The sequence below is a fragment of the Pantherophis guttatus genome, chromosome 4 (genome assembly GCF_059756535.1).
Source record: "Pantherophis guttatus breed Tessera chromosome 4, ASM5975653v1, whole genome shotgun sequence".
NCBI classification, from domain to species: Eukaryota; Metazoa; Chordata; class Lepidosauria; order Squamata; family Colubridae; genus Pantherophis; species Pantherophis guttatus.
In genome coordinates this window covers 15,634,207-15,775,310 of record NC_142066.1, presented here as the reverse complement: position 1 = coordinate 15,775,310, position 141,104 = coordinate 15,634,207, and the positions used below count along the sequence as shown (strand labels likewise).

At 39.3% G+C, this 141,104-nt stretch overlaps 6 protein-coding genes across 6 annotated transcripts; 5 read left to right on the top strand and 1 right to left on the bottom strand.

The window, feature by feature from the left end:
- Nucleotides 1-9,711: 9,711 nt before the first annotated feature.
- LOC117659276 (vomeronasal type-2 receptor 26-like) lies at nucleotides 9,712-25,468 on the bottom strand. Its single transcript, XM_087891755.1, has 6 exons — nucleotides 25,280-25,468; nucleotides 23,537-23,825; nucleotides 17,871-18,716; nucleotides 15,592-15,819; nucleotides 12,895-13,021; nucleotides 9,712-12,507 (listed from the first exon to the last, which is right to left on the bottom strand). Exons 2-6 carry the CDS (start codon nucleotides 23,819-23,821, stop codon nucleotides 11,588-11,590), a joined length of 2,406 nt encoding a protein of 801 aa, XP_087747881.1. The 5' UTR covers nucleotides 23,822-23,825; nucleotides 25,280-25,468; the 3' UTR covers nucleotides 9,712-11,587.
- Nucleotides 25,469-29,295: 3,827 nt separating this feature from the next.
- LOC132709212 (vomeronasal type-2 receptor 26-like) lies at nucleotides 29,296-51,583 on the top strand. Its single transcript, XM_060682218.2, has 6 exons — nucleotides 29,296-29,636; nucleotides 31,172-31,349; nucleotides 43,507-44,364; nucleotides 45,898-46,125; nucleotides 46,941-47,067; nucleotides 50,688-51,583. Exons 1-6 carry the CDS (start codon nucleotides 29,389-29,391, stop codon nucleotides 51,581-51,583), a joined length of 2,535 nt encoding a protein of 844 aa, XP_060538201.2. The 5' UTR covers nucleotides 29,296-29,388.
- Nucleotides 51,584-53,256: 1,673 nt separating this feature from the next.
- LOC117657889 (vomeronasal type-2 receptor 26-like) lies at nucleotides 53,257-72,102 on the top strand. The gene is made up of 8 exons (XM_087893363.1): nucleotides 53,257-53,473; nucleotides 56,186-56,357; nucleotides 56,955-57,243; nucleotides 60,398-61,200; nucleotides 62,583-62,606; nucleotides 64,556-64,790; nucleotides 68,792-68,918; nucleotides 69,547-72,102. The coding sequence occupies exons 1-8, from the start codon at nucleotides 53,257-53,259 to the stop codon at nucleotides 70,443-70,445; spliced, it is 2,766 nt and encodes a 921-aa protein (XP_087749489.1). The 3' UTR covers nucleotides 70,446-72,102.
- A 4,641-nt stretch (nucleotides 72,103-76,743) lies between these two features.
- Nucleotides 76,744-98,865, top strand: LOC148113770 (vomeronasal type-2 receptor 26-like). Its single transcript, XM_087893362.1, has 5 exons — nucleotides 76,744-77,028; nucleotides 86,970-87,818; nucleotides 88,826-89,053; nucleotides 95,822-95,948; nucleotides 96,466-98,865. Exons 1-5 carry the CDS (start codon nucleotides 76,744-76,746, stop codon nucleotides 97,362-97,364), a joined length of 2,388 nt encoding a protein of 795 aa, XP_087749488.1. The 3' UTR covers nucleotides 97,365-98,865.
- A 1,402-nt stretch (nucleotides 98,866-100,267) lies between these two features.
- On the top strand, nucleotides 100,268-122,780 carry LOC117658012 (vomeronasal type-2 receptor 26-like). The gene is made up of 7 exons (XM_087893361.1): nucleotides 100,268-100,420; nucleotides 105,288-105,391; nucleotides 106,411-106,699; nucleotides 114,846-115,694; nucleotides 117,034-117,261; nucleotides 119,902-120,028; nucleotides 120,900-122,780. The coding sequence occupies exons 1-7, from the start codon at nucleotides 100,268-100,270 to the stop codon at nucleotides 121,796-121,798; spliced, it is 2,649 nt and encodes an 882-aa protein (XP_087749487.1). The 3' UTR covers nucleotides 121,799-122,780.
- An 8,271-nt stretch (nucleotides 122,781-131,051) lies between these two features.
- On the top strand, nucleotides 131,052-137,653 carry LOC148113769 (vomeronasal type-2 receptor 26-like). The gene is made up of 5 exons (XM_087893360.1): nucleotides 131,052-131,117; nucleotides 131,865-132,713; nucleotides 133,535-133,762; nucleotides 134,968-135,094; nucleotides 135,733-137,653. The coding sequence occupies exons 1-5, from the start codon at nucleotides 131,052-131,054 to the stop codon at nucleotides 136,623-136,625; spliced, it is 2,163 nt and encodes a 720-aa protein (XP_087749486.1). The 3' UTR covers nucleotides 136,626-137,653.
- Nucleotides 137,654-141,104: the final 3,451 nt, after the last annotated feature.

The following is a 141,104-nucleotide window of genomic DNA, read 5'->3' as shown; positions in this document are numbered from 1 at the left end:
TAATAGAAGCAGGTCTGTAAATTTCTGAAAATCCTTTGGGATTAGAGCAGGGTGTAATGCCTTGTAACTATGCAAAGAAATAAATGTCATTGGAGATAAGTTTTCAATTGGGCTACATTTACAAGGTGAATAAATTTCAGAACAGAAAGTTCTAAAATCTTGGAAAGCCATATTTTTAACACAGTTACAAAATAAAATATTGCTTGGATCTTTAGCTCATTTCAATGAGTCAATGAGTTCACTGTTAATCCATATTCTCAAAGTAACATAAAGTGGGTCATGATTTTTTTCCTGGGTTGATGAATGACATAAGCCTCCATGTGATCAAGCCATGTAATTGAACATGTCCTTTAATATTCAGATTCCTATTGGGTTATTTAGGGGTTATGAGCTGTGCTGGTACAGTGGTTAGAGTGCAGTATTGCAGGCTATTTCTGCTGGCTGCTGGCTGCCTGCAATTTGGCAGTTCAAATCTCACCAGGCTCAAGGTTGACTCAGCCTTACATCCTTCTAAGGTCGATAAAATGAGGACCCAAATTGTTGGGGGCAATCTGCTGACTCTGTAAACTGCTTAGATAGGGCTGTAAAGCACTGTAAAGTGGTATATCAATCTAAGTGCTTTTGCTATTGCTATTATGCAGGGGTCATAGCTGGCTCTATAGGCAAAAGAGGAAATGCAAATCTTAGATGGTTGTCTGAGCTAATTTGATTAATCTCTGGTTTATTGTTTTTCTGAGCTCCCAGGTGAAGTTTGGACTGCTCTGGGAGACATACAATGAAGGGGCTTGTGTTCTGAAAGGGTGTTGGGCAATTCCTATTGTGGTTTAATGGTTTTGTCCTGTGTTGGATCTTGGGTGAGGGGCTAATCCTACCATCCTGCCTTTGTTCAGAGTTTGTTGCAGGGAGTTTTAAAATATTCTGTCTTGAATGGATATCTGCCTGTAGTATTTGTTTTGCTTATGAATAGAGCTATCTAGATACTTGTCTTCCTCTTCCATGTTTCTCCATTTCTCTTTAGGGAAAGATAATAGTCTGCTTTTTCTTAATATTCCTCAAAATATTTCCTTCTTCTGGGAGGGGGTAGAGGCTGACTTTCTATAAGAGAATTAAAGGATGTTTTAGAATATTGCAAGTAATTCAGAACTCATCACCAGATGTGCAGCCAACTTCTCTTTCTGTTTACAGAACTTCAACAAGGAAGATGCATTAAGTCTAAGTAATTGTAACTGTTTTTTCCATGCCAGGAAAATTTTGTGGTTGAATGGCTGTGAGAAGGAGAGTCCTCATGTTATAAGCTCCTATCCCCCTTTATTTATAAGCAGCCAGTTGATTTCATATTAAAGAGATGTTGACATACTCTAGAAAGAATGCAGAGAAAAGCAACAAAAATGATTAGGGAATTGGAGGTTGAAACATGAATAATGATTGCAGGAATTAGGTATGTGGGGTTTAATGAAAAGAAGAATTTGGGGTCATATGATTGCAATGTTCTACCATGTTTCCCCCAAATAAGTCCTGATCTTATATTTTTGGGGCTCCAAAATAAACACTAGGGCTTATTTTCAGGGAAACACAATTTCAAAGTAATCAGCCTGTGTGGGGGGACTGAAGGTATTAGGCAGCAACTACAGCCCGCTGGTCTCTTGGTTGGCACATTATAGCCCCCAAAATAGCAGGTGAGATGATTCCCTGTCCAAGCAGCAGATGGAGGTAGAGGCGTGGGGGAAGGCAGACCATATGGACATGCCATGAGGACTGTGGAAAAGCCAAGAGTCAGTGGGCTAGTGTCAGCAGGCAGCCGTGGGAACCCATGGTGGCAAGAGCAGCTGATGGAAGCAGAGGTGTGGGGCAGAAGGCATATGATCCAAATACATCGTGTAGAATGCAGGCAAGCCGAGAGATGTGAAGATGAGCCTCCTGTGGCTGTCTGCCATTCCGGTAGGATTGGAGAGAAAGAAGGTGGGCAGAGGGTGAGGAGGGGGAGTGGAGCTACTCCACAGGTCTTGGGACCAACACCATGGAGATGTTGCGAGACAGGTTTGGGGAGGCCAGTTTCGAGGATGCACCATCGTGGCAATCTTGGGTGATGGGGATGGAGCCATCAGGGCAAGGGGGAGTTAGGTCTGAGTCACGATTCCTCTTAGCTAGTCCAAAACTCAGGGTGAAGCGAGACTCAGGCTGAACTAGGTCCATTGAACAGCAAGCCACTGGAACCCAGGCCTTCTCGCTGGGAGCAGTAATGAGAGGCATTGACTGTATGACCCATAGGGAACAAGATGTAAGATGTAAGTCAACCAGGCACAAGGAGACAGACACCAGAAGGCGAATAGTAAGGAGCCAGCACAGGAAACCACATGCCATTTATGCCTCCAGAAGCGTGAGCTCCACATATGCCTTGGGGTCCACCGCCCATACAGGCTTCTTTTGATGGCAGTTCTGACCGGGTGGCTCTTTTCCTGAGCCAGATTATTAGCTATCTGGACATATTTGGATGTTGTTACCTGTCTCAATGGGCAATGGTTGTTGCTATCATGGCTGTCTTAACAGGTGAATAAGCTGATTGGGTTGCAGATTTACATAGTGACCACACGAGGGAGTTGGTGGATGTAGGGCTTTTCCTGGAGGGCCTACAGGTGAGATTCAAGGCTGAGACCAGGTGGGAGAGGGGGAACTCATTGCACTCAGGCAAAGGGGACATCCGTCTAAGGAATATATCAGGGAGTTCCATATGTCCTATACCACCTCCGAGGATACCAACCCCCAGTCCTGTGGTGTCAGGGAACAGGGCTAGAGACCAATTGAGGCAGACCCCAGAACACTCCAAGACAGCCTCACAGACACTACCTATTGAGGCTGATACACCCACCATGGTGGTTGGCAGCATGCCAGGGACCGGGAGGGTGACTACAACACCTTCTGGTGACAGTGAGGAAGAGGACCCCAAAGACCTGATGGTAAGCGAGCCTATTCAACCCTTTGTAATACCAGTGACCGTACAGAATCTATGCACATCCATGGGATTGGAACAGGGTGCACTGGTTGATTCCAGCTGTACTCGATGTTTAATACATCAGGCAGTGGTTGAGAAATTGGGGATTGGTATGGTGAAGTTGAGACAACCCATCAAATTTGAACAGATGGATGGTTCCACCCTAGGCAGTGCTCCTGCCACACATGTTACTGAACCTCTCCGGTTAGAAATAGGAGGACACCAGGAATATATTAGATTTATAGTAGTGGATAAAATGATCAAGCCCATCATTTTGGGATTGGCATGGTTGGATAAATGGGAACCCACTATCTGGTGGGAAGGGGGGTTCCATAAACTCAGAATTTCTCTGGGACCCAAGCCACCTGACCCACCACCAAAACCTGGGAGGGAACTGGTACAGCAGAACTCAGATCTTGTGGCTGTAGGTTTTCCTGATATATACGAGAATTTGGCAGAAGTTTTTTGCGAGAAGGAGTGTGAGATCTTACCACCCCATAGAGCAACTGACTGTGCCATCGAACTGCTCCCTGGAGCTAAACTGCCAAAACCCTGTAGGTATTCTATGACACCAAAAGAGCTGGGGGAATTGAGAAGCTATATAGACAAGAATCTGGCTCGGGGTTTTATTCAGCCCAGTAGATCTCATGGCTGCACCAGTTATCTTTAGAGACAAAAAGGACGGCAGTTTATGCTTGTGTGTGGACTTCCGAGATCTCAATGTTGCCTGCGTAGAGCATTTATACCTCCTCCCATTAATGAAGGACTTGCTTGCCATTTTGGCTAATGGCCAGATTTTGACAAAATTGGACTTATGTGAAGCATATTACCGGGTGTGTATCTGACCAGAGGATGAGAGGAAAACAACATTTAACTGTCCCCTGAGTAGTTACCAATTTCGAGTGATGCCATTCGGGTTGCAGAGAGCCCCGGCTGTGTTCATGAAGTTGATAAATAAAGTCCTGCATGAACATTTAAACTGGGGAGTACTTGTATACCTGAATGACATCCTTATCCATACCAAAACAATGGAGGAACACACCTGGTTAGTTTGTCAAGTCTTGAAAAAACTCCTAGCCGCCAAATTATTTGTAAAGATATCCAAGTGTGAATTCCACCACACTGAATTAGACTACTTGGGCTACAGAATATCAGGTGAGGGAGTGGAGAATGGATCCTGCAAAGGTTAGGACAGTGTTGGAATGGCAAGCTCCAAAAACAAGGAAACAATTGCAGAGTTTCTTGGGGTTTGCCAATTTCTATAGGCACTTCATCCCCTCATTCGCACAGGTGGCATTGACCCTGACTGACCTATTATGAACCAAGCCTGCTAAATTAAAGCCACGGCCTGGTCAGGCCATATTATGGTCAGCAGAGTGTCAAAGAGCCTTTGAAACGCTAAAGTCCCCATTTATTTAGGTACACCAAGATGGTGTACCTAAATAAATTTGATGGACAGCCATGCTTCGGAGTTCGATTTCTGGTGGATGCATTACTTGTAGCCTGACATTGTAAGTTTCTGAAAATCCTTTGGGATTGGAACAGGGTAATGCCTTGTAACTAAGCAAATAAAGAAGTATAATTGGAGATAACTTTTTAATTAGGCTACATTTACAAGTTGAATAAATTTCAGAACAGAAAGTTCTAAAATCTTGGAAAGGCACATTTTTAACACAGTTGCAAAATAAAATACTTCTTGGAGCTTTTAACTCATTTCAATGAGTCAATGAGCCTCCCAACCACGAGACAATGTTAAGTGAGATGAGAGGGCTACAGCCACCACACAACCACACACACACACACACACACTGCATCTCTCTGATCCCTAGGAAGTACCGGGACTTTACAGAGGCATTCAGCGAACACGATTAATCCATTCTACCACCTTCATCCTACTGACAGCACTATCGAGCTCCTGCCAAGGGCCAAACTACCCAAGTCAAAGATGTACTTCATGACTCCAAAAGACATGAAGGAGTTAAGAAAGTACATCAATGCCAACCTAGCCCGTGGATTAATCCAGTCGGCGAAATCTAAGGTGGCTGTCCCATTCCTCTTCAAGGAGAAGACTGGTCAATGAGGCTGTGCATGGATTTTAGGGAATTCAATGCCGTATACATGGAGAACACCTACCCACTCTCCCTCAAGAAGGACATGTTGGCCCACCTGTCCAAGGAGAAGATATTCACCAAACTGGACCTATGAGAGGTGTACTACAGGGTTTGGATCAGAGAAGGAGATGAGTGGAAGACCATTTTCAACTGCCCCCTCAGTATCAAGGTGAGGCCCTTGAACTGGAAGCTGCAATCTTCATGCATGACCACCTGTACAAAGGGGTTCTCATGTACTTGGGTGACATTCCCATCTTTACCGAAACCATAGAAGAGCATGTGAAGCTGGTGTGCCAGGTGTTACAGAAGCTCCTGGTGGCCAAACTATATGTCAAAATGTGAATTCCACAAGACCCGCCTAGACTACCTGGGCTATCAAGTGTCAAGCGAGGGTGTAGAAATGGATCCAGGAAAAGTGAAAGCGGTAATGGATTGGCAGCCCCCGCACACATGCAAACAACTACAAAGTTTCCTCAGGTTTGCAAAGTTCTACCAGCAATTCATCCCCGCTGAAATTGCCCAGCTATCACTGAACTACTGAAAACAGGGAAGGGTCCACAACAGCCATGGCCGAATCAACCCCTAAAATGGACCTTAGAGTGACAACTCTCCTTCAAGCAGGTGAAGGGGTTGTTTGCCAAGGAATTGACTCGCAAGCACCCTGACCAGCCTTTTGTGATCCAAGCCGACGCCAGCGACATGGGCATCGCAGTGGTCTGCCTTCAAAAAGACATGTAGGATATATTTCATCTCTGCATGTACACCTCAAGAAAGCTGACAGAGACTGAGCAGAGGTGGGCAGTGTGGTAGAAGGAAGCTTATGCGATCCAATGGGCCCTACTGACCTGGAGATATTTCCTCAAGGGATCACAAAAATCTAGAGGCACTTAAGACACCATGCAAACTCTCCTCAAAAGAGATCAGGTGGGTGCAATACTTCAAATAGTTCAATATTGAACTGAAGTACATCCCAGGAGGGAAGAACCTTCTAGCCAATCTGTCATGGTCTGTCATGGAAGCCACAATACCACAGCAAATGGGAAGAGGTAGTTCATGAAATGGTACACTCTCCTCAGCCAGCATCAAAAACGGTGACCTGGGGCCAGGCCACCCAAAGGAGAGCCATGGACGGAGGGCGGATGACCCAAAAGCTGAAAGACAAACTACCAGATGACCATGGCACAAGGACAACCTGGGAATACTAATCCTTAAGGGTGAACTGGGCTGGAAAGGGTCTGAATTGTATGTGCCCAACAGCTTGGAGCTCCAGGTTCTTCAACAGAGTTACAACTACAAACAAGCAGGTCATTTGGGCTACCTGAAGACCCTGCACATGGCCATGTGACAATTCTGGTGACTGAGGATGAAAAGAGACATTGAGGACTATGTAAAGAGCTGTGCCACTTGTGCGGCAATGAAGACGAGGCCTGGGAGACCCCCAGGATTACTTCAGCAGGTGGCAGACCCATCTTGACCCTGGGAGGAGATAGCTATGGATTTCATTGTCGAACTCCATGAGAGTAGGGGAAGTATGGTCATTTGGACTGTCGTAGACTTGTTTTCCAAAAGGCCCATTTTGTGGCTTGCCCAGGACTCCCGTCAGTGTGGAAGTTGGCTAACCTATTCATAAGCATATGTATAGGTTACATGGAGTCACCTGTAGAATCATTTCCGATCGGGGTGTCCAATTCACAAATTCTGAAGGGAGTTCATGAGGGCCATCGGGCCTTGCAAGGACTTAGTTCTGCATTTCATCTGAGCACTAATGGGGCTGTAGAGAGAGCTAACGCCATGATGGAACAATACATAAAATGTTACATCAGCTATCAGCAATTGGACTGGGCAGAGCTGCTGCTTTTTGCGGAAGTAGCATATAGCAATGCAGTGCACAGTAGCACTGGCCTAACCCCTTTCCAAGTGACCAGCAGCATGTCCCCATGCCAGAACTTCTGAGGGAACCACCTTCCTCCATGTCATTAACCGAGTGGATGGAATTGCTAAAGAAAACATGGGAAAATGCAAAGAAGGCCATAAATAAGGCAGCAGAGGCATATAAGAGGAGGCTGATAAGCACCAGTCTACCCAAACGGAGTTTAAGGTGAGAGATAGTGTTTACCTGTCCACAAAATGTCTAAAACTAAAGCTTGCCTCTATGAAACTTGGTCCAAAATTCCTAGGACTGTTCCCAATAGTGAAAGTGATTAACCCAGTCACGGTACAACTTCAACTTCCCTGATTGCTGGGGAAGGTGCACCCGGTATTCCACTGCAGCCTACTGAAGCCAGCCATGGGCCCACATGGCCTGTGGGTCGGGCACCCCGTAAGCCCATGGTAATCAAGGGTCAGACTCTCTATGAGATAAAGAGGATCTTTGACTCCAGAGTGCAAAGGGGAAAATTGGAGTATACTGTAGTATACTGGAAGGGGTATCCACTTTCTGAGGCCACCTTTCTGAGGCCGGAACTTTAGTGCTGGATTTTCACAAGTAGCACCAAGATGGTGTACCTAAATAAATTTGATTTTTGAGGGAAATCCATGCCTCGGAGTTCGATTTGCAGTGGGTGCATTACTTCAAACCTGACACTTTAAGTTTCTAAAAATCCTTTGGGATTGGAGCAGGGTAATGCCTCATGACTAATCAAATAAAGAAATTTATGTTGCTAAGTGAGACAGTTGTTAAGTGAGTTTGGCCCCATTTTACAACCTTTCTTGCCATGGTTAAGTAAACAGTTACAGTTGTTAAGTCAGTAATACAGCTGTTAAGTGAATCTGGATCCCCATTGACTTTGCTTATCAGAAGGTTGTAAAAAATGTTCACACCACCCCTGGACACTGCAATAATCATATACAGGTAGTCCTTGACTTACAGAAGTTCATTTAGTGACCATTTAAAGTTACAACACTGAAAAAAGTGACTTATGACCAGGTTTCACACTTATGACTGTTGTAGCATCCCTGTAGTCACATGATCAAAATTCCAATGCTTGGCAATTGAGTCATATTTCTGATGGTTCCACCATCCCGAGGTCATGCGATCACCTTTTCTGACAAGCAAAGTCAATGGGGAAGCCAGATTCACTTGACAATTGTGTTACTAAATTAACAACTGCAGTGATTCACTTAACAAATGTAGCAAGAAAGGTAATAAAATGGGGCAAAATTCATTTCACTGTCTCACTTAGTTACAGAAATTTTGGACTCAATTGTGAACATAAGTCAAGGATTTCCTGTATCAAGGTATACTACCAGTACATAAAATTTCAGATTCTGTATATTGCATCAAATCCTAGGACTTTCTTTCTCATCATATCCAACAACCAATTACTGAATTTGGAACAAACCTTAAAGCTGTGCCTTAGAACTCAAACGCAGACAAGATGCATACCCAGAATTGAGTCTCCCAAACCTCCATATGCTCTTCACATTCATTTTAAGTTAAGCATTTCTTCTTTACTGAGGCTGAAGTTACTGTCCCTACAATTGTCTCCCATGTTTGAGAATAAACTTATACATGATTAAGTAGTTAACTTCCTTCAAACTGCTTTAGGTCCTCTCGAGGCACAATATCTTTTTTTGCAATGTACTGCAAATTTAAGTTCTTAGCATTTTGTGCTTATTCCGAGGATGCTTCAGGGAGGGGGCTGACCCTGCTGCTGCTTCTGGGGGTGCCAGACCTCTCGAGCCTGGAGGAAGGGAGGGTGGCGACTGGAACACCTACTGTCTGGAGACCGCTGGCGAGGCGAGGTAACTCTCCAAGAAGTGGTGGTGGGTAATCCACAAGCGATGGCCAAGTGGAGCATTCCAAGTCCTGGCGAGAGCCGAATGGCCCAGTGGGCAGCAGTTCAGTTTGTTGGCTTGCTGCCTCGGTGGCTTCCCGGGCCAGCAGCCTTCCTCCCTGGCTTGACAGTTGAGTGCAGCAATGGCCAAGCACTGGTGCTTTCACTGCTCTTTGGTTTGTGGCGTTGCCCAGCGCTCACTGGTCCTTCACCTACCACTTCCTGTGGTCCACCTGCCTAGGCTGAAGCCCCGCTGTGGTGGGATGGGGCATCTGCATAGCTGCTTCAGGCACCCGCCTCCCAGTCAAGTGGGAGTGGCAGCAGCAGGGGTGAGACTCAGCACTTTTTCCACTGGTGGGACAAAGTTCTGAGGGGGAATTCTTGCTCACCTTTTGCCCACCTCTTGGATTCACCACCGCCCCCCCCTGCTGCTTGGAGCTCCAGGTGGCAGGTGAAAGGTGAGTGAGGATTCCAAAGTTTGGAATATTATATTATATATAATATAATATACATTATTATAGTTATTATAAAATATTATTGACTAGATTTGAAAATATGAGAATGAATGATATATTATCCCCCAGAGCAAAGAGAAGCAGAGATGGTTAAACTGATTATTTTATCCAAAGAAGAGAATATATTTAATTTTGTCTCTATTTTGAAATTGCTTCTGGATTTTGTGCTTACAGTGGGGAAAAAAATGAAACTTTGATTCTGTTTTTGTAAACCAGACAAGCTTATTGTTATAGAAATGGCTTGTACATACTGTTGTGTAAAAGCAAAAAGTTGTGGTTGTAATATTGTTACCTTGTGCTAAAGAGAGAAGGTTGGTGCCTTTTTATTTTTTTTCTTCTGTTACACCATCTCTTCTTTTTTCCCTCCCTCTCTTCTTATTTTTTCATGCTTTTTTCTTTGTATTTTATACTTCGATAAACTAATAAAAAAGTTAAATGTTAAAAGAAAATAAAGTATATCTGATAAAAGACATGTCTCCAAATTCCTAGAGAGATTTGAAACCATGAATATGATTTTCTTCCTCTACAATGTGTGTTTTATACTTTAAACGTTCTCTGCATATTTTCCTCTTCCTTACATGAAAACCTTGTAAGTATGTAAAAATATATTTGCTGCAAATGTGGGTAAATGATATGACTGCTTTTGTAGCAACTGTTCATTTTATTAAGTGACTAAATTAAGAACAATTGCTAGAAACATCGGTCCAACAAAATAGTACAGTATTTGATTTAGGAAAAGTACATAATAAACTAAATGAGCCTGACTTGTGGAGAGTTTTGCTTGAATATGACACTGAAACTTGACTGCTGAATGCACTAGGATACATTGATATGACAGAAATAAAACATATATGAGAATTTATTGGACATTTTGAGAACAGTTCAAAACTTAGTAAGTAGTAATACCCCTCTGATTGCTTAATGTATTTATCAATAAATATTAATAGCTTGCTGATGGAACTCACACCATCTACAAAGTCCTACATCACATGGGAGCAGGATATTTGTGGGACCAACTTTCTCCAATTGTCACTGTCTGCTCCATCAGTTCCAGGAGGAGTGGCATGCTCCAGGTATTGTTTATTAAGGAGTATTATCTAATAGTCCCTTAGTAGTATGCCTTTTATGTAACTGAATCTCCCTTTGGAACATTTCCTCAATATAAAGTTAACTCTTACTGATTGTTAGGAAGGTTCTTTTCTCAGGCATGGAGGTTGAGAGGTTAGGCAAGTTATTGTTGATAATTATTTTTGTTTCATTGTTGTTATTTATTAGTAATTGTTGTTGTTTGGGTATTCCTACCACTGTTTGCAGCAAACTTGTGATTATACACCCGTGCCCCAGATGAATGAAGTGATGCCATGATTGTCTTATCCTAATGCTTGGACACTGTGAGCATCTGTATGGGGAAAGACAGGGTTCAACTGAACCTGGCAACACTGAGTGGCTTTGGGATTTGGGACCTGTCAGTTCTAGGACTATGATGCTGGATGAGGTTGCACTGCTCAAACGGATTCCAGATGTAATCTGGGATCCCCCTGGATTCTTGGCTTCTGGTTGAAGAGAAGGTGGCAGTCATTGGCGGTATGAGCCCCGGTGGCACAGTGTTAAATGCAGTATTGCAGGCTAACTCTGCCCACAGAGTGTTTGATCATGACTGTTTGAGGTTGACTTAGCCTTCCATTCTTCCAAGGTTGGTAAAATGGGGAGTAGATTGTTGGGGGAAATATTCTGATCTTTCAAACTTCTCAGAGAGTCCTGTAAATCACTAAGGAGTGGTATGTCAGTCTAAGTGTTATTGCTATTGCTATAAAAGTGAACCTAAATATACAATTTGTACAGTGTGATAAATACAATATCTTGTCTTTGTTCAGCTGACAAGAGGCATTGGTTTAAGATTTGATATTACAATATTGAATATTGTAATCAAACCCTAATGATGTATCAACCTTTTCAAGTAGACCAGGTCACGAAACTGATGGTGCACGAATTCCAGGAATACTACTTTATTATTATAGGTTTCTGTATATTGACAGTTGAAACCTAGTCCAAAAAATCCACTTTCCCCATTTTAAGAACATTGAAGTCAAATTGGGAGTATTCTGCGTCTTTTTCTTACACATTCTACTTCCTCATGACTGATCAACATTTTATCTCTCCAACTTTCTTTTCAAGACCATGCTAAATTCTTCAAAATCAATTAATATCTGTAATTGTTAGTTTTTTTGTTTTTAGATGGTCCTTTGTGTTGAGTTCTGGTCTCACTACAATTATGTAGCATTTAGGGAAAAAGATAGATCCCAATATTCCTATACTGGAAGCCAAGATGGAGAAGATCTCCACAGCTACCATATATTTTCCTTTGGTGCTCAGATAAGTTGGGACAAAAGTCATCCATACACTACAAAACACCAGCATGCTAAAAGCAATAAATTTGGCTTCATTAAAAGAGTCTGGCAGTTTTCGAGCAAAGAAAGCCACAATGTAGCTGATGAGAGCAAGAAATCCCATATATCCTAAAATATAATAGAACATGTTCCCTGATCCTTCATTGCATTCAACTACAATCTCTTCTGGAAGAGAATGCATGTCCAAATTTGGGAAAGGAGGGCCAGTGCACAGCCACAATATGCAAATACTTGCTTGAATGCAGGAACAATAGAGAATCAGAGAGTATGAAAATCTTTTCCCCACCCATTTTCTCAATTTTGATCCTGGCTTAGTAGCCATAAAAGCTAGAACCACTGTGATAGTTTTGGCCAAAACTGAAGAGACAGCAACTGAGAAGATTATCCCAAATGCAATTTGACGAAGAAGACAGGTCAGCAATTGGGGCTGACCAATGAACAGCAAGGAACAGAGGAAGCAGAGGAAGAGGGAGACAAGGAGAAGATAAGTGAGATTCCGGTTGTTAGCTTTGACAATGGGAGTATTTCGATGTTTTATGAAAATTCCAAGTACCACCACTGTGGTCACAGAAAACGAGAGAGCCAGAGCAGCCAAAGTGATGCCCAAAGTTTCATTGTATGACAAGAAATTTAGATCCTTGGGAATGCACAAATTTTTTTCCTTGTTTGGATATTGTTCTTCTGGACAGTCTAAGCAGTCATCCATATCTGTGAAAATAGATATTCAGAATTCATAGCAGTATTTCATATTTTGTCTATTTGACTGAGAAGTATTTATTAATTTAAAACATCTTATGTCATAAAACAGGCATGAACAACTATGCGCAACAATTCTCATCATTTATTGCCTTTGTTGCCTTCGCTAAAAGCATACAAAAATATACTTCAGCAACATTAACACAGATTCACACCTCTGTTAAAGAGATCCCTATTAAATCTTGCTTTTGGAGAGCTCAGCTAGAATGGATCTCTCATGAATACTGAGAGTGACTTATATGTGTGTGATAACTGTCTCAGTGTGATATGTCTATGTGTGTCTTTATGGATACACTCATTTGCACACACACACAAACATTACAATACCATATTTCCTACCTCTTTCATTTGAAAACTTTCTTGATGGACAAGTATTACAATCGTAGCAACAAAATGGCTTCCCTTCCTTCCTTTTCTTTCTGGAGCCTGGTGGGCAATGATCATTGCACAGAGCAAGAGGTATAGTCTATTCATTAATGAGAGAGAGAAATATATTTTATTCCCTTGAATCCAACCATTTTCAGAGATCAATACATGCATCATAAACTTCTGAGAAATATTCATTAGTTTGTGTGTGTGTGAGTGTTTGTGTAGATATGTACATATTTAAGAAAGAACCGATCCAAAATAGCATGTATTATTGATGGACCTTACCCTCACTTTGAATAATATTTTTCATCACTAATATGTCACCATAATTTACTGTATGTGATTACAGTATCATTGTCATTATTCTGAATTGCTTGAGACTGAGGACTTCAGGGGTCCTCAATCTATACCATCGTGAAGTGAATATATACATATTACTGTAATCTTACAGTAAAGGTAGTGTTAGTACTAACGGAACTGGTTTCTTCTCTGAACGATCTCCAAGGTCTGACAGGTGGCTTCACACTATAAACTTCAACACTTTTAGATGTTCATTTAATATCACAAGACAAGTAGAAAAGGGGGGATTTAATTGCTTGCATCACTCTGTCCCTTTCTCCATTGCCACTGAAGAAGCTCCTGAGTACTTTAATTAAAGCACTGGAAGAATATAGATAATGGGGGACTGTGTGTACATGTGTAGAGAATCCACAATAACCCCCCAAAAAGCTAATTATATAAATGGCCCAGAGAAGTCAACTATCATCCTGTACCCTGGAGCTGACATGCCAAGTATATTTGCCTCGGGTAATTGGAAACCTAATCTTGCGTAGCTTCTTTTCTGGTAATGTTGTATTACTAACTAGAGCATTCAAAACATTTGCTAGACCAATTCTTGAATACAGCTCATCTGTCTGGAACCCACACTGCATATTGGACATTACTACAATCAAGAGAGTCCAGAGATGTTTTACGAGAAGAGTCCTCCATTCCTCTACCCGCAATAAAATACCTTATGCCACCAAACTCCAAATTTTGGGCTTAGACAACTTAGAACTACGCTGACTTCAGTCTGACCTAAGCATAGTACATAAAATTATCTGCCACAATGTCCTTACTGTCAATGACTACTTCAGCTTCAACCACAACAATACACGAGCAAATAATAGATACAAAGTCAAGGTAAACCGCTCCAAACTCGATTGCAGAAAATATGACTTCAGTAACAGAGTGGTCAATGCCTGGAATGCACTACCTGACTCTGTAGTTTCTTCCCCAAACCCCCAAAACTTTAACCTTAACCTGTCTACTGTTGACCTCACCCCATTCCTAAGAGGTCTGTAAGGGGCGTGCATAAGTTCACCAGCATGCCTACCGTCCCTGTCTTAATATTCCTTTTTACTTACTCTTTTCATGTATTCAAATTATGTTTCTACTTTTACCTGTTATCTTATATATGCTTGATAAAAATAAACTTATGAAACTTATATTAACTTACATATTAAGAAGTCACCTTGACAAGAGTCCTTCCTTTTGTGGCTTGAAAGGATTACCATGGTTGAAGCTAGAAGGATGGCCTAAAAGCTAGACAGGTAATAAAAATTCATCTCCTCAATCAGAGATATTAAGATACACAGTAGAACCTTGGGACAACCAAGCATTTCCTCAGTTTGAAAGGTCTCCATTTTTGTGCAGAAAAAAAGAATGGAAGCCATCTGTTTGTTTGTTTTTTCAATTCTTCTTCCCCTTGCAAACTAGCTTTGCAAATCCAAAAATTTCCCGAATAGGATCAACAACTTAAAGTTTGTTGTCTTCCAGACACTTAATATAAAAGTACTAGGGATCAGTGGTGGATTTCAAATTTTTTTACTACCAGTAAAAACCTGTGGGTGTGGCTTGATGGGCATGGCATGGCTTGGTAGGCATGGTTTGGTGGGCGTGGCAGGGGAAGGATACTGTAAAATCTCCATTCCCACCCCACTCCAGGGGAAGGATACTTCAAAATCCCCATTTCATCCCGATCAGCTGGGACTTGGGAAGCAGAGGATAGATGGGGGCAGGGCCAGTCAGAAGTTTTACTACCGGTTCTCCGAACTACTCAAAATTTCCACTACCGGTTCTCCAGAACTGGTCAGAACCTGCTGAAACCCACCTCTGCTGGGGATCCTTAATTGCTGAAAAGAGATCTTCCAATACATAAAATATTAGTATCTCTACCTCTCGCCAGGCTTAAGTCTAAGAAACCAATTTGAAATAACACACCACAGTCTTACAATCTAGATGAAGATGGCCAACTTTTAATAACTACAACCAAACAGAACACACAGATCCAACAAAACCACTTCTAGGAGTGCAGTTTCCCCCCAAAATATGCAGCCATCTGAATAGAATCAGGACAGGCAAAGCTCTTTAGGTAGGGAATAGCTGGGAGTCTGCAATGTGACTGTGGTGCAGACTGCAAACTATATCACATACAGTTCAAAAATGTCTCCTCAGGCAACAAACTATAACACATACAGTTCAAGAATGCCTCCTCGGGAAATTTCAAGGTACCTGGGATGATCTCATCACAGCCATGCCAGAAGCAGTTACATGGTTAGCTCTTTTAGATATCAAATTACAACATCTATTCCATTGCAAATTTATGGGTCCATATTGTGGTGATACCTGTTTAAAATGGGCCTGCCATGTGATTTTTCTTTCGTTGATGGTGAACCTTCTGCCTGATGGGGCTTCAGGATCCATTTGTCCCACTTTCACTTTCATGAAGGATTTGTTAGGGAAAGTAACCCAGTTGATAATGTCAAATCCAGCTAGCAATTCATGCTTCTTGTCAAAAGACACCTTGTCTCCAGCACTGTTGTTAAAGGAAATTCGACTTAGGAAATGATAAAGCTGGAATAAATGAAGTTTTGACAAGTATTACCATAGTGGTGAAACCAGTGAAAATTGTTTGGCTTGGATTAACAATTTGCTATTCCAGCGATGGCTAAACTTTTTGCCATCGTGTGCCAGGAGCGGGGAGGAGGGGTATCATGCATGCCCACACCCATAATTCTATGTGCCCCGCCCTTATGCATACACGTGTGATCCCCCCAAGCTCTTCCCGCTCCTGGCACGTGATGGCCTGGTAGGCCCATTTTTCTCTCTCACCAGGCAAAGAGTCTTTTTAGGAGTCAGGGGAGGGCAAAAACGGCCTTCCTTACCACCCCGGAGGCCCACCGGAGGCTGGAAATGGCCCATTTTCAACCTCTGGAGAGCCTGCTGGGGTGGGGAAGACCATTTACACCCTCCCCAGACTCCTAGAAAGGCTCTGGAGCCTGGGGACAGCAAAAAATGGGCCTTCTGGTCCCAGTGGAAATTGGCAAATAGCCCATTTCTGGCCTCTGGGGGGCCTTCGGGGGGGAGACCTTTTCGCCCTCCCCAGACTCCTAGAAAGGCTCTGGAGCTTGGGGAGAGAAAAAAACAGGGCTTCCCCACCTTCCCCCAAGGCCCTCCGGAGGCAGGAAACAGCCTGTTTCTCTACTTCTGGTGGACCCAGAAGGCGCAAAAATCAGCTGAGCTTGCGTGCCCAATGATATGGCTACGTGTGCCACCTGTGGCATGCGTGTCATAGGTTCACCATCATGGTGCTATTCTCTGAAGCTATTTAATTGTTTCATCACTTCATTATTGGTGGTTCCATAATTTCCTTCCCCAATCAAATATTTCAGTTCAGCTCAGTTTTTAAAAAGGATACTAAGAATTATTAGATAATGTGTTTCAAATGGACATACTAACATTTCTTTTGGCTTTGAAATATCCTGGTATACCTGTGTCACTGATGGGAATCCAAGTATTTCAAAGCTAAGGTTTACTATCTGCCAGGGGAAGAGTACTACTACTGAATTACATTTATATGCTGATTTTCTCCCAGTGACTCCCAGTGGATTTAAGATTGTTGCAGCATCAACACAGTCAAGTGATCAGAATTTGGACATTTGGCACCTGGTATGTAGTTACAACAGTTGCAATGTCCTGGGGTCATGTGATTACCATTTGTGACCTTCCCATCCAGCTTTTGACAGCAAAGTCAATGGGAGAACCTGGATTTACTGAATGATCATGTAATTGATTTAAAAACTATAGTGACTCACTTCCTCTCTGCATTTGGGAATGTGCAGTAATGCATTATCAAACAGAATAGAACTGGAAGTGACCTTGGAGGTCTTCTAGTCCAGCCCCCTGCTCAAACAGGATACCCTATACCAGGGGTCCTCAAACTACGGCCCGCGGGCCAGATACAGCCCACCGAAACCATTAATCTGGCACACGTGGGACCACAAGGCTGCCCCGCCCACATCACCCCACCTACCCACTGGCCCCCACCCACCTTCTAGAGGCTGGGAAGGCCAAAAATGGGATGCGCAGAGGCCTCAGGAGGCCAAAAACATCCCGTTTTTGGCCTCCCCTGCCTCCAGGGAGAGGGAGGGAGAGAGAGAAAGACACACACACACACACACACACACAAACAGAAGTCCCTCACACACCTCCCCCCAAGGCAGCCACATTCCTTCACTAACCTGCTTTCCACCCCCAGGAGCATAACAAATTAAAGTTTAATTTGTGTGTATTGTTTAATGGACCGCTAAATTGGCCACGTCCACCCAGTCACATGACCACCTAGCCATGCCCACCCAACTGGTCCAGCCCCCCAACAGTCTGAGAGACCGTGAATTGGCCCACTGTTTAAAACGTTTGAGGACCCCTGCCCTATACCATTTCAGTCAAGTGACTGTCCAATCTCTTCTTAAAAACCTGCAGTGATGAAGCACCCACTACTTCTGAAGGCAAGCTGTTCTACCTGTTAATCGTATACAGAATGAGAATCCTTCTTTATATAAATGAAGACAACATTAACAACATTGACGCATCAAAATTAATCTGCCTCCTAGATGCGACATTACCTGAAAATACTGTGATTTAGAAGTCCTTGGGTAATTTTTCATCAACACCGCTCCATATTTCCTTCTGGATGAATAAAAGGCATGCAAAGCATGTGTCACAGCATAGACAGCATTATAAACACTGTAGCTTTGACTGGTCATGCTCATTTCAAAAAAAGGCCGTGGAAGGCTTTCCAGTCTCTCATTGCCAGTACAGCTTCCTTTGTCTGTTGCAGAAGCTGGAAACAAGCATTTAAATGCTTGTTCCCAGAAGACTCTGATAAAATGATCGGTCAGAGAACGGGGGTCCTGAAATAGAAGGAAATTCTGAAATGTTGATATCTCCGAGGTGTGACTTGCAAAGGACAAGGCACCGTGGAAGATCTGCATGTTTAAATTGTTTAAAAAGGGCTCCACTGAAAAATCCCAATGGGCTGTCATCACCCATACTTTCTGCACAGGCAGCATCATGTCTGATTCGGCAAGATTGAGCACTATCTGCAAATCTAACATCATGTGAGCATCAGCACTTATAATACAGACATTGACGTTTGCCTTACTCAGCAACAGGGCCATTTCCCTAAACATGTCATTGAAATTAACCACGCCTAAAATGTTGCTTTGAAGCGGCATTCGTTCAGAGAAGGCAGTGCAGATTCCATTATCGGAAAAGTTTTTCTCCAAGATCTGCACAAATGTTTCTCCTTTATCGTCATCCATGGCCATGATCCCAATCCACTTCCATTGAAAATGAAGCAATAGTTGGACTATTCCTGTATACTGATGCGCTTCATTAGGTACCATGCGGTATAAGAAAGACGGGTGGCTTATATCATTCACTGGCGGACTGTATAAACAATAGGTGACCTAAAGGAGAACGTAATTTCATTCATAATAGAGAAATATAAAAATATCTACAAGATCAAACACTTTTTCTGTAATGCTAGTTCTTTTTCTCAGTTTTACAGTCTAAAATTGCCTTCTCTTCTCCACTTTAACTTCCCAAAAGTGTAGCGAAATAAAAAAAAAAGTTGGCAGTTATCCCATGTTGAAGCTCAGTCAAAATATTTCATGTCTGACTCAGATATTATTTTCTCTTTATTTGCAACCTATTGTCTTCCCTGTCTTTTCTTGGTTTTGGAATAAGCATTAAAATAAGATCCAAATAGATATATTCTATTTAGGATATTTTGCAATGTATCAATCATTTTATATTTCACTTCATCATCTTTACATCTTAGGATCACAGATATGAACAAGAAGATATGAAGAGTTGCTGTGTTGGTGAGAGGGGCAGCATATACATTTAGTAAACCAATCAATAAATAACGAACAAATCAATCTTCAAATCCCCTTCTGTGGTCTAAAGCAGTGGTCCCCAACCCCCGGTCCGCGGACCGGTGCCGGGCCGTGGAGTACCTGGCACCGGGCCGCGCAGCGGCCGGGGGACATGAACACTGCAGCGCAAAGGCTCCTGGGCCGTGCGCAAAAGCTCCTGGGCCGTGTGCAATGGGCCGTGCGCAAAAGCTCCTGGGCCGTGCCCCCACCCCTGCGCGCGCTCAGCGGGCCGCGGCGATAAAAAGGTTGGGGACCACTGGTCTAAAGCATTGGTCACCAACTGGTGGTCTGTGAGAAAATTATGGTGGTCCGCAGAAAAATTATTTGCATTTTTTATATTGCACTAAATTAGGGATCCTCAAACTATGACCCCTGGCCAGATACGTGCAAAGAACACTGGTGTTACTGCAGAGAGTCTCCCTCTTCAGGGTCTTTTTGTGTGGGTTGGAGGGGGGCAGAAATTCCAACTTGGGGTTTGTTTCAGCCTCCTGGTGCAGGGTTTTGGGCAAAGGCTGGAGGGAAGTGCCGCTGGTGGCAAGGAACCGGAGGGCCTTGTTCCAGTGGGACTGCATCATAGCCTGCAACTGACTGACCATCTTAGCCCGCTGAGCCTCCAGGTGCCAGTACCTGGCCTTGCACTCCTGCAAGTCTTATTTATTCATTTATTTATTAAATTTATATGCCGCCCCTCTCCGGAGACTCAGGGTGGCTCACAATACAGTCTTCCTTCTGCTTGGAAAGCCTATGCTTCTAATCCTCAGTGAGGTGCTTCTGCTGAGCCTCCTTCTCGGTCAGATCCAATTTGAACTGATCCAGCTGTTTTGCCAACTCTTTCTCGCGGTGGCTGCTTAGCTCCAACAACTGCTTCCTATTGGGGCCCTAAGGAGCCCAGGCAGGAAGGTGAGGAGTGGCTGGCAGGAGAGGGGTGAGTAGAGGCCGGTGAGGTGAGTGACATGTGACTTTTATGTGAGTGACATTGAGTTGGTCATGCCCACCCATGACCACATGACCACCTAGCCAAGCCCACCCAGCCGGTCATTAGGCAGATCATATTAGTGGTCGTGGGATTTAAAATTATGAATTTAGTGGTCCCTGAGATCTGAAAGGTTGGGGACCCCTGGTCTAAAGTCATCCTCAGAGATCTTGGTATAATCTCTAAAGAAGTGACAGATGCTTAGTTTTCCATAGTAATAGATATCTGGATCTACTTTACTATCTTTCATGCAGGAAGCAAACATGCTTTTTTCTTCTCCTAAGCATTTCTTAAAATATTAATGGTCTGGTGCCATATTTTAAAATTATATATATTCCCTCTAGTTTATTTTTGATATAGCAATCTATGTATTATTTTTAAAATATTAATTGTGAATTTAGAGTGTTTTAAACCACGTTGAGAAATTTGGCGGCTTGCTTGTATCGCACACATGGCACATCTGCTTACGTTTTCATCTAAATTCTGTCTTAATTATGGAGTGAAATATTTTAGTATTTCACCTAGTATGAAATCACAATCCATATACTCATCCCGTGCTCCTGTATGTCTGCCATTAATAATTCATACAACATAACTTTTTTTTTTAATTAGATAAGAGAAGCTGGAATTATCAGAGATATCTATCTCCACCGCTCTCTATTTCCCTCTATTAAGTATCCTGAGACTGTGGGGAAATTAAATTTTGTTGTCTTCATCCTCTCCAACAAATTTATTTATCCCAGTGGTATTTAATTACAGCCATGTTTAGTTTGCTTTCCACTAAATGCCTGGCAAACAAAAGAAGCTAATGAATATTAAAGAACCAAAAATTTAAACCATCTAAAACAATTGTCATTCTGTTCCTTGGAATGATGACACTTATAGCCGTGAAACCAGGTCAAAGCATCAAAGTTGTAACTGTACTACTGATAGCACAAATTCAGTGAAATCCTGAGTGAAGAGAGATACCGATGTTGACAACTAATTGTAAATGATAAGAAGCTTAAAATAAAGATGCTCACAAACTTGTTGACTTCACAAACACACTATGTTATTTTCCAACTCACAATATGGAAGTAATTTAGGAATACCTTCTCCTGGAATTTTGTTTCTTTCTAGTCTAATCTGTAGACTATATTAGATCACCAAGATTAGACTGCCTTTGTAATCACCTACGTAAATGCCAACCTGGTCTAATCCATATATTACACCATTTCATTTGCGAAGAATCTATGTTAAGCAGAAAACAGAAAAGGAACAAGCAGTAAATCAAGGAAGTTAAAGATATGAAATAAGAAGAAAAAAATAAATAAAAGAAAAGACAGCTAACCCTAGTTTACATCATTACTACCCTGTTTCCCCCAAAATAAGACATCCCATGATAATAAACCCAATTGGGCTTTTTAGCGCATGGCAATAAGGCCAAGCACTTATTTCAGGGTTCAAAAAAAATATAAGACAGGGTCTTATTTTCGGGAAAACACTGTATCTATATACTACTAAAGCTCTTGTGTCTGTAGAGTGGGTGAAACAGTTCATCAGAGAGCAAAACATTTGAACCAATGTGCCTCAAAGGAGCTAACTTGTGAAATGCATCCAGAAACTGGGACCTATGAGTCCTGTAGAATTAATATTTGGCAAATTTTATAAAATGTTTTAATGACATAAAAATGATCATAAACTATTTTGTAGACGTAAAACAAAGTGTCATAAAACATTTTCTGTGATCAGTTGCTGATGTTTGACCATGGTATGCAGTTCAAATTATGCTGTTTTTCAAATAATCCCAAATGCATCCCTCCTTTCTTGACCCTCTCTTGTTATTATAACACATAATATTATAACACATAATTCTTAAGTATTCAATTCTCATTGCATTCAACTGACTTTTACGGTTCTTCTAACGTGTCTAATTCTCTGTTACATAGCAAAATGTGGAGAACATAGTACTTTTTACTTCCTTTAAAAAGAGACATTTAATTAGTTCACAGCACCTACAAGCTGTTCTAATCATGAACTGACTCCATGTAACTTATAGTTTTCTCCCTTCCTAGCCATGGGTTAAATCAAACCACCACCACCCACAAAAAAATACACCATGTATTCCTCACAACAGATTGCATATTACCACGGCATCATTAATCTGCATTTATACATCTTCTTTTTCCATTTTATTAGTCATATTTTTATGCTGCCCACTCTCCGAGGACTCTGGGTGGCTTACACCAAAGACAGTATACTAAATAGCATATTGCCCCCAACAATCTGGGTCCTCATTTTACCCACCTCGGAAGGATGGAAGGCTGAGTCAACCTTGAGCCAGTGAGATTTGATCCGCTGATCTGCGGAACTAGCAGTCAGCTGAAGTAGCTGTAGTACTGCACTCTAACCACTGCGCCACCTCGGTTCCATCCATTTTCCCATCTCTAGTTAACAACCCATGAAGTACACAAACATTTCTCTACTTGCTCTAATTTTTCACTATTTATGCTTAACTAATAATTGTTCCTTTTCTTTTCCCTGCTTACAATCTAAGATCAGTCAGTGTCAAATAAATGCTGGCTGCCTACAACATAATTAAAAGGAAGCCTTCTTGTGATCATGTTTATCTATTAAGTAAGTTTAAGAGATTTTTTAAATGTGTGACTGATTTATTGTGTACAACACCCAGATTACTTGTGTGATTTAATGGCATTGAGAGGAAGGAATGTGGAGAACCAAAGGAACTGAGAGAAAGAAAAGAAAAAAGAGAACAGTTAAGGGCATGATAAATAGACAAAAGGGCAAGAAGATTATCATCACATTAAAGAGAATGGTTACATTGTGAGAACTAAAACATGATTCCTGTTTAGAAGAATGAACTTTTGTCCTTCCAACAAGGAACCACTTATATCCATATCATCCAACCATAACTAGTATAATTAAATCAGGTTTTAAGTGATTCACCTTCATAAACACATTTACCTCAACCCAAATGAGAGAAATAATGCAATAACTCTCTTCCTGCCTAAAATATCACATTACCAGGGAAGGCAAATGAAATTGCATTACCAGAAGAAAAAAAGGGAGGATCACATATATTTTGTGGTGCTGGCAAAGAGATCTTAAACCTCTTTGTATTCCCCAAATAAACTTGGTACAAGTCATGTTACTCCTGTTCAAACCAAGCTAAATCACTGTAGACAAAATGTAAATAATAAGATGAAGATATTAATTTTCTTAATAAATTCAAATACTTGCTTAATAAATGTAGTAAGTTTCTTAGGAAGTTTTTAGAATATCAATTTGAAGTCCATCCATCTTAAAATTGTCAAGAATCATATACACTGTAGTAGACAATATGTTCCTAAACAAATAGATGTGTGATCCACCTTACCTGCGGAATCTTGTAGATCCCTAAAATAGTAGCTATGTGGAGGGAGGTTTCTGAGTCAGTACCCCCAATGACAGCTGCTGGTATCTTCTTGCTGCAGTTGTAGTTGAGAAGAGTTGGTTTCTGATTAAAGAGCAAGTTCAGCGTGTTCTGATAAGTTATCTGGGCATCAAAGTGGCTATCATAGATATGAAATCCCACAGTCCGATTGGGTAAGATCATGCTGTTTCCATTTATTTCATTCACCGCAAACGCCAAGGCTAGGGTGTGCTGATATTTTTTCAGCATTATACTAAAGTAAAAGAAACATCTTGAGTAAATCATGAAGTTCTATGTTGTGAACATTCCCTTACCATTCCTGCAAGAGGCAATCTCCATTAGAATTCCATTAGAATTTTGTGGTGGAGAATATTGGAAAATGTGAAACTTGACACTTAGATGCTATAGACCACTGCATACCAGAACAACTAGACACAAGAACAGTTTTTTCCTGAGCACCATCACTCTGCTAAACAAATAATTCCCTCAACACTGTCAAATTATTTACTAAGTCTGCATTACTATTAATCTTCTCATCATTCCTATCACCCATCTCATCTCACTTATGACTGTATGACTGTAACCTTGTTGCTGGAATCCTTAGCATTTATATTGACTGTTTTGTAATATGATTTGATTGCTTATTTGTTCCCTATGACTATCATTAAGTGTTGTATCTTATGATTCTTGATGAATGAATCTTTTCTTTTATGTACACTGAGAGCATATGCACCAAGACAAATTCCTTGTGTGTCCAATCACACTTGGCCAATCAAGAATTCCTATTCTATTCTATTCTATTCTATTCTATTCTATTCTATTCTATTCTATTCTATTCTATTCTATTCTATTCTATTCTATTCTAGAATTAATTTATCTTTAACTAGAAGAATAGCTTGATTTGCTTGTAATGGATCTAACCTTCTCTAATCCTTCTAAGGGAGAAGTCCATTTTCAGAGAAAATATGCTTAGAAAAAAATGCAAGTCTTTTACACTGCAAAAGAAGCTAAATATCACTTCATTAAAGTATGCAATAAAACTTTCCAATGATGGATCAGAGAAAAATGGACCTTACTGGAGAGACTTTTCCCCAATGAAATTTTTGGTAGGATGTCTATGGGAATAAATAATGCTATGTATATAATGGCAAGAACTTTAAGCAACAAAAGATTAAGACAAGACTGACTTTTCCCCTTCTCATAATCAAATGTAGCATGTCTTACTGACTGATTTGATCCAATCAGATGTTAAAGATCAGAATAAACTCAGAGCATACAAGGAGATCTGGCAATATCAAAAAATCATAGAGCCAGCCGAGAAGCTTAGGTCCAACTGCTTGCTCAGTGCTGCAGCTTTAATTTAAGACAAATGATTGGATTAAACCCAAGAGCAATAAGATAGCAATCGCTGGGATGAAAAATAACATGTGTTTTAGATCTGGCCACTATATCAATCTCCCATTTTCTATTACCAGAAGAGCATAATAAATGGATGTAGGAGTAAAATTAATCTGATTTCTTGAATCTATGTCATGTTGCTAAAAGCATATCAGTGGCACTGCCAGGAAATAACCAAGTATTACAGAAATCAATGAGGTTTTCCTTACACAGGTTCAACATCACACTTGGGTGTAGGGTGTGAGCTGAAGTCTGCTCCTTCAGAAAAGGAGAAAAGCTGTGAAATTATCCCACCAATTATGACATCACCTGGCTGAAAATATTGATATTGCACTTTCAGAGACTCAGGAATGGTACACACTGCTGGAGATATCCCACAATCTGTTGGTGGCAGCAGCAGCAAACACACAAGAAGTCTCAGGGACAAGAAGGACCTTCTCATGCAGCAGGAAAAATTGTCCCTTAATTTAAGATCTCCTACTCCTACTTTGATCATCATCATTCAGCTGTTTAGTATGCCATGGTCTTTACGATTCTGGATCCTACCACTAAATGCATACACACTGATCTGCTGAATCCATGGATGGATGAATACATACATACATACATACATACATACATACATACATACATACATACACACACACACACACACATACTAACCCACCCTTTGATCAGTTCACGAGTTATATACCTGTATGCAATTAGAATGGAAAAGTATTTTTCCCTGCTTTGAGAGTAATGATAATCACCTTAGATAATCATAAGGTATGCAGTCACTTTTTCCAAAACACTGAAGTCAGCAAATTCTCAGAGGTAACTCCTCCTCCTTTTTTCCCCTCCTCCTCCTCCTCCATCACTGCTTTGTGCAAAACAATGATTGTTTTGTAGAAAGTACTAGAGCTCCTGAACAAAAGGAAGGCTACAGATTAGATTTATTAGAAATATAATCATATATATATATATATATATATGATATGTTAAATATATATAAATATTATATGTATTATTGTTTTAGCACTGGTTTTTTCCTACGTAAATCAAGATGTTTATATATGTAGGAAAAACGCTGGCTAAAACAATAATACACATATAAACCTATGAAAAAAGAACAAAATAAATATTTATATAAATATACATCTATATAATAGTTTAATGAAAAGAACGACTAGGGGAGACATGATAGCAGTGTTCCAATATCTCAGGGGCTTTCACAAGACATCCATCTGAAGACCTGGTTGATGAGTTAATGTAAAGACTTTTCTTTTTAGCTGTAGCATGTCTCAAACCAGATATCTTTCTCTAAGAAGATGCCTGGAATGAGTTAATTAGTGGTATTGCTTGCAGCACAAATTATTTCTCCTGGTTGCTTCATTCTTAAGCTAATAGAAATGGATTTCCACTGATAAATTTTACCTGGCAAATAAATTGCAAACACACATACATGTGCACATGTTTAAGGCAGATCTCACCCCAGTGCTTTTGTTCAAATTCTATATTGGGCTTTTCTCATTTTCTTTCTGTGGAATGAATTTTTTCACCAGTGCTTTACTGGTGAAACACTGTTTATAGCTAATTGAATGTCAACCTCTAACAGTTTAATTTTTCTGCTGAATATTAGGGAACAATGGCACTACGTAGTGCTTTTAATTTGTTTGTTCAGCATGTAAGAGTACAAATGTAGGGCTGCCCCAATGAAACAATTACATCTTTTCCTAGGAGAAGGGATTCCAGAAAGAGATGTTCCATACATCATTTGTATGGAACATATGAAGAACAGTTGCAGGAATTGGATATATCTAGTTTAATGAAAAGAAGTGTCAGGTGTGCTTCCTTCAAAGTCCAGGAAAGAATGACCCAAACTCCATGATTTATAGAGAAAGATACTTTTACTAGAAAATGAAGTGAACGCAACCAAAGAAAGCTGAAATTAAAGGCAATAGGCGTGAAAATTGCATATAGAAAGCATCTCCTCCCACTGTCCATCATAAATCATCCAATCCAAAGGTCTCCCAGGGGTCAGGTGGAAGCACGTCTGGCAGCGTCATCAATCAGGAATGCCACGACGGTTGACCCAATAGCAACTTCAAAGATTCAGTTTCGTTTCTTTCAAAGTCCTCCAGCACGCTTCCCCCCACCAGGCCCCCTAGCTCTCCCCCCTCCCATTTCTTATGGCAGCCAGAGCAGTAAAAGCGGAGGCTGACAAGAAGGACTAGTGGTGACATGTTAGCCTCAAATGAGACCGATCACTGTTGTGTCATCTGCGAACTTCAATAGTTTAACAGATGGATCGTTAGAGATGCAGTCATTGGTATATAGAGAGAAGAGAAGTGGGGAGAGCACACAGCCTTGGGGGGGGGGGGTTTACTGTTCTAATTGTACAGATACCCGATGTGATTCTGCTTAGCTTCACCTGCTGCTTCCTGTCTGTTAGGAAGCTTATGATCCACTTACAAGTGTTTTCAGGTAACTGTAGCTGGTTTAGCTTAGTTAGAAGAATGTCTGGAATGATGGTATTGAATGCTGAACCGAAGTCTACAAAGAGGACCCTTGTGTAGGTCTTTGGAGATTCAAGATGTTGTAAGATGTAGTGCAGAGCCATATTAACAGCATCATCTGTTGATCTATTTGCTTGGTATGCAAATTGCAAGGGGACTAACAGCGGATCCGTGATGGTTTTCAAGTGGGACAGCACTAGTCTTTCAAAGGTTTTCATGACTACAGATGTTAGAGCAACTAGTCTGTAGTCATTCATCATGGCTCATGAATTAATTAGGGCATCTTTCGGAAACTTGACACTTGCAAGATTGTGGTTTCATAGTCTGGATTACCTCAAATGATTGACATCAATCTTTCCCACCTAAAAGTGCTTCCCTCCTCAGCTGCTTTTACATTGCAATGAATTAGGGAGAATCAATTCTGAGATGGTTATAACATTTCCTAAATGAGATGGTTATAACATTCTTCTTTCAATTGTTTTTATTAAAGTCTATTATATGATAAAATATTTAATAGATATTTTTGATATCAAAAAGGTAAAGAAAAACAAAGATAAAGTCAAGAAAAATCAAGAAAGAAAAAGTAAAAGAAAAAGAAAAGAAACAAAGGTATAGAAAGAAAAATAAAAACCAGTGGTTTCTGATTTTTTTATTTTATTTTTATAAATTTTCATTCATAAACATTTTTGAAAAACAGTGCATTGTCAGAGTATCATTTACAAATAGAACAAAGCCAAAGAAAGTTGGTAGTAAATATTAACACACAAATTAATAGCCATAGTGATAATATAATAGCAGTAATAATAATATAACCAAAAAGTTTAAACTAGGTTTTTTCTTACATTAGCTTATTTACATTTTGATCAATTACTATGTTTATAGTTATATACAGTACCTCTTTATTTTCAATATTGATAATATTAACATTCATAATCTTACTTTCTCTAATTTCTACCTCTTTTCTCTATCCATTCATAAAATTTATTCCATATCCGATAGTATTCTGAATGTTCTTTATCTTTAATTTTTAAAGTTAGTCTGTCCATTTCAGCACAGTCCCAAATTCTTCTAATTACATCCTCATCTGATGGGATGTTCATATTTTTCCAGTATTTAGCATATGTGATCCTTGCTGCTGTCAGTATATGTAACACTAAATTTTTGGTCGCTTTATCATAACCCTCGAATAGTATATCTAAGAGGCATGTTTCTGGTTTAAACTCAATATTTTGTTCAGTTATCATTTCTAGCCAGTTATGTATGTTCTTCCAATCTTTTCTTCCTTTACCACATGTCCACCACATATGGTAGTAGGTGCCTGGGGTCTAATTGCATTTCCAGAATTTGGCGGATAGTTTACTGAACATTTTCTCCAATCTGTAAAACATTTTGTATAGGGTCAACTTGTCTATGGCTTTTTGGATCAGTCATTTTTTAATGTGCTTCCAAGAATTCATCAGGGTTGGAGCCAATATTCTATTGTTCCAGAGAATTCCATCTTTAAAGGCACAGAATTAGCAAAATGTTTTCTTAAATGATATGTTTTATTGGAATTGGTTTTTTTCCTTATAGCTCCTATATAATTGTCAGTTATGGGCCCTTTGGTTCTGAGCCCATAGATATCATCATTCTATTCCTTACTCAAAATCTCTAAGGAGCTTCACTGAACATCCATCAATTTCTCTTATAATTACCAGCAGAGTCTCAGTAATGAAACTTCTTCTCAAATCCTTAGGGATGTCCAAGGGACAACCCCCCAAAGCAGGTAAAAACTGAAAGGTGCTATTATTTGTGGAACCAGAGGGCTAGAAATGTCACAATCTGAAAAAGAATATATATGCAGACTATTCTAAATAATGAAAGGGTTTTTTTTTTTTTTAATGTTTCATTGTTGCAGAGGGAACTGGTTCATATCTGGTGATGAAAATGTTCTTGAAAAAGATGGTATTCTCCATTGCAATAAAAGCAGTCCTACTGCCAGGGGTTGCATGCCTTATTTCTCATACTTCTCGCAAAGCATGTGCCGTGGGAAAACTTCCATTTGTTAAGCATAAGTATTTTCTGCCAGGAGATTTCACGATAGCTGGGATAATCTCTGAGTTCTACACGATGTCTGATCAAGTGGGTTTCACAAGACATCCATCTGAAGAACTGGTTGATGAGTTCATGTAAAGACTTTCTCTTTTTAGCTGTAGCATGTCTCAAACCAGATATCTTTCTCTAAGAAGATGCCTGGATTGAGTTAATTAGTGGTATTGTTTAAAGAACAAATTATTTCTCCTGGTTTCTTGCTGGTTAGTTCCTTCATTCTTAAGCTAATAGAAATGGATTTCCACTGATAAATTTTACCTGGCAAATAAAATACAAAGTCACATACATATGTACATGTTTAAGGCAGATTTCACTCCAGTGCTTTTGTTCAAATTCTATATTGGGCTTTTCTCATTTTCTTTCTGTGGAATGAATCTTCAGCGCTCTACTATTGAAACACCATTTATAGCTAATTTAACAGTTTAATTTTTCTTCTGAATATTGGGGAACAACGCCACTATGTAGTACTTTTAATTTGCTAGTTCAGCATATATGGAGTACAAATGTAAGGCTTCCCCAATGAAACAGTTACATCTTTTCCTAGGATAAGGGATTCCAGAAAAAGAGTTCCATACATCATTTGTATGGAATATATGAAGAACTGTTGCAGGAATTGGGTATATCTAGTTTAATGAAAAGAAGGACATGTTAGCAATGTTCCAATATAAGAGGTGCTGCCACAAAGAAGAGGGGTCAACCTATTCTCCAAAGCATCTGAATGTAGGACAAGAAGCGATGGAAAGTAATCAAGAAGAGAAGCAACTTAGAACTAAGGAGAACTGTCCTGACAGTGAGAGCAAGTTATCAGTAGAACAATTTGCCTCCAGAAGTTCTGGATGCTCCAGCATTGGAGCTTTTTAAGAAGAGATTGGATAATCATTTGTCTGAAATGGCACAAGGTTTCCTGACTTCCAAAGTTCCTTTCAGCTCTGTTATTCTGTTCGCTGTCAAGTAAGGTTTAAAATACATTTTCTCCCTCTATCCGTAAAAATACCCAAGGCAAAGATTAAACAGGTAAAGATACAAGACTTAGAAGTAAGTCTGAGAATTATAGGTAGATCAAAATGTTAATATTAATGTTCCTTCAAGCAATCAATCGGTTTCCTAGTGAATCATTTTTAGAAATCATAACAGCTGCCTTAAAAAAAATAATGTTTTGTCCAAAACCATTTTCATTTCATTGAAAAATAATATTTTAGAACACTCAGATCTCTATCTCTCTCTCTCTCTCTCAATATGTATGTATGTATGTATGTATGTATGTATGTACAGTATGTATGTATTTATGTGGTTATGCAATTTATACATTATTCCTATCATTCAATCCATTTGTGGGAATAGGAAAAAAAATGTGCTAATGTATTTACATGATTTTTTCTTTCCATGGTACTATGCCATCTCTTTTTTTCTTCTTAGCATTTAGCAGAATTGTAAATAAAGTATACATAATGCCATATTCTTTAAGAGAAGAAATATGATTTGTAATGTATCTGTGTAGATTTTTTCTACAGAACTACCAACATATCCTGGCCTTGGTCTTTGCAGTAAAGGAGATCAATGAAAACAATCACATTTTATTAAACATGACTCTGGGTATGCACCTCTCTAACAGTTATTTCATGGCAAGATGGACCTACTTGGCTTCAATGGAGCTCCTCTCAACACGGGGCAGATTCATCCCCAATTATAAGTGTGATACTAAGGACTGGGCAATATCTGTTATTGCAGGACCTAACTCTCACATCTGTCCCTTCATGGCAAACGTTTTGAATGTCTACAAGATGCCCCAGGTAAGATTTGCTCTTCAAATGCCTAGTTAGTTAGAAGAATGTCTGGAATGATGGTATTGAATGCTGAATTAAAGTCTACAAAGAGGACCCCCTGAAAATTGCAGGGGGTCTAACCGTGGATCCGTGATGGTTTTCAAGTGGGACAGCACTAGCCTTTCAAAGGTTTTCATAACTACAGATGTTAGAGCATCTGGTCTGTAGCTGTTCAGTTCCTTGGTGGTGGGCTTCTTCGGCAAATTAAATTAATTTTTTTTTTATTGAAAAAGTTTTCAAATACAAATTTTTCCGCCCTTTTTCCCCCCCCCCTCCCCCTCCCCCTCCCTAACCCCCCCTCCCCACCCATCCCCCCCTGTGACTTCTTCGTAACAAAAAAAACCCTAATTCATAACAGATTACTTACTCCCTCCTCAAAATACTGACCTTTACTTACTAAAAATATTATAAATATTATAACATCCCCCTTTATCCATACTTTTCAGAAAAGAAGAAGAAGAAAAAAAACATTATACTATAACTATTGTAAAATAACTTCTAATTTAACATAATAATGTTTTATATCTATATATTATAACAACAATTCAAAACCACCTTCCACTTTAAAACTATACGATAAGTCCTACTTTAATATTTAATCTTCTATATATATTACTATAACATTTCAAAGCGGCCTCCCCATAAAATCTAATTTAACATTTATTCCACTCTATCCATTTCCTCCACTCCCCTAAATGTATCACTTAAAAATCCCTTTTCTTAAACTAATCAGTCTGTAGCTAGCTTATTCACCCACTGTCCTGCAAATTTACCGTACACAACAATTCTTAATATCTTTAATTCACTGCCCACACTACTTAAATATATATATATATATATTCCATTATATCTAAAAAAAAAAAAAAGACAATAACTTTAATTTTATAGTCCATATAATATCTTCTTTGAGGTCTTTCCACTGGATTGTTAAAACCAACATCCATAATAGGGTAACATAGCTTGCTGATGCAACAGTTTATTCAAGATCTTCAATCATATCTGCCCCCATCAGTAGTAAATATCTTCTTATATGTATAAAAGTAAAAACAACCACCCGAGTGACATTATGATTATATTCCATATAATAATAATTGTGGGTTTCATCAGGATTATTGATTTCCATCATCGTAGTGGGTAACAACCGGATCTTCTGCATGCCCCAGCATGATTCTCTTGCCTTATGATTCAAGATAATTATAATATATTTATCAACACAAAAAGAAATTTCAAAGTAGATAATTCAAATCCATCAGTTTGAGGCTCTTTCCACGTCCCAAAATTACGGCAATGCAGAGATCTGCCACTATCCTCAGGATAATATTGACCAATATGTCGCCTCCTCTATGTTTTCACATAATCATTCATATTTTAAAGTCACTGGCTTCACTGTTGCTTGGGTTAAAAATTTCTATTTTTGTACAACCTATTTCTTTTTTTGTTTTCTTTTTGTGGGTTTGACTTCCATCCTGGTTTCCTTTCTACAGATTGTGTGTCAACTGGTCGGTTTTCATTCTGCTTTGTAGATTGGTCTTGTTGATTTTGTTTTTGTGTCTCATGTTTCTTTTTTATCCCTTGTATATCCTCTAATTGGTTTCCATGCTTGTCCTTGCCTTGATAAGTCATCACATTAAAATCAGATGGCACTTCTCTCAAATTTGTAGATAATCCAGCTGGGGTATCCGATAAATCCAAAGGCAATTTATCTGGTACAGTCTCTGTAATTCGATATTTTCCCTTTATTTCCAGCTCCTTCTGCTTATCCTGTATTATACCTGAAGATGTTAAATTCATGTTCAACCTATTTTGATAAAATTCTTCCGCTCTTTCAATAGTATTTAACTGATATCTTTCTCCTTGATGTCTCAGTATAATACCAACTGGGGCATTCCACCTATATGGGATATTTCTCTTTTTTAACTCAGACACCAGAAAACCAAATTTCTTCCTTTCTGTTAATATCTTAGGTGGGAGTTCCTTGTAGATCCATATCTTTCTTCCATACAATTGCAAATTGGAATTGAAGGAATTTTGCACAATATTATTCCTAATTTCCTTGTCCGTAAAATAAATCACCACATCTCTAGGCAGTTGCCTTTGCTTAGCAATCCAGGAATTTATTCTGAAAACTCTGTCAATCCTACTAAACACTTCATCAGGTTGAACCTTTAGAATCCCAGCTAGAAATTCAGAAGATATTTTCCTTAAATCATCTCTATTATTTTCCTGCAAACCTCGCAGTCTTATCGCATATTCTGTAAAATTATATTGTACCATTAGAACCTCTTGTTCAATCCTCTGTTGCAGATTTTCTACATTACCAGACTTTTGGTCAGCATCCATTTTAGGTTTTTCTTCTGAGCTATTATCCTGAGTGTTTATCAAATCATTTTCAATTTTTTGAATTCTATTGTCCAATTTATCTTGAATTTCATCCATTTTAGACTCTAGTAAATTAGTATTTGTATCCAACTGTATCATAAATTCTGAAAATCCATTAACCACTTTTAAAATTTTTCGCTCCAAAAAATCAAACTTAGATTTTACCAATTCTTTAATTTCCTGCTTAAATTTTTCAAGATGCTGATTCACAATCTCATCCCTTCTTTCAATCTCCTCTAAGAGAAATTCTATTATATTAAAATCAGGTTTCTGAGACTGAAGAGTTAAAACTTGTTCCTTTAAATTGTTGGTGGGGGAATCCCCCCCCCTACTTGTTTATCTGACTTTGTAAATCTCAGTGCCATGTTTCCGCCCAGGCAGGCTTTGTTAAAAAGAAAAGAAAAAAAAAACAAGAGAAAAAACTTCTTTCCAATCAACAACAATATCAAGTCTTCAGGAAAAAAAAGAAAAGAAAAACACAGGAGCGAAGTTTTGTCTACAAATGTAACCAGTGGTATTTATTCCGCTACATTGTAATAATAGAAAACGGAAGGACTTTTCCTTTCTGCCTCTTCTCCAGCTGCTGCAAGCGCCATTTTAAAAGGCTTTTCCCCCCCCCTTTCCTTTCGTCTTTTCTCTTAAGTAATTTTTTTAAAAGATAAGTAAAATACTTGCGGTTCAGTATTACAGATCCAGCTCACATTTTCTTTGAGTAATCTGTTAGATTCACAGGCTTGCTCTTGACGCCTGGCTCTGCATTAGCAGAGGTCTCCCAAAGCCCGGAGCAACGGCTGGGGATATGGGGCATCTCATCCGCTCCGTCCCAAAAGAAAAAGAAAAACTTTTGGGACTCTGCAGAGAGTTCTACCCACCCCTGCCGGCTCTATCTCCGTTTCCTCATGGAAACGGAGTTTTTTCGAGCCGCCGTTCCGTTGTGAAGGCGGCTCTGACAGGCAGTGGAAGCTGACGATCCCAAAGGAATGTCTGGCAGCGGCCAGCAGCAAACAGGAAGTCGGCAAATTAAATTAATTAAGTGTATTTATAAGTTAAGGAATCATAGCATTTTAATTAGTTTGGATTCAGATTCAGTAGTAAATCGAGTATAGTACCTAAACATAACTATGTCATATGGTCACCATTACATTATTAATTACGTTGATGATTTGTGTTGTTCTTTTAAATGTAACTTTGTAGGTGAAACCGGTAGGAGGGAAATGCTTTCAGACTTGCAAGACTGTGGTTTCACAGTATGAATTACCTCAAATGATTGACATCAATCTTGCCCACCTAAAAGTGCTTTCCCCCTCAGCTGTTTTCATACTGCAATGAATTAAGGAGAGTCAATTCAGAGATGGTTATAACATTTCCGGAATGAGATGGTTATAACAATCTTAATTTTTTTAAAGTCTATTATATGATAAAATATATAATAGATATTTTTGATATCAAGAAAGGTAAAGAAAAAGAAAGATAAAGTCAAGAAAATCAAGAAAGAAAAGGAAAAAGAAAAGAAACAAAGATGTAGAAAGAAAAATAAAAACCAGTGGTTTCTGATTTTTTTTAAATTTTATTTTTATAAATTTTCATTCATAAACATTTTTGAAATCCAGTGCATTGTCAGAGTATCATCTACAAATAGAACAAAGCCAAAGAAAGTTGGTAGTAAACATTAGCACACAAACTAATAGCAATAGTAATCATATAATAGCAGTAATAATAATATAACCAAAAAGTTTAAACTAGGTTTCTTCTTACATTAGCTGATTTACATTTTTATCAATTATTATGATTATAGTTATATACCTCTTTATTTTCAATATTGATAATATTAACATTCATAATCTTACTTTCTCTAATTTCTACCTCTTTTCTCTATCCATTCATAAAATTTATTCCATATCCGATAATATTCTGAATGTTCTTTATCTTTAATTTTTAAAGTTAGTCTGTCCATTTCAGCACAGTCCCAAATTTTTCTAATTACATCCTCGTCCGATGGGATGTTCATATTTTTCCAGTATTTAGCATATGTGATCCTTGCTGCTGTCAGTATATGTAACACTAAATTTGTGGTCACTTTATCATAGCCCTCTGATAGTATACCTAAGAGGCATGTTTATTTTATTTTTATTTTATTTTTCAATTTATATACCGCCCTTCTCACTGAGGACTCAGGGCGGTGCACAGCCAGAATTAAAAACATGAAATACAAATATTAAAAACAGTTAAAATATATATAAATTTGGCCCAAAAATTTAAAAATCACAAACCAATTAAAACATTTAAAAAATTTAAAAATTTCTTCCTAAGCCAGCCCGGCTTGCTGGAAAAAGTGGGTTTTAAGGGCGCGGCGGGAAGGCACTGAGGTCTTGGATTCTCTGTTTCTGGTTTAAACTCAATATTTTGTTCAGTTATCATTCCAGCCACTTATGTATGTTCTCCCAATATTTTCTTGCTTTACTGCATGTCCACCACATATGGTAATAGGTACCTGGGGTCTGGTTGCATTTCCAGAATTTGGTGGATAGTTTACTAAACATTTTCACCAATCTCGCAGGTGGTAAATGCCACCTGTAAAACATTTTGTATAGGTTTTCTTTGTATGCCGAGGCCATAGTCAATTTGTAAATTCTGTCCCAAAGTTTTTGCTATTTCTCTAATTCTATATTATAACCGAAATTTTTCATCCAGGCAATCATCGTTTCTTTACCTATTTCTTCCTCCATTTTATAGTTCAGTAAATAATTATATATTTTTTAAATCAGTTTTTCATCCGTCCCCATTAAAATTTTGTCAAATGCAGTTCCGGCAGTGACGTCATCACGAATGGGTGAGGAAACGGAGGCTCCGTCTCTGAAACCCAAATTTCCTCATTAATTGCTCTTTAGGGGCATTCCCGAACTTGGAGGGATCGGGAAATTAAAGAGGAATTCGCGAAGCCCCCTGGTGTTGCGCTGTCATCAGGGAGGTCGAGCGATCAACCTCTTAAATTGGTGGAGAAGAAGTCGGCCTTATCGGCGGACAGGAGGGATGGCGCCCGCCTAGATCGAAGCAAAAAGTGGAAGCAAATCGAGTGACTGTCAGATAGATCACCTACAACAGAGACGGCATATGGGACGCGCGAGCGAATCAGAGAAAGACAAGTGAGTTACAACAGCGGCGATACAAGAGCAGAAGGAAAAAAGGGGGAATAATTATAGCGCGGAAGAGAGAATCCCATAGAATGACTAAGCAAATATAAGAAAAGGAGAAATAGCGCTTGAAGCGGTCTGACTGCGGACCTTTACAGCCGATCAAAGGGAGCAGCCTGTGGACTTTGTGGATATAGAGACAAGCTGTTTGATCTTGGGAATTATAACTGATCCAAACCCCAAACATTGGAAACCGAATACAGAGACTGAAATACCGGACTAAGTGGTGAATTTCACGGATACAGAAGATCTGTCGGGATTTCGAACTCTGGATTTACAAATAACTTTGGATAATAAGAACTCAAGTTTAAAAAAAAAGATTTGAAAATTGAATGCAGAGATCCGATGACTGGGAGAAGAAATTAAAAAAAAAAAAGACTGAGACAACACAGATTGCGTTTTTCATGATTGTGAAAGAACAGACTGAGAGAGGTAAAGCAAGAAGACAATAAGGACTAAAGAAAATAAAAATCAAGTGAATTATTAATTTTGAACTGTTTAATTAGTTAATAAGTTTAATATTTGAAAGAAATATATAAGCTGACAATATTTTTATAGCTATAAATTGTATTGTGGAACTGTAGTTAGATAAGGAATTATTGTTAAAGCGAAAGACTGATTTTTATATATCTCTGAGATAGACTGATTGAAAAAAGGGGGTAACTGAAAAGATTGCTAATTAGAAAATTAAGAAAATTAAATTAAAATCCTGATTGATAAGTAAATAGATTTATACTGTGAACAAGAATTAATTGCTTAATTGGGATAACTGGCAATATAATATAATATAACTATATATAAGTTGTGTGGTGTATAAGTAGTATTTGGAGGGGAAAAGAGATATTAAGGAATAACTTAATAATTGATGTTAAGGTTGGAAAGCTTTACACGAATATTAAAAATGTCTACAACATCCACCATAACAAAGACAGGGAAAAAACCTACAACTAGTACGTTAGTAATGACTCCTTCCCCCTCACAACAAAAAACAATAGATAGCATGATGGGGAAAGAAAAAGAAAAAGAAAAACTGGAAATGGCACCTAATGTAATACAAGATATGTTTCAAAAGATCCAGGAAACACTGCTTCAAACACAAGAAAAAATAGCTGAAAATCAGGAAGAAATGAGAACGTTCCATGCAGAGATCAGAAATGAATTAGGAGAAGTTAAGGAAGATATTAAGACCATGAAAGATAAAATTGGGGGCATTCAAAATTCTATAGCAGAAAATGAACAGAGAATTAGGAAAACGGAAACAAAAATAGATCACGTGGAATTAAAAGTAGAAGCAATGGAACAAAAAACCCTACAACTAAACAAAGAAATGTCAGATTCCTTGGCCATGCTCGAAATGGAAAAGGCCTCATACTTCTTGCGTTTTCAAAATGTCCCAGAAGAAAAAAATGAGGACTTAGAAGGAAAGATGGTGGAGATTATTGCAGGAATGATACAAAAAGAGCCAGAAGAAATAAAAGGACAATTGGAAGAAACTTATCGTGTACAAACAAATTATATAAGAAGACACAGATTGGCGAGAGAAGTCCATGTTAAATTTTTAAAAAAATCAATCCGAGATGAAGCCTATAAGAAATCTAGAGAAGAAACGGTGATCTATAATGGAAAAGAAATTATAATCTTAAAACAGATACCCCGAAGAGTAAGAAATCTACGACAACAATATCAGTTTTTAACACAACTACTGATCAAATACAAGATAATGTATAGATGGTTGCCAATAGAGGGGATCTTAATTACGTGGGAAGACAAAAGATATAAAATAGATACTCTAGAAAAGGCAAGAGAATTTCATAACACACATTTTAGACTAGAAGTAGAACAGGAAAGTAGGGAGGAAACAGATAGTAAAAGTCAAGAAGAAGAACCAATAGAAACAAAGGAAGAAAAAGAAATAAGACAGAGGCAAGAAAAAGAGAGAGAACAGAGAGAAGGTGCAAAACCTAGAGAACGGATGGAAACAAGAAACACCAAAAAACAGATATAATAGGCAATGGATGAACAGATCAAACTCTTTTCGGTAAACATTAATGGCTTAAATGCCCCAAAGAAAAGGAATCAAATTTTCACAAAATTACGAAAATTAGAAGCAGATGTAATATGTCTGCAAGAAGTACACATTCAAAAAGATTATCAAAAAATCCTAGAAAACCCCAAATTAGGAAAATTATATTTATCTCTGGCCCCAAAAAAGAAAAAAGGAGTAGTGATTTACGTAAAAGAAAAAATACAATCTAAACTAGTTTATACCGATGAGCAAGGTAGAGTGGTGATGGTTGAATTAGAAATAGGAAAAAGGAAAATGTTAATTGTAGGGATTTATGCACCTAACCAAAAACTACAGGTTTTTTTTAAAGACCTACATATAAAATTAGCAGAATTAGAATATGATGATATTTGTGTAATAGGGGATTATAATGCAATAGTAAATGCAAAGAAAGACTACAAAACTGGGGAAAAAAACAAAAGAAAAAAGAAATACTTCCAAAAGAATTCTTTACTATGGCTGAAGAACTAAACTTGGCAGACGTATGGAGGGAAACACATGAAGAAGAGGCCCAATACACCTTTTACTCCCATCCGCATAACTCCTGGTCAAGATTGGACATGGCATGGATGACCCCAAGTATCAAAACAGAAGTAGAAAAAATTGAGATAGGCACAAACCAATGGGCAGACCACAATCCACTATTCATAAACTGGAAAGGGGAAAGAAGACGTAAGAGATGGACAATGAACCAAAGATTATGTAAAGAAAAAGAATTTAATTTGATGTTAGAAAAGGAAGTAAAAATATTCTTTCAGATAAATAAAATAGAGGAAACCTCTTTACAAAACACATGGGATACTTTAAAAGCCTAGTAATAGCATATACGAGGAAAAAGAATAAAGAGAAGAAAAAACAATTAGAGAAATTAGAGAAAGACCTAAAACAAATAGAACAAAAACTCCAGGAAAAGCCCCAGAACAAAACAATAAGAGAAGAATGGGAAATGATTAAGCATAAATTGAATTTGATAAACCAAATAGAACTAGCCCAAAAAATAAAAATGGCGAAACAAAACTATTTTGAGCACGCAAATAAAACGGGCAGATGGCTAGCCTATAAACTGAAAAAAGAACAGAAAAAAAGAATGATATACCAATTGAAAGATGATAAAGGAGAAATTCAACATAGTAAAGAGGCCAAAAAAGATATTATTAAGAAATTTTATGCGAATCTATATAATCAGGGGAAAATAGAGGAAGATAAAATAAAACAGTACATAGAGAAATCAGGAATGCCAAAAATCACAGAAGAACAAAGAATTACTCTCAATAGGCCAATAACCAAATTAGAACTAGACGAAGTACTGAAAAAGCAAAAAAACAATAAAACACCGGGTCCTGACGGGCTACCGGTAGAAATATATAAAACAATGCAAGAAGTATTGGGAGAGAATATGTTGCGATTATATAATGAAGCTATGGAGAAAGCCAAGATACCAAATTCATGGACAGAAGCCACAATAACAATCATTCCAAAAGAAGACACAGATCTCCAGTTAATACAAAACTATAGACCTATTTCATTATTGAATGCCGATTACAAAATATTTGCAGCAATCTTGGCAGAAAGAATTAAATTAGTATTAAATACATATATACACCCAGACCAAAATGGATTTCTGCCGGGACGTCAAATAAAGAACAACATGAGAATAATACTTAATGCTTTAGAATACTATGAATCACACCCGGAGAAGCAGGCAGTGTTGGTTTTTCTTGACGCCCAAAAGGCCTTCGATAACCAAAATTGGAAATTTATGATTGAACAACTACAAAATATGCAAATTGGGGAAAAATTTGGGAAAATTATAGCAGAAATCTATACCAAGCAATCAGCAAGAATAATTATGAATGATGATATAACAGACAAATTTAATATAACAAAAGGAGTTAGACAAGGCTGTCCACTTTCCCCCTTACTATATATTCTATCATTGGAAACCCTGTTGAAAAAAATTAGAGAAGATCAAGGAATTGAAGGTTTAAGGATTAATAGAGAAGAATACAAAGTTCAAGCCTTTGCTGATGACTTAGTGTTTTTGACAGAAAATCCTATGGAATCTATACCTAATTTGTTTCAAAAAATAGAAGAATTTGGAGAAGTGGCTGGACTAAAAATTAATAAAAATAAATCGAAGCTAATTGTTAAAAACCTTACGGAAATCCAAACAAAAGATTTGATAGATAATATACAAATTCAAACAACAAAAAAAATAAAATATCTAGGAATCTGCTTATCCACAAGAACATCAGCAATTAAAGAAAATAATTATGATAAATTACTAGAACAAACAAAGAAAGATTTAGAAAAATGGGAAAATTTACACATTTCATTCCTAGGAAGAATTTCGGCTATCAAAATGATTATATTACCTAAATTTCTATATTTGTTTCAGGTCACCCCAATTAAAATAGATAAACCGTTTTTTGAAAAGCTGAATAAAATAACATCTAAATTTATTTGGCAAGGGAAAAGGCCACGAATAAAATTTAAACTGCTTCAGGATACAAAAGATAGAGGAGGAGCTGCACTCCCTGACTGGGAGATATACTACCAAGCAGCAGTACTATTGTGGGTCAAAGATTGGATAGAATTAAGGGACTCTAGAACTTTAACAATTGAGGGACAGGAACTTCAAACTGGCTGGCACTCCTTTATGTGGGATGAGAAATACAAAACACATTCATATATGTGTTTAAAACACATACAATAAGGAACTCACTATTACAAATTTGGCTTAAAATTAAAAAACAACATTATATGAAGATACCAAATTGGCTAGCACCGGCGGAATCAATTAGACACCCAAATTTAACAGATAAGACAAAAATAATTAGATATAAAGATATAATTGACTATCAAGGCAAACTAAAGACAAAACAACAATTGGAGACAGATTTACACAGAGGAATAGACTGGTGGACTTACACTCAAATACAATCTAAATATAGAGAGCATATAAAAACATATGAAATTTACAATCAAAAACAAGAAATAGATAAAATTATATTAAATTCAGAAAATAAATTAATTAGTAGAATTTATAAATTTCTCCTACGCTATAAATTGGAAGAAGAGACAGTCAAAGAAACGATGATTAAGTGGGCTCAAAATATCAAACACACAATACCTTTGGAAAAATGGGAAAAGTTCTGGCAGGAAAACCTAAAGTTAACGAAAGCAACGGCGTACAAGGAAAACCAACTGAAAATGTTTTATCGGTGGCATATGTCTCCAACCAGATTGGCAAAAATACAACCTAAAAATAGCCCAATTTGTTGGAAGTGCAAAAAGGCACAAGGGACTTTCTATCATTTATGGTGGACATGCCCGGCAGCAAAGAAATTTTGGTCTAACATCAAAAAATGGTTGGAACAAATAACCAAAACACAGATTGAAAAAGAACCAGAAACATTTTTATTAGGAATATTTAACAAATCATACCCTAAGGATATTAAATATCTTACAATTCACATATTAACTGCTGCAAGAATAATCTACGCAAGAAATTGGAAACAAGAAAAAATACCAAGTGAAACAGAAGTAATAGGGAAAATTTTAGAATGCGCTGAAATGGATAGGTTAACCAAAGAATTACAAGAAAAAGAAGAATCAGACTATTATAAAATATGGAATAGTTGGTATAATTGGTTAAAAATTAGAAACACACGAAAAATATAGGGGATATATTACCGATTGATACATATATATGTAATAAAAATATTATTAGATTACAGAAAGGTGAAGGAATATATTATAAGTAGAATTGTAGAACGTCACTCTGAAAAAATGCTTAAGAAGAAATTATATTCTTTTTGTGTATATGTTGTATAAATGTTCATTGTGTATATGTTACGTATGTCTTTTTTAATATTTATATTCAATAAAAATTATTTAAAAAAAAAATAAATAAAATTTTGTCAAATGCTGTTGGTTCTTTATTTACACCCCATGCTCTAACATGTTTCTCATATCTTGATTGAATCTGGAAATACAGTCCCCAAGCTAGATCTACCCCTTGGTTCTGCAGTTGTTGCCTAGATTTAAGGTTTCTATTTTGTTAATCACAGTAGGGTATACGAAAAAGCTACAACCTCAATCTTTTCTTTACATTTCCAGTTAATTCAAACCATTTCTATAACAAAGTCGATCAAATCATCAAAATCTAAAATCAGTTTAGTTTTTTTTTCCATTTTAAGTGTAAATTCAGAAGTGGTTTTCAGGTGGAAACAAAACTCAGTAAATTGTTTCATTTAATTAAAACTGTCGATTTTGCCATCTCGGTCACAAATTAATGCATTTCTGTCTTTAGCTTTGTGATTATACTACTTCTAAACATCAGATTTTTATGAACAAAATTAGATATCTATTAATGTTTGCATTAATGTTTACAACAAAGACCATGAATTAAGAACAGATTTTTGAAACATAATAAATACATCAATTTGGAAAATCATGTCCCCCCCTTTTTTTTTTCTACATTTAGCTGATATATGGATCTTCTCCTATGAGAAATGACCAGATACAAGCTGCTTTCTTCCATCGCTTTTTCCCAGATGGTGACCAACAGATTGTGGATATTCTCCAGTTGCTGTTGTATTTTAGGTGGACATGGATTGGGCTGATTCTCCAACGTAATGAGAGTGGAGACAGATTCATTCAAAATGCTGTTCCGTTGTTTTCTCAACAAGGTATCTGCTTTGAGTTCATGGCAGAGATGGCCAAGGAAACATTTTCTAATGATATTTCAGCAGCCTTTAAAGATTTTAGCAAAATGTACATTATTATCATGAACAGCACTACCAATGTCATTATCCTATATTGTGAAAACCAAGTTACTATCATTTTCAGAATGTTGCCCTATTATACAGAATTTGAAGATATACCCATCGAGAGAAAAGATAAAGTTTGGATAATGCCAGCCCAGATGGAGTTTACATCCGTTCCTTTTCAAAAAACGAGGGGTATAGACTTTTTCCATGGTGTTATAAGTTTTGAAGTTTCTTCCAAGGAGATTTCTGGATTTAATAAATTCCTTCAGATGAGAAACCCAACATCAGAAGCGGAAGACCATTTAATGAGAGTGTTCTGGGAAGAGGCTTTTGAATGCTTTTTTCCTAAAGATAAGTTAGATGAAAAAAACATTGGAATGCTGTGCACTGGAGAAGAGAAATTGGACAAACTACCTAAGTCTGTGTTTGACACAACCATGACTGGACAGAGTTACAGCATCTACAATGCAGTTTATGCTGTGGCACATGCTTTACAAGCCATGTTTTCCCCCAAACACAGAACAAGAGGAAAAGTTGGGAGAGAAATGTTTTTGACTCAAAAGGCATGGCAGGTGAGAAGAGGTTGAATTAACAGTTCCCATTGCTCTTCTCTAATGCAGTGCTCTGTCCTACTCCCATGTATACACACACACACACACACACACATACATATATACATATATGTTTTCTTTTCATAGGCATTTATGTGTATTTCTCTTTAGCCAGGTTCTTCCAAACAAATACTGTACCTTTACAGGGAGGATACATGAGATGAAGGTGTGGCTAACTGATGAGGGCTTATAAGTCCGAAATAGATCTATCTTAGTCTCCTTAGTCTCCCAATGGGCAGCAGGGTGCTTGCTGCTGCCTGAAGAAAAAAAGCCTAGAAACTAGTGGATTAGGATTTCACTGAACTAGGGCTGCATAAAAATCTTGGTTTACATAGGAAGAACCTGGCTAAAGAGAAATACATACATATATACATATATGTATATATGTATGTATATACATACATATATACATATATGACGTATGCTGATTAGCCTGTAACTCTGTGTTGTGATTGGAGGACAGCAGTTTTTCTTCCTGCTTCCTCATCCTGGCTGTTTGGCTACGTGTTACAGGCCTAGCTTTCTACAGGCCTAGCGTTCTCTATTATGCTCTACCTGCTACAAGCTAGGCCTGTAACACGTAGCAAAACAGTCAGGATGAGGAAGCAGGAAGAAAAACTGCTGTCCTCCAATCAGGACACAGAGTTACAGGCTAACCAGCATACGTCAGCAGCAGCAAACATAGAAAAGCGACAGCTCCGACCCCGCAACACACCCATAGCTTCTAAACTAAACAAGAGCCTGAAGATGACAGGGTTGTGAGCCTGTCGAAATGTTGCTAGAAAGAAAAACTTTTAAAGTACTGGTAGGATTTTAGCTAAGGTTTTAAAGGACCTTGCAGAGTGCTCTGTAAGGATTTTTGGAAAATTTTAAGCTAGGATTTTAACCAGAATTTTAACTAACTTATTTAACATGACGCAGGAAAACACCCGAGATTTTAATTTTTTGCATATACACACCAGCGAAAACTTAAGACACACACACACACACACACACACACACACACACACACACACACACACATATATATATATATATATATATATATATATATATATATATATATATATATATATATATTGATTTCCATTCCTTTATTGCTGGATCTTGTCTAATACTTCTGGTTAAGACTTCTAATGTTAGTATGAATAATAAGTATGAATAATAATGGAGATAGAGGACAGCCTTGTCTCATTCCTTTTTTTATATTGAAATTTTCTGTCCTACTCTTACGAATACACCGGAGTTTTGATTTTAAGTGTGCTGCTACTCTGTTTTCCATAACCTGAAACCCACCTCTGGTCCTAACACCTGTGACAGGGGAGAAACTTGGATGAGGGGTTGAAAAACACTAAGTCTATTAAAGAACACAATTATATTAAATCAATATCCATAACTTAATACCATTGAAATTGATCTCCTTCACCCTTCCCCTCCCTTTCCCTCCCCTTCCCTTCCCCTCTTTTTTAATTACCAATCTTTGCTTCATTTTAGTTACATCACTATTTGGGAACCATGTCATTTAATAACACTGCAGGAGAGAAAATTTCCTTTAATGAAAATGGGGATTTAGACACTGGATTTGACATTATCAACTGGGTCACATTCCCAAACAAGACCTTTGTTAAAGTCAAAGTTGGAAAGATCGACCCAGCAGCTTCTCCAGATAAGCTATTCACCATTTCTGCACAAGACATCACCTGGCCTACCATGTTTAACCAGGTATTTCCTGCTCAGTTTTCAAACTGTGTATTCTTCCCCTTCCCTTCTTGTTTCCAGAATTATTGATTCAAATGGATCTTACCCTTAACGTTGTCAGGCCAAAAACAGCAAAGATGAAGAAATAATGACCAGAGATTTTGAAATACAAAGATTTAAATCTCTGTTTAGCAAAATAATTTACTGATATATCCTCATTAAATCTTTATGGTTTTAGTAGAATTTAATCAAATAGCTGCTGTCTATTCCTGCTGGCATTTCAAGCTTGTCTAATTTAAAAATATATTTGACATGACAGCAGTGTTCCAATATTTGAGGGGCTGCCACAAGGAAGACGGTGTCGACTTATTTTCCAAAGCACCAGAAGGCAAAACTAGAAACAATGGATGGAAACCAACCAAGGACAGAAGCAACCTAGAACTAAGGAGAATTTTTCTAAATGAGAACAATCAATAGCTTGCCTTCAGGGGTTATGGTAGCTCCCTCACTGGAGGCTTTTAAGAAAAGACTGGACATCCATTTGTCTGAAATGGTATAAGGTCTGCAGTTTGAACAGGGGGGTTGATTAGAAGATCTCCAAGATCCCTTCCAACTCTGAGGAGGAGGAGGAGGAGGAGGAGGAGGAGGAGGAGGAGGAGGAGGAGGAGGATAATGGATGGGACATTCTCCAATTTCCCCTTTATGTCCAGATTGACAGGAAGAATAGTTAAACTGTTGTTCTTACTTTGTTACTTTTCCCATCAATTCTTGAAAGACATTGAAATAGAATGTTCTGAAACTTTTGAGTTTCAATAATTCCTGATTTCTCTTCTTGATAGGTTCTACCTCTTTCTGTTTGCAATGACAATTGCTATTCTGGGTCCAGGAAGATGAAAATAGAAGGGAAGCCATTTTGCTGTTATGATTGCCTTCCATGTGCAAAAGGGAAAATTTCAAACCAGATGGGTGAGACCTGTGTTGTGTAAAACTATCCAGTCTTCTTAACTGTGATTCAAAATGCTAATTTTCAAACTTCCTACAACTGACTTCTAATGTGGTGATCGGGCCTATGATATTACTTTTTTGTTGTTGTTAGTTGCAAAGTCGTGTCTGACCCATTGCGACCCCATGGACAACATTCCTCCAGGCCTTCCTATCCTCTGCCATCCTCTGGAGTCCATTTAAGCTCACACCTACTGCTTCAGTGACTCCATCCAGCCACCTCATTCTCTGTCATCCCCTTCTTCTTTTGCCCTCAATCTTTCCCAGCATTAAGCTTTTCTCCAGTGAGTCCTTCCTTCTCATTAGGTGGTCAAAATAGTTTTATCTTCAGGATCTGGCCTTCTAAAGAGCAGTCAGGGTTGATCTCCTCTAGGACTGGCCAGTTTGATCGCTTTGCAGTCCAAGGGACTTGCAGGAGTCTTCTACAGCACCATAGTTCAAAGGCCTCAATTCTTTGGCGCTCAGCCTTTCTTATGGTCCAACTTTCAGAGCCATACATTGCAACTGGGAAGACAATAGCCTTGACTATACATACTTTTGTTGGCAGGGTGATGCCTCTGCTTTTTAGTATGCTATCTAGATTTGCCATAACTTTCCTCCCCAGGAGCAAATGTCTTTTAATTTCTTGGCTGCAGTCCCCATCTGCGGTGATCTTGGAAACCAGGAAAATAAAATCTGTCACTACCTCCATTTCTTCCCCATCTATTTGCCAGGAATTGAGAGGGCCTGATGCCATGATCTTAGTTTTCTTAATATGGAGTTTCAAGCCAACTTTTGCACTCTCTGCCTTCACCCGCATGAAGAGGCTCTTTAGTTCCTTTTTGCTTTCTGCCATAAACTGGTATCACTTGCATATCTGAGGTTGTTGATATTTCTCCTGGCAATCTTAATTCCAACTTTTGATTCATCTATCTCATGATGTGCTCTGCATATAAGTTAAATAGGCAGGGCAACAGTATACAGCCTTGCCAGACTCCTTCCCCAATTTTGAACCAATTAGTGGTTCCATGTCCAGTTCTCACTGTTGCTTCTTGACCTGCATATAGGTTTCTCAAGAGACAAATAATCATAATCATAAGTTTATTTGTCAAGCATATATAAGATAACAGATAAAAGTATAAACATAATTTGAATACATGAAAAGAGATAAGTAAAAAGAAATATTAGGACAGTGACTGTAGGCACGCTGGTGCACTTATGCACGCCCCAATCTCTTTAAGAACTTGGCACAATTTGTTGTGGTCCACACAATCAAAGGCTTTAGCATAGTCAATGAAACAGAAGTAGATGTTTTTCTGGAACTCCCTAGTTTTCTCCTTGATCCAGTGTATGTTGGCAATTTGATCTTTAGTTCCTCTGCCTCTTCAAAAACCTGCCTGTGCTCTGGTAGTTCTCGATCCACATACTGCTGGAGCCTAGCTTGTAGGATTTTAAGCATAACTTTACTAGCATGTGAAATGGGTGCAATGGTGCAATAGTTTGAACATTCTTTGGCATTGCCTTTCTTTGGAATTGGAATCTAAACTGACCTTTTCCAATCCTGTGGCCACTGTTGAGTTTTCCAAATTTGCTGGCAAATTGAGTGTAGCACTTTTACTGCATTATCTTTTAAGGTTTTGAATAGCTCAGCTGTCTCCTCCACTAGCTTTGTTGTTGCTCAGATTTCCTAAGCCCCATTTGACTTCACATTCTAGGATATCTGGCTCGAGGTCAGTGACCACCCCATTGTGTTTATCGGGGATGTTAAGCTCATTCTTGTATAGTTCTTCTGTGTAATTTTGCCCCCTCTTCTTAATCTCTTCTACCTCTGTTAGGTCCCTGCCATTTTGGTCCTTTATCATGCCCATCTTTGCATGAAACGTTCCTTTCATATCTCCAATTTTCTTGAAGAGGTCTCTAGTCCTCTCTATTCTATTGTTTTCTTCTATTTCTTTGCTCTGTTCATTTAAGAAGGCATTCTTATCTCTTCTAGCTGTTCTCTGGAATTCTGCATTCAACTGGGTGTATCTTTCTCTTTCTCCCTTGCCTTTCACTTCCCTTCTTTCCTCGGCTATTTGCAAAGCTTCCTCAGATAACCATTATGCTTTCTTGCCTTTTTTTTCTTTGGGATGGTTTTAGTTGCTACCTCTTGTACAATGTTGCAAACCTCCATTCATAGTTATTCAGGCACTCTGTCTATCAGATCTAATTCCTTAAATCTATTTGTCACCTCTATCGTATATTCATCAGGGATATGATTTAGTTCATACCTGAGTGGCCTAGTGCTTTTCCCTACTTTCTTCAATTTAAGTCTAAATTCTGCAACGAGAAGCTCATGATTTGAGCCATAGTCAGCTCCTGATCTTGTTTTTACTGACTTTATAGAGATTCTCCATCTTTGGCTGCAGGCGCATAGTCAGTCTGATTTCTGTGTTGACCGTCTGGTGATGTCCATGTATTGAGTCGTCTCTTGTGTTGTTGGAAAAGAGTGTTTGCTATTGTATTATCTTGACAAAATTCTATCAGCCTGTGCCCTGCTTCATTTTGTACTCCAAGGCCAAACTTGCCTGTTATTCTGGTTATCTTTTGGCTTCCTACTTTAGCATTCCAATCCCCCATGATGATAAGGACATCATTTTTTGGTGTTAATTCTATAAGGTGTAGGGCTTCATAGAACCGGTCAATTTCATCCTCTTCAGCACCAGTGGTTGGGGCATAGCCTTGGATTACTGTGATATTGAATGGTTTGCCTTGGATTTGAACTGAGATCATTCTATCATTTGGGGGATTGTATCCCAGTATTGCTTTTCCTACTCTTTTATTGATTATGAAGGCTACTCCATTTATTCTGAGTGATTCTTGCCCGCAGTAGTATATCTGATGGTCATCTGAATTAAATTCACCCATTCCTGTCCATCTTAGTTCTCTGATTCCTAAGATGTCAATGTTCAGTCTTGTCATCTCTTGTTTGAGCATATCCAGCTTGCCTTGATTGATGGATCTTACATTCCAGGTTCTAATGGAGAGAAAATCTTTACAGCATCTGACTTTCTTTTCACCACCAGATGCGTCCACAGCTGAGCGTCCTTTCGGCTTTGGCCTATTCGCCTCATTCTTTCTGGTGCTCCTATATTTAGCCCTCTGCTCTTCCCCAGTAGTATATTGGACACCTTCCAACCTGAGCGGTTCATCTTCTGGCATCATTTCTTTTTTTCCTTTTGGTACTGTCCATGGGGTTTTCATGGCAAAAGATACTGGAGTGGGTTGCCATTTCCTTCTCCAGTGGATCACATTTTGTCAGAACTCTCTGCTATGACCTGTCCGTCTTGGGTGTCCCTGCATGGCATAGCTCATAGCTTCATTGAGCTACACAAGCCACAACAAGGCCATAATCAATGAAGGGGATGATATTACTTTATAAATACTAAAAATGAAAGGGTTACCACAAACAATATGTAAGCAACAGAACATCTCCATATTTACAGCATCACACTAAATATAAATAGCCATTAATTAATTAGTAAAAAATTAAACCCAATAATTAACTCTCAGTCCTGCTACCTGATCTTTTCTAGAAATTGACCATGATGTTTTGTTTTTTGCAGATGCAGTTGACTGCTTTCAATGTTCAGAAGACCAATATCCAAACAAGGCTCAAAACCTTTGTATTCTAAAAACAACCACCTTCCTGTCTTACAATGAGCCACTGGGAATCACCTTGGCCAGTGTTAGTCTCTTCCTTTCTTTCATCACAGCTTTGGTGCTGAGGATCTTCATTAAACAGCGGGACACCCCCATTGTCAAAGCCAACAACAGGAGCCTCACCTACATTCTTCTCATTGTTCTCCTGCTCTCATTCCTTTGCAGTTTACTCTTCATTGGGCAACCTGACCAAGCAAAATGTTTCATGCGACAAGCTGCTTTTGGCATCATATTCTCAGTAGCCCTTTCTTGCATATTAGGGAAAACAATCCTTGTTGTTCTTGCTTTCATGGCCACCAGGCCAGCTTCCAAAATGAGGAAATGGGTGGGGAATAGGCTGGCTTTTTCTATTGTCCTATTTTGCTCCCTGGCACAATTTACTATTTGTACAGTGTGGCTGACAATTTCTCCCCCATTCCCAGATTCTGACATGCACTCTATAGCTGAAGAAATTGTCCTACAATGTAATGAAGGTTCAACCACAATGTTTTATACAGTGCTTGGCTTTCTGGGGTTCTTGACTGCTGTCAGTTTCACTGTGGCCTTCCTAGCTAGGAAGTTACCAGATAGCTTTAATGAAGCCAAATTTATCACCTTCAGCATGTTGGTCTTTTGTAGTGTCTGGATATCATTTGTTCCAACTTATTTGAGTACCAAGGGGAAATACATGGTGGCTGTGGAGATCTTCTCCATTTTAGCTTCAGCAGCTGGACTACTGGGCTGCATCTTTTCCCCCAAATGCTATATCATTATTATGAGACCTGATTTGAATACAAAGGGACAGTTAATTAAAAAATAATGCTGAATATGAAGTTAAATTTGCTCATTGATTCCATGCAGCCTTCCCTCCTTCTCTAACCAAATAATACAAAATAACATTAATGAGGACCTTTATTTTCTCCAACCTGAATTCTCTGCATTTGGTCTTTAAGATACTACCTAGCCTTCCCTGATCACTTTAATGACTGCTATTATCTCTTATGGCAGCCTTTTTCTACTAAGCCATGCCTTCTCAAAGTATCTATAGCACAGCCAAATTCAATTTTCTTTGATTCTCATAATGTACCTTCTCCTGCATACCCAGTTACCCTTGTTTTCTTTTCCCAACCACATACATTTCTTGGATCCAAGTTAACATTAGTCAAAGTAAATATATTCTAATTCCCAAAGATCTGAATAATTTATAGAGATTGGCTCAATTAAGCTTTGCTCCAGCATATGATTATTTCCTAGGCTGCTTAAGGAAAAATGATACTTATTTTTAGACAAAATATCTAAGAAACCAAAGACACAGGAAAAACTCATGACTTTGCAGCTAGGCACTATAAATAAATGAATAATGATAGATATGTCCCTAAAGATTAAGAGGATAGGAGTGAAGGTTATAAAATCCAAAAGCAGGTCATAGTTTAGGTCTAACTGGGTTTCATCAATATATGCCAGTATGAATCACAACTATGAGTAGGTTGTGGGAAAATGTACTTTTATAGAAACATAAAATACTATGGGAGAAAAAGACCTATTAGTCCATTGAGTCTGCCCTTTAAGCTTATTTGTTTTTTCTTTTCTTTTTAATGTATTTTTAATTATTATTTTTAGATCATATGTGTGTGTGTGTGTGTGTGTGTGTGTATGTGTGTGTTCACTTGCCACATACCTCTTTGTATGTGGAGATGGAGATGGCAATAAGCAATTACATAGTCCTTGATATTCTAAAATATTAATAGTGGATATATTGATTGGCAAATTGACAGTTCATTTTGGCCATGTTGCTAAAAATGTTTAGCTTAATCATTTAGTTCTCAGAATATAGAATTACAATAATATGTTAAAAAAAATAGTAGTCTATGTGTTTTGCATTAAAATATGTTGAAAATTATGACTCTGACTGATTTAACTTTGACTGTCTTTATAATTGTAGCCCAATTATTAATTAACTCCCATTACAAAGAATAAGTCAAGTAGAATGATATAACTAGATTGGAAATAACAGAATAACAGAGTGGGAAAGGACCTTGGAGGTCTTATAATCTAACTCCCTGCTCAAGCAGGAAACCCTATACTATTTCAGACAAATTATTGTCCACTTTTTCTTAAAAACCTGTGTTGGAGCACCCACAGCTTCTGGAGGCAAGTTATTTCAATGATTAATTGTTATAGGAAATTTCAAATTAATTTCAAATTAATTTTGTAAGGAAATTTTTCCTTAGTTCTAGGTCGGTTCTTCCCTTAATAAATTCCATCTATTGTTCTTGTTCTGTCTTCAGATCCTTTGGAGAATAGGCTGATCTCCTCTTCTTTGTGATAGCCACTTAGATATTGCCATGTTTTCCCGAAAATAGGACCTACCCTGAAAATAAGCCCTAGCATGATTTTCACACCTGTGCCTAATATAACCTCTACCCCAAATATAAGCCCTAGTGAAAGGAGTGGGCATGGCCCACACTAGAGACAGCAAATATGCATGGGCCGATGGTATCTGGCAGCAGCCACAGACAGTTCAGCACAGGTGAGTTGATTACCTGTACTAGCAGCAGACAGAGGCAGAGCTGTGGAAAAGCCAAGAGTCGATGGGCTGGAGCAGCAGCCAGTCATGAGAAGCTTGTCTTCACATGGCAGCAACAGCAGCAGATGGAGGCAGAAGCACAGGGCAGAATGCAGGTGATCCAGAAACGCTGTGTGGGCAATGGTGGGTAGCAGTTATTTGGGCTGTGTCGCTGAATTGCTAGTGACTGCTGGCTGGCCATGCCCCCAAACTGGTCCCCTGCTTGCTTGCTCTGGCTGCCCGATGCTCGCTTCCCCCATCCCTACCCCTCTGGTCAACCCAGTCACTCCTCATTTCTACTGTGTGGGTTCTCGCTTGCAGCTTGCCAGCCTGAGTGGCCCTGATCTGCCTGCCAGGTAACCCTGTGAATCACGGCCTATGTAGCTGCCCTGCGCCCCCCCCACCATCCCAGCCTGCCTCCCCTACTCTGTGGCCCGTAGCCCTAACAAGCTTGCCTGCCTTCCACATGGCCTTCCTGGTGTCCACGGGGCCAGCTTGCGAAGGCAGGCAAGTGGCCTGGCCATGGGGACTGCCGGGAAGGTTGTGTGGAAGGCATGCAAGCATGGCAGGGCTGTCTGGCTGTGGGGAAGGGAGCTAGCACCCTACTCCCTTCCCCGCAGCCGTGCCAAGCTTGCCTGCCTTCCCCGCAGCCTTCCCGGCAGTCCCCATGGCCAGGCCACTTGCCTGCCTTCGCAAGCTGGCCCCGTGGACACCAGGAAGGCCATGTGGAAGGCAGGCAAGCTTGTTAGGGCTATGGGCCACAGAGTAGGGGAGGCAAGGTGTTCCCGTGGCCAGCTTGCCACCCCCCGCCACCCCATTTCCCCTTTACCTTTCTTTAATGCACCCGACTTCCCTCCCCAAACCTTGGGAGGCAGCTGTTTCCATTGTTTACACTAAAGTAAAAGACACATCTTGAGTAAGCCATGAAGTTCAGTGTTGTGAACATTTGCATACTACTCCTGTAAGTGGTACCCTACATTTACTGGTGGAGAACATTGGAGAATGAGAAACCTGACACTTAGAATGAAGCTACCTTTAACTAGAAGACTAACTTGTTTGCTCATAATGGAACTGCCCTTCTCCAATATTTCAACTGTCCTAAACTCTAAGGCAACACGCCATTTTCAGAGAAAATATGCTTAGAAACTAATACAAGGATTTTACATTGCAGATTATATTGCACTGAATATCGCTTCATTAACTTATGCAGTGAAACTATTCAATGATGAATTGCTTTTCTTGTAGACCAGACCAAATTACATGTAACCCAACATGCTAGTCACAAAACAATCACTTGCTTCTGGCCTCTCACAAGGTCAGAGAAATATGGAGAGATTTTTCTCCAATGATTTTTGAATAGGAGGTCTATGGATATAAATAAAGCTACGTGTATAATAACAGGGATTTAAGCAAAAGAAGATTGAGCCAAAACTGATGCAAACTTTCCCCCTTAGCACAATCAAATGTACTGTAGCATGTCTTACTGACTGATTAGATCGTATCAGATGTAAAAGATCAGAATAAATTCAGAGCATACAAACAGATTTTGCAAACAGAATATCAGAGAGCTAGAAGAGAGATTTAGGTCATAATATCCAACTACTTGCTCAGTCCTAGAGCTTTAAATTTAATCTTAAACCAAATAGTTGGGTTAACCCCAAAAGCAATAAGCAATCCCAGTTGCTGGGATGAACACTAACATGGTTACCACATCAATGGTGGGTTGACCCCGACTCGGACTGGTTCGCAAGAACCGGTAGTAAAAATGGTGGGAGGCTCCGCCCACTGACCCGGATGTCATCACAGGTGATCTGCACATGCATGTCATAAATTTTCCTTAGATCTAAATATTAGATTTGATTTATTGGGAATAAATTTATTAGGGATATAATCTAAAAAAATCATTATTACATCTATTTCTTTGATTAGATTTCTTAGATTGGCTTTATTAGGAATATCTCTTTGTATGCCTTCAAATCAGTGTCAACTAGAAGAATAATTTTGCAGAAAATATGCTATGCTTCTCAATACTTTTGGGGTGGAAGAAGGATGGAAGAAAATAAAGTATATCTGACTTCCTGTGAAGACATGGCTGGCAATTTACATGCCCAGAGAATCTCCTTTTTCTGGACTGTCATTTTTCCAACTCAACAACACAAGGAAAAGGCTTCCTTTTGTCTACTTGACTTTCCAAGGTTAAGGAAAGTCCCAGAATAATCACTCAAGATTCTCTGATCCAATCTAAGAAATCTAATCAAATAAATAGATGTAATAACGATTTATAAGATTATATTCCTAATAAATCTAATTTGTAGCTCTCCATTGTAGCTGTATTGTAGCTCTAATACTTTATCATCTACAAAAAAAAAAAACATTATTAGGCCCATTTGGGGGCAGAGGAGGAAGAGAAGGAGGAGGAGTAACTTCTGGGAATTTTCTAGTGTTTTTGAAAATGCATACCTGATGATTATCTAAGGTGATGATTATGAAATCATCATTACTCTCAAGGCAGAAAAAAATATTTTTCCACTCTAATTGCATACAGGTATATACTGTAACTCCTGAACGGATCGAAGGGAGGGTTAGTGTATGTATGTATGTATGTATGTATGTATGTATGTATGTATGTATACATGTATCTATCCATCCATCCATGGATTCAGCAGATCAGTGTGTATGCATTTAGTGGTAGGATCCAGAACGATGAAGACCATGGCATACTAAATAGCTGGATGATGATGATCAAAGTAGGAGTAGGAGATCTTAAATTAAGGGACAATCATTTTGCCTGCTGCATGAGAGGGTCCTCCTTGTCCCTGAGACTTCTTCTGTGTTTGCTGCTACTGCCACTATCAGATTTTGGGATATCTCCAGCAGTGTGTACCATTCGTGAGTCTCTGAAAGTGCAATACCAATATTTTCTGCCAGGTGATGTGATAATTGGTGGGATCATTTCACAGCTTTTCTCGTTTTCTGAAGGAGCAGACTTCAGCTCACACCCTACACCCAAGTGTGATGTTGAACCTGTGTAAGGAAAACCTCATTGATTTCTGTAATACTTGGTTATTTCCTGGCAGTGCCAATGATATGCTTTTAGCAACATGACATAGATTCAAGAAATCAGATTAATTTTACTCCTACATCCATTTATTCTAATCTTCTGGTAATAGAAAATAGGAGATTGAAATAGTGGTCAGACCGAAAACACACATGTGGTAGCCATGTTAGTTTTCATCCCAGCAACTGTTATTGCTCTTGGGTTTAACCCAACTATTTGGCTTCAACGTAAAGTTCCAGCACTGAGCAAGTAGTTGGATATTATGATTTAAACCTCTGTTCTAGCTCTCAGATATTCTGTTTGCAAAATCTGTTTGTATGCTCTGAATTTTGTTCTGATCTTTTACATCTGATAGGATCTAATCAGTCAGTAAGATTGGAGAAGGGCAGATCCATTACAAGCAAACAAGCTAGTCTTCTAGTTAAAGGTAACTTCATTCTAAGTGTCAGGTTTCTCATTCTCCAATGTTCTCCACCAGGAAATATAGGGTACCACTTACAGGAGTAGGATGCAAATGTTCACAACACTGAACTTCATGGTTTACTCAAGATGTGTCTTTTACTTTAGTGTAATGCTGAAAAAATATCAGCACACCCTAGCCTTGGCGTTTGCGGTGAATGAAATCAATGGAAACAGCATGATCTTACCCAATAGAACGCTGGGATTTCATATCTATGATAGCCACTTTGATGCCCAGATAGCTTATCAAAACACGCTGAACTTGCTCTTTAATCAGAAGCCAACTATTCTGAACTACAAATGCAGCAAGAAGATACCAGCAGCTGTCATTGGGGGTACTGACTCAGAAACTTCCCTCCACATAGCTACTATCTTAGGGATCTACAAGATTCCTCAGGTAAGGTAGATTGCACCACTATTTGTTTAGGAACTTATTATCTATTATAGTGTTTCTCAATCTTGACAATTTTAAGATGGATGGACTTTAACTTTCAGGTGATGTACTTTAAAAAGTTATTAAGACATTTATTATCCACATTTATTAAGAAGTATTTTCATTTGTTAAGAAACTTATTATCTACATCTTATTGTTAATATTTTCTCTATAGTGATGTACCAAAAGCACATAGAAATAATATAACTTCTAAGTTTTTGTGAGAGAATACAAAGTTTTAAGATCTGATTGCCAGCACCACAAAATACATGTAACTTTTTTTTTTCTTGTATTAATGTGATGCAATTTCATTCTTCTTTGCTGGTAATGTGATATTTCAGGAAGAGTGAGACTTATTGCATTATTTCTCTCTCATTTGCTGAGTGGTAAATTTGTTTATAAAACTTGATATAATCATACAAGTTATGAATGGATAATATGAATAAAAGGGGTTCCTTGTTGGAAGGACAAAACTGGATTCATGTTTTAGATTCTCACAATGCCAACTGGTTTTTATCTTTAATACTAGCTGAATACCTGTGTTCCACTATGAAACTATGTGATCGGGCTTGATAAATCGACATTTACAGCTTGAAAATTAATGAGTAGTTACGATTGACCTTTCCTCTCCCCTTCTCTCCCTCAGCCTTGCCCCACAGAATCCTCCCCTATCCTATCCCCTTCTCTCTCTCAGCCTTGCCCCACAGAAGCCTATCCGATCCCCCTTCTCTCCCTCAGGCTTGCTTCACAGAAGCATCCCCTATCCTATTCCCTGCTTGCTGTTGTGAAAGTAAAACTGAAACTCCTCTCCTCTGCTTGTGTTTTGCATTTGGAACAGATTTCGTTTCAGGTGGGGAGAGGGAGTAAAACTCCTTAGCATCAGAGCATGTTAATAATAATATAGGAAATACTAATGCTCTGATGGTTATTTTGAAAAATCCTTTCTTAGTGAGCACCTAGAAGCCAAGAGGAACATACGTGGCAAATTTCAAGTTTGTAGGCTTTATGGTTCTGGAGATTTTGTGATGATGCATGAGTGGTATTTCACTTTTATATATGTAGATGGTGATTATCTTCTTTCCCTTTTGTCTCTTTATCCTGGCTTTAACTTTTCTCTTTTTTTTCTTTCTCTCAGTTCCTTTTACACTCTTCATTCCTTATCATTGCATTACAGAAGAGGATCAAAAGTAATCTGATACATGAATAACCACTGAGGCTTTTTAAAGCTCTTTGAAGCTTACATAAAAAATAAACATGATAAAAGGAAAGTTTCATATTCTTATGTTAGATTTTGTTGGCGCCGTCTGAACTTAGACTGTAACCAGGAAAATAAAAGGAATAATATTGAATCAAAAATAAACAGTGAAAAATTAGAGCAAGTAGAGGAACATTTGGATTTCATGCATTGTTAACTAGAGATGGGAAAATGGATGACAAAGGAAATAATATGTATAAATGCAGATAAAAGAAGTCATGATAATATGGAATCACTTATGGAGAAAAAATGGTGTATTTTATTATTTATTTATTCATTTATTTATTTTGGTTTGGTTTAACTCATGTTAAGGAGGGAGAAAACTATATGCTACATAGAGTCAGTTTGTGATTGGAGCAGCCCGTGGGTGTTGTAAACTAACTATTTTATTTTTTTAGACAAAACTAAACACTACTGTGTTCTTCTCCTCACCTTGCTATGGAAGTGGGAATTAGGTAACTTAGGAGAAACAGAAAAGTTACCTTGTTTCCCCCAAAATAAGACATCCCCTGATAATAAAGCACTCCATGGCTTAGGGCCACGGTATTTACGAGACTGCCTTCTGCTACCAATAACCTCCCACTGGCCAATATGCTCCCACAGAGAGGGCCTCCTCAGGGTGCCGTCGGTCAAGCAATGTCGGCTGGTGGCCCCCAGGGGAAGAGCCTTCTCTGTGGGGGCACCTGCCCTCTGGAATATGACTGATCCCAGATCTCTGCACTTTCCGTAAGGCCCTGAAGATGTTTTTATTTCAGCAAGCCGGCCAAGTCTAATTAAGTTTTTTATGGGTTAGTTTTTAATTGTATAGCTTTGGCTTTTTAAATTGGGGGCCGATTGATTTAATTTATTTTAGCTATCTTAACTTTTATATTGTATGTATTTTAATTTCGGCTGTTCACCGCCCTGAGTCCCTAGGAGGAGAAGGGCGGTATATAAATTCAAATATAAATAAATAAATAAATAAATAAAAAATAAGACCAATCGGGCTTTTGAGCGCATGGCAATAAGGCCAAGTGCTTATTTCAGGATTCAGAAAAATATAAGACAGGGTCTTATTTTGGGGAAACATGGTAGTTGAATGCAGTCTGTGTTTAATAGCATGAGAGATAAGGTCAAGAATGGACAGGTGAGAAATGAATTTAGAAAGAATATGAAAGTGTATGAGTGTATGAGGAAGGAGGTGCATGTTCATGAGTTTCTATTATACGTAGAAGGTATGAGGACAATAGGTTGTAAATAAAGAGGAAGCAAGATTTTAATTGGTCATGAAATATATTGACTGAGCATTTGCATGGAAAGACCAAAAGCCTTTTTATTATACTACATTTTTCTGAAGTTAAAATGTTGAGGAGAAGAGGTTTTAAGGCTACAATGTAAGGGGAAAAAACCTAGCATTATAGAAAAGTGCTTGACCCTGCAGATATTTTTATATTTCCCTATTATGAATCTAATTATATAACCCTGAGTCTTCGGAGAGGGGCTGCATACAAATTGAATTAATAAATAAATAATAATAAATAGAGATGGGAAAATGGATGACAAAAGAAATAATATGTATAAATGCAGATAAAAGAAGTCAGGATGATATATAATCTGTTATGTGGAACAAATACTGTGTTTTATTATTTATTTATTCATTTATTTATTTATTTTGGGGTTTGGTTTGGTTCATCTCATGTTAAGGATGGAGAAAATTAAATGCTACATAGGGTCAGTTTGTGATTGAAGCAGCCTTTGAGTATGCTGTAAACTAACTAAGTATTTTTTTTTAGAAAATAAAATAAAAATTACTGTGTTTTTGTGTTTGACCCTGCAGATATTTTTATATTTCCCGATTATGAATGTAATTATCTTGGCCTTTAGGTCTCCTATTGTTTATATAGTCCACCAGTGAATGATATAAGTCACCCGTCTTTCTTATACCGCATGGTACCTAATGAAGTGCATCAGTATACAGGAATAGTCCAGCTCTTGCTTCATTTTCAATGGAAGTGGATTGGGATCATGGCCATGGATGATGATAAAGGAGAAACGTTTGTGCAGACCTTGGAGAAAAGCTTTAATGATAATGGGATCTGCACTGCCTTCTCTGAACGAATGCCACCCCAAAGCAATATTTTACACATGGTTGATAATTTCAATGACATGTTTAGGGAAATGGCCCTGTTGCTGAGTAAAGCAAACGTCAATGTGTGTGTTGTAAGTGCTGATGCTCACATGATGTTAGATTTGCAGCTAGTGCTCAACCTTGTCGAATCAGACATGATGCTGCCTGTGCAGAAAGTATGGGTGATGACAGCCCATTGGGATTTTTCAGTGGAGCCCTTTTTAAACAATTTAAATATGCAGATCTTCCATAGCACCTTGTCCTTTGCAAGTCGCACCTCGGAGATGTCAACATTTCAGAATTTCCTTCTATTTCAGGACCCCCATTCTCTGACCGATCATTTTATCAGAGTCTTCTGGGAACAAGCATTTAAATGCTCGTTTCCAGCTTCTGCAACAGACAAAGGAAGCTGTACTGGCAATGAGAGACTAGAAAGCCTTCCGCGTTCTTTTTTTGAAACCAGCATGACCAGTCAAAGCTACAGTGTTTATAATGCTGTCTATGCTGTGGCACATGCTTTGCATGCCTTTTACTCATCCAGAAGGAAATACAGAGTAGTGTTGGATAGAGATCACCCAAGGACTTCTAAATCACAGTATTTTCAGGTAATGTTGCATCTAAAAGATTTTTAAAATGCATCATTATTATTGTTAATATTAGTGCCTTCACTTATATTATTTAATATAAAATTTAAAATCAATTAAAAGAATTATACAGCTTTGGCCCATAATTTAAAACAATTCAATTAAAACCCAAGTTACACTTAAAAAACTAAAAAGCTAAAAAGAGCTAAAAAGGGGGGGGGTTCACGCCAGCCCTGCTTGATGGAAAAGAAAAGTTTTTAGGGCACGGCGAAAGGCCCGGAGATCCAGTATCCTTCGTATCTCCGGGGGCAAATCGTTCCAGAGTGCAGGTGCTGCCACAGAGAAAGCCTCCCCCTGGGGGTCACCAGCAGACATTGCCTGGCTGACGGCACCCTGAGGAGTCCCTCTCTGTGGGAGTGTACTGGTCGGTGGGAAGCTATCGGCGGCAGAAGATGGTCTCGCAAATACCCAGGTCCGATGCCATGGAACGCTTTAAAGGTGGTGACCAACACCTTGAAGCGCACCTGGAAGACCACTGGAAGCCAATGCAACTCGCGCAGGAGAGGCATCACATGGGAGCGCCCTCTTGCTTCCATAATTTCCTGCGCGGCCACATTCTGCACCAGTTGGAGCCTCCGGGTGGTCCTCAATGGGAGCCCCATGTAGAGAGCATTGCAGTAGTCCTGGCGGGAAGTGACGAGCGCCTGAGTGACTGTGCGTAAGGTGTCCCGATCCAGAAAGGGCCGCAACTGGCGAATCAGGTGGACCTGATGAAAAGCCCCTCTGGCCACGGCCATCATATGCTCTTCCAAAGACAGCCGTGTATCCAGGAGGACGCCCAAGTTGTGAGCCCTCTCCGTGGGGGCCAATGACTCGCTCCCAATAGCCAGCATTGGCACCAGCTAGCTATATCGGGACGCCGGAAGCCACAGCCACTCGGTCTTGGAAGGGTTGAGTCGAAGCCTGTTATTCCTCATCCAGATCCGCACGGCCTCCAGGCACCAGGACATCACTTCAAGGGCATTGTTGGGATGGCCTGGGGTGGAGATGTACAGCTGAGTATCATCAGCGTACTGATGGAACTCCACCCCAAAGCCACGGATGATCTCACCCAGCGGCTTCACATAAATGTTGAACAGAAGGGGCGAGAGGACCGACCCTTGTGGCACCCCACAAATGAGGCACCTCGGGGTCGACCTCTGCCCCCCTGCCAACACAGACTGCAACTGGTCAGAGAGGTAGGAGGAGAACCACCGCAAAACGGTGCCCCCCACTCCCAACCCCTCCAACCGGTGCAGCAAGATACCATGGTCGATGGTATCAAAAGCTGCTGAGAGATCTAACAGGACCAGGATAGAGGAACAACCCCTATCCCGAGCCCTCCATAGATCATCCACCAACATGACCAATGCCGTTTCCGTGCTGTACCCAGGCCGGAAGCTGGACTGGAGCGGATCCAGATAGATCCAGATATAAGAAGGATTCTCATTCTGTATATACTGCCTTACTAATTCCCAGAGAAGATGCACAGAAGGAATGACAATGAGTATATGAGTAGTCCTTGACTTATGATTACAATTGGGACCAACATTTCCATGCCTAAGCGTGTTGTGGCTCCGTTACCTGAGCCTGTGTCATCGGCAAGAGAGGACTCTGAGAGTGAAGGAGAGGAGTTGGCCTCCTCTCCAGGACCCTCCTCTTTGGCAATGCCTTCGGTGTCCACCGAAGGGCAAGAGATAGGGCCGGGGCCAAGCACGTCCACGCAGCCACAGGTGGACAGTGATGAGAGTAATGAGTCTTGGCTGGATCCTCGACAGCGTCGCAGAGATAAGCGCGCGCAACAGACGAAAAGGCATGCCAGAGATTAGGCTGAGTCACTGGACCACACCCCACAGGGTATAAAAGGGAGCATGGTGGCCAGTCAAACCTTGTGACGAACAAAGCTGAAAGCTTCCACACCATTCTGCATTGCCGGACTTTTGCTATAGACTTTGCTTATATTTGGACTTAAGTTACTCTGTAATTATTGAACATTTTACTTTGATGTACCAGAAGCGGAGAGAAGTTATCTCTTCGTGAGTAATAAACTCTTGGCAGGCAGCCATTAGGTTGCTGCCAAGTTCCGTTATCATAAGGATAGGGTTTGTCGGCTGGTTTGGTTTTTAACTCTTGGACGTCTGTTGGTGTGTGTGCGTGTGGGACGGGGACAGAACAATCAGTTGTTAAGTGAGAACTGCCCATTTTTTGTCATGATTGTTAAGTGAGTCATTGTAGTTGTTGAGTGAATTACATGATGATTAAGTGAATCCAGCTTCTCCCATTGACTTTGCTATCAAAAGCTGGATGGGAAGGTCACAAATGGTGATCACAAGAGCCCAGGACACTGCAACTATCCTGTTTCCCCCAAAATAAGACATCCCCTGATAATAAGCACAATCGGGCTTTTGAGCGCATGGCAATAAGGCCAAGCGCTTATTTCAGGGTTCTAAAAAATATAACACAGGGTCTTATTTTCAGGGAAACACGGTATTGTAACTACATAACAATCAAATTTGATCACATGACTGTAAGGATGCAGCAATAGCTATAAATTCAAGGTCTAGTTGTAAGTTATTCTTTTAGTGCCATTGTAACTTTTAAAGATCACTAAATGAATGGTTATAAGTCTAGGACAACCTGCAAACCACAGAGATAAATACGTGTAAATAGACTCCACAATGGCAATAAAAGGACTAACGTTTTTCTGAGAGTATTGCTTTTGTAAATTTTGAAAGAAATGAGAGATGTATTGTTGTAGATGCAGGATGCTACCAAATCCAGAATGTAGGATTTTATCCAAACTTTTGCAGAACATTCTAATTTAAGTAAATAATAAAAATTGCACAATAAGTTATAGGAGAAAAAAAATACATAATTACAGTCCTTAATAACCATTTGGAAACTGCCCAGAGTCACTGGAAATTAGACAACATATAAATTTAATTCAATAGAAATAGTGGTAGTAGAGATAGTATCAATAGTACTATTCCCCTGGCAAATAGTAAACCTTGGCTCTGAAATAATTGGATTCCCATCAGTGACATAGGGATATCAATATATTTCTATGCTAAAAAAAAATTAGTCTATTTGAAATACATTGCCTGCTAATTCTTCGTATGCTTTTCAAACTGAGCTGAAGTGAAATATTTGATTGGGGAAGGAAATAATGGGACTACCAATAATGGAGTGATAAAATAATTAAATAGCTTCAGAGAATATCAAAACTTTTTTCCAAGTCAAACGTTTTTCACTTTTTCCACCACTTTGGTAACACTTGTGAAAACGTCATTTATTCCAGCTTTATCATTTCCTAAGTCAAGTCTCCTTTAACAACAGTGCCGGAGACAAGGTGTCTTTTGACAAGAAGGGTGAATTGCTAGATGGATTTGACATCATCAACTGGGTTACTTTCCCTAACAAATCCTTCATGAAAGTAAAAGTGGGACAAATGGATCCTCAAGCCCCATCAGGCAGAAGGTTCTCCATCAATGAAAGAAAAATCACATGGCCGGCCCATTTTAACCAGGTAGGATCAAAATGAAGTTTCCAGTTTGAAAATTAAAATAGATGGCCTCCTTTTCTGCAATTAACGATTGCCAGTATTGTTATGATAATTGCCAGGAAGACAATTGAGAACACCATGTGGCATCAGAAAGAGCATCCGACCAGTAAACACTAATTCTTGTGGAGGAATTTAGATGTCATTTAGGTGGTTTAACTGAAGTGGTCCCTGACTTTCAGTAATAATATAATGTATATATTGACTCTATCTATGAGCAGCCCTGAAGTCAAATACAAACAACTCAGAATAACCACAAGACAATTATTATTATTATTATTATTATTATTATTATTATTATTATTATTATTATTAATGTTATTATTATTATTATTATTATTATTATTAAATTAGTGGATCAGAGGATTATTATCGATATAATTTACTTGGACTTCAGTAAGGCATTTGATAAAGTAAACCATAACCTACTGGTTATGGAGGCCGTACGGATCTGGAGGCTCTGGAGGATCTGGAGGATCTGGAATTTACTTGGACTTCAGTAAGGCATTTGATAAAGTAAACCATAACCTACTGGTTATGGAGGCCTCCGTGCCTGGAGGCCGTACGGATCTGGATGGGGAGGAACAGGCTCAGGCTCAACCCATCCAAGACTGAGTGGCTGTGGTTTCCGACATCCCGATATAGTCAGTTGACGCCATCACTGACTATTGGGGGCGAATCATTGGCCTCCACGGAGAGAGCTCGCAACTTGGGCGTCCTCCTGGATTCACGGCTGTCTTTAGAAGAGCACTTGACGGCCGTGACCGGGAGGATTTTTCATCAGGTTCGCCTGATTCGCCAGTTGCGTCCCTTTCTGAATTGGGACTCGTTACGCACGGTCACTCATGCCCTTGTCACCTCCCGCCTGGACTATTGCAACGCTCTCTACATGGGGCTCCCCTTGAGGAGCACCCGGAGGCTCCAACTGGCGCAGAGTGCAGCCGCGCGGGTGGTAATGGGAGCGACATGGCGTTCCCATGTAACACCTCTCCTGCGCGAGCTGCACTGGCTCCTGGTGGTCTTCTGGGTGCGCTTCAAGGTTCTGGTTACCACCTTTAAAGCGCTCCATGGCTTAGGACCCGGGTACTTGCGGGACCGCCTACTACCACCAATAGCCTCCCACTGGCCGGTACGCTCCCATAGAGAGGGGCTCCTCTGGGTGCCATCAGCCAAACAATGCCGGCTGGCGGCCCCCAGGGGGAGAGCCTTCTCTGTGGGGGCACCTACTATCTGGAACGAGCTCCCCCCAGAGATACGGAGGATCCCGGATCTGCGCACCTTCTGCCGCGCCTTAAAGACCTTACTATTTCACCAGGCCAGCCTGGCCTAATTTTCCCCCTCTTTTATAAAAGATTTTTAAAATTTTAAATATCTTTTAGTATTTTATATATTCAATTTTAAATTGGTTTTAAAAGTTTGGGGTTTTAAATTTGTCAGGGCCAAAATTATTTAATTTGATTTTATTCTATTTTAAATTTTGTATTGTATGTGTTTTTATTGTTTGGCTGTGCACCGCCCTGAGTCCTTCGGGAGTAGGGCGGTATAGAAATCTAATAAAATAAATAAATAAATAAATAAATACTACTAGATAAAGTTGAAAAATGTGGGTTAGACAGCATCACAACCAGATGAATTCGTAGCTGGCTGACCAACCACACTCAATGTGTAGTCCTCAATGGAACTGCATCTACATGGAGGGACGTATGCAGTGGAGTACCCTAAGGCTCTGTGTTAGGCCCAGTACTCTTCAACATCTTCACCAATGATTTTGATGAGGCGATAGATGGGGAACCCATCAAATTTGCAGATGACACCAAACTGGCAAGAATAGCCAACACTCCAGAAGATAGACTTCAGATACAGAAGGATCTTGACAGACTTGAACATTGGGCGCTATCTAAGAAAATGAAATTCAATGGTGAAAAAAGTAAGGTTCTACATTTAGGCAAGAAAAACATATGAAGAAAGGTTGCAGGAACTAGGTATGTCTAGTTTAATGAAAAGAAGGACTAAGGGAGACATGACAGCAGTGTTCCAATATCTCAGGGGCTGCCTCAAAGAAGACGGAGTCAAGCTATGCTCCAAAGCACCTGAGGGCAGGACAAGAAGCAATGGGTGGAAACTAATCAAGGAGAGAAGCAACTTAGAACTAAGGAGAAATTTCCTGACAGTTAGAACAATTAATCAGTGGAACAACAACTCTTTTTAAAAAGAGGTTAGATAACCATTTGTCTGAAAGGTTTCCTGCCTAAGCATGGGGTTGGACTAGAAGACCTCCAAGGTCCCTTCCAACTCTGTTATTCTATTCCTATTTCTATATACAGTAGGTTATTTCAATGTAATAATGATGAAAAAAGCCTGTTCTGAGTAAAGGTAAGGTTCATCAATAATACATGCTATTATGGATCAGATTCTTATATGTGTACATATCTGCACAAACACACACATACATAAAACTAATATTTTTCAGAAGTATATGATGCATGTACTGATTTCTGAAAATGGTTGGATTCAAGGAAGCCTGCCCACCAGGCTTCCATGCATTTCATCAGCCGAGGGCCCAGGGGAGGAGAGGGGGGGTAGTGGTGATTATTAAAGAAAGTCTTAGTCCGAGGGAGGCCACTGTTCCTCAGATAGCCGGCTATGAATCCCTCCCTGTGAAGTGGGGTCATGGGGTGCAGATGGGTTTGTTGACTGCGTACCTGGCTCCCTGTCATGTGACAGCAGCCCTGCCTGAGCTGCTCAACGTAATAGCTGGGTGGCGGTGGATACCCCCAGACTTCTGGTCATGGGGATTTCAACCTGCCATTCATCGGTGAAATGTCAGAAGCAGCTCGGGAGTTCATGGCTTCCATGACGGCCATGGACCTGACCCAGTTAGTTCATGACCCCACCCACATCAGGGGACACACGCTGGACTTAATTTTTGTCTCTGGTCAGTGGTTGAATGATCTTACAATAGGGAACCTAGTTATTAAGCCCTTGTCATGGACAGATCATTCGCTCCTTCAGCTAGACTTTCGAACCGCTTCCCCTCATCGCAGGGAGACGGAACTGACCAGGTGGTTCCGTCCCAGGTGCCTGATGGACCCTGAGAGGTTCCTGACGGAGCTTGGGCCATCCCAGAGACTCTGACTCGCGACTCGGCTGAGGAACTGGTGGCCGCCTGGGATAGGGCAGCCACTGGAGCCATGGACCGTGTCGCACCTTTGTGGCCTCTGACTCGGTGCCAATCTCAACCAGCTCCTTGGTTCTCTGAGGAGCTGAGGGAGATGAAGCGCCGGAAAAGACGCCTAGAGAGCAATTGGAGGTCCAGCCGCACTGAATCTGACCGGATACTGGTGAGGTCTTATATCAAGACCTACCTAGTGGTGATAAGAGTGGTGAAATCCAACTATTTTTCCACTCTTTTTGCATCTGCAGAGAACCTTCCAGCCGCCCTGTTTAGGGTGACCCACTCTCTCCTACAGGTGGGAGCGAGGGAGGATCCCTTGCAGGGTAGAGCTGAGGATTTTGGACAATTCCAGCATGATAAAATCACTCAGATTCGGGATGGCCTGGACTCCAATTGGATAGCCTCGGACGGGATGACGGAGGTGATTCTTGAGAGTGTCCCTTTCTGGATCGGGATGCCCTGCGCACAGTCACTCATGCCCTCGTCACTTCCCGGCTGTACTATTGTAATGCTCTCTACATGGGGCTCCCCTTGAGGAGCACCCGGAGGCTCCAGCTGGTCCAGAATGCAGCTGCACGAGTAATAATATTTTTAAGAAGTATATGATGCATGTACTGATTTCTGAAAATAGTTGGATTCAAGGAAATAAAATATATTTCTCTCTCTCTCTCTCTCTCTCTCTCTCTCTCTCTCTCTCTCTCTCTCTCTCCCTCCCTCCCTCCCTTTCCCTCTCCCTCTCCCTCTTCCTCTTCCTCTTCCTCTTCCTCTTCCTCTCCCTCTCATTAATGAATAGACTATTCCTCTTGCTCTGTGCAATCATCATTGCCCACCAGGCTCCACAAAGAAAAGGAAGGAAGGGAAGCCATTTTGTTGCTATGATTGTAATACTTGCCCATCAAGAAAATTTTCAAATGAAACAGGTAGGAAATATTGTTATATTTATGTATGTACAACTGTGTGTATCCATAAAGGACACAGAGATCTCACACACATAGCAGTAGCATTTAGAGTTACAGTATATACCACTTCTCAGTGCTTTGCAGCCCTCTCTAAGTGTTTTACAGAATCAGCCTTTTGCCTCCCAACAATCTGGATCCTCATTTTACCAACCTCAGAAGGATGGAAGGCTGAGTCCACCTTGAGCCTGGTGAGATTCAAACTGCCAAATTGAAGGTAGCCGGCAGTCAGCAGAAGTAGTCCACAGCACTGCATTCTAACCACTGCACTACCATGGCTCTTCAGGTCATCCTGATTATTCATGAGACTTCTATTCTAGTTGAGCCCTCCAAAAGGAAGATTTAACAAAGGTATATTTAACAGAGATGTGAATAGGTGTTAATGTTGCTGGAGTATATCTGCCAGCATGTCTACCTTGGAGGACCGAAGGCAATGAATGATGAGAATTATTGCACATTGCAGTTCCAAAAACTATAGTTGTCCCCTGATGTTTTATGAATAGAATGTTTTCAATTAATAAATACTTCTCAGTAAACAAAAGTATGCAAATTTGAAGTACTGCTATGAATTCTGAAATACCTATTTTCACAGATATGGATGACTGCTTAGACTGTCCAGAAGAACAATATCCAAACAAGGAAAAAAATACGTGCATTCCCAAGGATCTAAATTTCTTGTCTTATAATGAAACTTTGGGCATCACTTTGACAGTTCTGGGTCTATCATTTTCTGTGACCACAGTGGTGGTACTTGGAATTTTCATAAAACATCGGAATACTCCCATTGTCAAAGCTAACAACCGGAATCTCACTTATCTTCTCCTTGTCTCCCTCTTCCTCTGCTTCCTCTGTTCCTTGCTGTTCATTGGTCAGCCCCAATTGCTGACCTGTCTTTTTCGTCAAATTGCTTTTGGGATCATCTTCTCAGTTGCGGTCTCTTCAGTTTTGGCCAAAACCATCACAGTGGTTCTAGCTTTTATGGCTACGAAGCCAGGATCAAAATTGAGAAAATGGGTGGGGAAAAGATTTTCATACTCTCTGATTCTCTGTTGTTCCTGCATTCAAGCAAGTATTTGCATAGTGTGGCTGTGCACTGGCCCTCCTTTCCCAAATTTGGACATGCGTTCTCTTCCAGAAGAGATTGTAGTTGAATGCAATGAAGGATCAGGCAACATGTTCTATTATATTTTAGGATATATGGGATTTCTTGCTCTCATCAGCTACATTGTGGCTTTCTTTGCTCGAAAACTGCCAGACTCTTTTAACGAAGCCAAATTTATTGCTTTTAGCATGCTGGTGTTTTGTAGCGTGTGGATGACTTTTGTCCCAACGTATCTGAGCACCAAAGGAAAATACATGGTGGCTGTGGAGATCTTCTCCATCTTGGCTTCTGGTATAGGGATATTGGGATCTATCTTTTTCCCTAAATGCTACATCATTGTAATGAGACCAGAACTCAACACAAAGGACCATCTAAAAACAAAAAACTAAACATTACTAATATTCATTGATTTTGAAGAATTTAGCATGGTCTTGAAAAGAAAGTTGAAGAGATAAAATGTTGATCAGTCATGAGGAAGTGGAATGTGTGAGGAAAAGATGTAGAATAGTTCCAACTTGACCTCAATGCTCTTAAAATGGGGAAAGTTGATTGTTTGGATTAGATTTCAACTGTCTGTTTCTATAACGTATCACAATAAAGTAGTATTCCTGGAATTCCTGCACCATCAGATTCGTGACCTGGCTCACTTGAAAAGGTTGACGCAGTTACATAAAGATTCAGTGACATAAAAGGCATACTACTAGGGTACTATTAGATAGCACTCCTTAGTAAACAGTGTCTAGAGCAGCGGTTCTCAACCTGGGGGTCGCAACCCCTTTGGGGGTCGAACGGCCATTTCCCAGGGGTCGCCAAAGCCCTCTCTCGCCCCCCCCACGCCTTCACTCACCCTCACCCTCTGCCGGATCGCATGGTCGCCGTTCGCTTACCCCGCCCACTCCCAATCTATTGCTGCCTCCGGAGTCCCAGCTGATGGCTAGAGGGGAAAAAAACTTTAAATTCTTGCCGCGGGGCTTCAAAGAGCCGCCCTACTCTCAGCTGTTTTGCGGAGGGCTCTGTTGCTAGCTAGCCGCAAAGAGGTAAATTCCTGGAGCAGATTTTTTTCCCCCTAGCTATGCTGAGAAAGGGAAATTGAAAGTAAGCAGGGTCTTGGCTGCAACGTGACAAAATGAGGCAGATAGATTTCTTTTTCCTCACCAAAAAAGGTAGGTGCAAACTGCAAACAATGGGAAATTTAGGGCAAGAGGAGGTTCAAGATTTTAAAACACAGAAGAAAAAAAGCTCTATTTAACTAGGGAATTGTAATAATTGAGATACTATTAATTGTATATTGTGTTGAAAGCAGAAATGGTTAAGTTGTGGTTTGGAGGAATATATGGGGGAAATTATTTGGTTTATTATTATTGGTAAATATAATTAATTGATTTGTAAGAAATTGGATTGCATGGAAATAATTGGAATATTCATGTTCATATTGATTAATATACAAAAAAGGTAGCTATATAACTAATTGATTTATATTAAAATGTTGAATTTGTATTAAACAACTGTATTACATAATTAACCAATGTGAGGATGGATATAAAAATAGATGACAATGGGAAGGGGTATAATATAGAATAGAAGGGAAAAATTGAATTTGATTAAGATTAGAGATGAGGATGAAGGGTAATATTGGTTTTTTAAAAAATAGATGAGGAATAAATATGGTAAAAAGGAAATATAAAAATTGTAAATTTAATTGAAATGACTAAATACTGTGTTGGAAGAAATATCCTTCTGCGTTCTGCTCCAAGTGGGGAAAAAGACACTGGAAACATGGAGACTGCTTGGAAAGATGGTTTAATGGTGGACAGGATCACATGGCTTGATGGGGCCCATTGTGTTAGTTTCTGTTGCTATTGTGTTGCAAATGTTCTTTGACAAAGGATTGAGTTTCTGCCTCTGGCCCATTAACAAAGGGTGGGGGGCAGGAAGGTGGGAGTTGCTTTGTCTGTAAAATATGCTTCTCCATTTCTCATCCAGGTAGGGAAATATAATATTCTGCCTTTTTAATATTTCCCAAAATATTTCATTCTTCTAGGAAAGGGGTGGATTCTAACCTCCTACAACTGTTTAAATTTGTGAACCGGCCAAATACTCTGTTCAAAGAAAATACGTTGTATGTTTGTATGTGTGTTTCTAATTATTGCTATTTATTGCTATTTGTTCTCTTTTATTCTTTTAACAATTCATTCTTTATCTTAATATCTTAATATTTGTTTGGGGTTGGCTTTCTTCCCTTTCATCTTTTTTATTGTACAGCAATCTTTCTCCTCAAACCTACCACCTCTCTCTTTTCTTTTCTTCTTACTTTCTCTTCCTCCCCTTCTTCTTCTCCTCCCTACTTCCTCTTCCTTTCTCCTTCTCCTCCTCTCTTCCTCCCTCTCTTACCCTCACTTCTACTCTAATTTCCCTTCCCTTCCTTCATCCCTCTCTATTGCTGTATCCTTTTATGCATATGGACTACTCAAAGGGCTGAAAAAGTTATTTTTGACTGGTCCTCGCACTTTTGACCAATCCTCGAATTTACGACTGTCCTCACATTTTACGTTTTTTGCCCTATCTTATACCATGTTGAAGAGAAGCAGTTGTGAAATGAGTGACATGGTTGTTAAGAATGCTGCACAGGCATAAATGTGAGGATGGTCATAAGTGTGAGGACCAGTCAAAAGTGCGAGGACCTGTCAGAAATGACTTTTTTCAGCCCTCTGAGTAGTCCCTATACATATAGCCATGGCCACCCGGTCACATGACCAGCTAGCCACGCCCACCCAGTCACATGACCTCCAAGCCACACCCACAAAATAAGCCACGCCCACAGAACCGGTAGTAAAAAAATTTAGAACCCACCCCTGGTTGGGGGTCACCACAACATGAGGAACTGTATTAAAGGGTCGCGGCATTAGGAAGGTTGAGAACTACTGATCTAGAGTATGCTACTCCTGCTGGAGCTGATGGAGCAGGCAGAGACAATTGGAGGAAGTTGGACCCACAAATATCCTGCTCCCATGCCATGTAAGACTTTGTAGATTGCATGAGTTACATCAGCAAGCTATTAACATTTATTGATAATACATTAAGCAACCAAAGGTGTGTTACTACTTACTAAATTTTGAACTGTTCTCAAAATGTCCAATAAATTCTCAGACAGGTTTTAGCATATCTGCAGCCAAGTTTCATTCAGCAGCCAAGTTTCAATGTCATATTCTAGCAGAACCTTCCACAATTCAGGCTGATTTAGTTTATTGTGCACTTTCTCTAAATCAAATATTGTACTATTTTGTTGGATCGATGTTTCTAGCAATTATTCTTAGTTTAGTTATTTAATAATATGAACAGTTGCTACAAAAGCAGTCCTATCATTTACCCACATTTGCAGCAAATATATTTTTACGTATTTACAAAGTTTTCATGTAAGGAAGAGGAAAATATATGGAGAATACTTAAAGCATATGTCAGGGCTTGAAGCCATCTTTTGCATTGGATCCTCAGGCCTGTCACATTTAGTACTGTGGGAAACTGGGAGGGGGGAATGTATGGAGCAGGGGAGATATATAGTCATAATAACATTCCTTTCTCTGAGAGTCAAGGACATCTTGCCCTGCACCTGGAGTGGTGTGACTGGGAGGCATCTCCAGTTTGGCATCACATGGCCCAATCATGTCTTTCACATGATTGGGCCATGTGATGGACATGTGGGTACTGGGCAGGGACTTGGACTTTCCTATGGGTGGGGAAAACTTTCTGATTCGGGTTTTCCCACATGTGCCAATATGACATCTCTAATAAAATGGAACTTTGAGGAAATTCTAGCTTCAGAGTCTTCTTTTGTTGGGGGTTTTACTTGGAACCCTGACAGTATAAAACACAAAATGTAGAGGAAGAAAAGCATATTCATGGTTTTAAATCTCTGTAGGAATTTGGAAATATGTCTTTTATCAGATATATTTTATTTTTTTCCATCCTTCCATCACAAAAGTATTGAGAAGCATAGCATATTTTCTGCAAAATAATTCTTCTACTTGACACTGACTTGAAGACACACACGTACACACAGATATTCCGAATAAATCCAAACTAAGAAATCTAATCAAAAAATAAATGTAACAACAATTTATTAGATTACATCCCTAATAAATAGGGACGTGGTGGCTCAGTAGCTAAGTCGCTGAATTTGTCTATCGAAAGGTCAGCAGTTCAGCAGTTCAAATCCCTAGTGCCGCGTAACGGGGTAAACTCCTGTTACTTGTCCCAGCTTCTGCCAACACAGCATTCCGTGCACCTTTGGTGTTTAGTCATGCCAGCCACATGACCACGGAGACGTCTTCAGGCAGCACCGGCTCTTTGGCTTTGATGAGGAGATAAACACCACCCCCTAGAGTCAGGAACGGCTGACTCCTTGCGAGGGAAAGCTTTACCTTTACCTTTATCCCTAATAAATCTATTCCCAGTAAATCAAATCTAATAATTAGATCTAAGGATAATTTATGACATGTGTATTCCTAAAAAAATATTACACACACACACACACACACACACATCAGGGTTTTTTTCCTATGTTGAAAGATGTTAAATGGCCATGGTGGGATGAAATCTCTATTCATCGCTTTCAGGCCTATGTTGTTTCTTCTGAGACTTATGGGAGACTGGGATAGCACTATTTCGGCCTTCTTGGACCTCTTCAGCCAGACACACCCATATTTTATGACTCCTCCCTGTAGAGGTCAAATATTTATTTCTTTTAATTCATAGGTATAAATGTGTGATATTTTTGCAATCAGGGTTTTTTTTCTCCCATAAGTCTCAGAAGAAACAACATAAAATGTCTGACAGGCCTGAAAGCGATGAATAGAGATTTCATCCCACCATGGCCATTTAACATCTTTCAACATAGGAAAAAATCCCTGATTGCAAAAATATATAATATAAATATATATAATGTAGCTCTCCTTTTGTTCAGCATCTCCAGTATTTATCATCTACAAAACAATCATTATTAGGCCCAAACCAAGAATGAAGACCGAGGAGAAAGAGGAGGAGGAGGATTAACCTCTGGGAATTGTGCAGTGTTTTGGAAAATGCACACCGGATGATTATCTAAGGTGATAATTATGAAATCATCATTACTCTCAAGGCAGAAAAAATATTTTTCCATTCTAATTGCATACAGGTATATACTGTAACTCCTGAACTGATCAAAGTGAGGGTTAGTGTATGTATGTATGTATGTATGTATGTATGTATGTATGTATGTATGTATACATGTATCCATCCATCCATCCATCCATCCATCCATCCATCCATCCATCCATAGATTCAGCAGATCAGTGTATATGCATTTAGTGGTAGGATCCAGAATCATAAAGACCATGGCATACTAAATAGCTGGATGATGATGAACAAAGTAGGAGTAGGAGATCTTAAATTAAGGGACAGTCATTTTGCCTGCTGCATGAGAGGGTCCTTCTTGTCCCTGAGACTTCTTGTGTGTTTGTTGCTGCTGCCACCAACAGATTGTGGGATATCTCCTGCAGTGTGTACCATTCGTGAGTCTCTGAAAGTGCAATACCAATATCTTCAGCCAGGTGATGTGATAATTGGTGGGATAATTTCACAGCTTTTTTCCTTTTCTGGAGGAGCAGACTTCAGCTCACACCCTACACCCAAGTGTGATGTTGAACCTGTGTAAGGAAAACCTCATTGATTTCTGTAATTCTTGGTTATTTCCTGGCAGTGCCACTGATATGCTTTCAGCAACCTGACATAGATTCAAGAAATCAGATTAATTTTACTCCTACATCCATTTATTCTGATCTTCTGGTAATAGAAAAAAGGAGATTTTGAAATAGTGGTCAGACCCAACACACACATGTGGTAATCATGTTATTTTTCATCTCTGCAACTTCTGTCTTATCGCTCTTAGGTTTAACCCAACTATTTGGCTTAAACTTAAAGCTCCAGCACTGAGCAAGCAGTTGGATATTGTGATCTAAACTTCTCTTCTAGCTCTATGATTCTATGATATTTGCCAGATCTTTTTGTATGCTCTGAGTTTATCTGAGTATCTGAGTTAACATCTGATAGAATCAAATCAGTCAGTAAGACGTGCTACATTTGATTGTGTGAAGTGGGAAAACCTGCGGCAGTTTTGGATCAATCTTTTTTTGCTTAAAACCTTGCTACTATACACGTAGCATTATTTATATCCATAGTCCTCCTACTCAAAAATCATTGGGGGGAAATCTCTCCATATTTCTCTGACCTTGTGAGAGGCCGGAAGCAAGTGATTGTTTTGTGACAAGTATGCTGGGTTACATGTAATTTGGTCTGATCCAGGAGGAAAACAATCCACCGTTTAAAAGTTTCACTGCATAAGTTAATGAAGCTATATTTAGTGCAATATCATCTGTAATGTAAAACACTTGTATTTGTTTTAAGGATACATTCTGTGAAAATGGACTGTTGCCTTAGAGTTTAGGACAGTTGAAATATTGGAGAAGGGCAGATCCATTATGAGCAAACGAACTAGTCTTCTAGTTAAAGGTAACTTCATTCTAAGTGTCAACTTTCTCATTCTCCAATGTTCTTCAGCAGTAAATATAGGGTACCACTTACAGGAGTAGGATGCAAATGTTCACAACACTGAACATCATGGCTTACTCAGGATATGTCTTTTACTTTAGTGTAATGCTGAAAAAATATCAGCACACCCTAGCCTTGGCATTTGCGGTGAATGAAATAAATGGAAACAGCATGATCTTACCCAATCGGACGCTAGGATTTCATATCTATGATAGCCACTTTGATGCCCAGATAACTTATCAGAACACGCTGAACTTGCTCTTTAATCAGAAACCAACTTTTCTCAACTACAAATGCAGCAAGAAGATACCGGCAGCTGTCATTGGGGGTACTGACTCAGAAACCTCCCTTCACATAGCTACTATCTTAGGGATCTACAAGATTCCTCAGGTAAGGTGGATTGCACCTCTATTTGTTTAGGAACTTATTATCTATTACAGTGTTTCTCAATCTTGACAATTTTAAGATGGATGGACTTTAACTTCCAGCTTATGTACTTTAAAAAGTTATTAAGATATTTATTATCCACATTTATTAAGAAAATATTTTCATTTGTTAAGAAACTTTTTTTTTTTGGTAATTTTTTATTTTATTTTTTAAGACAAACAAACATTTAATACATCAATCCTCCCTTCCCTGTGACACCTCGGTGTTATCTTCTAGGCTTCTTCTTCATCTTCCATAAGTTTCTTCTATCTTCATATTCATCCAAACCATTCTAACATTTCATTTCTAAATCAATATTATAATCATCATTTGTACACAATTATAGTATCAGTCATTTATATCTCTTTTCCAACCAACTATAAAAATAATTCCATGTTTTAAAATATTATGATTCCTCCTTATCTTTAATCATCAAAGTTAATCTATTCATTTCTGCATAGTCTAAATTTTTTTTTATCACTTCTTCTTCCAATGATATTTTCTCTGATTTCCAATTTTGAGCATACACAATTCTTGCAGCTGTTATTACATGTATAATCAAATATACTGTTGCAATATTTTCAGGATCAGACTCAATAAGATTAGTAAGAGTTAAAGGTTTAAATATATTTCCTTTTATTTACAATAGGCATTCTATATTCACTGAATATTCACAGATAGAAGCAAGGAAAAGGGTGCATGTAGCTCCTTATATATACAATGGGTGGAGCTATATGTGGGAGTGGTGAATTATGAATACATTAACAAGTGAAGAATAAGTTAACCCCTGATACCCCGTTCATATACTATTTACACGTTAGAGAATAAGGCATTTACATCTGACAAATCCCCCTCTAAATGCCGATTCGTTATGCAACACCAATTACATTCAGATTCAGGACAATACAAAACATACAACTTAGAAGTTAAATATTTATGTTGCTTAGAAGGTAAAGGCTTTGTCAATATGTCAGCTAATTGTTCTGAAGTATCACAACGCACTGCTCTGATAAATCCATCCTGAGATAATTGTCTCACATGTTTAAATTTTATATCTATGTGTCTGGACCTTTGTCCAATAGCATCAGATCTAGATATTTCAATGGCTGCTTTATTGTCTTCATGCATAACAAAAGGCAAAGCAGTTTTTTTCCAAACATCTGAAATTAAATCATTAAACCATACAAGGTTATTTGCAGCTTTGGATAAACAAACATATTCCGCTTCTGTAGTTGAAGTGGCCACTAGTTCCTGTTTACCAGTGTACCAGTAAACTGGACAGTCATTTAATAGGAATATATAACCAGATGTACTTTTTCTACATGAGGTGTCTCCAGCCCAGTCCGCATCTGCGTAACATGTAAGCTTTGGTTCTTTATTGTCATTAGGTTCTAACATTAAACAAAAGTCTAGTGTACTTTTCAAATATCTTAAAATTCTTTTAACAGCTTCCCAGTGATACATTGTTGGTTTGCTGACATGTCTGGATAATAAATTGAGTGGTAAGGCGATATCTGGTCTTGTCCAATTAGATATATAAAGAAGTGAACCTATGATTGATCTATAAAATGTGTTATCCTTGAATTCGGGGGAAGATTCATCAGTATTTCTTAGAAAATCAGTTTGCATAGGAGTATCACAAGGTTTGGCATTTTTTAAATTGCATTTATTTAAAAGTTCTATGATCTTATCTCTCTGAGTAAGTTTGAATCCCCTTCTAGTCTTATTAATTTGAACACCAAGATATTTGTTTACTTTGCCTAGGGATTTTAACGAGAAATGTTCATTTAGCTTAGTTACAAAAGTTTCTCTTCTCTCTTTATGTTTTCCTATGTATAAAATGTCATCCACATAAATCAATACAAATTCAATGTAATCATCACCCTTTTTGACAAAGAAACAGTTATCAGCAGTGGTAGCGTTGAAGTCCATGGTTTTAAGTACTTTTACTAAACAATCATACCATCGTTTACCAGATTGTTTTAACCCGTATAAACTCTTGTTTAACAACCAAATCTCATTTTTTGTTTGTGTATTGACTGTGAGGTGCTCTTACGTATATTTCCTTATCTAGTTTTGCGTGTAGATATGCAGTCTGTATGTCATATTGAAATACATCAAGATTGAGTGCTGATGCTACCACTAGAGCTGTTTTGACACTCTCTGTTCTTACTGTGGGGGAATACGTGTCAGTATAGTCCTCCGGATATTTCTGTGCATAACCTTGTGCAACTAGTCTGGCTTTGTATAGAGTATTGCCTCCCTCTAAGTTCTTAATTTTATATATCCACCTGGTACCAATAATTGTTTTATCTTTAGGTGCAATTGCAGGTGTAAATACATTTAATCCTTGTAAACTTTCCATCTCCTTTTTCATCGCTAATTCCCATTTTTCTTTTTCTTCACGAGGGAGTTTTAACACTTCCTCATATGTATTAGGTGTTGTTGGCTCACCATCCATGTGCATTATATAATCCTTGTATTTATTTGGCATTTGATTTCTGGTGTTTCTAATAGTTTTTTCAGGTTTACTATCGTTATCATGCAAATATCTTGCTTCCTTTTTTGTTAGTGTGTCTGTCTTTATTTTGTGTTGGCTATTTGTCCAAGTTTTGGTTTTGTTTTTATATTTGTTGATATTTTGCTTTTCTATGGTCCCTTTCTCATGAGATTTTGTATCTTTGTATTTATTTGGAAATATTTCATTAAGATGTAATTTAGACCAGTTGGCCTGTTCATGGAACACAGCTGTTCTGGATACTATAAATTTGTTATTATTATCAATGAATCTGTACCCTTTAGTGCCAGTCTCATATCCCATAAATCTGAGTCTTCTGGATACGTTTTCTCCCTTTCTTCTTAATTGCTTAGGTATGTGTACGTCTGCAGTGACTCCGAATATGTGCATATGTGCTAATTTTGGTTTCCTATTATACATCACTTCATATGGTGTCTTATTTACAATGCTGGACCAGGTTCTATTTTGTGTGTAATTTGAATAATGTAAGGCTTCTGACCAGAATTGTTTGCTTAAGCCAGCATCTTCCAATGTGCATCTAATCATGGTTTGTAATGTTGAATTCTTCCTCTCTACAATCCCGTTCTGGAACGCAGAAAATGGACTAGATATGTAATGTAACATTCCTTTGTCTTTTAACCATTGGGAGAATTCTTTAGACATGAATTCACATCCCCTATCTGTCATGATTTGTTTTATTTTGATATTGTGTTGTGTTTCTATGCGTTTGTAAAATTCTTTAAATTTTTGAAAGGTTTCATCTTTGTGTTTTAATGTATAAACAAATCCATAGCGGCTATAATCATCTACTATTGTCAAGAAGTAACGTTTTCTATAAGTGATTGATGGAGTTAATGGGCCAACTAAATCCATGTGTACTAAATCAAAAATTTTGTTAGTTGATCTAGTAGATTTTCTTGGCCTGGGACTAGTTTTTAGTTTTGTAGATTTACATACTGAGCATTCCAAATAGTTTTCACAATTTTTTATTTTAACACCTTCTGCGTGTTCAGTCATTTTTTGTACTACAGGAAAACTGGCATGTCCTAACTTCCTATGTAAGATGTGAGCACACTCATCATGAATTGGCTTACCTATTTTTGGTTTTTTTTCATTGTGTGCATCTATGTGATCATGAGATATTTTACATTCATCATTATCACTGTTGCTAATATTTTCATCATCTACTTCAATACAATCTCCCATATTTGAATCAATGTTATGCAGCCATTTTTCCTTTGTTATCAGATAAGGTAGGCCTCCTTTAATCATCACAGTGCCTATATTTATTTTATTCTTCTCTAAAGTCGCTTTTCCTTTTGAAAAAACAATGTTAATGTCAGAATCTCTACTTAGTTTTATGGCACTTAGTATGTTATGAGGTATTTCAGGTATTAGCAATACCCCCTCTATTTTTCCTAGACCAGGCAGGGTTACATTCCCTCTACCTAATACTTGAACCTTTTCTTGGTTAGCTACCTTTATTACAAATTTATCTTCTGTAAATGAAGACAATATATTTTTGTTATTAGTGGTGTGATTAGTTGCTCCAGAATCAATAAGCCAATTATTGTTCTCATTTTGCTGTATGTTAGTGTTGTCTTGTTTATTTAACCCATTCAGTGAGCCAGATTTTCTATCCTTTGAATTATCTCTGCCCCCTCTATTCTCTTTGTAATTTGGTGGGCTTCTGTATCTATGTCTATCTATGGAAGACTGTCTATAATTGTATTTGTTCCTATATTCTGACCTATGTCTTTCCTTTGAAATCTTGGGGCAATCTCTTCTATTGTGTTCCCTGGATCCACAATTGTGACATTTAAATGTTTCATTATATTTTTCTTGGAAAGCTACTTTCCTATATGGTTTGTGTTCTGTGTGATTGTTAGAACGATTTCTTCTTGAATTGTCTTCTGCTATCAATTTATTGGATAGACTTTCTATGGATAAGTATCCTAGATTGATTGTGTCTAAATGTGACATAAAATTGTCCCATGATGGATCAAGTGAGTTGATAATAACACTTTTCATTGTTTGGTCTGAAATCACCTCCCCCCTCAAATGCAGCTCAGCTCTTATTTTGTTTAAAGATATTAAATGCTCACTTATGGAAACCCCTGGTTTTATCCTAGATGAAAAGAAATCTTTAGACATCCTTGTGGTGGTAGCTACACTATCACTGTGAAACAAATTAAACATGCATTGAATAATTTCTGAAACAGTCAGATTTGGCTTAATGCTGTGATACATTGCAGGAGACACACTAGATATTATTAAGAAAAATGCTCTATGGTGTAAACAATCTATTTTTATAGTCCAAGGTCTTTTTGGGGGGCTAGTGATAAAAAATAGTAAGCTTTCCTTCATAAAGACAACCTGGAGCTGTTGATACCATTCTTGCAAGTTAATGCCATCAACCCTTAGCTTCGGGAAGTCACTGGGTAAATTTCCGACATTATTGGGTCCATTACTTACAACCTGAGGTAGTCCGTGGTCTCGTAAATGCAGAAAATTGCAAAACGGCGTGGGGATGCTCGCAATGAGTCTGCGCGGTCTTCTCGTCAGTTCATGTCTTCCCGGGCCGTCTGCGTAGTCTTGCGCATGCGCGTTGTCCATTTCTTCTTTGGAGTCATCGTGGAAGGTTCTCCCCATTGCGGCTCGCTCGTTCTGCTCCTCCTCGGACGAATCGGTCTCTGGTTCGATTTTGGGAGTCCTGACGACGGCGGCTGTTCTTCCTCTTCTTTTGAGGGCGTTGGTGCTTGCTTCGGTCTGTGGCGTAGGGCGGTATCGGCAGGGCTCTCTGGGTTCGGGCGTCAGCGCTCTCGTAGTCAGGATGGGAGCGGGCAGGTCTTGAGGCATTGGCTTGCTCGCTCGCTTCTTCGTTAGCTTTTTAGTAATTTTTAGTTTTGGCCCAAATGCGGCAAAAAGCGTTTTCATTGCTGATTTTATTTGGTAGTTTGTTGAATCACCTTCACTTTCTGATTCTGATTCTTCTGAGGTGTTTGAATCTTCTTTTTCATTTTCATTGTCTGGTAATGTTTTTCGCGCCAGAAATTTTGAATTGAGCTTTTTGATTGGCTCTGCTTCGCTCATCTTGGTGGCCTGTTGAAACCAAGATGGCTGCCGTTCAAAATTTCGCGCGGGATCACCGTTTTTCTTCTTCGCAATGATTTTCTCTGCAGTCATATCACTCACTATTTTTGGGTCTTTAGACTTTTCATTAGTGATGTTTTTCTCTCTCGCTGCTCCGCTGTTCTTCAGCATATCTTGGAGGTTCGCGATGAGGCTTTCATCATTCTTCTGGCTCTTTAATAATTTTAATATCTCTGACCTGAGTTCGTTATTCTCTATCTCGATTTCCTCCTGGTCATCATTTTCATCTATTATTTCTTCGTCTTCAGTGGTGTATTCTTCGGATTCTCTCGAAATTGCGTTTGTGGATTCGTTGATTATTTCTTGTTCTGTTTCCATTTCTTTGCTGTAGGCCCTGGTGTTGGGCCTATCTTTCTTAGACATTTTTAAGTTTTTATTGAGTCAATTAACCATCCTCTGCTACCAGCTTGTTGCAATATTTTCAGGATCAGACTCAATAAGATTAGTAAGAGTTAAAGGTTTAAACATATTTCCTTTTATTTACAATAGGCATTCTATATTCACTGAATATTCACAGATAGAAGCAAGGAAAAGGGTGCATGTAGCTCCTTATATATACAATGGGTGGAGCTATATGTGGGAGTGGTGAATTATGAATACATTAACAAGTGAAGAATAAGTTAACCCCTGATACCCCGTTCATATACTATTTACACGTTAGAGAATAAGGCATTTACATCTGACATATACATTTTCCTTACTCATTTTTTCTGGAAAGATATCCAGTAGGAACAACTCTGGTTTAAATTCAATACGTTGTTGTATCATTTCTTCCAGCCAGATTTTAATCTTGTACCAATAATTTTTTGCTTCGGGAGAAGTCCACCACATATGATAATAAGATCCTGGTGTTTGATGACACAGTTTCTGCAAGATAAAATCACTCAGATTCGGACCGGGTTGGACTCTGACTGGACAGAGTCCGTTGAGGTGACAGGGCCTAGTCTTGGTGGAGACATCTGGGTTGAGTTTGAGCCTGTTTCATTGGATGACGTGGACAGAATTATGGGTAGGCTGGGGTCCTCCACATGTTTACTGGACCCTTGTCCCTCCTGACTAGTTTCGGCAGCCAGAGAGGTGACTGGAGACTGGATTCAGGCTGTTGTCAATGCTTCGTTAAAGGAAGGGGTCTTTCCCGCTGCACTCAAAGAGGCAGTGTTTCGACCCCTCCTCAAGAAGCCTAGCCTGGATCCTGATGTACTTAACAACTACCATCCAGTCTCCAACCTTCGCTTTTTAGTTGTTGAGTCCGTGGTGGCACAGCAATTCCCTGAATTCCTGGAGGAAACTGACTACCTTACCAATCTGGTTTCAGGCGTGGCCACAGCACAGAAACGGCATTGGTCGCCCTAGTAAATGATCTCTGATGGGCCAGGGATGGGAGTTGTTCCTCCATCCTGGTCCTTCTTGACCTCTTAGCGGTGTTTGATACCATCGACCATGGTATCCTGCTGCAGCGGCTCAGGGGGATAGGGTTAGGAGGCACTGTCCTACAGTGGTTCTCCTCCTATCTCTCGGGTCATCTGCAGTCTGTTTGGGTGGGGGGTCAGGGATCCTCCCAGAGGCCTCTCACTTGTGGGGTGCCTCAGGGATCGGTTCTCTCCCCTCTGCTCTTTAACATCTACATGAAACCGCTGGGTGAGATCATCCGTGGTTTTGGGGTGAGGTATCATCAATATGCTGATGATACCCAGCTTTACATTTCCACCCCTGACCACCCTAGGGATGCCCTTTCCGTGATGTCCCACTGCCTGGAAGCGGTGCGGGTTTGGATGGGGAGGAACAGGCTTAGACTCAACCCTTCCAAGATTGAGTGGCTGTGGATGCCGGCATCCCAGGATCTGGAGGTTCCATCCTTAATGATCGGAGGTGAAACCCTTGCTCCCTCCGATAGGGTCCGCAACTTGGGTGTCCTCCTGGATTCTCGGCTGTCCTTAGATGACCATCTGACAGCCATAACCAGGGGGGCCTTCGCACAGGTCCGTCTTGTGCGCCAGTTGCGCCCTTTCCTAGACCAGGATGCCCTCGCAACAGTCACTCACGCCCTCGTTACCTCTAGGTTGGACTACTGCAACACCCTCTACATGGGGCTGCCCTTGGGATGTGTCCGGAGGCTTCAGCTAGTCCAGAATGCAGCCGCGCGGGTAGTTACGGGGGCGTCTAGATACTCCCGTGTAACACCTCTCCTGCGTGAGCTGCACTGGCTACCGGTGGCACTCTGGATACGTTTCAAGGTGCTGGTCCTTACCTATAAAGCCCTTCATGTCTTAGGCCCGGGGTACTTGCAGGACCATTTCCAGCCATTCTCCCATCGTCCTGTGCACTCCCACAGAGTCGGCCTCCTCAGGGTGCCGTCGGCCAAGCAATGTCGGCTGGCGACCCCCAGGGGGAGGGCATTCTCTCTGGGAGCCCCGGCCCTCTGGAATGGATTGCCCACTGAGCTCAGGACAGCCCCCGACCTTCTTTCCTTCCATCGCGAGCTGAAGATGTGGCTCTTCCGCCAATTAAACTGATCTGTTTGGGGGTACACTGGCATAATTTTAAATCGTTTTAACTGGGTTATTGATTTTAATTTTGCATTGTATTGTGATTTGTATTGAAGTTGTCATTTTGTAAGCCGCCTTGAGTCCCTAGGGAGAAAGGCGGCATATAAATCGCAATAATAAATAAATAAATAAATAAATAAATAAATAAATAAGTAAGTAAGTAAATAAATAAATAAATAAATTTCCAGCACTTAGCTGATTTATCTTTAAACATTTTTGCTAACTTCTCCGGTGGCATGTGCCATCTATAAAACAGTTTATATTGATTTTCTTTATATGCTATTTATTTGACATTTATTATCCACATTTATTAAGAAAGTATTTTCATTTGTTAAGAAACTTATTATCTACAACTTGTTGTTTACATTTTCTCTATAGTGATGTACCAAAAACACACAGAAATAATATAACTTCTTCTAACTTTATGGTGGGAGTATAAAGAGTTTTAAGATCTCATTGCCAGCACCACAAAATATGCGTAACCTTTTTTTTTTTCTTGTATTAATGTGATGCAATTTCATTCTTCTTTGCTGGTAATGTGATATTTCAGGAAGAGTGAGAGTTATTGCATTATTTGCTGTGTGGCAAATTTGTTTATAAAACTTGATATAATCATACAAGTTATGAATGGATAATATGAATAAAAGGGGTTCCTTGTTGGAAGGACAAAACTTTGTCCTTCTCAACAGGATTCATGTTTTAGATTCTCACAATGCCAATTGGTTTTTATCTTTAATACTAGCTGAATACCCGTGTTCTGCTATAAAGCTATGTGATCGGGCTTGATAAATCGACATTTACAGCTTGATAAAAGGAATGTTTCATATTAATTGTTATGTTAGGTTTAGTTGGCACTGGCTAACTAACATGCGTAGTTAACTAGAGATGGGAAATTGGATGAAAAAAGAAATAATATGTATAAATGCAGATAAAAGAAGTCATGATAATATGGAATCACTTATGCAGAACTAATGGTGTATTTTATTATTTATTTATTCATTTATTTATTTTGGTTTGGTTTAACACATGTTAAGAAGGGAGAAAACTATATGCTACATAGAGTCAGTTTGTGAAACTAAAAACTAATGTGTTCTTCTCCTCACCTTGCTTTGGAAGTGGGAATTAGGTAATTTAGGAGAAACAGAAAAGTTACCCTGTTTCCCCCAAAATAAGACATCCCCTGATAATAAGCCCAATCGGGCTTTTGAGCGCATGGCAATAAGGCCAAGCGCTTATTTCAGGGTTCAAAAAAAATATAAGATAGGGTCTTATTTTCGGGGAAACATGATAGTTGAACGCAGTCTGTGTTTAATAGCATGAGAGATAAGGTCAAGAATGGACAGGTGAGAAATGAATTTGGAAAGAATACAAAAGTGTATGAGTGTGTGAGGAAAGAGGTTCATGAGTTTCTATTATATTCTATTATATGTAGAAGGTATGAAGACAATAGGTTGTAAATAAAGAGGAAGCAAGATTTTAATTGGTCATTAAATATATTGACTGAGCATCAGCATGGGAAGACCACAAGCCTTTTTATTACACTACATTTTTCTGAAGATAAAATGTTGAGGAGAAGAGATTTTAAGGCTACAAGGTGAGGGGAAAAAACCTAGCATTATAGAAAAGGTCTTCATCTTGTAGATATTTTTATATTTCCCTATTATGAATGTAATTATGTTGGCCTTTAGGTCTCCTATTGTTTATATAGTCCACCAGTGAATGATATAAGCCACCCGTCTTTCTTATACCGCATGGTACCTAATGAAGCACATCAGTATACAGGAATAGTCAAAATGTTCCTGCATTTTCAATGGAAGTGGATTGGGATCATGGCCATGGATGACGATAAAGGAGAAACATTTGTGCAGACCTTGGAGAAAACCTTTTCTGATAATGGAATCTGCACTGCCTTCTCTGAACGAATGCCGCTCCAAAACAATGTTTTAGAAATGGTTGATAAGTTCATTGACATGTTTAGGAAAATGGCCCTGTTGCTGAGTAAAGCAAATGTCAATGTCTGTGTTGTAAGTGCTGATGCTCACATAATGTTAAAATTGCAGCTAGTGTTCAACGTTGCCGAATCAGACATGATGCTGCCTGTGCAGAAAGTATGGGTGATGACAGCCCATTGGGATTTTTCAGTGGAGCCCTTTTTAGACAATTTAAACATGCAGATCTTGAACGGCACCTTGTCCTTTGCAAGTCGCACCTCGGAGATGTCAACGTTTCAGAATTTCCTTCTATTTCAGGACCCCCGTTCTCTGACAGATCATTTTATCAGAGTCTTCTGGGAACAAGCATTTAAATGCTCATTTCCAGATTCTGCAACAGACAAAGGAAGCTGTACTGGCAATGAGAGACTAGAAAGCCTTCCGCATTCTTTTTTTGAAATGAGCATGACCAGTCAAAGCTACAGTGTTTATAATGCTGTCTATGCTGTGACACAGGCTTTGCATGCCCTTTATTCATCCAGAAGGAAATACGGAGCAGTGTTGAATAGAGATCACCCAAGGACTTCTAAATCACAGTATTTTCAGGTAATGTTGCATCTAAAAGGCAGATTTTTAAAATGCATCATTGATATTGTTAATATTAGTGCCTTCACTTATATAAGAAGGATTCTCATTCTGTATATAATGCCTTACTGAGAATTCCCAGAGAAGATGCACAGAAGAAAAGACAGTGAGTATATGAGTAGTCCTTGACTTATGACCACAATTGGGACCAACATTTCCATTCCTAAGCAAATCAGTTGTTATCAAATTTGATCACATGACTGTAAGGATGCAGCAATAGCTATAAGTTCAAGGTCTAGTTATAAGTTATTCTTTTAGTGCCATTGTAACTTTTAAAGATCACTAAATGAATGGTTATAAGTCTAGGACAACCTGCAAACCACAGAGATAAATACGTGTAAATAGACTCCACAATGGCAATAAAAGGACTAACGTTTTTCTGAGAGTATCGCTTTTGTAAGTTTTGAAAGAAATGAGAGATGTATTCTTGCAGATGCAGGATGCTACCAAATCCAGAATTTAGGATTTTATCCAAACTTTTGCAGAACATTCTAATTTAAGTAAATAATAAAAACTGCACAATAAGTTATAGGAGAAAAAAAATACATAATTACAGTCCTTTGGAAACTATCCAGAGTCACTGGAAATTAGACAACATGTAAATTTAATTCAATAGAAATAGTGGTAGTAGAGATAGTATCAATAGTACTATTCCCCTGGCAAATAGTAAACCTTGGCTCTGAAATAATTGGATTCCCATCAGTGACATAGGTATATCAATATATTTCTATGCTAAAAGAAAATTTAGTTTGTTTATTTGAAATACATTGCCTGCTAGTTCTTCGTATGCTTTTCAAACTGAGCTGAAGTGAAATATTTGATTGGGAAAGGAAATAATGGGACTCCCAATAATGGAGTGATAAAATAATTAAATAGCTTCAGAGAATATCAAAACTTTTTTCCAAGTCAAACGTTTTTCACTTCTTCCACCACTTTGGTAACACTTGCGAAAACGTCATTTATTCCAGCTTTATCATTTCCTAAGTCAAGTCTCCTTTAACAACAGTGCCGGAGACAAGGTGTCTTTTGACAAGAAGGGTGAATTGTTAGATGGATTTGACATCATCAACTGGGTTACTTTCCCTAACAAATCCTTCATGAAAGTAAAAGTGGGACAAATGGATCCTCAAGCCCCATCAGGCAGAAGGTTCTCCATCAATGAAAGAAAAATCACATGGCCAGCCCATTTTAACCAGGTAGGATCAAAATGAAGTTTCCCATTTGAAAATGAAAATAGTTGGCCTTCTTTTCTGGAATTAACGATTGCCAGTATTGTTATGATAATTGTCAGGAAGAGAACAAACTTGACATTTTCAATCCTGTTTGTGAAATTTTTTGCAAAGCTAGTTTGCAAGGGGAAGGAGGACTGAAAGAAATTGATGGCTTCCATTCTCTTTTTCCATAAGGAAATGGAGAACTTTCAAGTGAGAAAATGCTCAGGTCCTCCAAGAAGGTTCTACTGCTTATCTTTAATACCTTTGATTGAGGTATTTAATACCTTTTTATTATTGAGTATTGTCTGTCTAGCATTTATCACCTCACCCATGCTAAACTTTCAAGTCACATAAGCTCCAGGCTGCAGGATGATAGTTGTTTTCTCCATCCCCTTTATATAATTAGTTTTGGGGGATTATTGTAGATTTCTTACAAGGTTGAGAGGGCAATCCCAGATAGCAGTAAATATATTTCTTTCAGGGCGCAAAGAAAAGAATATCTGCTGTAAACACCATGTGATATCAGAAAGAGCATCCGAACAATAAACACTAATTCTTGTGGAGGATTTTAGATTTCATATAGGTCCCCCTAACTGAAGTGGTCCCTGACTTTCAGTAATAATATAATGTATACATTGACTCTATCCATTGAGCAGCCCTGAAGTCAAATACAAACAACTCAGAATAACCACAAGACATTTATTATTATTATTATTATTATTATTATTATTATTATTATTATTTAATCTTTAGTGAGATTTACAGCCTTTGAGGCTGGTTAATAGCTCAGCAGCTCGAGTCCTAACCAAGGACCTAGGAACTGTTAAGGTATCGTCAGGGGATGTAAGCTTTTCCAAGTAAGGTGGTTTTTGTAGAGTCAAAATGTTCAAGTCTGGTAAATTTAGAATTTCTAAATAGCGGGGTAGCCCTTTGGGTATTACTCCAAGGGCTCCAATTACAATCAGGACAACACACGATTTCTTTTTCCACAGTCGCTCAACTTCAATTTGCAAGTCCCGGTACTTTGCGATTTTTTCTTGCTGCTTATCTCCAATCTTTTTTCTTTTCAACTATTGTTATGTTAGGTATGTTGTGGACCAAGTGCCTGTCAGTCTGAATCATTATTATTATTATTATTATTATTATTATTATTATTATTATTATTTAATTAAATTAGTGGACCAGAGGAATACTATTGATATAATTTACTTGGACTTCAGTAAGGCATTTGATAAAGTAAACCATAACCTACTACTAGACAAAGTTGAAAAATGTGGGTTAGACAGCATCACAACCAGATGAATTCGTAACTGGCTGACTGTTATGTATATAGTTTTGGTGGGAAAGTTTGGATGTAATTGCTCTCAGCTGATTGGCTGATTGCCAAGACTGTAAAGTATATAAAGGGAGCTGTTTCCCTTAGTCAGTTGCTGGATTCACACCATGAAGTAAAGAGCTATTGTCACTCACTGCCTTGCTGTTGTGTCCTCATTCACCCAACTTAACATTGGCGATGAAGGTGGGATCTTGAGGCACAAAGCTAAGGAAAGAGCTGAAGCCACGAAGCCACAGATAGAGCTGAAACAGAGAATCCAGCCAGGCGGATGAGCAGATCACCCAAAGAGACAAATACGATGTCTGCTTACATGCCGCCAACGCCTTTCGACCTTGCCAGAGAGAAATGGGGGTCTTACATGGCTAGATTCGAATTTTTCCTAGAGGCAAGCGACCTACCGGGGCTCTTGGACAACAGGAAAAGAGCTCTTTTCCTAAGCCATTGTGGATCCGAAGTGTTTGACATGGCCAAGTCACTATCTGAACCAACCCCGGTTCAGACTGTATCGTGGCAAGCTCTACAGTAGCGCTGAAGGCACACTACGCCCTGGCGCCTTCCAAATTCGTACAGAGGTATGTGTTCCACCAGTGGCTGCAGTGAGAGGGAGAGACAATCAGCGCATACATGGCCGCCCTGCGTAAGGCAATGACACACTGCGAGTACTGAGACTTGGATGACGCGCTCCTAGAGCAACTAATCTGCAGCTTGAGAGATATTCGGCTACAGAGAAGACTGCTCGCCCGGGCTAATCTAACTCTATACATCGCACTAGATGAGGCGAGGGCTCATGAATCCTCTACAAAGGCTGCAGAAACCCTACAGACGCCAGCTCAAGGACAACACAGCGATCAACCCCGGTACACTGTGAGACGGTCCAAACAGAAAGCGAGGGGGAGTCTGACGAAGACGTCTTCCAGACCGAAAAATACCAGCAGGACCAGAGAGACCACCGAGAAACCTGTGCGAGCTGCAGAAGGTCCCACCATCACCAGACCTGTAAATTTAAAGATGCCATTTGCAGGCACTGCGATAAGAAGGGCCACCTAGCAAGGGTCTGCAGAGCTACTCAACCAGCCAACCATAAGTCACGAGGCGCCTCCAGCCAACCAGATCCGGCACCGCAGAAAAGAACCAACAAACATGGCGACTACCGGAAGGGCGTGAAATTCAAAGACTGTGAAACCTACACCACCCGCATTGGCCATGCAAGCACAACGCCGGCGAAAAGGGTGTACACCATGGTCGAGATAGAAGGGAGCGAGTGCAAGATGAAGCTCGATACCAGCTTGCCGCTGACCATCATGTCCTGGGCCAACCTACGGAAGGCTGTACCCAGCATCCAGAAGCACCAGCTAAGATACCAGAGGCTCGGACTACGCAACTACCAGGGCAACCGCATTCCAGTGGAAGGACACGGCATATTCCAAGTCATGTACGGGGAGTACTGGAAGAAGCTGCCCCTCACTGTGGTAAGCCAGAATCTGCCAAGCCTCCTGGGATTGGACTGGTTCGATGCCCTGGGAATGGGGTTCACTGGAGTCCACAACGTGAGCAGCCGACAGGAAAGCAACACCCTGAAGGACGACCTGATGCAGGAATTCCAGGACATTTTCGATGAACGGCTCGGCAAGTATGTGGGGCCCCCTATCTTGTTTAACCTCAACCCCAATGTTGCCCAATCCAGCTAAAACCCAGGAGGGTGCCCTTCGCCCTAAAGCCAAAGATAGACATTGAGCTAGACAAACTGATCAAACAGGGGATGTTAGTTCCCATCTACCACGCTAAATGGGAGACCCCAATTGTGACCCCAGTTAAGCCTGATGGGTCTGTGCACATCTGTGCAGATTATAAATGCACAATTAATAAGGCTCTCCAACAGAGCGCTTATCCAGTACCCATTGTGCACCATTTGCTCCATTCCCTGGGCCCTGGCAAGATTTTTGCTAAACTCGATCTTGTGCAGGCATAACAGCAACTGCCAGTAGATGGCACTACCCCGGAGGCACAGACTATCGTAATGCACAGAGGTGCCTTCAAGTGTACTAGACTCCAACTCGGAGTCAGTATAGCTCCAGGGCTATTTCAGAGCACAATGGAGCGACTGCTACAAGGGCTGCCTGGGGATGTCCTCATCACCACAGAAGATGAGCAGCAATTGGGGGACGGACTAAGGGCAGTGTTAACGAAATTCAGGAGCGCTGGCCTCAGAGCCAAGCGCAACAAATGCATGATCTCAGTCCCCTCTGTGGAATTCCTGGGGTACCGGATAGATGGAACTGGCATTCACCCCACTGAAACCAAGATCAGGGTGATTCGAGAGGCACCCACCCCCAAGAACAAGGCGGAACTACAGGAGTTTTTGGGTCTCCTCAATTTCTACGCTATTTTCCTGTGGGACAGGGCAACAGTAGCAGAACCCCTACACAGACTATTGGTAAAGAGTACACCATGGGTCTGGGGTAAAGCAGAATCTGCTGCATTTGCCGCGGTAAAGAAACTCTTGTCAGAGGACAGTTTCCTGATCCAATACAATGCCACACTTCCCCTTGTGTTAGTCCCCATTTGGCGTAGGGGCTGTGCTGAGCCACAGACTACCAAATAGACTAGAGGCACCCATTGCTTATTATTCCCACACCCTGTCCAGCGCTGAGCGGAACTACAGCCAACTGGACAAAGAGGCTTTAGCAGCTGTATCCGGGGTTAAGAAGTTCCACGAATATCTATTTGGCCGGGACTTCGAACTTGTCACAGACCATCGGCTGCTTTTGGGTCTCCTGGTAGGGGACCGCCCAACTCCTGCTGCCTTGTCTCCCCAGATAACACACTGGGCAATCTTTAGCGGCATATTCATATCGGCTGGTACATCGGCCAGGATTGAGTTTGGGACATGCCGATGCCCTCAGCTGCTGCCCATTACCGGACATTCTAGAAGACCCTACACCTGGAGTTCCGGTCTTACTTATTGACGCATTGGACTCGGGGCCTCTCAGTTCTGTGGAAGTGGTGAGAGCCTCTGCCAAAGACCACATGTTAAAGACAGTCATGAGTTGGGTCATGAGGGGGTGGCCGGGAAAGACTGAAGGCGAGGAATTCAAATGTTTTTGTAAGAAACGTAACAAATTGTCTATGCAAGGGGGTTGCTTATTGTGGGGTGATTGAGTTGTTGTTCCCTTGTGCCTAAGGTTTTACAATTGTTGCATGAGGGACACCCAGGGATTGTGAGAATGAAGGGACTAGCCAGGAGTTACGTATGGTGGCCAAACATGGACAACGACATCACTGAGTGGGTGGGGAAGTGTCAGCCCTGCCAAGAGTCTAAGCCAGATCCCCCCACAGCACCCGCAAGAGAATGGGAATGCCCCAGGGCCCCTGGTCAAGAATCCATATAGATTTTGTGGGCCCCTGTCACAGCCAAACCTTCCTGGTCATAGTTGATGCTTACTCGAAATGGCTCGAGATCAAGCTAATGAAATCCACTACCACTGATGCGGTAATCAGGGTGCTCAGGAAGTTATTTGTCACCCATGGTCTACCGGACACACTAGTCTCAGACAACGGGCCCCAATTCACTGCCACACAGTTCGAGAGGTACCTGGCTGAGCTAGGGATCAGGCACGCCCTGTCTGCCCCGTTTCATCCAGCCAGTAATGGGCGGGCTGAACGTTTTGTGAGAACGGCCAAGGAGGCACTCTCACAATTAGGCCCCGGGGACTGGCAAGCAAGGGTAGATAAATTTCTGGCTGCCCGACATGCCACACCATGCACCGCCACCGGGCGCAGTCTGGCTGAACTACTGATGGGTTGGAAACCTAGGTGCATACTGGATAGGTTACACCCTAACTATTTCCCCAACAGTTTCAAGGGTTCAGAAAAAAACTAAGGGAATTCTCGGTAGAGACGCCAGTGTATGCCAGGAACTACGCAGACGGGCCCCTATGGGAAGCAGGAATGATCACGGACATTACCAGCCCCAAATTGTACAGGGTAGACATGGGAGATGGGAGAGTATGGCGCAGACATGTAGACCAATTACAGAAACGGGTAGTCGCCGAAACAGAAACCATCCTTGACGATCCGATCCCTAACTACCAACCAATTCCAACAGTGAGCTCAAGCCCGAGACAAGCGGGGAAATTATCTGAAGACTTCGGTGTCCAGACCCGACAGCCCGAGGAATTGAGACCAACCGAAGAGGTCAACACCCCCAGCAAAATCCAGGAGGTTCCATTGGCAGAGCGGGGAGAAACAGGAGGTCCCTCCGACCCGCTTGATGCCACACCTCGAACTGAACTGCGCAGATCTACTAGGGTCCGTATACACCCTGGTCACCTGTGTGATTTTGTATGTAAATGTATATCCCAAGTGCCTTCTGGGAAGGGAGGGGTGTTATGTATATAGTTTTGGCGGGAAAGTTTGAATGTAATTGCTCTCAGCTGATTGGCTGATTGCCATGACTGTAAAGTATATAAAAGGAGCTGTTTCCCTGGGTCAGTTGCAGGATTCACACCATGAAGTAAAGAGCTATTGTCACTCACTACCTTGCTGTTGTGTCCTCATTCACCCAACTTAACACTGACCAATCATATTCAATGTGTAGTCCTCAATGGAACTGCATCTACATGGAGGGAAGTATGCAGTGGAGTACCCCAAGGCTCTGTGTTAGGCCCAGTACTCTTCAACATCTTCACCAATGATTTTGATGGGGAACCCATCAAATTTGCAGATAACACCAGCCAACACTCCAGAAGATAGGCTTCAGATACCTTCAGAAGGATCTTGACAGACTTGAACATTGGGTGCTATCTAAGAAAATGAAATTAAATGGTGAAAAAAGTAAGGATCTCAAGCCCCATCAGGGAGAAGGTACTCCATCAATGAAAGAAAAATCACATGGCCAGCCCATTTTAACCAGGTAGGATCAAAATGAAGTTTCCAGTTTGAAAATCAAAATAGATGGCCTTCTTTTCAGCAATTAACAATTGCCAGTATTGTTATGATAAGTGTCTGGAAGAGGACAAACTTGATATTTTCAATCCTATTTGTGAAATTTTTTGCAAAGCTAGTTTGCAAGGGGAAGGAGGACTGAAAGAAATTGATGGCTTCCATTCTCTTTTTCCACAAGGAAATGGAGAATTTTCAAGTGAGAAAATTTATTTCTGAATTACTTCTAATTTGGGACATTAATGTCTCAACATTATTAGTGATGAAAAAAGACTACTTAGAGTAAGGGTAAGGTTCATCAATAATACATGCTATTTTGGATCAGTTGTTTCTTATATGTGTACATATCTGCACAAACACACATACACAAAACTAATGAATATTTTTTAGAAGTATATGATGCATGTACTGATTTCTGAAAATGGTTGGATTCAAGGAAATAAAATATATTTCTCTCTCTCATTAATGAATAGACTATACCTCTTGCTCTGTGCAATGATCATTGCCCACCAGGCTCCAGAAAGAAAAGGAAGGAAGGGAAGCCATTTTGTTGCTATGATTGTAATACTTGTCCATCAAGAAAATTTTCAAATGAAAGAGGTAGGAAATATTGTATTGTTATATTTATTTATGTGCAACTGTGCATATCCATAAAGGCACACAGATATCACACACATAGCAATAGCATTTAGATTTATATGCCACTTCACAGTGCTTTGCAGCCCTCTCTAAGTGTTTTACAGAGTCAGCATATTGCCCCCCAACAATCTGGATCCTGATTTTACCAACCTCAGAAGGATGGAAGGCTGAGTCCATCTTGAGCCTGGTGAGATTCGAACTGCCAAATTGAAGGTAGCCAAAAATCAGCAGAATTAGTCTGCAGCACTGCATTCTAACCACTGCACCACCACGGCTCTGCACCAGAATCATCACATCTACCTTGGAGGACTGAAGCCAATGAATGATGAGAATTATTGCACATTGCAGTTCCAAGAACCATAGTTGTCCACTGATGTTTTATGACATAGAAAGTTCTCAATTAATAAATATTTCTCAGTAAACAAAAGTACGCAAATTTGAAATACTGCTATGAATTCTGAAATACCTATTTTCACAGATATGGATGACTGCTTAGACTGTCCAGAAGAACAATATCCAAACAAGGAAAAAAATACATGCATTCCCAAGGATCTAAATTTCTTGTCTTATAATGAAACTTTGGGCATCACTTTGACAGTTCTGGGTCTATCATTTTCTGTGACCACAGTGGTGATACTTGGAATTTTCATAAAACATCGGAATACTCCCATTGTCAAAGCTAACAACCGGAATCTCACTTATCTTCTCCTTGTCTCCCTCTTCCTCTGCTTCCTCTGTTCCTTGCTGTTCATTGGTCAGCCCCAATTCCTGACCTGTCTTCTTCGCCAAATTTCTTTTGGGATCATCTTCTCAGTTGCAGTTTCTTCAGTTTTGGCCAAAACCATCACAGTGGTTCTAGCTTTTATGGCTACTAAGCCCGGATCAAAAATGAGAAAATGGGTGGGGAAAAGATTTTCATACTCTCTGATTCTCTGTTGTTCCTGCATTCAAGCAAGTATTTGCATATTGTGGCTGTGCACTGGCCCTCCTTTCCCAAATTTGGACATGCATTCTCTTCCAGAAGAGATTGTAGTTGAATGCAATGAAGGATCAGGCAACATGTTCTATTATATTTTAGGATATATGGGATTTCTTGCTCTCATCAGCTACATTGTGGCTTTCTTGGCTCGAAAACTGCCAGACTCTTTTAACGAAGCCAAATTTATTGCTTTTAGCATGCTGGTGTTTTGTAGCGTGTGGATGACTTTTGTCCCAACGTATCTGAGCACCAAAGGAAAATACATGGTGGCTGTGGAGATCTTCTCCATCTTGGCTTCCGGTATAGGAATATTGGGATCTATCTTTTTCCCTAAATGCTACATAATTGTAGTGAGACCAGAACTCAACACAAAGGACCATCTAAAAACAAAAAACTAAAAATTACTAATATTGATTGATTTTGAAGAATTTAGCATGGTCTTGAAAAGAAAGTTGAAGAGATAAAATGTTGATCAGTCATGAGGAAGTGGAATGTGTGAGGAAAAGATGTAGAATAGCTCCAACTTGTCCTCAATGCTCTTAAAATGAGGAAAGTCGATTGTTTGGACTAGATTTCAACTGTCTGTTTCTATAACATATCACAATAAAATAGTATTCCTGGAATTCCTGCACCATCAGATTCGCGACCTGGCTCACTCGAAAAGGTTGATGCAGTTACATAAAGGTTCAGTGACATAAAAGGCATACTACTTGGGTACTATTAGATAGCACTCCTTAATAAACAGTACCTAGAGCATGCTACTCCTGCCGGAGCTGATGGAGCAAGCAGAGACAATTGGAGGAAGTTGGACCTACAAATATCCTGCTCCCATGCCATGTAAGACTTTGTAGATCGCATGAGTTACATCAGCAAGCTATTAATATTTATTGATAATACATTAAGCAACCAAAGGTGTGTTACTACTTACTACGTTTTGAACTGTTCTCAAAATGTCCAATAAATTCTGAGATATGTTTTAGTATATCTGCAGCCAAGTTTCATTCAGCAGCCAAGTTTCAATGTCATATTCACGCAGAACCTTCCACAATTCAGGCTGATTTAGTTTATCGTGCACTTTCTCTAAATCAAATATTGTACTATTTTGTTGGATCGATGTTTCTAGCAATTATTCTTAGTTTAGTTATTTAATAATATGAACAGTTGGTACAAAATCAGTCCTATCATTTACTCACATTTGCAGCAAATATATTTTTATGTATTTACAAAGTTTTCATGTAAAGAAGAGGAAAATATATGGAGAACGCTTAAAGTATATGTCAGGCCTGGAAGCCATCTTTTGCATTGGATCCTCAGGCCTGCCACATTTAGTGTTGTGGGAAGGGAAGGAAGGGAAGATTGCATGGAGCAGGGGAGATATGTAGTCATAATAACATTCCTTACTCTGAGAGTCAAGGACATTTTGCCTTGCACCTGGAGGGGTGTGACTAGGAGATATCGCCAATTGGGACAGTGCATTGATTTGGCCATGTGATGGATATGTGGGTGCTGGGCAGGGAGTTGAACTTTCCTATGGGTGGGGAAAACCTGGAAGCTTTCAGATTCGGGTTTTCCTGCATGTGCCAATATGACATCTCTAATAAAATGGAACTTTGAGGAACTTCTAGCTTCAGAGTCTTCTTTTGTTGGAGGTGTTACTTGTATCCCTGACAGTATAAAACACAAAATGTAGAGGAAGAAAAGCATATTCATGGTTTCAAATCTCTGTAGGAATTTGGAAACATGCCTTTTATCAGATATACTTTATTCTATTTTCCATCCTTCCATCACAAAAGTATTGAGAAGCATAGCATATTTTCTGCAAAATAATTCTTCTAGTTGACACTGACTTGAAGACACACACATACACACAGATATTCCTAATAAATTCAAACAAAGAAATCTAATCAAAAAAATAGATGTAACAACAATTTATTAGATTATATCCCTAATAAATAGGGACACAGTGGCTCAGTAGCTAAGTCACTGAGCTTGTTGATCCAAAGGTCAGCAGTTCAGCAGTTCAAATCCTTAGTGCCGCGTAATGGGGTAAGCTCCTGTTATTTGTCCCAACAAAGTTGTCTGCCAACAAAGCAGTTCTAAAACACGTAAGAAATGCAGGTAGAAAAATAGTGACCACCTTTGATGGGGAGATAACAGCGTTCTGTGCACCTTTGATGTTTAGTCATACCAGCCACATGACCATGGAGATGTCTTCAGACAGTGCTGGCTCTTCGGCTTTGATGCTTTGACACCACCACCTAGAGTCAGGAACGGCTAGCACATATGTTCGAAGTGAACCTTTACCTTTACCTTTATCCAGGGGTGAAATGCTCCTGGTTTGGACCAACTCGGGTGAGTAGGTAGCGATGGCGGCGGGCAGTTCGGAGAACCGGTAGCAAAAATCCCTGCCCCTGCCCCCCCCCCCATGCCCAGCTGAGCCGCGCGATCATCAGAGCCTTTTTTTTCTTTTAAATGGCTCTGACCAGCCAAGCTCTGACAATCCCAGCTGAGTTGCCTGGTAATCAGGCAACTCAGCTTGGATCGCCAGAGCCATGTAAAAGAAAAAAACTTTTTTTCCTTTTAAATGGCTCTGACCAGCCGAGCTCTGACAATCTCAGCTGTTGCCTAATAATCGGAAGGAAAAATCCCTACCCCTACCCCCCTCAGCTTGCTTACTATAGCTGCTGGTCGCAACGCCTTGCTGTAATCCCTGTACAATCCATTGCATCAGCAAGCAACTTTGGAAGGAGGGTTTGGAAGGAGGTGCCAATCTTGGCTGCATCAGAGTTCAGGCATGTCATTTTTCCTATTCTTAAATAAATCAGAAGATTCATTAGAGACTTTGTGTTTGAGAATGAAGTTTATTTAAGGTAGCAACGAAACCTGACAGACAGCCAAGATTGGCACCTCCTTCCAAACCCCTCCCTTTCCGTTCTTCAACCCCAATGTCTCATTGGCCACCATGCAGATCCATCTCTTCATCCCATACACTTTCTTTTCACAGGAATTCCCCCCTCCCTCTGTTGCCCAAGTAACACTATCTGCTGAAGAACCAGGAACTAGGTGAAATTTCATCCCAGCATTAAGCAAGTCTTTCTGTGTCTTTTATGTCAGCACTGAAAGAGATCACAATTTGGAATGCTGACATCCCCTCATGAAGGACATGCTAGCCCACCTAGCTAAAGGAAAAGTTTTCACCAAACTAGACCTTCGAGAAACTTATTACCGAGTACGTATCAAAGCAGGGGATGAATGGAAAACAGCATTCAACTGCCCCCTGGGTAGTTTCCAGTTCAAGGTAATGCCCTTTGGGTTGCAAGGAGCCCCGGCAGTGTTCATGCAGTTGATAAATGAAGTCCTACATGAGCACATATACAAAGGGGTCCTCGTCTACCTGGACAATATTCTCATCTACACGGAGACCATAGACGAACACATATCCCTTGTCCGCCAAGTACTGAAAAAACTGCTGAGGGCAAACCTGTATGTCAAACTGTCAAAATGCGATTTCCATCAATCACGGCTAGACTACCTAGGCTACCGAGTATCAAACGAGGGGATAGAAATTGACCCAGCCAAGGTCCAATCAGTTCTACAATGGTGACCCCCTCGCACCCGCAGACAACTACAAAGCTTCCTGGGGTTCGCGAACTTTTACAGACAGTTCATCCCCTCGTTCGCGAAAATTGCCAAACCTTTGATGGACCTCCTAAAAACAGGAAGCCCAGTAACGAAACCCCGCCCGGGACAACCCCTACAGTGGGACCTGACCTGCCAACAGGCATTTGAGACGCTAAAAGGAATGTTTGCGAAAGAACCTGTCTTAAAATACCCTGATCCTGAACAACCTTTCATCATCCAAGCAGAGGCAAGTGATGTGGCAGTAGGAGCCGTGTTACTCCAAAAGAACAGTCAAGGTGATCTACAACCCTGCGCCTACACCTCCCGCAAGCTCACCGACACAGAGAGGCAATGGGCGGCGTGGGAGAAGGAAGCGTTCGCCGTAAGGTGGGCATTGTTGACCACCTGCGGCACCTGCTAGAGGGAGGCCAGAAACCATTTGAAGTCTGGACTGATCAAAAAACCTGGAAGCCCTAAAAACCCCACGGAAACTGTCTCCCAGGCAAGTCCGGTGGGCTCAATACTTCAATCGTTTCAATTTCGAGCTTAAGCACATCCCAGGAGGGAGGAATTTCCTGGCTGACACCCTCTCCCAAATGCCCCAATACAACAGTGAGCGGGAGCAAGTAGTGAATGCCATCATCCCCTCCACCCAAGCAGCGGCTCAAGTGATCACCAGACGGCAACAACGTGACCAGCAGGGCCAACTTGCGAGTGACTTAACTGCAAAATTAAAAAATGAGACACTGACAGACCCCTGGTTCTGAGACAATCAACATCTCTTGACAAAAAGAGACAACCTAGCATGGAAAGGGACAAAGCTCTATGTCCCACAGACTTTACGCACCCTGACCCTCAAGAGGAGCCACGATGTTAAACCAGCAGGACACTTCGGTTTCCTAAAGATGCTGCACTTAGTACGAAGGCAGTTCTGGTGGCCCCACATGAGAAAGCACGTGGACAGTTATGTAAAAAGCTGCACCATTTGTGCCACGATGAAAACAAGACCAGGTTGCCCGCCTGGACTGTGCAACCAGTAGCTGAGCCGTCAAGACCATGGGAGGAGATTGCGATGGACTTCATAGTAGACCTACCGAGGAGCAGTGGGTATACAGTGATCTGGACTGTAATAGACTTATTCTCCAAACAGGCACACTTCATTCCTTGTAGCGGACTTCCCTCAGCCCGCCAGTTATCCAAACTGTTCCTGAAACACATCTACCGCCTCATGGAGTCCCCAGGAGAATCATCTCCGACCGAGGGGTTCAGTTCACAGCAAAGTTCTGGAGGGAGTTTCTACGATCCATAGGGTCATCCCAAGGGCTCAGCTCAGCATTTCACCCGAGCACCAATGGGGGGGCAGAAAGACTGAACGCTATGATAGAACAGTATTTAAGATGCTACGTCGACTACCAGCAGTCCAATTGGGCAGACCTCCTATCTTTTGCGGAGGTCGCATATAATAATGCTGTCCACAGCAGCACTAACCCCGTTCAAAGTAGTGGGTGGCATGGATTTTGTCCCCATGCCAGAGTACCCGAGGGAGCCCCCTTCCTCAGTCAGCTTGACCGACTGGATGGCAATGTTGAGAGAAACTTGGGAGAATGTCAAGAGGGCGTTGGCCAAGGCGGCTCAATCTTATAAGAAATAAGCAGACAAGCACCGAACTCCCCAAGACCATTTCAATTGGGAGAGAAAGTCTACCTTTCCACCAAGTACTTGAGACTTAGACTCCCGAGCAAGAAATTAGGCCCGAAATTTATAGGACTGTTCCCTATAGTAAAAATAATCAACCCCGTTACAGTACACCTGCAGTTGCCACGGCTCTTGGGGAAGATTCACCCCATTTTTCACAGTAGCCTTCTGAAACCTGTAGTGGAGTCTACCTTAAAGCCGATGCCACGTGAGCCCCCTGGGCCCCTGGTTGTTGGGGGCCAAACTCACTACGAAGTGCAGCAAATTCTTGACTCAAGATGGCACAGGGGGCGCCTCCAATACTTAATTAAATGGAAGGGCTACCCGTTATCAGAGGCTTCCTGGGTGAAGAGTTCAAACATCCAAGCTGACCGCCTTATAGCAAAATTCCATGCAGACCACCCGGGAAAGCTGGGAGGGGGGTTCGCAGCAAAGAAGGGGACAATGATACTTATCTTGTTGGGTTTTTCCTATGGGGCAGGTTACGTCAGAGAAGTGAAGGGAGAGGGGCCGGATGTCAGCGTTCCAAATTGTGATCTCTTTCAGTGCTGACATAAAAGACACAGAAAGACTTGCTTAATGCTGGGATGAACTTTCACCTAGTTCCTGGTTCTTCAGCAGATAGCATTACTTGGGCAACAGAGGGAGGGGGGAATTCCTGTGAAAAGAAAGTGTATGGGACGAAGAGATGGATCTGCATGGTGGCCAATGAGACATTGGGGTTGAAGAACAGAAAGGGAGGGGTTTGGAAGGAGGTGCCAATCTTGGCTGCATCAGAGTTCAGGCATGTCGTTTTTCCTATTCTTAAATAAATCAGAAGATTCATTAGAGACTTTGCATTTGAGAATGAAGTTTATTTAAGATAGCAATGAAACCTGACAAGTGCCACAAGGGTCGGTCCTCTCGCCCCTTCTGTTCAATATTTATGTGAAGTCGCTGGGTGAGATCATCCGTGGTTTTGGGGTGAAGTGTCATCTGTATGCTGATGATACTCAGCTGTACATCTCCACCCCAGACCACCCCAACGATGCCCTTGATGTGATGTCCCGCTGCCTGGAGGCCGTGTGGGTCTGGATGGGGAGGAACAGGCTCAGACTCAACCCCTCCAAGACCGAGTGGCTGTGGCTTCCGGCGCACCAATATAGTCAGCAAGTGCCATTGCTGACTATTGGGGGTGAATCTTTGCCCCCCACAGAGAGGGCTCGCAATCTGGGTGTCCTCCTGGACGCACGGCTGTCTTTAGAAGAGCATATGATGGCAGTGGCCAGGGGGGCCGTTTATCAGGTTCGCCTGATTTGCCAGTTGCAGCCCTTTCTGGACCGGGACGCCCTGCGCACGGTCACTCACGCCCTTGTTACCTCCTGGTTGGACTATTGTAATGCTCTCTACATGGGGCTCCCCTTGAAGAGCACTCGGAGGCTCCAACTGGTCCAGAATGCAGCTGCGCGGGTGGTTATGGGCACAACTCATTGTGCCCACGTGACACCCCCTCCTGCGCGAGCTGCACTGGCTCCCAGTGGTCTTCCGGGTGCGATTCAAGGTGTTGGTTACCACCTTTAAAGCGCTCCATGGCATAGGACCCGGGTACCTTCGAGACCGACTTCTGCCATCAATAGCCTCCCACGACCAGTCCGCTCCCACAGAGAGGGTCTCCTCAGGGTGCCATCGGCCAAGTTATGTTGGCTGGTGACACCCGGGGGGGGGGCCTTCTCTGTGGGAGCCACAGCCCTGTGGAATGAACTGCCCCCGGAAATACGTAAGATCTCCAACCTGTTCACTGAAGACCCTGTTGTTCCGCCAGGCCGGGCTATCAACATAATAATTTTAAATTGGGGTATTTTAAATTTCTGGGATTTTAATTGGAGCCTAATCTATTTAATGATTTTAAATTTTAATCGTTGTTTTGTTTTGTGTTTTTAAATAGTACACCGCCCTGAGTCCTTCGGGAGAAGGGCGGTATAGAAATAAAATTATTATTATTATTATTATTATTATTATTATTATTATTATTATTATTATTATTATTATTATTATTATTACAGGGAGGATATCTGAGAAGAGGGTGTGGCTCACTGACGAAGCCTTAAAAGGCAGAAATAGCTATCTGAGTCTCCCAAAGAGCAGCATAGTTTGCTGTCTGTCAGCAAGAAACAAAAAGCCCAGAAACGTGTGAATGAGATTTCACAGAACCAGGGCTGTATAACATCGTAGCTTACGTAGGTAAAACCTGGCTAGAAAGAATATGCACATAAAAGCCTACGAAAAAGAAAGAAATATATATATATATGTGTGTGTGTGTGTGTGTGTGTGTGTGTGTGTGTGTGTATGTATGTATATATATATATATATATATATATATATATATATATATATATATATATATATATATATATGAACTCTAATATGTAGCTCTCCTTTCATTCAGCATCTCCAGTACTTATCATCTACAAAACAATCATTATTAGGCCCAAACCAAGAATGAAGACCGAGGAGAAAGAGAAGGAGGAGGATTAACCTCTGGGAATTTTGCAGTGTTTTGGAAAATGCATACCTGATTATCTAAGGTGATAATTATGAAATCATCATTACTCTCAAGGCAAAAAAATTTTTTTCCACTCTATTTGCATAAAGGTATATACTGTCACTCCTGAACTGATCAAAGGGAGGGTTAGTGTACGTACGTATGTATGTATGTATACATGTATCTATCCATCCATCCATCCATCCATCCATGGATTCAGCAGATCAGTGTGTATGCATTTAGTGGTAGGATCCAGAATCATAAAGACCATGGCATACTAAATAGATGGATGATGACGATCAAAGTAGGAGTAGGAGATCTTAAATTAAGGGACAGTCATTTTGCCTGCTGCATGAGAGGGTCCTTCTTGTCCCTCAGACTTCTTGTGTGTTTGTTGCTGCTGCTGCAACCAACAGATTGTGCGATATCTCCTGCAGTGTGTACGATTTGTGAGTCTCTGAAAGTGCAATACCAATATTTTCAGCCAGGTGATGTGATAATTGGTGGGATCATTTCACAGCTTTTCTCCTTTTCTGAAGGAGCAGACTTCAGCTCACATCCTACACCCAAGTGTGATGTTGAACCTGTGTAAGGAAAACCTCATTGATTTCTGTAATACTTGGCTATTTCCTGGCAGTGCCACTGATATGCTTTTAGCAACATGACATAGATTCAAGAAATCAGATTAATTTTACTCCTACATCCATTTATTCTGATCTTCTGGTAATAGAAAATAGGAGATTTTGAAATAGTGGTCAGACCCAAAACATACATGTGGCAGCCATGTTATTTTTCATCTCTGCAACTTCTATCTTACCACTCTTAGGTTTAACCCAACTATTTCGCTTAAACTTAAAGCTCCAGCACTGAGCAAGCAGTTGGATATTGTGATCTAAACTTCTCTTCTAGCTCCATGATTCTATGATATCTCCAGATCTCCTTGTATGCTCTGAGTTTATTCTGATCTTTAAAATCTGATAGGATTAAATCAGTCAGTAAGACATGCTACACTTGACTGTGTGAAATGGGAAAACCTGCCTCAGTTTTGGATCAATCTTCTTTTGCTTGAAACCTTTCTATTATTCACATAGCATTATTTATATCCATAGTCCTCCTACTAAAAAATCATTGGGGGAAAAATCTCTCCATGTTTCTCTGACCTTGTGAGAGGCTGTGAGCAAGTGATTATTTTGTGACAAGTATGCTGGGTTACATGTAATTTGGCCAGATCCAGAAGGAAAACAATCCACCATTGAAAAGTTTCACTGCATAAGTTAATGAAGCTACAGTATATTTAGTGCAATATCATCTGCAATGTAAAACAGTTGTATTTGTTTCTAAGCATACATTCTGTGAAAATGGACTGTTGCCTTAGAGTTTAGGATAGTTGAAATATTGGAGAAGGGCAGATCCATTATGAGCAAACGAACTTGTCTTCTAGTTAAAGGTAACTTCATTCTAAGTATCAGGTTTCTCATTCTCCAATGTTCCCCACTAGTAAATATAGGGTACCACTTACAGAAGTAGGGTACCACTTACAGGAGTAGGATGCAAATGTTCACAACATTGAACATCATGGCTTACTCAGGATATGTCTTTTACTTTAGTGTAATGCTGAAAAAATATCAGCACACCCTAGCCTTGGCGTTTGCAGTGAATGAAATCAATGGAAACAGCATGATTTTACCCAATCAGACGCTAGGATTTCATATCTATGATAGCCACTTTGATGCCCAGATAACTTATCAGAACACGCTGAACTTGCTCTTTAATCAGAAACCAACTATTCTGAACTACAAGTGCAGCAAGAAGATACCGGAAGCTGTCATTGGGGGTACTGACTCAGAAACCTCCCTTCACATAGCTACTATCTTAGGGATCTACAAGATTCCTCAGGTAAGGTGGATTACACCTCTTTTTTTTAATAATTTTTTTAAAAACACATTAAAACCAACACAAAACATACAACACATATATACAAATCATTTTCTGTTGTTAACAGCTCATTTGAGGTGATCTTTCTTACTATTTACCTATATTCTAACTTTATCTTAATCTATTTAAACATACTCTAAATTCCTTTATATCGACTGCTCTTTAATTTGATCTTCACCACTTTCAGACAATATTATTACAAAGATTTTTTTCTCAGTTTTCCTTTTTTTCCCACCAATCGTACCATCTATCCCATACTCTATAATAGTCTGTGTCATCTCTTTCCTTGAGCTCCTTTGTAAGCTTGTCCATCTCTGCACATTCGAGGACTTTTTTAATTAAGTCCTCTTCTGTTGGTGTGCCTTCTTTCTTCCAAAATTGCGCATATGTTATGCGAGCTGCTGTCAATATGTGCAGTATTAAATATCGTATTTCTTTTGTATAATTTTCTATTGAAATCCCTAATAAAAATTGCTCTGGATCTCCCCTTAGTGGTTCTTGTATCATCTCCTCTATATGTTTTTTCACTTTGGCCCAAAAATTTTTTGCCACTGGGCAAGTCAACCAGAGTTGATAGTATGTTCCATAGCTTTTCTTACCCTTCCAACATTTCGGTGAGCTACCAGGGAACATCTTTGCTATTCTAGCTGGTGGAAGGTGCCATCTATGAAACATTTTCATCTGGTTTTCCTTGTATGCCATTGATACTGTTAATTTCATATTTGTCTTCCATATCTTTTCCCACTTCTCTAACTCTATCGTATGGTTAACATTTCTTGCCCATTTAATCATCCTATCTTTCACTGTTTCCTCTTCCATTTTATACCGCAACAAAAATTTATATATTTTGCTAATTAATTTTTGGTTTTTCCCATATATAATTTTGTCTAATTCATTTTGTTCCAATTGTATCTGATTAATCTTTATTTGTTCTGTATATTTTGATCTAATTTGCAAGTATGTCCGCCATTCTACTTCCCCATTCAAATCAAATTCTAACTCTTGTTTCATTTTTAGGTTTCCCGATTCATTTAATAGATCCCTGTATCTAATTTTTTTTGTCCAATCTAATAGGATTGGGTGGGTTAGTATTTCATTAGGCGAAATCCAATTTGGCATTTTTGTGTAATGTTGTTTTTTAGTTTTATTCCAGATTAGCAATAGAGAGTTCCTAATTATATGTCTTTTAAAATATCCATGTGATTTATGTTTTTCATCCCAAATAAGGGCGTGCCATCCGACCTGTAAATTGTGACCCTCAATTATTAGAATTCTTTTATTTTCCAACTCCATCCAATCCTTTATCCAGGTCAGGCATGCTGCTTGGTAATATGTCTCCCAATCCAGGATGGCTATTCCTCCACTATCCCTAGTGTCTTGTAGAGTTTTTAATCTAATTCTAGGCTTCTTCCCTTGCCAAATAAACTTTGCCATCAATCTGTTTAATAAATCAAAGAAACCTTTTTCTATTTTTATCCTGGAAGAGGAACAGCATTTTGGGCAAGATATTCATTTTTATTGTCGCCACTCTTCCCATCCATGAAATTTGAAGATTTTTCCAATTTTCTAAGCCCTTCCCAATTTGCAGCATTAATTTATCATAATTATCTTTTTTGATTGAGGAACCCCTGGCTGTTAACCAAATTCCTAAGTGTTTTATTTTCTTTGTTATCTGCATACCTGTAATGTTTTCTAATTCTATTTCTTGTTTTTTAGTGAGATTTTTTGTTAACAATTTAGATTTTTTGGGTTAATTTTTAGGCCTTCCACTGCGCCAAATTCCTCTATTTTTTTTTAATCAATTTGGTGCCTGATTTTAGGGGTTCCTCAATTACAAAGACCAAATCATCTGCAAAGGCTTGCAGTTTATATTCTTCGTTTTTTATCCTCAGACCCTTAATCTCTTTATCTTCTCTAATTTTTATTAAGAGTGGCTCCAATGATAAAATAAAGAGAAGTGGGGAAAGTGGGCAACCTTGTCTCACGCCTTTGGTGATCTCAAATTGATCTGTTGTGTCCTGATTGATAATTATCTTCGCACTTTGTTTTGAATAAATTTTTTCTATCATTTCTTTCAAAATTTAATCCAAATTCCATCTTTTTAATCTGTTCTATCATAAATCTCCAATTCAAATTGTCAAAGGCCTTTTGGGCATCAAGGAAAACCAGTGAAATCTGTTTCTCTGGGTGAACTTCATAGAACTCTAAAATATCAATTATAATTCGTACATTATTTTTAATTTGTCGGCCTGCCAAAAAACCATTTTGGTCCAGGTGTATAAACTTGTTCAGAATTATCTTTAGCCTTGCAGCCATAATTGACATGTATATTTTATAATCCATGTTTAACAATGAAATAGGCCTATAATTTTGTACCAGTTGCTGGTCTGAATCTTCTTTATGTATAAGTGTAATTAGTGCTTCTGTCCATGTTTGAGGAATATTTGATTTTTGTAATGCTTCATTAAATATTTCCATCATTAATCCACCGGTCTGTTTTTGTATTATCCTATATAATTCAACCGGTATTCCATCCAGTCTGGGTGATTTGTTGTTTTTTTTTGCCTTTTTATTGCTAATCCCAGTTCAGTTTCGGAAATTGGTCGATTTATTATGTCTTTCTGTTCCTCCGTAAGCTTACCTATATTTGTTTTTTCTAGATATGTTTTAATTTCTGATTTAATTGTTTCTTCCTGTGTACATAGTTTGGAGAAGAAAGTATGGATTATTCTTTTCTTGTCTTCATTTTTATATTGGGTTTTCCCTTCCTCGTCTTTCAAACATTGTAACGTTCTTTTATCCCTCTCTTTTTTAATTTATAGGCTAACCATCTGCTTATTTTGTTTGCATGTTCAAAATGTTGTTTGCATGTTCAAAATAATTCTGTTTTGCCATCTTTATTTTTATAGCAATTTTTTCTTGCGTTATCAAATTTAGTTTGTGTTTAACCATTCTCCATTCCTCTTTTACTTTTTTATTTTGGGGGTCTTCCTGTAGAATTCCTTCTAGTTTTCTGAGTTCTTTCTGTAATTTGTTTTGTTGAAGCTTTTTCTCTTTTCTTTTCTTTGCCATATATGCAATCGTCAACCCTCTAATATATGCTTTTAATGTGTCGCATAAGTTTTGGGTCGACGTGTCTTCTTTCTTATTTAATCTTAGGAAGATCTCTAATTCTTTTTCTAGGAAGTTTTTATATTCTTTCTCCTTACATATAGTTTGGTCCAAGGTCCATCTTTTATACTTTCTCTGTCCTTTCCAATGGATAATTATCGGATTGTGGTCAGCCCAGTCATTTGTTCCTATGTCTATATTTTCTACTTCTAGCTGTAGTTGTGTTGACATCCAGGCCATATCTATCCTGGACCAGGATTGGTGAGGATGTGAATAAAATGTATATAGTTTTACTTCTTTATTGATTTCCCTCCACACATCCTTTAGACTTAGTTCTGTTACCATGCTGAAAAATTCCTTAGGGAGTATTTCTTTCTTTCTTTTATTTTTCTTATTACTATAAAAATCCCTTTTACTGTCCACTATAGCATCATAATCTCCTATCATACACACATTTTCTATCTATTGTTCCAGTATTCTGTTATGCACCATTTTGTAATAATCCTGTTGGTTTTTGTTTGGGGCATATATTACTACCAATAAGATTTGTTTATGTTCCATATTTAATTTTATCATTAAAATACTTCCCTCCTCATCTGCATAAACTAGTTCTGAATTTATTTTTTCCTTCACATAGACTGCAATTTCTCATTTATTCTGTCTAGATAGTGATACATATAGTCTTCCTAATTTCTTATTTTCTAATAATTTTTGAAATCCTATTTTTATATGGACCTCCTGCAAGCAAATCACATCAGTGTTTACATTTTTTAATTTTGTAAATATTTGTTTTCCCTTTTTTTGCACGTTTAACCCATTAATATTTACAGAAAATATAGATATTGCCTCTTCCATCTCCTAGTGTGCCTGTTTCTTAGTGTTTCTGGTCTCCCTTTTTGTTCTTCCTCTTGCTCCTTCTTTTTCTTCTCCTTCTTTTTCTTGAGTTTTCTTGAGTTCTTTTTCTCTTTCTGTCTCTTCTTGCTGATCCTCTTCTTGACTCTTACTTTCTAATTCTTCCTTGCTCTCTTCCTTGCTCTCTTGCTCTTCTTCCAAGAAGTTTTTATAAAATTCTTGAGCCTTTTCTATCGTATCAACTTTATACTTTTTGTCCTGCCATGTAATAAGAACTCCTTTGGGGATAATCCATCTGAACATTATTTTATATTTGATGAGATATGATGTTAAAAAATGATAGTGTTGTCTTTGTTCTCTAATTCTTTGTGGGATTTGTTTTAATATTATAATTTCCTTCCCTTTATATGTAACCATCTCTTCCCTTGATTTCTTATAGATTTCGTCTCTCATTATTTTTTTCATGAATCTTACATGTACTTCACGCACCAGCCGATGTCTTCTTATATAATTATTATGTACTCGATAGATTTTGTCTACGGTGTTTCGTATTTCCAATTTATCTCTTTGTATTCTGCAATTATTTCTATCATTTTTTCCCCTAAATCTTCCTCTTTCTCCTCCTCAACGTTTTGGAAGCGCAAGAAGAAGGAGGCTTTCTCCATTTCCAGGAGAATTATCGAATCGGATAATTCTTTATTCAGTTGCAATGTCTTCTGCTCTGCCCTTTCTAATTTATAATCCAGTTGGTCTATTTTGGTTTCAATTTTAATTTTCTGTTCATTTTCTGCAATTGTTTGTTGTATGTTTTCCATCTTCTCCTTCATATTTTTAAAGTCTTCCTTTACTTCTCCTATTTCGCTCTTAATCTCTTGATGGTGTTTTCTAGCCTCTTCTTGGTTTTCTACCATTCTTTCTTGCGACTTCACTAATATTTCTTGAATCGTTTGGAGCATCATTTGCATGTTGTTCATTGTCGGCTCTACTTTGTCTTTTTCCTTTCCTAACATGTTCTCAATTGACCGTTGAGTTCCTGGGGAAGCTATGGCGGTTAAGTTAGAGGCTGGTTTTTTTCCAGTTTTTGTTACTGTTGTTGTGGTTGACATTTTTCCACTTCTTGTGAAGTTCTTCCACAAAATCATGCACGTGTATTTTCTATTTTTCTAATTTGCTGTTCAACTTGAGACACTCTTCTGGTTTATTTTAATTAATTCTATTTCACAGTATATCTATATATCTCTGTATATGTAAATATTTTATTATTTAAGTTATAGCTTTATTTTTTATTTATAACAATATTCTATCATCTAAATTAAGTTTCTCTAATTTTAACTAGTAATTCTTCTTTATCAAATCCTTCCACTTATTCACCACCACTCAAAAAGGAAATTTACCCTTCAGATATTCTTTAAACAATTTTTTCAACCTCGTCCTCCTCCTCCCCCACAGAATCAGATTATTAATTAATTAAAGAAATCAAGTAATATCAAAGGACAAAAAACAAAGATGTTTCTTCCTCTTACATTCTTATTTTATATATAATTTAAAGTCCAAATAATCCTGATAAAATTTTCTATATTTTCTATTTTCTCAAATATTAAACTATTGTCCACCACACAGTATTTCACCCTCTTCAATTACTATTCATATCAATACTTTAAATATAATAAGTTCCAAACAGTCTTTTTATATATATATCCTTCTTTCCACTTCTTATTGCTTCAGATCGTTTCTGCCACCACTTTCCACTTAGTCACTTCGAGTCTTCTACTTCACCTTAACATCCTTTCAGCTCTTCTTTATCTTAAGTCCTTTTTTTTATTCTCACTTTTCTTTTATCCACTCTTTGTCTTTTTTTATTGTTTATTGTTTATAAATCCCCAACTGTCCGCAGCTCCGTCTCTAAGATTCTTTCCAAGATTCTCCCTCCTCAGTCCGCCCAATTTCTCAATCCACCAATTGACACAAACTAGGAAGGAAGATTGGAGAGAAATCAAGAAGAAAAAGGCTTTAGCACTTTAGTTCCACAGTTTATACTTTAGTTTTCCTTACTGTCCAATTGTAATCCCTTTTTTTTTCTTTCTTCTCAGTGGGTTCAGGTCCAAATGATACAATGTTTCTTCTTTACTGATTACTCCTTCCGCTGCTCATTATTATGCTGCCTCCATCTGATCGGCTCGAGTTAAGCGCTCTCCTACTTAATCGCCACAATCTTTGCTCTCTGCGACTCTCTCACATGTGATTTTCTTTATTTATAATCCTATTTTTTCGAATCCAAGTCCTTCACGACCACCAATGCTGTAAACACTCTTCACTTCCTCACTGTGCAGCAGCCATTGTTATTGATCTGCCCTAAAGGCAGATTATTATCTCGCTGGATTAAAGGGGTCCGGCTTAGTTCTTCTGGGCATTAGCATCTCGCCCAAATCTCCAAACCTTCCTCTTTAGTTTCCCAAGCCCTCCAGGTTTGGAAATGCCCTTAAAGGGCTCCTTTCCAGGAATTAATTGGGTTTTCAAGCACAGCACCTAGCACTCTCACCCACTCGGCTCTGACATCACTGCCGGAAGCTCGGATTACACCTCTATTTGTTTAGGAATTTATTATCTATAACAGTGTTTCTCAATCTTGATAACTTTAAGAGGGATGGACTTTAACTTACAGCTGATGTACTTTAAAAAGTTATTAAGATCTTTATTATCCCCATTTATTAAGAAAGTATTTTCATTTGTTAAGAAAGTTATTATCTACATCTTATTGTTTACATTTTCTCTATAGTGATGTACCAAAAGCACACAGAAATAATATAACATCTTCTAAGTTTAGTGTGAGAATACAGGGAGTATAAAGAGTTTTAAGATCTCGTTACCAGCACCATAAAATATGTTTAACCTTTTTTTTTCTTGTATTAATGTGATGCAATTTCATTCTTCTTTGATAATAATGTGATATTTCAGGAAGAAATATTGCATTATTTGCTGTGTGGTAAATTTGTTTATAAAACTTGATATAATCATACAAGTTATGAATGAATAATATGAATAAAAGGGGTTCCTTGTTGGAAGGACAAAACTTTGTCCTTCTCAACAGGACTCATGTTTTACATTCTCACAATGCCAACTGGTGTTTATCTTTAATACTAGCTGAATAACCATGCTCTGCTATGAAACTATGTGATTGGGCTCGATAAATCAACATTTACAGCTTGATAAAAGGAATGTTTCATATTAATTGTTATGTTAGATTTAGTTGGCACTGGCTAACTAACATGCGTTGTTAACTAGAGATGGGAAAATGGATGATAAAAGAAATAATATGTATAAATGCAGATAAAAGAAGACATGATAATATGGAATCACTTATGCAGAACTAATAGTGTATCTTATTATTCATTTATTCATTTATTTATTTCGGTTTGGTTTAGCTCTTGTTAAGGAGGGAGAAAACTATATGCTACATAGAGTCAGTTTGTGATTGGAGCAGCTCGTGGGAGTTGTAAACTAACTATTTTTTTTAAAGAAGAAAATAAAAACTACTGTGTTCTTCTCCTCACCTTGCTATGGAAGTGGGAATTAGGTAACTTAGGAGAAACAGAAAAGTTACCCTGTTTCCCCCAAAATAAGACATGATAATAAGCACAAATCGGGCTTTTGAGTGCATGGCAATAAGGCCAAGCGCTTATTTCAGGCTTCAAAAAATATAAATCAATGTCTTATTTTTGGGGAAACACAGTAGTTGAACGCAGTGACAATTGAATATTAAAAAAGTATGTGTTTAATAGCATGAGAGATAGGGTCAAGAATGGACAGGTGAGAAATGAATCTGGAAAGAATACAAAAGTGTATGAGGAAAGAAGTGCATGTTCTGGAGTTTCTATTATACAGTACGTAGAAGGTATGAGGACAATAGGTTGTAAATAAAGAGGAAGCAAGATTTTAATCTGTCATGAAATATATTGACTGAGCATCAGCATGGGAAGACCACAAACCTTCTCATTACACTACATTTTTCTGAAGTTAAAATGGTGAGGAGAAGAGGGTTTAAGGCTACAATGTGAGGGAAAAAACCTAGCATTATAAAAAAGTGCTTCATCTTGTAGATATTTTTATATTTCCCTATTATGAATGTAATTATGTTGGCCTTTAGGTCTCCTATTGTTTATATAGTCCACCAGTGAATGATATAAGCCACCCGTCTTTCTTATACCGCATGGTACCTAATGAAGCACATCAGTATACAGGAATAGTCAAGCTTTTTCTGCATTTTCAATGGAAGTGGATTGGGATCATGGCCATGGATGACGATAAAGGAGAAACATTTGTGCCGACCTTGGAGAAAAGCTTTAATGATAATGGAATCTGCACTGCCTTCTCTGAACGAATGCCGCTCCAAAGCAATTTTTTACGCATGGTTGATAAGTTCATTGACATGTTTAGGAAAATGGCCCTGTTGCTGAGTAAAGCAAACGTCAATGTCTGCGTTGTAAGTGCTGATGCTCACATGATGTTAGATTTGCAGGTAGTGCTCAATATTGCCGAATCAGACATGATGCTGCCTGTGCAGAAGGTATGGGTGATGACAGCCCATTGGGATTTTTCAGTGCAGCCCTGTTTAAACAATTTAAATATGCAGATCTTCCATGGTGCCTTGTCCTTTGCAAGTCACACCTCGGAGATGTCAACATTTCAGAATTTCCTTCTATTTCAGGACCCCCATTCTCTGACCGATCATTTTATCAGAGTCTTCTGGGAACAAGCATTTAAATGCTCGTTTCCAGATTCTGCAACAGACAAAGGAAGCTGTACTGGCAATGAGAGACTGGAAAGCCTTCCGCATTCTTTTTTTGAAATGAGCATGACCAGTCAAAGCTACAGTGTTTATAATGCTGTCTATGCTGTGGCACATGCTTTGCATGCCTTTTATTCATCCAGAAGGAAATACGGAGCAGTGTTGGATAGAGATCACCCAAGGACTTCTAAATCACAGTATTTTCAGGTAATGTTGCATCTAAAAGGCAGATTTTTAAAATGCATCATTGTTATTGTTAATATTACTGCCTTCACTTATATAAGGATTCTCATTCCGTATATACTGCCTAACTAAGAATTCCCAGAGAAGATGCACAGAAGGAAGGACAGTGGGTATATGAGTGGTCCTTGACTTATGATTACAATTGGGACCAACATTTCCATGCCTAAGCAAATTGGTTGTTAAGTGAGACCTGCCTATTTTTTGTCATGATTATTAAGTGAGTCATTGTAGTTGTTGAGTGAATTATATGGTGATTAAGTGAATCCAGCTTCTCCCATTGACTTTGCTATCAAAAGCTGGATGGGAAGTTCATAAATGGTGATCACAAGGACCCAGGATACTGCAACTAACCTGTTTTCCCCAAAATAAGACATCCCCTGATAAGAAGCCCAATCGGGCTTTTGAGCGCATGGCAATAAAACCAAGCGCTTATTTCAGGGTTCTAAAAAATATAACACAGGGTCTTATTTTCAGGGAAACACGGTATTGTAACTACATACCAATCAAATTTGATCACATGACTGTAAGGATGCAGCAATAGCTATAAGTGCAAGGTCTAGTTGTAAGTTATTCTTTTAGTGCCATTGTAACTTTTAAAGATCACTAAATGAATGGTTATAAGTCTAGGACAACCTGCAAGCCGCAGAGATAAATACGTGTAAATAGACTCCACAATGGCAATAAAAGGACTAACGTTTTTCTGAGAGTATCATTTTTGTAAGTTTTGAAAGAAATGAGAGATGTATTCTTGCAGATGCAGGAGGCTACCAAATCCAGAATTTAGGATTTTATCCAGACTTTTGCAGAGCATTCTAATTTAAGTAAATAATAAAAATTGCACAATAAGTTATAGGAGAAAAAAAAATACATGATTACAGTACTTAATAACCATTTGGAAACTGCCCAGAGTCACTGGAAATTAGACAACATATAAATTTAATTCAATAGAAATAGTGGTAGTAGAGATAGTATCAATAGTACTATTCCTCTGGCAAATAGTAAACCTTGGCTCTGAAATAATTGCATTCCCATCAGTGACATAGGTATATCAATATATTTCTATGCTAAAAGAAAATTTAGTCTTTTTATTTGAAATACATTGCCTGCTAGTTCTTCGTATGCTTTTCAAACTGAGCTGAAGTGAAATATTTGATTGGGAAAGGAAATAATGGGACTCCCAATAATGGAGTGATAAAATAATTAAATAGCTTCAGAGAATATCAAAACTTTTTTCCAAGTCAAATGTTTTTCACTTTTTCCACCACTTTGGTAATAATACTTGCCAAAATTTCATTTATTCCAGCTTTACCATTTCCTAAGTCAAGTCTCCTTTAACAACAGTGCCAGAGACAAGGTGTCTTTTGACAAGAAGGGTGAATTGCTAGATGGATTTGACATCATCAACTGGGTTACTTTCCCTAACAAATCCTTCATGAAAGTAAAAGTGGGACAAATGGATCCTCAAGCCCCATCAGGCAGAAGGTTCTCCATCAATGAAAGAAAAATCACATGGCCAGCCCATTTTAACCAGGTAGGACCAAACTGAAGTTTCCAGTTTGAAAATTAAAATAGATGGCCTCCTTTTCTGCAATTAACGATTGCCAGTATTGTTATGATAATTGCCAGGAAGACAATTGAGAACACCATGTGGCATCAGAAAGAGCATCTGACCAGTAAACACTAATTCTTGTGGAGGAATTTAGATGTCATTTAGGTGGTTTAACTGAAGTGGTCCCTGACTTTCAGTAATAATATAATGTATATATTGACTCTATCTATGAGCAGCCCTGAAATCAAATACAAACAACTCAGAATAACCACAAGACATTTATTATTATTGGTTAATCTTTAGTGAGATTCACAGCCTTTGAGGCTGGTTAATAGCTCAGCAGCTCGAGTCCTAACCAAGGACCTAGGAACTGTTAAGGTATCGTCGGAGGATGTAAGCTGTTCTGAGTAAGGTGGTTTGTTGTAGAATCAAAATGTTCAAGTCCGGCAAATTTAGAATTTCTAAATAGCAGGGTAGCCCTTTGGGTATTGCTCCAAGGGCTCCAATTACAATCGGGACAACACACGATTTCTTTTTCCACAGTCGCTCAACTTCAATTTGCAAATCCCGGTACTTTGTGATTTTTTCTTGCTGCTTATCTTCAATCCGTGCATCACCAGGTATTGCAATGTCAATGAACCATACTTTTTTCTTTTCAAGTATTGTTATGTCAAGTGTGTTGTGGACCAAGTGCCTGTAAGTCTGAATCCTAAAGTCCCACAAGATCTTGAGTTTCTCATTCTCTAAAACTTTCTCAACCTGATGTTCCCAGTGGTTTTTGCTGTATTCAAATCCAAACTTCTGGCACAGTTTCCAGTGAATGATCTTAGCAACACAGTCATGGTGTTGTAGATAGTCAGTTTGTGAAATTTTGCTGCACCCACTGATCAGGTGGTCGACTGTCTCATCTTTCTCATTGCAGAGGCGGCATTTGGTGTTGGTGGTAACATGTTGAATTTTTGCCTTCATGCAGTTTGTGGCTAGGGCTTGTTCTTGAGCTGCCAAAAATATTTTTTATTATTATTATTATTATTATTATTATTATTATTACTATTATTATTATTATTACTATTACTATTATTATTATTATTAAAATTAGTGGATCAGAGGATTATTATCGATATAATTTACTTGGACTTCAGTAAGACATTTGATAAAGTAAACCATAACCTACTACTAGATAAAGTTTTAAAATGTGGGTTAGACAGAATCACAACCAGATGAATTCGTAGCTGGCTGACCAACCACACTCAATGTGTGGTCCTCAATGGAACTGCATCTACATGGAGGGACGTATGCAGTGGAGTACCCTAAGGCTCTGTGTTAGGCCCAGTACTCTTCAACATCTTCACCAATGATTTCGATGAGGCGATAGATGGGGAACCTATCAAATTTGCAGATAACACCAAACTGGCACGAATAGCCAACACTCCAGAAGATAGACTTCAGATACAGAAGGATCTTGACAGACTTGAACGTTGGCACTATCTAAGAAAATGAAATTCAATGGTGAAAGAAGTAAGTGAGCCTTGGTAGTACAGTGGTCTAAGGCACCCTGTTATTAAGCTGGTTATTAAGACAGCTGCCTGAAATTACTGCAGGTTCGAATCTCGCCAAGGCTCAAGGTTGACTCAGCCTTCCATCCTTTCTAAGGTAGGTAAATTGAGGACCCAGTTGTGGGAGCAATAAGCTGACTTTGTATAAATATACAAAAGTATGAAGGCTATTGCTGAGCACATTGTAAGCCGCCCTGAGTCTCCGGAGAAGGGCGGCATATAATTAAAATTAATAATAATAATAATAATAATAATAATAATAATAATAATAATAATAATAAGTTCTACATTTAGGCAAGAAAAACATATGAAGAAAGGTTGCAGGAACTGGGTATGTCTAGTTTAATGAAAACAAGGACTAGGGGAGACATGACAGCAGTGTTCCAATATCTCAGGGGCTGCCTCAAAGAAGATGGAGTCAAGCTATGGTCCAAAGCAGCTGAGGGTAGGACAAGAAGCAATGGGTGGAAACTAATCAAGGAGAGAAGCAGCTTAGAACTAAGGAGAAATTTCCTGACAGAACAATTAATCAGTGGAACAACTTGCCTCCAGAAGTTGGGAATCCTCCAACACTGGAAGTTTTTAAAAAGAGGTTGGATAACCATTTGTCTGAAGGGTTTCCTGCCTAAGCATGGGGTTGGACTAGAAGACCTCCAAGGTCCCTTCCAACTCTGTTATTCTATTTCTATTTCTATATACAGTAGGTTATTTCAATGTATTAGTGATGAAAAAAGCCTATTCTGAGTAAAGGTAAGGTTCATCAATAATACATGCTGTTTTGGATAAGATTCTTATATTTGTACATATCTGCACAAATACACACACACACAAAACTAATATTTTTCAGAAGTATATGATGCATGTACTGATTTCTGAAAATGGTTGGATTCAAGGAAATAAAATCTCTCTCTCTCTCTCTCTCTCTCTCTCTCTCTCTCTCTCTCTCTCTCTCTCTCTCCCTCCCTCCCTCCCTCCCTCCCTCCCTCTCCCTCTCCCTCTCCCTCTCCTTCTCCTTCTCCTTCTCCTTCTCCTTCTCCTTCTCCCTCTCCCTCACATTAATGAATAGACTATACCTCTTGCTCTGTGCAATGATCATTGCCCACCAGGCTCCAGAAAGAAAAGGAAGGAAGGAAAGCCATTTTGTTGCTATGATTGTAATACTTGTCCATCAAGAAAATTTTCAAATGAAAGAGGTAGGAAATATTGTTATATTTATGTACAGTATGTACAACTGTGTGTATCCATAAAGGCAGAGATCTCACACACATAGCAGTAGCATTTAAAGTTATATACTACTTCTCAGTGCTTTGCAGCCCTCTCTAAGTGTTTTACAGAATCAGCCTATTGCCTCCCAACAATCTGGATCCTCACCTGCTTACCTGCATACCTTTCCCCGCGCCCTTAAGACTCTTTTGTTCCAACAGGCTGGGCTGGCTTGATATGAATTTTAAATTGGGTGTTTGTTAGCTTTTAACTTTGTGGGCCAAATTTTATATATTCATTTTAAATTGTTTTTAAATTTTGTGAGTTTATATGTGTTTTAATATGGCTGTACACCGCCCTGAGTCTTTTGGGAGAAGGGCGGTATAGAAGTTCAATCAAATCAAATCAAATCATTTTACCAACCTCAGAAGGATGGAAGGCTGAGTCCACCTTGAGCCTGGTGAGATTCGAACTGCCAAATTGAAGGTAGCCAGCAGTCAGCAGAAGTAGTCTGCAGCCCTGCATTCTAACCACTGCACCACCAGGACTCATCAGGTCATCCTCATTATTCATGAGAGTTCCATTCTAGTTCAGCTCTCCAAAAGCAAGATTGAACAAAGGTATATTTAACAGAGATGTGAATAGGTGTTAATGTTGCTGGAGTATATCTGCCAGCATGTCTACCTTGGAGGACTGAAGCCAATGAATGATGAGAATTATTGCACATTGCAGTTCCAAAAACCATAGTTGTCCACTGATGTTTTATGAATAGAATGGTTTTGATTAATAAATACTTGTCAGTAAACAAAAGTATGCAAATTTGAAATACGGCTATGAATTCTGAAATACCTATTTTCACAGATATGGATGACTGCTTAGACTGTCCAGAAGAACAATATCCAAACAAGGAAAAAAATACGTGCATTCCCAAGGATCTAAATTTCTTGTCTTATAATGAAACTTTGGGCATCACTTCGACAGTTCTGGGTCTATCATTTTCTGTGACCACAGTGGTGGTACTTGGAATTTTCATAAAACATCGGAATACTCCCATTGTCAAAGCTAACAACCGGAATCTCACTTATCTTCTCCTTGTCTCCCTCTTCCTCTGCTTCCTCTGTTCCTTGCTGTTCATTGGTCAGCCCCAATTGCTGACCTGTCTTCTTCGCCAAATTGCTTTTGGGATCATCTTCTCAGTTGCGGTCTCTTCAGTTTTGGCCAAAACCATCACAGTGGTTTTAGCTTTTATGGCTACTAAGCCAGGATCAAAAATGAGAAAATGGGTGGGGAAAAGATTTTCATACTCTCTGATTCTCTGTTGTTCCTGCATTCAAGCAAGTATTTGCACAGTGTGGCTGTGCACTGGCCCTCCTTTCCCAAATTTGGACATGCATTCTCTTCCAGAAGAGATTGTAGTTGAATGCAATGAAGGATCAGGCAACATGTTCTATTATATTTTAGGATACATGGGATTTCTTGCTCTCATCAGCTACATTGTGGCTTTCTTTGCTCGAAAACTGCCAGACTCTTTTAACGAAGCCAAATTTATTGCTTTTAGCATGCTGGTGTTTTGTAGCGTGTGGATGACTTTTGTCCCAACGTATCTGAGCACCAAAGGAAAATACATGGTGGCTGTGGAGATCTTCTCCATCTTGGCTTCTGGTATAGGAATATTGGGATCTATCTTTTTCCCTAAATGCTACATCATTGTAATGAGACCAGAACTCAACACAAAGGACCATCTAAAAACAAAAAACTAAATATTACTAATATTCATTGATTTTGAAGAATTTAGCATGGTCTTGAAAGGAAAGTTGAAGAGATAAAATGTTGATCAGTCATGAGGAAGTGGAATGTGTGAGGAAAAGATGTAGAATAGCTCCAACTTGAGCTCAATGCTCTTAAAATGGGGAAAGTCGATTGTTTGGACTAGATTTCAACTATCTGTTTCTATAACATATCACAATAAAATAGTATTCCTAGAATTCCTGCACCATCAGATTCGTGACCTGGCTCACTTGAAAAGGTTGACGCAGTTACATAAAGATTCAGTTACATAAAAGGCATACTACTTGGGTACTATTAGATAGCACTCCTTAATAAACAGTACCTAGAGTATCCTACTCCTGCCGGAGCTGATGGAGCAAGCAGAGACAATTGGAGGAAGTTGGACCTACAAATATCCTGCTCCCATGCCATGTAAGACTTTGTAGATCGCATGAGTTACATCAGCAAGCTATTAACATTTATTGATAAATACATTAAGCAACCAAAGGTGTGTTACTACTTACTAAGTTTTGAACTGTTCTCAAAATATCCAATAAATTCTGGGATACGTTTTAGCATATCTGCAGCCAAGTTTCATTCAGCAGCCAAATTTCAATGTCATATTCAAGCAGAACCTTCCACAATTCAGGCTGATTTAGTTTATCATGCACTTTCTCTAAATCAAATATTGTACTATTTTGTTGGATCGATGTTTCTAGCAATTATTCTTAGTTTAGTTATTTAATAATATGAACAGTTGCTACAAAATCAGTCCTATCATTTACTCACATTTGCAGCAAATATATTTTTACGTATTTACAAAGTTTTCATGTAAGGAAGAGGAAAATATATGGAGAATACTTAAAGCATATGTCAGGCCTGGAAGCCATCTTTTGCATTGGATCCTCAGGCCTGTCACATTTAGTACTGTGGGAAACTGGGAGGGGGGATTGTATGGAGCAGGATATATATATATATATATATATATATATATATATATATATATATATATACATATACATATACACATACACATACACATACACATACACATACACACACACACACACACACACACATATATATATATATATATATATATATATATATATATATGTAGGTCTTTGGTTATTCGGGTCTTCTCTCACGTAAAATTGGAAGTGTCTTGGCGATGTTTCGACGAAGTCTCATTCGTCATCTTCAGGCTGGTGTTCTCGGCTTCGTGCTTCCAGGAGCAAATGCTCCTGGAAGCACGAAGCCGAGAACACCAGCCTGAAGATGACGAATGAGACTTCGTCGAAACGTCGCCAAGACACTTCCAATTTTACGTGAGAGAAGACCCGAATAACCAAAGACCTACATACAAACACCCGCGAAAACCTGAGAAAACAAATATATATATATATTCATAATAACATTCCTTTCTCTGAGAGTCAAGGACATCTTGCCCTGCACCTGGAGTGGTGTGACTGGGAGGTATCTCTAGTTGAGACGGTGCATTGATTGGGCCATGTGATGGACATGTGGGTACTGGGCAGGGACTTGGGCTTTCCTATGGATGGGGAAAACCTGGAAGCTTTCAGATTTCGGTTTTCCCACATGTGCCAATATGACATCCCTAATAAAATGGAACATTGAGGAACTTCTAGCCTTAGAGTCTTCTTTTGTTGGGGGTGTTACTTGGAACCCTGACAATATAAAACACAAAATGTAGAGGAAGAAAAGCATATTCATGGTTTTAAATCTCTGTAGGAATTTGGAAATATGTCTTTTATCAGATATTCAGATGGAAAACTTTATTGTTTTCCATCCTTCCATCACAAAAGTATTGAGAAGCATAGCATATTTTCTGCAAAATTATTCTTCTAGCTGACACTGACTTGAAGACACACATGTACACACAGATATTCCTAATAAATCCAATCTAAGAAATCTAATCAAATAATAGATGTAACAACAATTTATTAGATTTTTATCCCTAATAAATTTATTTCCAGTAAATCAAATCTAATAATTAGATATAAGGATAATTTATAACATGTGTATTCCTAAAAAAATATTCCCAATAAATATAATCAATTAATACATTTAATATATATCTATTTATTAGATTACATTCCTAATAAATCAAATATGTAGCTCTCCTTTTGTTCAGCATCTCCAATACTTATCATCTACAAAACAATCATTATTAGGCCCAAACTAAGAATGAAGGCCAAGGAGAAAGAGAAGGAGGAGGATTAACCTCTGGGAATTTTGCAGTGTTTTGGAAAATGCATACCTGATTATTATCTAAGGTGATAATTATGAAATCATTGTTACTCTCAAGGCAGAAAAAATATTTTTCCACTCTAATTGCATACAGGTATATACTGTAACTTCTGAATGGATCAAAGAGAGGATTAGTGTATGTATGTATGTATGTATGTATGTATGTATGTATGTATGTATGTATACATGTATCCATCCATCCATCCATCCATGGATTCAGCAAATCAGTGTGTATGCATTTAGTGGTAGGATTCAGAATCATAAAGACCATGGCATACTAAATAGCTGGATGATGATGATCAAAGTAGGAGTAGGATATCTTAAATTAAGGGACAATCATTTTGCCTGCTGCATGAGAGGGTCCTTCTTGTCCCTGAGACTTCTTGTGTATTTGCTGCTGCTGCTGCTGCAACCAACAGATTGTGCGATATCTCCTGCAGTTTGTGCCATTTGTGAGTCTCTGAAAGTGAAATACGAATACTTTCAGCCAGGTGATGTGATAATTGGTGGGATACTTTCACAGTTTTTCTCCTTGTCTGAAGGAGCAGATTTCACCTCACACCCTAGATCCAAGTGTGATTTTGAACCTATGTAAGAAAAACCTCACTGATTTCTGTAATACTTGGCTATTTCCTGGCAGTGCCACTGATATGCTTTTAGCAACATGACATAGATTCTAGAAATCAGATAATTAGTAGTCCTTCATCCATTCATTCTGGTCTTCTGGTAATAGAAAATAGGAGATTTTGAAATGGTAGTCAACACACATGTGGCAAACATGTTATTTTTCATCTCTGCAACTTCTATCTTACCGCTCTTAGGTTTAACCCAACTATTTCGCTTAAACTTAAAGCTCCAGTACTGAGCAAGCAGTTGGATATTGTGATCTAAACTTCTCTTCTAGCTCTATGATTCTACGATATTTGCCTGATCTCCTTGTTTGCTCTGAGTTTATTCTGATCTTTAACATCTGTAGGATCAAGTCAGTCAGTAAAACATGCTAGATTTGACTGTGTGAAGTGGGAAAACCTGCCTCAGTTTTGGATCAATCTTCTTTTGCTTAAATCCTTGGTGTTATATGCATAGCATTATTTGTATTCAGAGACTTCCTACTCAAAAATCATTGGAGGAAAATCTCTCCATAATTCTCTGACCTTTTGAGAGGCCAGAAGCAAGTGATTGTCTTGTGACTAGCATGTTGGGTTACATGTGATTTGGTCTGGTCCAGAAGAAAAACAATTCATTATTGAATAGTTTCACTATAAAAGTTAATGAAGCGATATGTAGTGCAATATCTGTTGCAATGTAAAACATTGCATATGTTTCTAAGGACACATTAGGACAGTTGAAATATTGGAGAAGGGTAGATCCATTACAAGCCAACAAGCTATTTTCTAGTTAAAGGTAACTTCATTGTAATGTCAGGTTTCTCATTCTCCAGTGTTCTCCACCAGTAAATATAGGGTACCATTTTCTGGAGTAGTATGCAAATGTTCACAACACTGAACTTCATGGCTTACTCAAAATGTGTCTTTTACTTTAGTGTAATGCTGAAAAAATATCAGCACACCCTGGCCTTGGCTTTTGCAGTGAATGAAATCAATGGAAACAGCATGATCTTATCCAATAGGACGCTGGGATTTCATATCTATGATAGCCACTTTGATGCCCAGATAGCTTATCAAAACACGCTGAACTTGCTCTTTAATCAGAAGCCAACTATTCTGAACTACAAGTGCAGCAAGAAGATACCGGCAGCTGTCATTGGGGGTACTGACTCAGAAATGTCCCTCCACATAGCTACTATCTTAGGGATTTACAAGATTCCTCAGGTAAAGTGGATTACACATCTATTTGTTTAGGAACTTATTATCTATAATAAGAGCTGCGGTGGTGCAGTGGTTAGAGTGCAGTACTGCAGGCTATTTGTGTGATTACCGGGTGCCAGCAGTTTGGCAGTTCAAATCTCACCAGGCTCAAGGCTGACTCAGCCTTCCATCCTTCCAAGGTGGGTAAAACGAGGACCCAGATTGTTGGGGGCAATAGGCTGACTCTGTAAACTGCTTAGAGAGAGCTGTAAAGCAGTGTGAAGCAGTATATAAATCTAAGTGCTGTTTCTATTGCTGTCTATTACAGTGTTTCTCAATCTTGACAATTTTAAGATGGATGGACTTTAACTTCCAGTTGATGTACTGCAAAAAGTTATTAAGACATTTATTATCCGCATTTATTAAGAAAGTATTTTCATTTGTGAAGGAATTTATTATCTGCATCTTATTTACATTTTTTCTATAGTGATGTACCAAAAGAAGGTTGAACCTTCTTCTGTTTTTTCCTTCTTGTATTAATGTGATACAATTTCATTCTTCTTTGCTGGTAATGTGATATTTCAGGAAGGGTAACAGATATTGCATTATTTCTTTCTCATTTGCTCTGTGGTAAATTTGTTTATAAAAGTGTTAGTGAACCATTTAAAACTCGATTTAATTATACTAGTTATGAATGGATGAATATGAATAAAAGGGGTTCCTTGTTGGAAGGACAAAACTTCGTCCTTCTCAACAGGATTCATGTTTTACATTTCACAATGCCAACTGGTGTTTATCTTTAATATGGTAACTATCTTCTTTCCCTTTTGTCTATTTATCCGGGCCTTAACTATTCCACCCCCGCCCCCTCTCTCAAAATTCCTTTTGTGCTCTTAATTCCTTATCATTATATTACAGAAGGGGATCAAAAGTAATCTGGCTAGGGTACATGAATGATCAGTGATGCTTTTAAAAACTCTTTTAAACTTACATAAAAGATAAACATGATAATAGGAAAGTTTCATATTAATTGTTATGTTAGGTCAGTGGTGGGATTCAAATAACTTAACAACTGGTTCTCTGTCCTAATGACCACCTGAGTAGGCATAGCTGGGTGGGCATATGACTGGGTGAGCATGGCCAACTCGACATCACTCACCATGCCCGGCCCTGCCTCCTGGCCATTCGCCTTAAAGGCCTCAACAAGATACAATATCCCTCTCTACTTATTTACTACTAGAGAACATCCAAAATGCACTATTTAATCTTATGTATATATGCCATATGTGTACATACATATTACATAGTATAGAGGGTGTCTAGACACACAAAAAGATACATTATGTACTATATATACTGTATATGTGTTTGTTTGTTTGTTTGTTTGTCAACAAGTACAAGGAAACAAGTAACAGTATAGACATAGACATGGACACATGAAAAAAATTGGCACAACTAAAAGGATATACAGTAAATAGGCAAAACATAGCCATAAACACATAGAATTGTTACATATAACTGGGGACAGTAGGACAGGGATGGTAGGCACGCTGGTGTGCTTATGCGTGCCCCCTTCTGGACCTCTTAAGAAACATGAAAGGTCCATGGTAGACAGTTTTAGGTAAAAGGTATGGGGATTAGCGAGACTAACAACAGGATCAGGTGGAGCGTTCCAGACATTAACTACTCTATTGCAGAAGTCATATTTCCTACAATCAAGATTAGAGCGAATTAAATTGAGTTTGAATCTATTGATAACCCTTGTGTTATTACGGTTGAAATTAAAGTACTCATTTGCAGGTAGGACGTTTTGGTAAATAATCTTATGAACTAAGCATAGGTCGGAATGTAGACAGCAGAGTTCAAGGCTATCCAGACCTAAAATTTCAAGCCTGGTGGTATAGGAAATTTTATTTTGAGCAGAAGATTTGAGTACTCTTCTAAATGTACTTAGAACACACACACACACACACAAACACACACACACAGAGAGCTCTTCTAAAATGATACACAGTCAACCTCAGTTATTGAATTTGGAAAAACACACCCAGAGTCCACTTTCTGCCACACATTTAACTATAACTTCTGTACATTAGAACATTACACATGCTTTCAGATTTACTTCCCTAGCCTGCACATGACCATTAGAGCCAGGAGATGTCAAGGGCATTGCCAGGGAACTCTGGGCAATGAACAGATGTCAGATGGCGGTGGCAGAGGGCAACCTGTTCTGTCCCCGTACCATGCACACACCCAACCAGCCAGCCGAGGGTTAAATAAACTCTTCAAACACACAACGTCAGTGATAAGGAGCTTGGCAGCAACTCCGTGGCTGCCTTCCAAGAGCTTTTACTCCAATAACACAGACAAAAATACACACAGTTTGAATAGTCCAGTTTGTAATTAAATCCACGGCAAATAGATGTTGTGTCCGAAGGTGCAAGTGCCTCGCCAGAGATTAGCTTTGTCCATCACAGAATCCAAATGGCCACCACACTCCCTTTTATAGCCTGTGGGGTGTGGTCCAGTGACTCAGCTTAATCTCTGGCATGTCTCCTTTTCTGCTGCTCACGCTTGTCTCTCCGACGCTGGCGTGGGTCCAACCACAATGTTTCTTCGTCACTATCCAACGGCTCGGAAACACCTGGCTCCTGGCCAATCTCTTCTCCTTCAGGAGACACCTGAGGCATTGCCAGAGAGGAGGGTCCTGGAGAGGGAGGCCTGGCAGTTTCTTCTCCTTCATGTTTGGAGCCTTCTTCCTCCGATAAGATAGGCTCGGAGGACGGAGCCACAACACAACCAAAAGCGCATGCTGGGGCCTACACAACTATCCTCCCCCTCACCTTAATGAAGCCGATGTTCTTGGTGTACTGGCAGAAGCACTTATGACACATGTTGTAGCCATACTTGCCATCCATAGCAGATGGAGGAAATGCAGCTTCAAGAGGAAGAGAGGCTGGGTGAGCCGGCCCCAGATGCTTCCCAGCTTCCCTTGTCCCAGAAGCACCAACCTCACATTCTCCCCTCTCTGCCAGTGGCCACCGTCTTCTCCCTCTCCCTCCCCGCTGCTGGGCAATCCCATGTTCCATGCCACTGCCAGGCCTGGTTCCAGAGGGTGGGGGTGCCCAAAAGAGAGAAGGGATGAAGGACTCCACCCACCCATTTGTTGTTGGGTGGGTTTTTTTTTTTTTTGAAAAGTTTTTTCAGTTTTATTTTTTTTATACACATAATATAAAATGTACATTTTCTTATACACAATCATATATATATATATATATTTTCCTTAAAGAAAGCATTAAAATAAGACATTTTAATTACATTTGGAGTTGCTCTTCTACCTTTTCTTCCCTCTTTTCATAAGCCTTCTTCTTCTTCTCCTTTCTTTCCCTTCCCAACCTCCTCTCCTCTCCTACTTTCTCCTGCCTCCTCTCCTCCCTCCTTCCTTTCCCCCGCTCCTCTCTTCTTTCCCCCTTCTGGCCTTCTCTCCTACTCCTGTCCCCTGTCCTTCCTTCCTCTCCTTTTCCCTTTCTTCCTTACCTCTCACTCCCTCTCCTCTTCCTACCCTCTATTCACCCCTCCTTTCTATCTTCTTTGTTATATCATATTCTTCTTGTTTGGTATCAGAGCAATTAATATATTCTAATCATATATACTTTCTTTCAATTTCTTTTCAAATTTATTCTATCTATCAATATTATCAATATAATTGTACATTATTCTTATACTCTTCTTTCTCTCCCCCCCCACCTTTCAATGTTCTCTAGTATCTACATTTCTATTTCTTTTTTATTCTCTCTGTCATTTACCTTTCTATTATCTCCCTCATTTATCTGTCCTTTTTTATCCATATTTCTTTTCGAACCGTTCATAAAAACTTCTCCACATCCTGAAATACATAGATTACTCTCTATCTTTTATTCTTAAGGTTAATCTATTCATTTCTGCACATTCTAAAATCTTTTTTATTACTTCACCTTTTGACAGGATTTTTTTCTGTCTTCCAGTTTTGTGCAAATACAATTCTTGCTGCTGTTGTTGTATGTATTATTAAATACACATCTTCTTTACTATATCTCTCTGGCAGAATATCCAGTAGGAAAAACTCTGGTTTTAATTTTATAGGTTTATGTAGCATTTCCTCCAACCTTTTCTGTAGTCTAGACCAATAATTTCTAGCTTCTGTACATGACTACCACATATGATAATACGATCCCAGCAAATGTGAACATTTCCAACACTTAGCTGATTTATCCTTAAACATTTTTGCTAATCTTTCTGGTGGCATATGCCATCTATAAAACATTTCATATAAATTTTCTTTATATGCAGTTGCCATTGTCAATTTATAATTCCTTTCTCATAATTGTTGTCATTTCTCTAATTCTATTGCATAGCCAAAGTTTTTTGCCCATTTTATCATTGTCTCTTTGACTTCTTCATCTTCTAATCTAATTTGCAACAAATAATTATACAGTCTTTTAAATATTTTTTCATCTTTTTCAGTCAGTATCTGGTCCAATTCTAATTCCCCCAAATTAAAACCATATTGTTTCAAATCTTTATCATATCTTGATTGTATCTGGAGCCATGTATACCAATCAGTCTTGATCCCTTGTTTTTCTAACTCTTGCTTCTGTTTCAATTCTCCCTTCTCTGTTAAAGATGTCTTTATATCTTCCTAGAATCTTGGAGCATTTTAAGGTTAATTCTTGCTTTTTTCCCTTGCCATATATATTTCCACATCGTTTTATTCAAACTCTCAAAATATTTCTTCTCCAACTTTATCAGTATTGTTTGAAAGAGAAACAACAGTCTTGGCAATACATTTATTTTGATTAGTGCTATTCTTCCCATTAAAGATAATTGTAAATTTTTCCATTTTTCCAAGTCTATTTCTATTTGATTTCTTAGTTTTAATTGTCTTCCTTCACAAATACATCTTGAAACGAATTTGATGCCCACCCACCGATTTGTTGGATGTAGAGCCCTCGCCAACCAGCCTTGCCCGCTAGCCTATCTGGGCACCATGGGGCTGGGGAAATCATCTCTTCGCACACAATCCCTGGGGCACTGGCCAGGAGTGCCCATCAGTCTCGGGCAAGGCTGGCTTGTGAGATGGCAGTGGCAGCAGCTGGGATCACTGCTCAGGGTATGCCACTGAGCCTGGATGCAGCGGGCTGCCCTCGCCCAGGTGGCTCCAAAGTTAAATGTGGAAAGCAGCATACCTAAGAAGGTAAGGCAGGAAAGGGAGACCCTCTTTGGGCCCACCATGCTTGGTTGAAGGGCTGCCTTGGGGTGACATGGTGAGGCTTGGCTATCTTTCGGGCCCAGCTTTTGGCTTCCACAGGCTCTCCGGGGGGCTGCCACCCACTCACCGTTCTTCCTGCCTCCAGCCCCCCATGCAGCCCATGACAGGGAGACATGCCGTTTCCGGGGGATGGGCAAGTGGGTAAATGGGCAGTCCTCAGGGAGAGCACTGTGCTGGGGCCAAGGCAGCTGTTCCACTGCAGTGTGGCGAGGTGCACATGTGCAGCCCTGGGACATCCACCCACCCACCTAGAGTGCCGCCACCAGGCACTGGCCCTGTTGGGATCTGAAGGGCAGGGTACTCAGGCTGACAGAGGTGCAGCCAGGCAGCCGGGAGGCCAAGAAAGGAGTAGTTGGGAGGGGAGGGGTGAGTGGCTAGGAATGACAATCAGTGGTAGGATTCAGCCAGTTCTCCCAACTGCAGAAAAAGTTAGATACCATTTTAGCTGAACTGGTGCGAACCAGCTATATCCCACCTCTGGTTAGGCAGTAGCATTTAGTTGGTACTGACTGATTTTAGATTGTAACCAGGGAAATGAAAGGAATAATAATGAACCAAAAATAAATCATGAAAAATTAGAGCAAGGAGAGGAAACACTACTGTGTTTTTGTGCTCAACACTGTGGATATTTTTATATTTCCCTATTATGAATGTAATTATGTTGGCCTTTAGGTCTCCTATTGTTTATATAGTCCACCAGTGAATGATATAAGCCACCCATCTTTCTTATACCGCATGGTACCTAATGAAGCGCATCAGTATACAGGAATAGTCAAGCTGTTCCTGCATTTTCAATGGAAATGGATTGGGATCATAGCCATGGATGACGATAAAGGAGAAAAGTTTGTGCAGACCTTGGAGAAAAGCTTTAATGATAATGGAATCTGCACTGCCTTCTCTGAACGAATGCCACTCCAAAACAATGTTTTAGAAATGGTTATTAATTTCAATGTCACATTTAGGGAAACAGCCCTGTTGCTGAGTAAAGCAAACGTCAATGTCTGTGTTGTAAGTGCTGATGCTCATATGATGTTAGATTTGCAGCTAGTGCTCAATCTTGCCGAATCAGACATGAGGCTGTCTGTGCAGAAGGTATGGGTGATGACAGCGCATTGGGATTTTTCAGTGGAGCCCTTTTTAAGCAATTTAAATATGCAGATCTTCCACGGTGCCTTGTCCTTTGCAAGTCACACCTCGGAGATGTCAACATTTCAGAATTTCCTTCTATTTCAGGACCCCCATTCTCTGACAGATCATTTTATCAAAGTCTTCTGGGAACATGCATTTACATGTTCATTTCCAGCTTCTGCAACAGATCAAGGAAGCTGTACTGGCAATGAGAAACTAGAAAGCCTTCCGCATTCTTTTTTTGAAACAAGCATGACCAGTCAAAGCTACAGTGTTTATAATGCTGTCTATGCTGTGGCACATGCTTTGCATGCCTTTTACTCATCCAGAAGGAAATACAGAGCAGTGTTGAATAGAGATCACCCAAGGACTTCTAAATCACAGTATTTTCAGGTAATGTCGCATCTAAAAGGCAGATTTTTTTTGATGCATCAATGTTATTGTTAATATTAATGCCTTCACTTATATAAGAAGGATTCTCATTCTGTATAAAATGCACCTTTTGCAGCTGGCAAGGCAAGGAAGGTGTTAGGGTGTACGAGGCCTGGCTGCAACTTTCCAAAATAAGTAGTAGGGCACCTCAAACCTGATCCCCACCATATCTTAATTTTTACCTGTGTGCCTCATGCCACCCAATGGTCCCTAGAATGGGTGGGGTCTTAATTAGGGCTTATTTTGTGAGTAGTAGTTTATTTTCATGATATGCCTTATTTTCAAGGAAACACAGTAGTAGTGGTAGTTGAGATAGTATTAGTAGTACTATTCCCCTGGCAAGTAATAAACCTGAGCTTTGAAATACTTGGATTCCCAACAGTGACATACCATGTTTTCCTGAAAATAAGACCCTGTCTTATATTTTTTTGAACCTGAAATAAGTGCTTGGCTTTATTGCCTGGCGTTCAAAAGCCTGATTGGTCTTATTATCAGGGGGATGTCTTATTTTGGGGGAAACAGGGTAGGTATATCAAGATATTTCTATGACAAAAGAAAATTTAGTCTGTTTATATACGTTGCCTGCTAGTTCTTAGTATGCTTTTAAAACTGAGCGGAACTGAAATATTTGATTGGGGAAGGAAATAATGGGACTCCCAATAATGGAATGATAAAATGGTTGAATAACTTCTGAGTATAGCAAAACTCTATTCCAAGCCAAACAATTTTCACTGTTTCTACCACTTTGGTAATAATATTTGCCAAAACTTCATTTATTTCAGCTTTATCATTTCCTAAGTCAAGTCTCCTTTAACAACAGTGCCGGAGACAAGGTGTCTTTTGACAAGAAGGGTGAATTGCTAGATGGATTTGACATTATCAACTGGGTTACTTTCCCTAACAAATCCTTCATGAAAGTAAAAGTGGGACAAATGGATCCTCAAGCACCATCAGGCAGAAGGTTCTCCATCAATGAAAGAAAAATCACATGGCCAGCCCATTTTAACCAGGTAGGACTAAACTGAAGTTTCCAGTTTGAAAATCAAAATAGATGGCCTTCTTTTCAGCAATTAACGATTGCCTGTATTGTTAAGATATGTGTCTGGAAGAGGGCTTCTACTGGTTATCTTTAATACCTCTAATTGAGGAGGTGCCTTTTTATTATTGAGTCTTGGATTTAGGCCATCCTTATCACCTCACCCATGCTAAACTTTCAAGTCACATTAGCCCCAGGCTACAGGATGATAGTTGTTTTCTTCATCTCCTTTATATAATTAGTTTTGGACAGCGGTGAAATGCTACCGGTTCCCCAAAATGGTAGTAAAAAAAAAGCTTTAAAAAAGTTTTTTAAAAAGGTTCCAATGATTGCTCGGCACAGCTGATTGTCACACCTGATCGTTGGAACCTTTTTTTCTTTACTTTTTTAAAGCATTTTTTTTTACTACCGGTTCAGATGAATAGTAAAAAAGTAAAAAAAAAAAAAGTTATCCATGCCCACCAAGTCACATGACAACCCCACCCCCACCAAGCCACACACCCCCAAGCCACGCCCCCAGAACCAGTAGGGAAAGTTTTTGGATTTCACCACTGCTTTTGGGGGATTATTTTAGATTTCCTACAAGAGCAGTGTGGTGGCCTTGTGGTGAAAACTATCACCTCCTACTTGAAAGGTTGAGAGTTCAATCCTAAGTAGCAGCAGATACCACTCTTTCAGGGTGCAAAGAAACAAATATCTGCTACGAACACCATGTGGCATCAGGAAGAGCATCCAACTAGAAAACACTAATTCTTGTGGAGGAATTTAGATTCCACATAGATCCCCATAACTGAAGTGGTCCCTGCTTTCAGTAATAATATAATGTATATATTGACTTCTGATGCTATATGATGCTATAATGATGCTAGCCCTGAAGTCAAATACAAACAACTCAGAACAACCACAAGAGACTAATCATATATAGTAGGTTATTTCAACATATTAGTGATGAAAAAAAGCCTATTCTAAGTAAGGGTAAGGTTCATCAATAATACATGCTATTTTGGATCACTTCTTTCTTATCTGTGTTCATATCTGCACAAACACACACACACACACACACACACAAAAAAAAAAACTAATGAATATTTTTCAGAAATATATGATGCATGTATTGATTTCTGAAAATGGTTGGATTCAAGGGAATAAAATATATTTCTCTCTCTCATTAATGAATAGACTATACCTCTTGCTCTGTGCAATGATCATTGCCCACCAGGTTCCAGAAAGAAAAGGAAGGAAGGGAAGCCATTTTGTTGCTATGATTGTAATACTTGTCCATCAAGAAAATTTTCAAATGAAACAGGTAGGAAATATTGTATTGCTATGTTTATGTACGTGCAACTGTGCATATCCATAAAGGCATATACAGAGATATCACACAGAGATATCACAGACATAGCAATAGCATTTAGATTTATATACCACTTCACATTGCTTTGCAGCCCTCTCTAAGTGTTTTACAGAATCAGCCTATTGCCCCCCAACAATCTGGATCCTCATTTTACCAACCTCAGAAGGATGGAAGTCAACCTTGAGCCTGGTGAGATTTGAACTGCCAAATTAAAGGTAGCCAAAAATCAGCAGAAGTAGTCTGCAGCCCTGCATTATAACCACTGCACCACCACGGCTCTTCAGGTCATCCTCATCATTCATGAGAGTTCCATTCTAGTTCAGTTCTCCAAAACCAAGATTTAACAAAGGTATATTTAACAGAGATGTGAATAGGTATTAATGTTGCTAGAGTATATCTGCCACCATGTCTACCTTGGAGGACTGAAGCCAATGAATGATGAGAATTATTGCACATTGCAGTTCCAAAAACCATAGTTGTCCACTGATGTTTTATGACATAGAATGTTTTCGATTAATAAATACTTGTCAGTAAACAAAAGTATGCAAATTTGAAATACTGCTTGAATTCTGAAATACATATTTTCACAGATATGGATGACTGCTTAGACTGTCCAGAAGAACAATATCCAAACAAGGAAAAAAATTCGTGCATTCCCAAGGATCTAAATTTCTTGTCTTATAATGAAACTTTGGGCATCACTTTGACAGTTCTGGCTCTCTCATTTTCTGTGACCACAGTGGTGGTACTTGGAATTTTCATAAAACATCGGAATACTCCCATTGTCAAAGCTAACAACCGGAATCTCACTTATCTTCTCCTTGTCTCCCTCTTCCTCTGCTTCCTCTGTTCCTTGCTGTTCATTGGTCAGCCCCAATTGTTGACCTGTCTTCTTCGCCAAATTGCTTTTGGGATCATCTTCTCAGTTGCAGTTTCTTCAGTTTTGGCCAAAACCATCACAGTGGTTTTAGCTTTTATGGCTACTAAGCCAGGATCAAAAATGAGAAAATGGGTGGGACAAAGATTTTCATACTCTCTGATTGTCTGTTGTTCCTGCATTCAAGCAAGTATTTGCATATTGTGGCTGTGCACTGGCCCTCCTTTCCCAAATTTGGACATGCATTCTCTTGAGATTGTAGTTGAATGCAATGAAGGATCAGGCAACATGTTCTATTATATTTTAGGATATATGGGATTTCTTGCTCTCATCAGCTACATTGTGGCTTTCTTTGCTCGAAAACTGCCAGACTCTTTTAATGAAGCCAAATTTATTGCTTTTAGCATGCTGGTGTTTTGTAGCGTGTGGATGACGTTTGTCCCAACGTATCTGAGCACCAAAGGAAAATACATGGTGGCTGTGGAGATCTTCTCCATCTTGGCTTCCAGTATAGGAATATTGGGATCTATCTTTTTCCCTAAATGCTACATAATTGTAGTGAGACCAGAACTCAACACAAAGGACCATCTAAAAACAAAAAACTAAACATTACTAATATTCATTGATTTTGAAGAATTTAGCACATTCTTGAAAGGAAAGTTGAAGAGATAAAATGTTGATCAGTCATGAGGAAGTGGAATGTGTGAGGAAAAGATGTAGAATAGCTCCAACTTGAGCTCAATGCTCTTAAAATGGGGAAAGTCAATTGTTTGGACTAGATTTCAACTATCTGTTTCTATAACATATCACAATAAAGTAGTATTCCTAACATAAAAGGCATACTACTTGGGTACTATTAGATAGCACTCCTTAATAAACAGTACCTAGAATATGCTACTCCTGCTGGAGCTGATGGAGCAGGCAGAGACAATTGGAGGAAGTTGGACCTACAAATATCCTGCTCCCATGCCATGTAAGACTTTGTAGATCATGTGAGTTACATCAGCAAGCTATTAACATTTATTGATAATACATTAAGCAACCAAAGGTGTGTTACTACTTACTAAGTTTTGAACTGTTCTCAAACTGTCCAATAAATTCTGAGATACGTTTTAGCATATCTGCAGCCAAGTTTCATTCAGCAGCCAAGTTACAATGTCATATTCAAGCAGAATCTTCCACAATTCAGGCTGATTTAGTTTCTTGTGCACTTTCTCTAAATCAAATATTGTACTATTTTTTTGATTGATGTTTCTAGCAACTATTCTTAGTCAAGTTATTTAATAAAATGAACAGTTGCTACAAAATCAGTCCTATCATTTACCCACATTTGCAGCAAATATATTTTTATGTATTTACAAAGTTTTCATGTAAGGAAGAGGAAAATATGTAGAGAATACTTAAAGCATATGTCAGGCCTGGAAGCCATCTTTTGCATTGGATCCTCAGACCTGCCACATTTAGTACTGTGGGAAACTGGAAGTGGGGATTGTATGGAGCAGGGGAGATATATAGTCATAATAACATTCCTTTCTCTGAGAGTCAAGCAGTCGTGGGTTCCTCCCGGTTCGGCCCGGTTCTGCTGAGCAGGTAGCGATGACGATATGACATCACCGAACCGGTTCTTCAGCCCCCCGCCCACCCGCCCCACCTTTTACCTTTTATTTGGCTCCACCCCCAATCTATTGCTGCCTCCTGAGTCCCAGCTGATGGCTAGAGGGAAAAAAACTGTTTAAACTCTTGCCGCAGGGCTTCAAAGGGCCGCCCTACAGCTGATCAGTGTTAAAAGAAAACAAATGAGTGGACAGGTGCCTGCAAAAATACATGGGTAGACCAGAGCCTGCAGAAATAAATGGGTAGACCAGTACAGCTCTGTAAAGCCTGGTAGACCAGTACCTGTGCTAAATCCTAAAGAACTGTCACATGACCATCAAGCCATGCCCACAAAATAAGCCACGCCCACAGAACCGGTAGTAAAAAAATTTAGAACCCACCCCTGGAGTCAAGGACATCTTGCCCTGCACCTGGAGGGGTGTGACTGGGAGGCATCTCCTGCTTGGATGGTGCATTGATTGGGCCATGTGATGGACATGTGGGTACTGGGCAGGGACTTGGACTTTCCTATGTGCGGGGAAAACCTGGAAGCTTTCAGATTCGGGTTTTCCCACATGTGCCAATATGACATCTCTAATAAAATGGAACTTGGATGAACTTTTATTTATTTATTTATTTATTTTATTTGTTTAAATTTCTATACCGCCCTTCTCCAAATAGGACTCAGGGCGGTGCACAGCCTAAGTAAAAACAAAGCATACAAAATTTAAAAAAACAGTATTAAAATAATTAGATATTCTGGCCGTAAATTAAAACAACCCAATTTAAAACCAATTTAAAATTTAGCTCAAGCCAGCCCAGCTAGTTGAAATAAATAAGTTTTCAGGGCCCGACGAAAAATCCGGAGGTCTGTTATTATATGTAACTCCGGGGGAAAGTTACGCCTTAGAGTCTTCTTTTATTTGGGGGTGTTACTTGGAAACCTGACAGTATAAAACACAAAATGTAGAGGAAGAAAAGCATATTCATGGTTTTAAATCTCTGTAGGAATTTGGAAACATGTCTTTTACAGATATCATTTATTATTTTCCATTCTTTCATCAGAAAAAGTATTGAGAAGCATAGAATATTTTCTGCAAAATTATTCTTCTAGTTGGCATTGACTTAAACACATACACATACGGACAGATATGCCTAATAAATCCAATCTAAGAAATTTAATTAAAAAAATAGATGTAACAATTTATTAGATCATCTCCTTAATAAATCCATTCCCTAGTAAATCAAATCTAATAATTAGATCTAAGGATAATAAGGACAATTAATTAATACATTTAATATATATCTATTTATTAGATTACATTCCTAATAAATCAAATATGTAGCTCTCCTTTTGTTCAGCATCTCCAATACTTATCATCTACAAAACAATCATTATTAGGCCCAAACCAACAATGGAGACAGAGGAGGAAGAGAAGGAGGAGATTTAACCACTGCGAATGTTGCAGTGTTTTAGAAAATGCATACCTGATGATTATCTAAGGTGATAATTATGAACTCAGCATTACTCACAAGGCACAAAAATATTTTTCCACTCTAACTGCATACAGGTATATACTGTAATTCCTGAACTGATCAAAGGGAGGATTAGTGTATGTATGTATGTATTTATGTATGTATCTACAGTATGTATCTATGTATCTATGTATCTATGTACGTACGTATACATGTATCTATCTATCCATCCATGGATTTAGCAGACCAGTGTGTATGCATTTAGTGGTAGGATCCAGAATCATAAAGACCACACTAAATAGCTGGAGGATGACTACAAAAGTAGGAGTAGGAGATCAGAAATTAAGGGACAATCATTTTGCCTGCTGCATGAGAGGGTCCTTCTTGTCCCTGAGACTTTTTGTGTGTTTGCTGCGGCTGCTGCAACCAACAGATTGTGGGATATCTCCTGCAGTTTGTACTATTTGTGAGTCTCTGAAAGTGCGATACCAATACTTTCAGCCAGGTGATGTAATAATTGGTGGGATGATTTCACAGTTTTTCTCCTTGTCTGAAGGAGCAGATTTCACCTCACATCCTACACCCAAGTGTGATTTTGAACCTATGTAAGTAAAACCTCACTGATTTCTGTAATACTTGGCTATTTCCTGGCAGTGCTACTGATATGCTTTCAGCAACTTGACATAGATTCTAGAAATCAGATAATTAGTAGTCCTTCATCCATTCATTCTGGTCTTCTGGTAATAGAAAATAGGAGATTTTGAAATGGTGATCAGACCCAAACACACACATGTGGCAAACATGTTATTTTTCATCTCTGCAACTTCTATCTCACATCTCTTAGGTTTAACCCAACTATTTTGCTTAAACTTAAAGCTCCAGTACTGAGCAAGCAGTTGGATATTGTGATCTAAACTTCTCTTCTAGCTCTATGAATCTATGATATTTGCCTGATCTCCTTGTATGCTCTGAGTTTGTTCTGATCTTTAACATCTGATAGGATCAAATCAGTCAGTAAAACATGCTAGATTTGATTATGTGAAGTGGGAAAACCTACCTCAGTTTTGGATCAATCTTCTTTTGCTTAATTCCTTGGTATTATATGCATAGCATTATTTGTATTCAGAGACTTCCTACTCAAAAATCATTGGAGGAAAATCTCTCCATAATTCTCTGACCTTTTGAGAGGCCAGAAGCAAGTGATTGTCTTGTGACTAGCATGTTGGGTTACATGTGATTTGGTCTGGTCCAGAAGAAAAACAATTCATTATTGAATAGTTTCACTATAAAAGTTAATGAAGCGATATGTAGTGCAATATCTGTTGCAATGTAAAACATTGCATATGTTTCTAAGGACACATTAGGACAGTTGAAATATTGGAGAAGGGTAGATCCATTACAAGCCAACAAGCTATTTTCTAGTTAAAGGTAACTTCATTCTAATGTCAGGTTTCTCATACTCCAGTGTTCTCCACCAGTAAATATAGGGTACCATTTTCTGGCGTAGTATGCAAATGTTCACAACACTGAACTTCATGGCTTATTTAAAACGTATCTTTTACTTTAGTGTAATGCTGAAAAAATATCAGCACACCCTAGCCTTGGCTTTTGCAGTGAATGAAATCAATGGAAACAGCATGATTTTACCCAATTGGACTGTGGGATTTCATATCTATGATAGCCACTTTGATGCCCAGATAGTTTATCAAAACACGCTGAACTTGCTCTTTAATCAGAAGCCAACTATTCTGAACTACAAGTGCAGCAAGAAGATACCGGCAGCTGTCATTGGGGGTACTGACTCAGAAACTTCCCTCCACATAGCTACTATCTTAGGGATATACAAGATTCCTCAGGTAAGGTGGATTACACATCTATTTGTCTAGGAACTTATTGTCTATAATAAGAGCTGCGGTGGTGCAGTGGTTAGAGTGCAGTACTGCAGGCTACTTCTGCTGAGTACCGGTTGCCATCAGTTTGGCAGTTCGAATCTCACCGTGTTCAAGGTTGACTCAG

Coding starts and splice junctions, on each gene's coding strand:
- LOC117659276 (XM_087891755.1), bottom strand. CDS start 23,821: ATGCTGAAAAAATATCAGCACACCCTAGCCTTGGCGTTTGCGGTGAAT. Junction 15,820..17,870: donor CTAAATCACAGTATTTTCAG/GTAATGTCGCAT, acceptor CATTTATTCCAG/CTTTATCATTTCCTAAGTCG. Junction 13,022..15,591: donor GGCAGGCCCATTTTAAACAG/GTATCACCACAA, acceptor ATTAATGAATAG/ACTATACCTCTTGCTCTGTG.
- LOC132709212 (XM_060682218.2), top strand. CDS start 29,389: ATGAAAATGTTCTTGAAAAAGATGGTATTCTCCATTGCAATAAAAGCA. Junction 31,350..43,506: donor ATGTCTACAAGATGCCCCAG/GTAAGATTTGCT, acceptor TTCTACATTTAG/CTGATATATGGATCTTCTCC. Junction 46,126..46,940: donor GGCCTACCATGTTTAACCAG/GTATTTCCTGCT, acceptor TCTTCTTGATAG/GTTCTACCTCTTTCTGTTTG.
- LOC117657889 (XM_087893363.1), top strand. CDS start 53,257: ATGGTATCTGGCAGCAGCCACAGACAGTTCAGCACAGGTGAGTTGATT. Junction 61,201..62,582: donor AGAAGGAAATACAGAGTAGT/GTTGGATAGAGA, acceptor GGACCAGGATAG/AGGAACAACCCCTATCCCGA. Junction 64,791..68,791: donor GGCCGGCCCATTTTAACCAG/GTAGGATCAAAA, acceptor ATTAATGAATAG/ACTATTCCTCTTGCTCTGTG.
- LOC148113770 (XM_087893362.1), top strand. CDS start 76,744: ATGCTGAAAAAATATCAGCACACCCTAGCCTTGGCATTTGCGGTGAAT. Junction 87,819..88,825: donor CTAAATCACAGTATTTTCAG/GTAATGTTGCAT, acceptor CATTTATTCCAG/CTTTATCATTTCCTAAGTCA. Junction 89,054..95,821: donor GGCCAGCCCATTTTAACCAG/GTAGGATCAAAA, acceptor ATTAATGAATAG/ACTATACCTCTTGCTCTGTG.
- LOC117658012 (XM_087893361.1), top strand. CDS start 100,268: ATGCCCTTTGGGTTGCAAGGAGCCCCGGCAGTGTTCATGCAGTTGATA. Junction 100,421..105,287: donor ACATATCCCTTGTCCGCCAA/GTACTGAAAAAA, acceptor CAATATTTTCAG/CCAGGTGATGTGATAATTGG. Junction 106,700..114,845: donor GGATCTACAAGATTCCTCAG/GTAAGGTGGATT, acceptor GTTGGCCTTTAG/GTCTCCTATTGTTTATATAG.
- LOC148113769 (XM_087893360.1), top strand. CDS start 131,052: ATGCAGCGGGCTGCCCTCGCCCAGGTGGCTCCAAAGTTAAATGTGGAA. Junction 131,118..131,864: donor AAAGCAGCATACCTAAGAAG/GTAAGGCAGGAA, acceptor GTTGGCCTTTAG/GTCTCCTATTGTTTATATAG. Junction 132,714..133,534: donor CTAAATCACAGTATTTTCAG/GTAATGTCGCAT, acceptor CATTTATTTCAG/CTTTATCATTTCCTAAGTCA.